The following is a 144,179-nucleotide window of genomic DNA, read 5'->3' as shown; positions in this document are numbered from 1 at the left end:
AATCTGAACTCAGTTCTTTCTTCCTCCAACTTCAATGCCTTTACCCTTTATACTAGTGTTTAATAACTTATTATAATTAATAACTTAATAACTTGATTATTTGATTAATGTGATCATTCTTTCATATTTCCTTTTCTTTTCCTGTTCTAAATATATTCTATGGGTAAGTTTATCAAGAAAAAAAATTTTTAAACTAATTTTTTCTAATGAATATAAATCAGTTTTATTTTCCTGCTCCTGTCACAGAGAAAAGAAAACCTGTGCCAAATATGCAGAATCAAACAAAACAATTCCCAGATTGGCCGGGTCCAAAAATATATCTCATTTTACAGCCCAAGTCCATTACCTCTGTCTAGAAAAGCTACCAAGAAAGTGTTAAAACACTGTGAAGAAAGTCACTTCTCCCCAGGGTCAAACATTTGAAACAACCAGGTCTAAGAGCAAAGGGGTTTCCCAAAAGGTTCCAAGAAAGTTTTGGGAAATGAGGCTTAGACTAATGGGTTGGCTGGTCAGGAGAACGATTAGGTCTGAAACTAAAGGGAGGAGAGACAAAGTATGGGCTGGAATCCAATGGAAATTCATCTTTAAAAAATGTCCCTTGGAGAAATAGGTAGTTGGCAGAATGGAGAATTCAGAGAAGAGATAAAGCATTTATCTAAATAATCTGTCCAAGAGGATAACAAAGAGATTTTCTTTCTCCTTTTTCTTTTTAACCTTGAGGGATTTTTTTGTTGTTGTTTTAATCTTGTCTTTGTTTTAACTTAAAAATCAGCTAAATATTTAGGGAGGGCCTCAACCAGAAGGTTGAGAGGGCTGGTGCTCAGTAGTGATTAATGGAATAGGGGAAGGGTGAGATAGGACAAAAAATGAAATATATTCAATTTGTGGAGTTCTTTTAGAGGTTCTTAACTTTTTTTTTATGTCATGGACTACTTTATGTCATGAAGCCTGTGAATCCCTTCTCAGAATCATGTTTTTAGTTTTATTTTTGCAAGGCAATGGGATGAAGTGACTTGCCCAAGGTCACATTAAGTAATTACTAAGTGTCTGAGGCCAGGTCTGAACTCAGGTCCTCTTGATCCCAGGGCTGGTGCTCTATCCACTGAGCCATCTAGTTGCCCCTAGAATCATGTTTTTAAATGTATAAAGTAAATACACAGGATTACAAAAGAAATTGGTTAAATTGAACTATAATAATCAGAATAAGTTCAAGAACTCTTGATGGAGAATTTATATCCTAGGACTTGAGGGAACCAGTGTTTGGCCCTAGGAGGAGGCTTGACAAATGCTTACTGAGTGATTGATAGCATCAGCTTAGTCAATGCCCTACTGGCATGACCTAGAATTTCAATCCCAGTTCTGCCATTAACTGCCCATCATTCTTTAGAATAATTCAGTTCATGTTTCTAGGTCTCAATTACCTCCTGTGTAAAATGAGAGAACCATAGATTCATAGATTCAGACCTGAAATGGACCTCTAACTCCAGCTACTTGTTCGTTATATCAGTTAAACATACCCCTTGTTTACCCTGTTTCTTGAGCAAATCCTTTTTGGCCAAAAACTTGAAAGGTAAAATTGACCCAGACCATGCTCAGATCAATCACACATTCAGTAAGGTCCAAAAGCATGAGATTCTACTATGTGATTTATTTAGGTTTGAAATTGAACAATTTTGTAAATTATTCTATTAATCTAACTAGAAATAGGTTCACATTTTTTTAGATCAGAATACCTGAGTTTGCCCAAAGAATTAAAAATAAATTGTAGGTTTAAGTCTCATTCAGGATGTCTTCATTTGTTTCCCCTAAGAATTTTTACTGCTGAATGACATATCCTGACAGCCTTTATCTTGGGGGATCAACTTCCAGAAAATGAAATAAGAAATCAAATACATACCAAAAGGAAATGGAAAAAATTTCAGAAAAAAGTCCCAGGATTATGACAAGTCCAGGGAAAGACAAATGAGGATAGTTATCACAACAAATCTCATTATCTTAAATGATATTTTCTTTAAAATTTGGAAAAAGAAATTTTGTCCAAGTTCTAAGATTGTTGCGTGGGAGATATTTCAAAATCACGCCGATGTCTCAAGATATCTGGCAGGAAATTGCAACACAAAACTTGATCTGAGAAATGTATATTTGTACATTTATGAGGAAAATTACCCAGAAGCCAAGACTGTACATTCTGCCAGTAACTCCTTCTTACAGTGATTCTGGCCTTACCATATAGATATGGGTATGGGTTTGGGCTTGTGATATTCCTGAAGCAAAGGCCTGACTTTGTCATTCCTCTGTGACTACTATTATAGGATTAACTAAAATCTCCATTGTTTGCCATTTCAAGCTTTTCATAACCTGACTCTAGGGCTCTTAGTCTCCTGCACGCAATTATCTTTAAGGTCAAATTGGCTGCTTTGGTGATATTCTTATAGTACATCTCAGCTCCCAGCTCTTTGCCTTTGCCCAGCTAAAAAGGAAATACATTTCCACAGCAAGAATTCCCTAAGTCAATAAAATCATGAATCCTCATCTTCACCGCTCAAAAATGTATACACACACACACACTGATATTTGTTAGAAAGAAATTTCCATTCAATCTCTTTATAGTTTTTTTTTATTTTAGGTTTTTGCAAGGCAATGGGGTTAAGTGGCTTGCTTAAGGCCACACAGCTAGGTAATTATTAACTGTCTGAGGCTGGATTTGAACTCAGGTCCTCCTGACTGCGGGGCTGGTGCTCTATCCACTGTGCCACCTAGCCACCCCCAGTCTCTTTATAATTTTATCCACACCAGTGTTTAGTTTTTCACAGTGTAGTGGTCATCACATCATCACCTCCCCCTATTTTGAGAAAGGTCCCTAAATTGAAACCAAGTGAAAACAAGATTTTAAGAGACAGCATTAAAAAAAAAGTCAGCATGGTATTAAGTAAAGAACAATAATACTTAGTGACAAAAGGTATAAAGATCTGGGTTTGAATTCAAACTCTTTCCTCAATGCCTATGTGGTCTTAAGCAAATCATTAAACAATGGCGGGGGGGCGGTCAGGCTGAACCAAATGATACCTGAAGTCTCTTATACTTCTAGTTCCTATGATGTTATATTTTGTTTTAGTAAGGACCTTTAGGGAAAAAACAACCTAGAAACTCTGGATCTGAGACAGTTTATGAATGCAAATTACTTCTATTAGTCTCAAGGGACCAGACAATGAAGTCACACCTAGCAAAGCAAATAACAAGGATGGCATCTTTGCAATGGTATCTCTTGGGACTCCCTGAAGGTACCAATATCCATCAATATCGATGAAAGGTTACAATATCTACCAATATGCTCTAGTTTCTTCTAAACCCATCAGTATCTACTAATATGCCCAGTGTCCAGTCGTATGCACCAACATCCCCCAGAACTGACCAGTGTATAACAGTACTAAGACCAATCAACGTAGACCATTCTCTACAACTATTCATTAGTAGCCATGATTTTCCACTAGCATGCACAGTTGAGTTGTTTCAGTAGTGTCGGACTCTTCATGACCTCATTTAGGGTTTTCTTGGCAAAGATTTTTCAGCTCATTTTACAAATGAGGAAACTGAGGCAAATAAGGTCTCCCAGTTAATAAGTGTCTGCAGTCAAATTTGAACTCAGATCTCCCTGACTCTAGGTCTGGTATCCTATCCACTGCACTATCTAGCTGCTCCAGTATGCATATGCGCCAGTATACACTAGAACACATAATGAGCAACTGGATGCATCAAGATATAATACAGCCCACTGGTGGGCACTAGTATATACCAGTGAGTGCCAGTTCTCATTGTTACATGACAGAGTCCACTTGGACCAAACCGATGTAAACCAGGAACCATGAGCATCCACCAATATTCGATAGAATCCTCTAGTACCCACCAGTTTTCACTCATTGACCCAGGATCTCCCATTATGTACCATCAATCGTTAGGACCCACCCTTATGCATCAGTGTCTTACCAGTATGCACCAGCAACCACACCAACAACAAACTGATGTATAAGGAGACAGTAGATAATAATAGAAAAAAGCATGAGATTTGAAATTGAGGGACTCAAGTTTGAATCATGGCTCTACCACTGACTACCTATAAGATCTTGAATAATTTGCAACCTATATGATCGTGTCTCAAGGCATTTATAAAATGAAAAGACTAGACCAGACTTCTAAACTCATCTCTAAATCTATAGATTACATTCTTTACTGCAAAATTGTCCAAAGTTTATTTGTGCTCAGGTTGAAGCCAATGTATATAATGGTTGGGTGTATATTCTCTTTCTCATTTTGAAATGTCTTTCTTCAGACTTTCCTATCACCAGCCCCCAGCCCCACCCCAGTTTCAGTTTAGTGAAGGAATCAGATCATAGAATTATCTATTTAGCAGTCCAAAAACCTGGGAGGCTATTTAGGCCAATTCCCTTCATTTTTAGGGAGTGATAATTGAAGCCGGGGGGGGGGGGGGGGGGAGGTGACTTGGACAAGGTTATGTGGGTAATAAAAGCAAAGATTTCTTCTGTGTCCAGTGTTCTGTGTTATTTATCTGAGGTTTAATTCATTTTCCTAGTAATACAGAGTTTATCTAATCTTTTTTGAGTGGCTAGGATTTCCCTGATGAGGATACTCCCCACGTCTAGGTTAGACCAAGGCTTATACACCTTGGAATGGACACTGTCTTTGTGAATTGCTGTAGTCTTTTTTTTTTTTTGAGGCAATTGGTATTAAACACCTTTCCTAAGATCACACAACTATTAAAGTATCTGAGGCCAGATTTGAATTAAGGTCTTCCAGGCTTCAGAGCTGGTGCTTTATTCGCTGTGTCACCTAGCAACCCTGCTATTGGCTTTTTTCTCTTACTTACTACCTCTGTGTCTCTTAATAATTAATTAATTTTACCACTCTGTGCTTCTTTTTTTTAGTTTTTTCAAGGCAGTTGGGTTAAGTGACTTGCCTAAGGTCACACAGCTAGGTAATTATTAAGTATATGAGGCTGTATTTGAATTCAGGTCCTCCTGACTCCAGGCCCGGTGCTCTATCCACTGAGTAACCCAGATGCCCTCCATCCCGTTGTCTTTTTGTGTAAGAAAAAATATCACTTGGTGGTCAAACCTCTGGTTATCTACTTTTCTGAACGTAGCTTAGCTGGTTTATGAGTGTACATTGCCATGTATGTTGTTGATCCCTTCCCAGTTTGCCTGAAATTTCCAGAATCTGAGCTGCCTCCACAGTCGGGCCTGAAAGAGCCACAGTGGAGTGTATAGTAAAGAGAAGACCCTACTTTGAATCTCAATTTTTCTACTTGTACCTTGAGTAACTTTGGACAAACCAATTTATCTGTTTGGGCCTCAGAGGTTTCATAGAAAAGTTAAGGGAGAAGGATGAGATGATATCTGGGGTTCCTTAGGATCCTACACCCAAAGTTGGAAATGAACTCAGAGATCATCTAGTCCAACCCTTCCAGTTTACATCCTGGAAACAGGCCCAATGAGGTTAAATAACTTGGCCAACCTCAGATAGTGAGCACCAGAGGTGGATCTGAAGTAAGATTCTCTGGCAATCTCGAGAATTTGGGTTCTTTCTAAATCTTATGATTCACACCTGTGTATGGAGGAGGAAATGGTGGAGGAGTTAACCATGATGAATAAAAACATGTACAGATTTTCTTGGTTCCAAAAGTAATTTTAAAAGTGACTAATTGTAACAAAAAATGTGTAGGCCCTTTGATCCAGCAATACCACTTCTGAGTCTATACCCTGAAGAGATGATGAAAAAGGGTAAAAGCATCACTTGTACAAAAATATTCATAGCAGCCATGTTTATGGAGGCAAAGAATTGGAAATTGAGTGAATGTCCTTCAATTGGGGAATGGCTTAGCAAACTGTGCTATATGGATGTCATGGAACAGCATTGTTCTATTAGAAACCAGGAGGGATGGGAATTCAGGGAAGCCTGGAGGGATTTGCATGAACTGATGCTGAGAGAGATGAGTAGAACCAGAAAAACACTGTACACCCTAACAGCAACATGGGGGTGATGATCAACCTTAATGGACTTGCTCATTCCATCAGTGCAACAACCAGGGACAATTTTGAGTTATCTGCAATGGAGAATACCATCTGTATCCAGAGAAATAATTGTGGAGTTTGAACAAAGACCAAAGACTATTACCTTTAATTTTTTAAAAAAATGTTATCTTACTATGTTATTCTGTTATATCTCATACTTTATGTTTCTTCCTTAAGGATAGGATTTCTCTCTCTCTCTCTCTCTCTCTCTCTCTCTCTCTCTCTCTCTCTCTCTTCACATTCAACTTAAATCAATGCATACCACGGAGTCAATGTAAAGACTAACAGATTGCCTTCTGTGGGGAGTGGGGGGGTGGGAAGCAAGATTGGGGGAAAAAAAATTCAAAATAAAATATTTCAAAAAATAAAAATAATTGATGATTTTCTCTATCTTCCCTCCTCCCTCTCTTCCTTCTTTCCCTTTTCTCCCTTTCTCTTTCTAACTTTCTCCCTCCCTCCCTGCCTTCCTTCATTTCTTCCTCTCATTTTCTTTCTCCAGGTAGATGCAGGCCAGTACCCTGGATAGCTCCTCAGAAGAAAGGTTCCTCTGCTATATATCAACTCCTTTACCCTCAGAACCTAAACCTATCCAATTTGTCTTTGGATGTGAAAAATGCTTCACCTTTGTTTGGCAAACAATTCCTAGGGACCAAGGGATCAGTTTCATCCACCAAAGAGCTTTCTGTCTCCATATCAGATAGGAGAGACACATTTTTCTGCCATAATATGGGATTTCTCATACCTGTGCTTATCTCTAGGGTCCTAAGTGCTGATCATAGGGATGCTTAGAGAACTATAGAATCATTAATTTAGAGATAAAGAATAACCTCAGAGAGCTAGCTCATGTAAACTTCTCATTTTACAGAAAATGAAACCAAGCCCCAGAAAAGTCAATTAGCCTTTTAGTCTGTTCAGGTAATACAGTAATGTAATACACTAAGAATTGGAATGCTGGTCTTTCTCTTGAGATCCAGAGGTCATTCCAACTGCCTCTCATAAGAGATGTTTAGATCTATGATGATAGTGGCCCTTTGTTCTCAAAAAAGACTATGGCATCAGGGAGGCGATGCCATGATATGCAAATTGGATTTGAGTGAGAGGGGGCTGTGCCAGCCTCACTTTCTCCTTCAGAGCCATCTGCCAGATATGGATTAGGGCTTCTGGAGATGGTCCTTTACATGAGACAAACAGGGTTAGTGACTTGCCCAAGTCACAAAGCTAGTAAATGTCTGAGGTCATATTTGAACTCAGGCCTTCTCGACTTCAGGGTTGGCACTTTACCCACTGTTCCATCTAGCTGTCTTCAGCCAGTATGGAAGGGAACAAAGAACTCTGAGAATAAGTAACTGAAACACATGAGGATAGTTAAAAGGCATGATTCCCAACCCCTGAACTCCCAATTCCAGGCTACTGAGTGGAGTGTTGTAGTAAAGAGAAGACCCTGGATGTTGTCTATAAACAGATATTAAAATTGAGTTGATAAAGAAAATGTTGAAGATTAGTGAAAAAATGTTCAAAATGCAATGAATCATAGTTATTTATTTTTATTGCTTTCTAACTTTCTTATTTTATTTTTCTCAATTACATGTAAACAAAAATTTTCATCATTCATTTTATAAAACTGAGTTCCAAATTCTCTCCCTCTCTTCCTTTCCTCCCTTCTCCATGAAAAGGCAAGTAATTTGAAATAGATTATAAGTGTGCAGTCAGGCAAAATATTTCCACATTAGCCACTTTGCAAAGAAGCACAAAGAAGCACAAAAAACCCCTAAAGAAAGTAAAATTTTTAAAAAGCTTCATTCTGCACTCAGACTCTATCAGTTCTTTCTCTGGAAGTGAATAGAACTTTTCAGAATTGTCTTGGAGCTCAATCACTTATTTTTTTTAAAAAACATTTCTATTGAATGAATCACTGAATTATTTTAAACAGTGACAGAAATTTTATGCTTGGTTGATTAAAGTTATGGTTTTTAAAAATAAATAAAGTACAGTTTGTAAAAATGAAAAATTAAAGAACTCTGGCCACAGCCAGCCGTGACTATAGATCTTTCTGGCAAGAGAAGTCATGAGCACAGAGATGCAGAATGCTACATGCCCAATATGGTCATTTGTTTTGCTTGACTATGTATATTTATTCAAGGATTTCTTCCCAGTGGAGTGGAGAGGCAGGAGGGAGAGTGAATAAATATTTATTAAGAGAGACAGAAAGACAGAAAGAAACAGAGACTGATTAGAAAGAAGAGAGACAGAGGCAGAAAAAAGATGATAGATTGTTGTTGTTCATCATTCTTTTTTGAAGAGGATAAATGACATCGTGAGTGATGCCTTGCCTTGTACATGAATTGGATTTTAGTGAGGCAGAATTGCAAACAGTTGTCAGCCTCACTCTCTTTCCTAGAGGCAGCAAAGCCCAGTGGTAAGGCAAAAGTCAAGATGAGTGGCAGTGGTCTAGGCTGCAGTGGATGACCTTAGTGTCTTCAATGACAGCTGGACAGATAGACAGAATGACAGACAGACAGATAGACAAGCAGATTAGATGAATGGATGGATAGATATATTGATTGATAGATTAGCCAGATGGACAGATAGATTAGATAGATGGATATATTGATTAATAGATTAGATAGAAGGATGGATGGATAGATAGATAAACAGGCAGATGGATGGAGAAAGCATTTCTGAAGTGTTTCCTATGTGCCAGACACTGCTAAATGTGGGGAATATAAATATAAACAAACAAGACAGTTCTTATTTTTAGGTAATCCACTGAAATACTAAAACTACTCATACTTTGATAGGCATAAAAACTTTGACTTGCTCCATTTCCAATCTGGGCTTGCCCCTCCATAAGCCACCCGTTGTCCCTCTCTTCTTAACTTCACATGGATACTTGATCAATTTAGTCCAGAAAAGCTAAGAAGCCCAAACTCAAAGAGATCTGCCAGCCTCAGCATCCTTGGGAACAAGGATAATGGGCAGGGGCCGCCACAATTGGTCCACTCTGGTTTTTACAGGAGGATATCCAACAGTTAAAGGACTCACTTTGGTCCAGTCCACCTGACATTCTTGCTGCTGCAGTATCTCACGCGCAATATTCCAGAATCCTTGGAAGCTGCACTGAATGACTGTCTATTTGGAGGTCTGAAAGACCCAAGTTCAAATCTTGCCTTGGACATACTAGTTTATTGACCGTGGACAAGTTAACAGTATCTTTCTATGATCTCATTTGAACTGGAGAACAACCTTGAGGGGGTCATGGAAAGAGTACTGGACTTGGAGTCAGGAAGACTTGGGTTCAGATCTTGCCCTGGATGCCTACTGTGTGACTCTGGGCAAGTCCCTTAAGCTCATTGTGCCTCAGTTTCTAATAAAATGAGAAGGGGTGTGGTCTTGGTGGCCTTTAAGTTTCCTTTTAGCTCTAAGATTCTATAATTTCTGTCTTTGCATTCCCCCCATCCCTCCTCATTTCCATCTCTTGAAATTCCTGGTTTCTATGAAAATGCAGCTTATTTCCTCTGTGAGGCCCTTCCTAAGTTTTCCTAGCTGCTAGTCTCTCCCCTCCTCTCCCCACATCCCCTTGTACTTACTGATTGCATGTTATCTGTGGTCCAGGAGGCTCTTTCACACAAAAAGCTAAAGTCTAGCTGTGGACTGAAGCCGCTGGAATTCATTCCTGGGAAAGCCTAACTCTAAAGGCAGAGGGGCAGGCTATCTCCTGTGTGCTCTGGCTCTCTGTTATTATTTTGTGCATCCTTTGTTTTCAAAGAGGACTAATGGCATCACTTACAAATTAGATTTAAGTGAGGCAGAGTAAGACAGAGTCATCCTATATACCTGAGTACCCAGAGAAATCTCTTAAACAAAGCCTATATATTTACCATATCCATAAGGAGAATTCTCAGGGTCTTTTCTAAAAAGATACTCATTAGACAAAATGGTAGATATCAAATATAAGATAGCAATTTATTATTTCTGCCGCCTCATTTTACTCATAATTCTAATGTCCAGACTTCTCTTCATCATCACCCCCTTCCCACTCTGAAAACCCATAAATGCCCTTTCTCCTAACCAGTGACTGCTTGTTTAGACCACTTTCAGGAAGGGCCCCTGTTCCACTCATGACTGCCCCCCCCATTAGAGAATAAGCTCTTTGAGACTAGGAACTAATATTGGTATTCTTAGCTTTTAGCACCATCTGAACATTGTGACCTAAATCAGTTTATCTTGGTCACCAAAGAAATGCGGAAAACATAAAAGACTTACAAACACACGTCAGCAAATAATGGGTGAATGTTGAGTCAAGATTCCAAAAGATCTTGCCAGATTAGTACTTGATCTCAATGATTAATGGGTGGGAAGATAGTGACATAGCCAGAACAGTGGGGCAGCCAGGGACCAGAGGGACTAATACTATGGAGTTCTCACTGACCTTCAACTCATACCATAGAGAGTTTCTTTTTCTGCCTTCTGTATAGAATCAGTTCTGAAGAGAAGTAAGGGAGAAGAAAGTTGGGGAAGAGATAAAGACCTGGGGGAGGGAAGGTAGAAGGAAGAAGGAGGGAAGCAGGAGGGATCCAAGTAAAAAAATGATGGCTTAGGAGGAATTCTTGAGAAGTCTTAAAGATCAAATCCAGCCTCAGGCACTTAACAGTTACCTAGCTGTGTGACCTTAACCCCACTGACATGCAAAATTTTTTTTAAAAATAAGTGTTTTAAAAAGTGCTATACTTCTCATTGGCAGTAAGCAAAGAGTTTGGAACCAGAAGCAACAGGGGCAATGAATAGGTTACAAATAATGGGGGCTGAGGAGTGTGGTAGGGAGGATCTGGAAGGAAGAAGAGGCCTCTAATTGTTGAATTCATTGGCGTTTAAGTTGACCAGGCCTGTTGCAGGTCTTTCTTCCACACTGTAGGCTTCTCATTTTTGTAGTTTCAGGAATATCTTTAGTTTCCAAAGCAGCCACGGAATGCTGCCTCATTTGGGGTTGAAAACTGGCTGACTAGAGGGAAGGGAAAAAAATCTGGAGGAAGTCAACTATTTGACAGGAGCCATTATCTGGTTGGGACATAAAGGGAAATGATCCTTTGGTTTAGAAGAGAAAGGGTAAAGGGATGGAAGAGAGAGATGGACAGGGAAAGGAAGAAGAGACCTGGATTTGGAGAAAAAGAAATAAGAGAAAAAAGAAATAGTGAAAGAGAGAGTCACAGACAAGAGAGACTGGGGTGGGAGGAGGAAAGGGAAAGGGGAAAGAGATGAAAGAGAGGAAAGATTAGGAAGAAGGGACAGAGGAAAAATGGGAACAGAAGAAAGAGGAAAGGAAGAGAGAAGAAAAAGAAATGAGAAGAAAGAAGGGAAAGGAATACTCTTTTCCTTGGTTCTTGCTGGGGAAGCTAGGAAGCATAGTGGATAGAGCACTGGATCTGGATTCAGGGAGACTCATCTTCCTGAGTTCAAATCTGATCTCAGACACTAACTAGCTGTGTAACCTTGGGCAAGTCATTTAACACTGTCTCAGTCTCCTCATCTGTAAAAATGAGATAAGAAAAAGACAAACCATTGTAGTATCTTTGCCAAAATAAATAAATAAAAACCCACATAGAGACAAGAAATGAAATAGTAATAACAGCAACATCCATTTGTTGCTCCTTCTCACCTCCCGTAAGGTCCTCTCCTCAGGACTGTACCAGTGGTGTTCTCTTCTCTCCTTCCACAATCTCTCTTCATTATCTTCTCTACTCTCAAGGTTCACCAATCATTTTCTCTAAGCAGATTATTCCCAATTATATTATCTCCAGTCCTGCATCTTCAGTTGCCTGTTGGACATCTCCCTATGGACATTCCATTGGCATCTCAAATTCACACGTCATCTTCCCCAAAAACCAACTCCTTCAAGTATCCCTATTTCTCCTGGGACACCACCCTCTTCCAGATACCCAGCTTCCTCAGCCAGGAGTCCATCTGGTGCACTCACCCTGCGTTCAGTCAAACTCTTAGGCCTTTGGCTACCACAGTATTTCTTGAATGCACACATCCCCTTCTCGGCACCCTGGTTCAGGTCCTCATCACCCCTAGCCTGACCAACAGTAGCAGCTTCCCAACTGGTATCCAGACATCCTATCTGGGCTCTCCCCCAACTCCTCTTCTACATGAGCTTCTGCAGCAGAATCCCCATAGCACAGGGGCTGATCATGTCATTACCCTACTCGATAGACTCCAGGGACTTCCTTTTACCTCTCCCACCAAATACACCTTCCTCTATTTAGTGTTAAAAACCCTTCACAATCTGGCATTGGCTTCTCTTTGCTAGTCGATCCTCATTTCTTCCTCCTCACGAACTCTTTATTCTAACCAAGATGGCATTCTAAACCATTTTCTGTATTTGACATCACATGTCCCTCTGTTTGCCTTTGAGCAACTAAATGGTGCAGTGGATGGAATATTCCACTTGGAGTCTGGAAGATCTGAGTTCAAATGTGACCTCAGACCCAACACTTTCTAGCTGGGTGACCCTGGGCAAGTCACTTACCCCTGCTTGTCTCAGTTTCCTCATCTGTCAAATGAACTGAAAGAGATGGTAAACTGCTCCAGTATCTTTACCAAAAGAACCTCAAATGGGGTCATAAAAAGTCAGACACAATGGAAATGATTGAACAACGAGAAAAAGTCCTGCCCTATAGCAGAAGTCAGGGATGTTACCGAGAGTATCTCGCACTCAGTCTGAGGGACAATCATTCCTAAACATCTCCTGGAGGCTCTTTGCCTTGCCTTAAGAACCCCAGTCTTAGCATCTAGGATCTGTCATAGGACTTAGACTTGGAAGAAACCTTTGAGATCAGTCTAGTCTAGTCTAGTCCAACCTCTTCAAATTACTGATGAGAAAACTAAGGCCCAAGGAGATTCAGTGATTTGCTCAATGTTAAACAATTGGGAAGTAGGAGAGTTAGGTTCTAGGATCCTTTATCTAGACCTTGAAGAAACCAAAGCCCAAGGGGGTTAAATGATTTATCCCAAGGTCACAAGGTAAATCACAACACTGAAGGGCTTAAGTCCATTGTTCTTCCAATAACAGTACACTGATCAGTTGAGCGGAGAGGGAAGGAAAGAAAACAAGTCATAGGTACTTGCACAGTCTCCCCTTACTTAAATCCAATTTATGGCAAATCATAGCATCACCTTCCCAATATCAGGGTCCAATTTGAGAATGAAAGACAAACAACAAACAAGAGGTCATTTAAACTCCTAGGGCTTCAATTTCTTTCTCTGGAAAATGGGAATGATAATCCTGTTCTACCAGCCTCATAGGAAGGGTGTGAGGATTGGATGCGGCAAGGCCCGCAGATCGTTTGGTTTATCCATATTGTACCCGATACAGAGTTCTATATATTTACTTGACACATGGGTTTCGTATTTTTTTGGTCTCCCTTTATTCCTTTTTTATATTTTTGTCTTATGAATCTGACAAACACAAACACAAACATTTCCACACACAAAGAAAAGAACCACAAATGAAACAGGCAATCTCTAAAACATTTGGATTATTTCTTTTTTTAAAAATATATACTAAATTTCACAGAGGCCTCATGGAAGCCAGGGAGATCTGAGTTCAAATCCTGTTTTTGATACTCAGTGCCTGGGTGATCCTGAGCAAATCATTTAGCCTTTCACTGTTATATACAACATTTTAATACTCAAGTCAGACAAGGAGTCAACTCTAAGTTGACAATGGAAAAGGGACTTTAAAATCCCAGGTTCTGTCCAATCCCAATCACTGGCCTCATGACTTTCCAGCTCCATCCCTAATTCATATTTCCTTGACATTTTCTTTGCCTGCTTCCTTCCCCTCCTCCTTTCCTTCAGTTGTCCAGGTCAACTGAAAATCTTATTTCTTTCCCTGGAAAGCTAGGGAAAAATCCACAACACCCATTTGTTTAATAGGTCTCCTTGCACGCAAACAATTCCATCCTTCAGAACTCCACCCATTTTAGAGCTGAGGTTGCCAAGAAAAACACTGAGTCTCAGGGACTATTTTCCAAGACTTTGTCTCATCCATGTAGTCCCAACTGAAGTGATGCCAAGCCTGGGGGATTTCATGATGTAGTGGGACTATGGGCACACCTGTGCTACCTTCCTCTGTGGGCTCCCTCCTCTCCCCTGCACCTGGATTCTCAAGGTATTCAAAGTGGCCCAGACATTAATCAATCTTCTCTCTCTTTTTTTTTATCCATGTACACTAACATGAAGGATGGGGTCAGTGGGAAAAATTAGTCTGGCATTATGTTTATCTACTAAAGTGTTTGTATAATCCTGATAAATAACGATGAGAAACTTCTTGCCCCCACATAATACACTAGCTCCATGGCATACATTTTTCCACTCTTGAGAACTTGGCAGAGACTGAGCAATTCCCACAAAGGAAATAGGCATCAAATAAAATGTATTTTATACTTGAATTGGTTTCTAGAGATGATAGTTCTTCAAAATAAAAACTATTCAACTGGCTATATAGGCCTCCACTGTTTTAGGGCTGCCTTATTCTGATACATTAATGAGATGGAGATAAAAGGATGGCCTGATAGGTAAATGGATGGATATATTTAATAATAGACCACATAGTTGATAGATAGATAATTGATGAAGAGTTTAACACTTTGCCAAGAGATGGACATGCAAATAAAGGCAAAAAGAACAGCCCCCACACTCAAGGAGCTTATATTCTAATCAGGAAAATACATCAAAGGAAGCTGTAAAGTGAGAGGGCAACTAGGTTGTACAATTGAGTCAAGAAGACCCAAGTTTAAATCTGGCCTTAGATGCTTACTGGCTGTGTGACTCTGAGCAAGTCATTTAACCCTGATTACCTCAGTTTCCTCATCTTGGAATAAGGAAATGGAAAACCATTTCAGGATTTTTACCAAGAAAACTCCAAAATGGGATCACAAAGAGTCAGGCATGACTAAAATGACTCAGCAATCACAAAGTGGGAGGGGGTGGTCTGGGAAATAAAGTTGGGGGAAAATGTGTAAAAGTCTGGAGAGTCAGGAGCAAAGTTGGAGAGAAATGAATATGGGTTGGCTTGAGAATTTTTTCAAATGCAAATTCAAGGCAGGAACTCACCAAAATCTCTGAATCAGTTCAGGTAGGAGCATGCTCTTCTGGATTTTTCACATTTGCCCTTTTAGCTCTACCTTTCTAATCCTCCTCTTTTAAATACCTGAGGATGACTATTATACTTCCCCAAGTCTTTTCCAAACTAACCCCCCCACCCCAGTACCACTTCCTTCATCCTTCCTTCATCCTTCCTTCATCCCCACTGTCATCCCTGTGAGGTCTTTCAGCTGCCCTTCTCTGGGCCAAGCTTACCAATGTCCTTCCTCCTTCCTCATCTCCACCTCCCAGCTCTCCCCCAAAGACTGGAAGCTCACTGAGGGCAGCGACTGACTAGCTCTTTCTCTGTATCTCCAGTTTTAAGCCCAAGATCTGGCCCTACAGCTTCGTAACTGCTGTCTGATTGAATAACTGTGTGTGGAGGGGGGCGCAAATAGAGCCGCCAGGCTCCTAGGTGCTGGGTTGGTGCGTTCAGTTGTTTTTCCAGCAGCATCTAAATCTAAAGTTATTTGTCAATCTTAAATTATCATATAAATGTGAATCATATTTTTATATATCCCATATTTTTGTACATAAAGACCAGATGATTTCTCTTTTCTTTTATTACTTTAACCTTCATGGTTGAGGGAGCTGTTGAACCCCCTGCCCACATGTAAATTCACTTTAGATATTGAAATGATTCTTGTCCCTAGAAAAGGGAGCCTTGGATCAGTCATTTAGGGGCTCAGTACTGGGTTCACTGGGCTGCCGGCTCTTTGTTGAATTTCCACCCCTCATTTTTCTAGTATCTGGGTCCCTAGTACTGTGACAGCTGCTTGGTAGCCCCACTCTTTGTTTCACAAATGACTGTTTTCTGATTGGACTTATTATTGATTCATTGGCAGAGTAGGTGGCTGTTGTTTGTCCTCTGATTTCAAAGAGAACCAATGCCCCATCACAATAAGGGAGTTTTGTAATATTAAAGTTTTTTGGTTTTTGTCTGCTTTTTGCAAGGCAGTGAGGTTGAGTGACTTGCCCAAGGCCCCACAGCTAGGTAGTGATTAAGTGTCCAAGGTCGGATTTGAACTCAGATCCTCCTGACTCCAGGGCCAGTGCTCTATTCGCTGCACCACCTAGATGCCCCTGTATGTAATATTAAAGTTTAATAATGACTACTCTGGTCAGGCAGGTTACCCCATAAAGAGACTTTACTCTAACTATGAAATTACAAGTCTGGTTCAAAAATATAAATGGAGGGACAGCAGCATTCCTGTGCCACAAATATTTATAATTTGTCCGCCATGTGCAAGACACTGGAGGTGTTCATATGAGAAAAAAATGGATCTGATCCTCAAGGATCTTTCATTCTTTTGGAGAGTAGAGAAGCCTAAAACACTATATGATTCAAGACAGGGAATGACCTACCTTGGTTGGTAGATACTTGAGAGATGAGGAGGGTGAGAACATTTGTCCTTTATTTTTTAAGAAGACCATGGCATCAGGAGTGTCATGATGCCATGAAACCATGACAAGGACATGAATTGGATTTGAGTAAGGGGTGCTGTGCTAAGTCACCAGCCTCACTTTCTCCTCCAGAGTCATCTGGGTCCAGTGGCCAGATACGAATCAGGACGACTGGAGATGGTCCTGGATAAAAGGCAATCAGGATTAACTGACTTGTCCAAGGTCACATAGCTAGAAAGTGGAAAGTGTCTGAGGCCCAATTCAAACTCCTGTCTTTCTGAATCCAAGACCAGCGCTCCACCCACTGTGCTACCTAGCTGCCCTGGAGGGTAAGAAGGAGAGATGCAGAGAAAATACCTAGGAAATCCATGAAGAAAAAAAGATTGTTTTTTGAAGAGGATCCATAGGAAGGGTAATACTTTGTGTTACAAGTGAATACCATTTGAGTGAGGCAGAACTGTACAAAGTCCTCAGACTCACTTTCTCTTCTAGTGTCACCGGGGTCCAGTGGCAATATATAGGTCCAAGACAACTGGCAATGGCCCCAGGAAGAAAGAATCCCTTGGGTGGAATGCAGGGAAAGCTTCATGGAGGAGGTTGGTACCTGAGTTGAGCCTGGAAGAAAACAAAATTCCATGTTTCTGAAGAAATCCAGGATGGTGAAGATCTCAGGTTTTAGACAAGTTTAGAATCAGTGGAAACATAAAATGCTTTCATCCTTAGTCCTTCTCTAACATGTGCTTGCTGTTTTCTCCTCCTATGCCAGGTGAATGTAAATAAGTTCCTGGCAGACAGAGACCATTTATTTTTGACTTATTATACTTGGTACTTAGTATTTGTCCATCACAGAATATATGCCTTGGTATAGTACGGGGCACAGAGAATTGAAATTTGAATGCTGGGGTAGGAGACTTCACTCCATTTTTTTCTGAGTCATTTCTATTCCTTTTAATCATTTATTTTGTTAAATCACAATTTTATTTATAAGCAATAAATATAAACTCTCACATTTGTACCAGGTCTGTGCTTTAAACATCTGGGCCATTTTGAAAATGGCCCCTGGCTGACAGAGGCTCAGTCAAATAGTTACTTAAGTCAACATGTCAGTGTTTGTTTGGAAAAAAGTAGATTCTGTTTCAGATGAAATATCCTGTTTGAGATCAAAAATAGCCCCCAAAGGAAGTTGCTGGATACTCATCAGGAAGATGTTAATACCTCATCTGTAACTTCCTACATTTCCAAACCTTAATGACATTTCCTAATACATTTCTGTTACTAAATCCTTAGGGGCCAACAGCAGTCTAGGTTCTTTACTGAATGGTGGGATCACAAATTTAGAGCTAGAAGGAATCTAGAAAAATTATCTAGTTCAATTCCATCAATTTACACACTGGTGGAAACCAGGGCCCAGTGAGGTAGGGACCTACCTAAGATCATATAATTAGATTAATGAAAGGGATTCAAATCCAGCCCAGTCTCCTTTCCATAGTCATCTTTCACCTGATTCAGTCATTGTCCATGTTTCGTATATAAATCAGTTAGAAAAACAAGAAATAATAGTCCTTTTTAGTTCATGCTCTTAATGCTCTTTAGCTTGACTGTTATAATGCCTTCCTAATTGGTTCTCAGTTTCAAGTCTTTTCCCTCTCCCATCTTCCATTGTCCCCACAGTTGTCAAAATCATTTTCTAACTATTTTCTCTAGGATCAAGTATAAACTCCTCAGTTTGGGGTCTATCCCCAAACCTACCTGGCTTTAAACCATCTTTCTAACTCCATTGTACATTGGTCTCTTTCCCAAACTTTATTTTACATCAAGCTGGCTTCTCTCACCTCACCAATAAAACTCATTTTCCATCTCCAAACCTTTGCATTAAAAATCCTTCATGCCTGGAAAGTATTTCTCTCCTCATTTTCCCTCAAAGAATCCCTCACTTCCTTCTAGATATAGCTCAAACACCACCTTCTACTTGAAGTCTTTCCTGATTTTCCCCATCCTCCTTTATTCTTCCTCTCAAGTTAATTTGTATTTAGCTCCCTCATTTAATCAATTTGCATAATGATAAGCATACAATTATATCTACATAAATATATAAATGTGAACATGTAAATATATACTTAGGTCCCCAATTAGAGTGCAAGAATACCCTTCTCTTCCTTGTCAGAATGTAAGCTCTTTGAGGACAGGGATTGTTGAATAATTAGATTTGTACAATGTCCTGGTACTAGCCCAGGGACTGGCACACATTAGACATGTATTGACTGAGATATGTAGAAGATATATTTCTTTTTCTTTTTTTAGGTTTTTGCAAGACATTGGGGTTAAGTGACTTGCCCAAGGCCACACAGCTAGGTAATTATTAAGTGTCTGAGGTCACATTTGAACCCAGGTCCTCCTGACTCCAGGGCTGGTACTCTATCTGCTGTGCTACCTAGCTACCCAGAAGATATATTTCAAGGATTTGTGATATTTTTTCAGCATGGAAATTCCCTCAAAAGACACATTCCATGGATCAGAGCCTTTCTAAGGTTTAGGAAATGGTCCAAGAGAATTCATATTCCTCATTATTCTCAGAATTCATATTCCTACAGCCAATCTAGTTGCACACCAACTTTAGCTAGCATTTCTCTAATGCTTTAAAGTTTACAAGTATTATCTCATTCATCCTCACAACAGTACTGAGATGGGAACTACTATTATTTCATTTTGTAGATAAGGAAATTGAGGCAGAATTAGGTTAAATGATAGTGTCTGAGACCAGACATAGGATTCCCTATCTTAATATTCTTGTTTTAGACTGATTGTATTTCATGGCTGACTAGTAAAGGTAAATGTACTGATGGGGGCTCATGAGCTATGTTTTAGGAGCTCAGTCTTTCAGATTACTTTGAACTTGGAATAGTTGCCTGATCCAACCTGTGAGTATAAATTTGATGGAGGGTAGCTTAGAGAGAGTATTATGCTTGAATCCCTTGGAAGGAAAAAGCACCTCATCTGAGGACCGGTTGTCATGTACCACCATTGGAGGACTCCGATAACAATACCTAATGACATCAGGAAAGGCCTTGTATAGGATATGGTACTTGAGTCACACCCTGAAGAGAGCTTTGGGTCCCAAGAGATGTAGGTATGGGGCAAAGTTCAGTAACTACCCCTCTCTCTGACTCAGGGCCAGGAAGAGAGATTGATAGCGTGCTATTAGTTGCTCATTGCTATCTTCTTTTTCTCTATTGCTCAGTAATGTTTTCTCAGTTCATACCACCCCTCCTTCCACTCAGCTATCATACTGCAGCTATCATACTGCAGCTATCATACTGCAGCTATCATACTGCTCTTCCTAAAGGACAGAACTGAGCAGTTCACGCTCCTGCTCCCATTCAATAATCTCCAATGGCTCCCCATTACTTTTTTTTTTTTTTTAGTTTTTGCAAGGCAAGGGGGTTAAGTGGCTTGCCCAAGGCCACACGGCTAGGTAATTATTAAGTGTCTGAGACCAGATTTGAACCCAGGTACTCCTGACTCCAGGGCCGGTGCTTTATCCACTAGCCACCTAGCCACCCCCATTACTTTCAAGATCAAACATGACATCCTCCATCTGACATTTAAATCCCTTCATAAACTGGCCCCTCCCTCCCTTTCCTTCCTCCCTCATTTATTTTTGATCCCATGACACTAACTTCCAGGGTATTCCTCCAACACAACACTCCATTTCCCAATTCTGCCTTTTCAAGACCATCACCCATGCTTGAAATTCCTTCCTTTTTCATTTCTTCTTCCTCCTAGCTTCTCTGGCTTTCTTCTAATTCCAACTTTCAATAATAGCATCTTCTTTCTGTGATTATCCCCAAATTATTCTGTCCACATATTGCGTGTATATTGTTTTTTGCATATAGCCTCCACCATTAGACTTCTTGAGCAGAGGGACTGGTTTAGGTTTCTTTGTGTCCTCAAAGTTTAGCACATAGTAGGCATTTAATAATAATTTGCTGACTTAACAAATATCTACCTGACTGATTGAGAAATCAGGGTAGATTTTTTTCTTAATGTGTACAAGAGAAGAAGAGAATCCAATTTCAAGTAGAATATTCATAACTTAAATCCAGAACTTATTGGAAAACACCTTTTCCGGAAGGACTTAAGTGGAATTTCATATGGTCTTCTCTACATCATAGGGCTTATTTCTTGGCTATCTAAAAGGGGTTCCATGAAACCATCAACAACCAGGAAGAAACTTCTGAGAGGATGCAGTGTCCATGGTTCCTACAACTGAGACAGGCATAGGATTTCCTAGTCAAGAATATTCTCACACCTCAAATATCTCAATTACCAGATCCCATCTCTGGACGACTGGCATCTGACTGTGGTTGGGGAGGGTGGCCTTAAGTCTGCCCAAGGAAGAAGCTATCTGTTCAACTGGTCCTAATTTGTTTCTAGACTGTAGAATTACATGGGTGAGAAAGTATAGGGATTGGAGAGAGGAACAAAGCTGAATGTGATTCATGGCTCTTTTCTCTCTGATTTTTCTTTTGGTGCTCTCTTTCATTCCTTCACCACTTCAAGTAGCACCTGTAAACAGTAATTCCTAAATATATTTCTCTACATCTAATATCTCTCCCAAACTTCAGATGGCATCTACAAACAATTGCATGTTTCAGGGACACTTCAAATGTAGCTTACTCTTCATCATTTGTTCTTTCTGCTTTCATGACTTTTGTCAATAAGACTACCAAGTCTACCACATTTGAAAGTTGAATGTTATTGCTTATTGCTAATTCCAATGAATTTCACCATTCTCTTTTTGAATTTATTACTACTTTAACATTTTTTTTTTCAAATTGAGTTCAAAATTCTCTCCCTTCCTCCTATCCCTCCCCACCCATTGAGAAGATAAGTAATGTGTTATCAGCAAGTGTTTTCATAGCAGAATTACCTTGTCTGGATTAAAGCATTGATCTCCTAAGAGATCAATTCTTTGCTCTTCTCATCCATCCTTCAGATTTACCCGTGTACATCTGGTCATGCTAATCATCTGCTTTAAAAAACAAACAAAAAAATCAAGAGCAGGTCCCTATTGCTTAATGAGTGGAGTTCAGGTTCATTAAATTGCCATTCAAATCTCTCAATAATTTGTCTCTCCTCTGGCCTCTTGATTAAATTGAATTACCCTCCAGTCCTAGACATCAGTCTGATTTCTGAGGGCCTTTGCTCAGGAGACTTGGTATGTCTGAAAGTTCTTGGCTTCCTTGAAAGACACAGGTGAAAAAAGAATAAAAAATAAAATAAAATAAAATAAAAAAACCACAGGTGATCTGCACACCCATTGGGTATTCTTTTCTATTGTCTGCATCCTTATTGCATGAGATCCTTGTCTCCCTAGGGTCTTGCATATTTCACTGCGCACAGTAAGGTCCTCATTAAGTAGAATTTTTTCAATCCACAAAGATTTCTTGAATGCCTATTACTTAGAAGGTATTCAAAGGTGCAGAATCTGAGTCCTTGATCACTGATCACTAATTTCTCCAATTAGAGTGAGGCTCTTTTATGCCCCCACTTCCTTGCTGGCTGAGTAAAACAACAATGAAAAGGATTAGGTTAGAGTTCTAGAGCCTATTTTCAAATGTTTTTTTTAATAGGTTTTTCATTTGCACTGAATTTATTAAAAATTAAATAAAAAGAAAAAACAATTTTTAATTGGGTGTTTAATTTGCACTGAATTTATTAATAATTAAATTTAAAAAGATTTTTTAAAAATTTGGTGTTTTATTTGTACTGAATTTATTAATAATTAAATAAAAATTTTTAAAAAATTCGGTATTTTATTGGCACTGGATTTATTAATAATTAAATCAAAAGAAAAAACAGAATTATTTTTTAAAAATTCGGTGTTTTACTGGCACTGAATTTATTAATAATTAAATAAAAAGAAAAACAATTTTTAAAAAAATCGGCGTTTTATTGGCACTGAATTTATTAATAATTAAATAAAAAGAAAAACAATTTTTTAAAAAAAAATTCGGTGTTTTATTGGCACTGAATTTATTAATAATTAAATAAAAAGAAAAAACAGAATTATTTTTTAAAAATTCGGTGTTTTATTGGCACTGAATTTATTAATAATTAAATAAAAAGAAAAAACAGAATTATTTTTTAAAAATTCGGTGTTTTATTGGCACTGAATTTATTATTAATTAAATAAAATAAAAAAACAGAATTTTAAAAAATTTAGAATTTTAAAAAAGAATTTTAAAATTTAAAAAAGAATTTAAAAAAATTCTGTGGTTTGGCACTGAATTTATTTTGTTTTATTTGCACTGAATTTATTAATAATTAAATAAAAATAAATTAACCTTTTCATTTGCACTGAATTTATTGATAGTTAAATGAAAAGAAAAAAAACTAAAACAAGTTACGTCTCCCCGTCGGGGAATCGAACCCCGGTCTCCCGCGTGACAGGCGGGGATACTCACCACTATACTAACGAGGAGTACGGATAGAGAAGGCGCCAAGTGCTTTTACATCTTGGACCTTCTCGCCCCGCCCATGTTGACTGACAGGAGCCAATGAGCGAGAGAGGGCTCGGCTCCCGGCTGCCAATTCGGTTCGGCGGAGGCCCACGGTGCCACGTGGTGGGGAGGGGGAGGGGCTCGCCGCGAGGCTCCCCGCCTAGGCGGAGACCCCTTCCCCGGGGGGACGGGGTCCCGCAGGAGCCGGGGAAGCGCGGCTCCCCCCGGCCGCGAGGCCTCACGGGACTCGTAGTGCGGCGGCCCTTCCGGACTCGGCTTCCCGGCATGCCCCGGGCCGGCCGGCGGCCCCGCCCTCCCCGCGGCGGCCCCGCCCTCCCCGCGGCGGCCCCGCCCCCCCGCGGCGGCCCCGCCCTCCCCGCGGCGGCCCCGCCCTCCCCGCGGCGGCCCCGCCCCCACCGCGGCGGCCCCGCCCCCACACGGCGGCCCCGCCCTCCCCGCGGCGGCCCGGGTCAGTGCAGCCATGGCGGAGGCTCCCGACTGGTGCTCCCTGGCCTCGCCGGCCTCCGCGTGCCGCATCACGCACCTGCACCTCCGCGGCGCCGTGGACTTCGCGCGGCGGGCGCTGCGGGCCGCGGCCCGGCTCACCGTGAGCTCCCTGGAGGACGGCCTGCGCAGCCTGGTACGGTGGGCCCCGCCACCCCCGACCCCAGCTCCCCTCCCCCAGGGCCAGCCTTCCCCGGCCGCGGCCTCAGTTTCCCCGGCTGTAGAACGGGAGAGGAGCGCCCTGCCAGCCCCGGGCCCCCTCGGGCCTCAGCCTCCCGGAGGGGAAGAAAGAAAAAAGATTTTCAAAATTCGGTGTTTTATTGGCACTGGATTTATTAATAACTAAATAAAAAGAAAAAACAGAATTTTTAAAAAATTCGGTGTTTTATTGGAATTAAATTTATTAATAATTAATAAAAAGTAAAAACAGAATTTTTTTGAAATTCGGCGTTTTATAAGCACTGAATTTATTAATAACTAAATAAAAAACAATTTTTTAAAAATTCGGTGTTTTATTGGCACTGAATTTATTAATAACTAAATAAAAAGAAAAAACAGAATTTTTAAAAAATTCGGTGTTTTATTGGCACTGAATTTATTAATAATTAATAAAAAGTAAAAACAGAATTTTTTAAAAATTCAGCGTTTTATTGGCACTGAATTTATTAATAACTAAATAAAAGAAAAAACAGAATTTTTAAAAAATTCGGTGTTTTATTGGCACTGAATTTATTAATAATTAAATAAAAAGAAAAACAGAATTTTTTAAAATTTGGTGTTTTATTGGAACTGAATTTATTAATTAAATAAAAAGTAAAAACAGAATTTTTAAAAAATTTGGTGTTTTATTGGCACTGGATTTATTAATAACTAAATAAAAAGAAAAAAACAGAATTTTAAAAAAATTCAGTGTTTTATTGGAACTGAATTTATTAATAATTAAAAAGGAAAAACAGAAGTTTTTGAAAATTTGGTGTTTTATTGGCACTGAATTTATTAATAATTAAATAAAAAGAATAACCAGAATTTTTTAAAAGTTTTGTGTTTTATTGGCACTGAATTTATTAATAATTAAATAAAAAGTAAAAAAACGTGCCTCTGGCCCCAGACTAGGACCCCGGGACCCCCACGAGTCATGGCCCACCTTGGGCTTGTTTCTATAAACATATTTTTTTTTTTTAATTGAAGGCCATGGGGTTAAGTGATTCGTCCAAGGTCACACACTTAAGTGTCTGAGGTCGGACTTGACCTCAGATCCTCCTGCTTCCAGGACCGGTGCCCTATCCACTGTGCCACCCTGAAAAAGTAGCAGTTTTTTAAACATTCTCCAAGTTTCTGGTCATTCATAATTACAAGGTGCCCTTCATCTGAAGATCCCAAAGAGGGAGAATTTTAGAAACTGGAGACGGAGGAAAGGGATCGCCCCATTTCCCACAACTGCCCCTGACAGGGTTTGGGGGCACAGTGTAGGAAGGTGAGCCTCCTAAACCATATTATTAAGCCCAAGATTTCTGTGGCGGGGACAAGGGCAAGATCAGTGCATGAGGTTGTGACATTGGGCAGATGAGATAAGAGTAGGCCCGAGTCAGCCTCCTTTTCCACAAGTTCATTGTGGGCACGAGGCACTTTGTTAGGATCCAAGGAAGCCAGCTGGAAGCATCAGGTCCATGAGGCCTTCCTCCTCATTTTACAGGTGAAGACCTTGAGGCCCAGGTAAGAGACTGGCCCGGGGGTGGGGGGAGGAGGAGGAGAGGTCAGGTTTGAACCCAGGCCCCATTACATTGGAAAGACCATTCAGGGTGGCCTCTGGGCTCCCTGCCAGCTCTCAGCCTATTAACCTAAGTTTGCCCTTTTACATGTCTTTATCATGAATAAAGATCTGAGGCCACATGGCCTGGTTCTTCTCCCCCCGCCCCATGCACCCCAGCTCCCATGCTGTCCTCAGTAATTCTATCAAAAGGACACTTTGTTCCTGAGTTATGTACTTTGATCCACCTAAAGAATCTTTTGTTAAGATGGCAATATTGCCTGGGCAAGGCCAAAGCAAATTTATTTCACTGGAGTATTTTGCTCATTAAAAAAATGGAAACAACTACCCGTTGATTTAGAGAACTTTTATAGTTTGAACTTGTGTCCTGTGAAGTTAAGAATAAACAAATTAGCCTCGTTTTTCATGACTTTCTCCTGTTAGTTGGCAATGTGGTGAGCAGTGCCTAAGATCTAAATCAAGTGAAGAATAATTTTTGATTTGTTTCTCTCAGAAGAGGGCACTGCCATTAGCCAGAGCCGGAAGCTTTCACAGATGCTTAATTTCAGATGATCGAGGATGTTGGCAATAAAGTTCAATCTTCTTTTTAGGTTCTTTTTATAGTTTTAAAATTTCAATTAATGCTCATTCCTGTTACTCAGGGCAGAGTTCAAGGATTGTCCTAAAAAGTTTAGGTCTTTGAGATTCTGATGTTAAAAAAACTTTATAAGTTATGTTTAATGATTAATCTTAATTATCTCTATCACTTTTCAAGTAAGTTCAACCTTGGCATTCACGTTCTCTTCAGCCGGCACTACCCTACCCTACTCTCTCCTCCAACCTTATCTCTATGACCTCTTCATGCACACTGGGAATGTCTGTCATCTTGATTCCTTAGTATCTCCCTTACCAATCCTTGGGTGCCTTAGCTGTGGTGTCTCTCTACCTTGGGTCTAGCAGACCCTTTCTCCTCCTCGAAACTCATTGAATATCCTATTTATCCTAACTTCTCCTCGAAACCTTCCCAAACCAGCAGTTGGTTACAGACATCTGGGAATTGGACAAATCTCCAGGTCACTTATGCCATATAGAGCAATCCAGTTCTGCAGGTAACTTCTGATTCCCTGATCCTACTATAAACTCCATGGAGCCAGGGAGGATACCTTACTCATACTTCATATTTCCCCTTAGCACATGACTGTGTTCTCTGCACCTAAATCATTTACCAAAACATTGTTGAATGAACAAATGGAGAGATCTGTGGAAGACCCCAAATAAGGTGGGCCCCAAACCAAGAATTTAGAAGGGCATAGCTCAAAAGATTTTTTTTCCTAAAAAAGTTCAAATTTTTGAGAACATATTGTTTAAAAAATCTTTATAAATTATTGTGTTTAATAGTTCACCTTGATTGTCTCATTTTCACCTTTCAGGTAAGTTCAAACTTGGCATTCAAGGCCCTCCTCAATCTGACACTACCCTCCCTCCTTCTCCAGCTAAGTAATCTTTATCTTGGTTCTGAAGAACTCTTAATGAAGACTGATTCTAGTTTACTAAATTTTTTAAAAATTAATATTTAAAACTTAATTTGGCATCTAAAAGTTTTGCGCAGATGTTCTGAAGATAACATTAAGCCTTTTGTTAGCACTTTTTAAGGGATTCTTTCAGTTTATTGGAAAATATATTTATTAAACATCTCCTCTGTACAGAGAACCTTGTGCTAGATAGACCCTGGGGTAGAAAGCTAAAGCAAAAGCATGTAAGTCCCAGAGTGTTTCTCATGTAGGACAGATGTAACCCACTTTACTTTGGTGTATCAGTAGTCTGTCATTTTGTTGGGGTAGGATGCAGGTCCTCTTTACAGTTGATTATGTGGTCTTTTGTGGACAAAGAATTGTTGCCCCCTGCATCCATCCTGGTCCTGAGATTCTTTGGAGTTGGGCTGGTCATGTAAATTTTTCATCTAAATCCCTCTAGTTCATACTTTCCCAATCCAGTAGGATCTGCCAGTGCCTGGGTTCACCCTCACTCTTGAGATTCCAATGCCATGATAAGGCATTGGATTAGAAATATAATAGAGGAACACTTGCATACAGTTAGAGGTAAAACAGACATGGACAGCTTGATGATGCAGGGGCTAGAATGTGGGACTTGGAATTTGGAAGACTCCTTTTCCTGAATTTAATTCCAGCCTCAGACACTTCCTAACCATGTCACCCTCTTGTATGCTTCAGTTCCTCATGTGGCAAATGAACTGGAGAACTAAATTATAAACTCCTCTGGTATTTTTGCCAAAAGAACCCCCAGATAAGAGTCATGAAAAGTCAGACACAGCTGAAACAACAACAAAAAATTGGATGTGGAACTCGGGAAGTACTAGAAACCCGAATACTTGGGAAGTTCCGAGAACGATGACTTAATTCCTGGGGTACCAGTACTTTTTTTTAGGAGTCATTGCATTGGTCCCATCATCAGAGTTCTGGAAAGTCATCTGGCCAAATTGAATTCTACCATCTGCCTCTTGTGAAATCCAATACTCAATTTTCCTAAGAAGTGAGTCTCCTAACCATAACCAGAGGTTCCTGGAGGCTTAGATTTTGCATGCATCTTTTTAGTCATTCCATAAAGACCAGATAGGTTCCCATCCTTGCAAAATTTACAAGACAACTGGGTAAATGAAAAATAGCCTATATATATGGAAGACTGGAATTTTAGTTGTGTATAATCCAGAACAGAAGTGTCTGATCAAAGGACCATGAGCTGGAAAGGAACTTAGAGACTGTCTCAAGCACAACCCCCTCATTTTACAGTGGAGAAACTAAGGCACGGAGGCCGATGTTGTGTTGTCAACTTGTTCAGGATCACTCAGCTCCTAAGTGTTGGAGGTAGGATTAGCATTCAGATCTTTCTCTTTTTATCTCAAGACAATGTAATAGAAGATGAATGGAGTTCCCTTTTTTATTATACAAGTTCTAGATCATCAGATTCTCTGGTTCTGATCTTATTACCATTTTTTGGACTGTGTGCTGCTTACTGTAATATCAACTGAGCAGTGTGCCAACAACAGTTTATTTGGAAACTTCCTGTGAAGTTTGGAGCTTCAGTCTAAGAATCGATGCCAAGAGACAGGATGATAATGTTGGGAAAATTTGCTTTCATATGCTACCTCAGCCATACCTGGTTGTCCTAATGGGCAAGTTAACCTTTTGTTGCCACAGACAACTCCCTAAGACAAGAGTTTTCAAAGTGTGGTCCTGGGACCCTTGGATTTTTCTGTGGCCCTTTTAGGGGGGCTGCAACATCAGAATTATTTTCATAATCCTAAGATGGCTTTAATTTCTGTTGTAGTAAGTGAATCTTTTGCTATAACCTACTAAAAATCCCTCTCCCCTAAGGGAGAGCAGGTGCTGATCTGTTCTAGTGAAGGGTGTTTCCTCATGGAGAGAGCCGTACATGAATATAATCACACTAATGATCAAAAAAATCCATTGGTAAGGAAAGGAACACAAGTTCAACTAGGTTCAAAATATTTAGGGGGTGTTTAACAGAGGGCCTGGCACAGAATAGGCTTTCAATAAATATTAATTGATAGTACTTAAAAGATATCAGAACTAGGGAGGGAGATAATAACTGACATTCCGTACTGTTGGAAGTTTTGCAGAATGCCAACATTTATTCTCTCATTTGGTCTTACCAAGATTCTTTTATATTAGGAGATTGTGGGAAGGATTGAGAAATGGCTAAGGAGCACTTGTATGAGGGGTGAGAGGAGGAACCAGATTGGGAGAAGCAGGATAATAGAGTCTCAGAAGTCACAGGGAGGGCTGTCAAATTTGGGGAATTTATAGTAAGGACTTTAAGAGACCTTGAATGTGGTGATTCCATTAGTAACCTTCTAGGGTGCCTTTCCAGTAGAGTGGATGACAAGTCAGATGGCAGCCAAGGTTGCATTGGAGTTAAGCAGAGAGTAGATGATAAAGATATTGAGGCAGTCAATGTAGACAGAAAAGTTTTATGTGAAAGCAAAAAGAGAATAGAACGGTGACTAAAGAGTAGCAACAGCAAATGAGGAAGATTTTTAAAGACAGGGAGTAACCAGTAAAAAAGAGAAATTGAAAATGGCAGAAAGCAGTTCTTAGGATGTGTGGTAGGAGGCAGAAGTGGCCAGGGGAAAGAGGATCTGCACTCAGGTCTCAGTTCTGATGCTGTTATCTAGCTGACTCTGGGGGGGTCAGTCACTGTCCCTGGACCTTAGATTCCCTTTGTATAAAATGAAAGGATTAGACTAGATGGCCAGTTCTAGATCTGTGATTTTGTGGGTAATTTATTAAGTGTTCATTTTGTATGATACCCTGTGGACATAACCGATTTCCATAGCCAAGGTAACATTTATTTATGCATTATTTTTCTACTCAGCTCTGTTATCTTTCAACATATGGGGGTCATGGGTTCCAGAAAGTGGAACCTGGAACGTGTGAGTCCTGAGTTGATCAATCAAATGGGTATACTGGAGAGCCAGAGCGGCAAACAGCTCTACGATTATTTGGATGGCTTGGTGAAGCCAAGGCTCTCCTAACAGCCGTCGAAGGTTAGGAGTTGAAATCTTTACCTATAAGGTCTGCCTCTGCACTGCCCTGGTTGTGTAACCCTAAGCTAGGCAGCTCCCTCACCAAGCTGTAGGCCCGGCACTTGCCGAGATGTTGCAGAACTGACAGTGGTTATCAAGACAGGGTGTCCTAAAAAGCTCAGTTCTTTTTAAATCCGTTTAGGCTTTAAGAGCTTAAAACTAAGCCCATAGATGTGTCCCTCTTTCTGAAACATGCTGACAACATGTCCCTGGACAAGTCACTTCACCTCTAAGTGCTCAAGGTAACAGAGTCAGAGAAGGTGGTAATTGCATTGTTAAAGGGCATTTCCTCCCTTGGGAGTTCTCTGTTGCAGGGAAATCACGGGTCAGCTCTGTAAAGCCATGTCTGTCTGTATCCAGGCTGTAGCCAAACCTTTTCCAGAAACTTACAGTGAAATTTCTGTTTGACTTTGGGCTCATATTTACAACAACTTTGGACTCACCGGCCCCCATTCATTTACCCAGCATTTGACTTTTCATAATCAATAACCTGTATTTATCATAGCACAAATTCAAGCTACAGTTCTTTGGGTGCCTAAAATAACATTTCTTTCTTTGCTTCTGTTTCTTACAAAACTCAGTTTTAAAATATTGATTTTATTCCAGACTTTGGATACGAAGGATCTTAAAATAGAAAAAGTCGTGATTAATGGACAAGAAGTTCCATTCACTCTGGGCGAGAGGCAGAGCTTCAGAGGATCTCCACTGGAAATCACTCTTCCTGTGGCACTGAGCAAGTATGGTTATCACTTTCCCTTGTAGTTCATAGACAGTAGAGTCTTAAATTAATTTTAGAAGAAAGTAATGGTAATGCTTTTTCCCCTCTAATGGTAATTTTTTTTCCCTCTCGACCTTCACTTTTCAGTTCCTAGTTTGAATGGAAGTTAGAATACTAAGTGTGTGATTTTATGAGGAGTGGTATCAAGAGACTCTTGATTTAAGGATTTGTGATGGCTAACTCACACCAAATAGATAATAGATAAAGAAAGTGCTGACTATAGCCTAGCAATAGGGGAAAGAATTTTAAGAATGCTTAAACCTATGGTTCAGTTTTAAAGTAAAGTCAGAAGAAAGTTTGCTTAAAATTAATTTGCATGAAGGAACCCCAGAGATCATTTAGTTCAACATCCCATTTTACAGATGAGGAAATTGAGTGTCCATATCCAGTTGGATTATTAGAGCCAGGATTAGAATTTCGGTCTCCAAATTTCCAGGCCCAACCACTGCCACTTTTGGCTGCTGTTGAGTTTGTCCCTCCACAATTCTAGATATTGAATTACCATTTATGTTGAATACCGATTTATAATCAGACTCCTGGCTGTACTCATTTTCCTATGTTATAGTTAATTCTGCCTCTTACTTCATCAAGAAGATTGAAACCACCTGAGTAATCACTCCACCTCCTCCTTTTCTCAAAACTTTTCCATACTCACTTTCTGCAGAAAAGGGATTCGTCGCCCTCAGAGCGTCTGATCTCCCTCTCTGTGCCCTCAGTCCCATCTACTCCACTAGGACCTGGATTACAGTTAGCACCAGAGTTGGGCATGGTGGTATGTGCCCACTGACTTGGCTCCTGATGATGAGACTAAGGCTGGCAGAGCTCTGGAGCTCAGGAAAGCTGAGGGTGCAGTGGGCTAAGTCAAGCAGATTTATGTACTTTGTTTGGAATTAACTATGGTGATTCTCAGTGAACTATGCCACCAGTTTGCTTAAGAAGAGGGAACCACACCCATGAATAGCCCCTTCATGTCCAGCCTGGGCAAGAGAGGTGGAGCCCAGCCTGTGAGGACAATCACCCCCTCACTAGCTTTATTCATTTTTGCAAATTTAATTTTTTTGATGAAAAAGTTTATCTATAATAAATATACGGATTCAAGCAAAACCAGCTCCTCCATTAACTGTGTCCAGAAAAAGGGATTCCAAAAGTTGTGGTGTAGTTGTAAGTTATTAAAAACTATCTATTAACACCTAAAACTGCCTGATGACCCCATTAAGACCCCATTAAGTCTCATTCCCCTATTTTTTGGAGCCGGGTAGCCTGCTACATCATGGATTTTCTGGACTTGTGGTTAGCCATTGCATTGATCAGAGATCATAAGCCTTTTTTAAGTTTCCTACACTTAAGATGTTATTGTGTAGATTTTTTCTCCTGGTTTTGCTCACTTCCCTCTGCATCAATTCATACAAGTTTTCCTAAATTTCTCTGAAACCATACCCTTCATCATTTCTTATAGTATAGCGATGTGCCACCACATTCATATCCATCCCAATTGATGGATAGTCTCTTAGTTTCCCTTGTCCCCAAAGGGAAAAAAAAGCAACAATCAATAATCCTATTCCTCATTGTTATGCCCCTGGAATCTCTTCCTTCTCTGACTCCTGTCTGCTCACAGACACTCTCAGACTTATCCTCTCCCAAGGAAGTTCTGCTTCTGATCCTTCTTCCCTATTCCTCTACTGGGTTCTGTAATCTTTGTTCTCTTCCTCTGCCAGACTTCTTGAGAAAATAGTTTAGACCTAGCGCCTCAACTTCTTCTCCACCAATTCTCTCATCAGCATCTTGCAGCCTGACTTGGGTCCCCACTGCTCAACTCAGACTTCCCTCTTAGTTATCACTAATAATATCCCTCTGATGGCCAAGCCGAGGTTGGCCTTCAAACTCTCTGTGACATTCAGGACTGTTGACCACATCCTCTTACTGACCAGCTTCTCCTTCCTTGGCTTCTGCATCACAAACATCACCATGTTGGCTCCTTTGTCTCTGATCCCTGACCAGCCCTGCTCTGGGCTGTCAAGGACAGTGCTCCGGCCAGAAGCCAGATCTAAAGCCCCTTGTCTAGATAATGCTTTCTGCAAATGGCTAACAGAGCTTTTTGCTCATTTGTTGGTAAGCACCAAGTCCTGAGTCTGCATTGCACAGGAAAAATGACATAGGCAGGATCTCTGTTTTTCTTTCACCTTGCACATAGCCTAGGAGACCCTTTGTGTTTGATTTGGGTCATAAGGAACTTTGCTTTTATTTCTTACTGGTGACTGGAAAAGCAGGACCAAGTTGATTATTATTCCTGCTTAGTAGTTCTTCTGAAGTAGGGATTCCCCACCTTTCTTGGATCTTAGAGCCCTTTGGCCATGCAGTGAGGGCTGGAAAACTCAGTCATGCTTGTAGGTGCCAAAACAAAGTAGATAGAATTGCACAGGACATCAGTTATAGCAGAAGACAGTTAGCCAGATAGTTAAAAACCAGGGTCACAGACCCACCCAAGGCTCAGAATCCCTGGTTTGTCATTCATTGATTTTTGCACTGAAATGTAAAGGAATGCCCCATGTGGAGCCTCTCCTGGAAGGACTTGGGGGCAGTTTGGGTGGGTCTTTAGGGGATGGGTGTTATTTTAATGAAGCTGTGACGTAGTTCAGTAGTGATGCCATCAGTCCCAGAGCTCTTTCCCAGCACATCCTATCCACCGGCTGCTCATATGTATGTGTTTGTTTCCCACAGAAAGCAAGAAGTGGTGGTGGAGATTTCCTATGAGACATCTCCGCAGTCTTCCGCTCTACAATGGCTCACCCCTGAGCAGACATCAGGGAAGAAACATCCTTATCTTTTCAGTCAGTGCCAGGTGAGAGGGCACTTGGGCTAAAGGGTCAGACAGTTAGATGTTCCACCTGGGGCTCAGTGCCAAAGATACCAAGAAAGGGAATAGTCAGACCCCGCTCTCCCAGAGCTCACAGTCGGATGAACGAGGCAGCCTGCCAACAACTGGGCTTCCACAAGCTATAGGCAGGATCAGCCAGAGGTTATCTTAGAGGGAAGGCCCTGGAACTGAAGCTTCCTGTAGAAAAAAGGTGGGCTTTGAGCTGGTTCTTGAAGGAAACCAAGAGAGGACACAGTGAGAGAAAAGGTATCTGTGGGAGGAACATCCAAAAGGCCAATGCTACTGGATCACAGCATACATGTTGGGGAAAGGTATGAGGTGTGCGAAGACAGGACAATGAGGGGCAGGTCACAAAGGTTTCTGAACACCCAAGAGAGTACTTTATATTTGATCTTTGAAGTACTGGGGAGCCACTGAAATGTGTAAAGTGAAAGGATGTCAAAAACTTGCGCTTTAGCATGGAAACAATGTAAAGACTAACAGATTGCCTTCTGAGGGAGGTGGGGGAGGGAAGTGAGATTTGGGGATAAATTGTAAAATTCAAAAATAAATAAAGTTATTAAAAAACCCCCAAACCTTGGACTTCAGGAAGGCTGCTTGGTCATTTGAATTGAGTGGCAGGTGGACTGGAGGGAGACTAGAGAGGTTAATGGAGAGCCTGAGCTTTGTTCTCTTTGGAGGCAGATGGCCATTTGTATGCCCCCTTTTTAATCAGGGAGTCTCTGCTTCATCTCTGAGGGCTCTCCTGGGTCTCTGACCAAGGACGAGCTAGCGTTGGGCTTTCCTGGCGGGAGCTGGGATGGTTGTCTGGCTCTCCTGAGAGGTAGGAGGGAGTCAGGATTCCTCTCATCCTCTCCCCCAAAACGGTGGTTTACAAACATGAGCTTGTGGGTCTACTAACAGTTTCCATTGACTCTCTGATATACCAAACCTTTAGGCCAAGTGGATGTGAGAAGGAAGGTTAAGATGCATGAAGAAGTTAAAATTGGGGAAGGCCAGGACGGCTCAGTCCTCCCATCTGTGCCTTCCTAGAGTTGACTCTGGGACTGCAACCTCTGGAAACTCTAGTCAGATGAACTCCAACTATGGTCCTAGCTGGTACAGAGAAAGATGGAACAGAATCCCCTCCTTAGGGAGAGACAACACGCAGACAGCTGCATACCAGCCAGAAAGATTCAGGGAAAGTGGGGGCTGTCACCAGAAGGAAGGCAGCTGTTGCTGTGGCAGAACTGCAAAAGCCTACCATGTACACAGATGGGAAACAAAGCTTTTATGCCCGTTCATGGACTATCCTTTCTCTTCCTCTGCCCAGGCCATCCACTGCAGAGCCATTCTTCCCTGCCAGGACACTCCCTCTGTGAAGATGACCTACAGCGCTGAGGTAGGGGGCCAGGCCTTCCAGGGAATGCCATGAACTGTCCCTCTGCCCAGGACTGACGTTATGCTTGTGGGACCAGGTCATTACACGACCACTTGATGGCTGGAGAAGAGTTTCCCAAATTAAATCTTGGCCCAAGGGCTGTGAGCTGAGACATGAACTATCGCTTGGAAGCGTCCCAGTGAAATCAGTGTCCAGCAATCTGAATATGAAAATGAGAGAACTGTTCTGAGTTGGGATAGGTAGCGTTTAAAAACGAGCCTGTTAAAAACATCCAAGTGGGGAGAGGTTTGTAAAAGAGTCAGAACTTAAAGCAACTCTCTTTTCAAGGTTAAGAGGGTTCTCGGTTGAGTTGACAGAGAGAGGTATATGGATATCTTTAAAGGTGATGCTTACAGAGTGACTCATGCAGACAAGTGCATCACAAAAGTCCAAGCATTCCAGAACCAGGAACCATATAAGTGTTGCCAAATAAATGGGGTCTTGGGAGGACCCTTCTGAGGATCTGATAGCCCCGGATCTTAACATAAACACTATGGTGGAGAGTGCCCAGCCTCAGAGGTCAAGAAACCAGGATTCCTCACTACCTCATCTGAACCCCCAAACTAATGTTTTACGTAACTAAAGCCCAGTGCTGGTCCTCCAGCTCTATATTTAGCAGAGGTTCCCTTCTCTCTCTGTGTTAAATAATGCAGGTTGAGTTTTGTTTCTAATGGGAAGTCGGCATTTCTTTCTGATTAGGTATCAGTTCCCAAAGAACTGGTGGCTCTTATGAGTGCTGTCCGTGATGGAGAAGCCCCTGATCCTGCAGATGCCAATAGGAAAATCTACAAATTCATACAAAAAGTAAGATGATAGTCCAAACTATTTGTTTTCAAGGAGTTGCCCTTTTTTTCTTTCTGTTTTTCCACTTTACATCCTAATTGTTTATGGTGCAACATTCAAATCTAAAATGAGGATGTTTTCCTTTCCTAGTTTCTTTTGAAAATGTTTTCTGTTTTTTAAATCTTTAGAGACAAAAGTTTAGATTATCAAGATTTAGGTGGTAGCTGTGGGTAGCTGTGGGTTAGCAATTATCTAATAATGTTAGCCAGTGAGTGTTCAGATGGGGGTAAATGAGGAAACATTGAACCAATGAAACCGAGTTTTCTTTTAAGAAATTTTACCAAAAGCCATAGGGACTTCCTTTTGTCATTTTTACAATAAGGGTATTAGAGTGTAAATTTTTATAACACTAAATTTATTATAGAGTATACTTCTTTAATATAAAATATATTTTACCATTGGTAAAATATTCAGATTTTTGTGCTTCAACAACAAATCTTTTTTTTTTTCGATTTTTTTTCCAAGGCAATGGGTGTAAGTGGCTTGCCCAAGGCCACATGGCTAGGTAATTATTAAGTGTCTGGGGTCGGATTTGAACCCAGGTACTCCTGACTCCAAGGCCGGTGCTCTATCCACTGCACCACCTAGCCGCCCCAACATATCTTTTTTCATGTGAGAGAAAAGAAATGTTGGAAAGTTATCAGTGATTTTGAATTAATTTGTAGATCTCTCCCAAAGTTTCCTTCTGCCCCCTGCTCTCTTAACCTTACTTGCCAGCCATAACTTGGCTAACCTTAGATGGTGTGAATGCCAGCCCCAATTTTTCGACTAGCTTGCCATGAGAACTTGACCTGCTCTGAGGATGCTCCTGTGACCTCAGCTGTTCTTCTGGCTCTGCTTCTTCATCTCCAAAATGAAGGGACTAGACTAAGTGATCTTGGGGAGTGGGTGGGGAAAAATTTCATTTTTGATGGAAAATTGACTCTTCAATTTAATAAAAACAGAAGGAAGGTGTGAACTCTGCTTGAAGGAAAAATGGTCCTTAAGTGAGAAATTAGAGTAGATGTTCTCTAATATAGAAATATCCATCCCTAGTCTAATATCAATAGGTTGTCTCAAAAGTGTTAGAGCGGTTTTAAGTTTTCAGTTTCATACTGCACCAAGACTTTTGGGACATGTGCGTGTGCAGACAAATGTAAACTTGTAAACAAAACTCAAGCAAAGTATAGAGGTATACACTGTAATGATGGTTAAGTGAAATGGCACAGAAGAATGAATGAAGGGTGATTAAGCATTTACCATGAGCTGACTCTGGGTTAAGCCTTGAAGGCTACAAAGCATCCCTGGCTTTTCAAAAGCTCACATTCTAAAGGGACAGATGACGCAGGAATGAATGCATGCATGAATCTGCATGTATTAAACACTTACTGAATGCATGAGATACAATGCTATCTGCTGGGATTACTAGCCGGAAAGGCAGGGCTTGCCCTCCAGGAGTCACGTGGATAAAGTTAGAGCTGGAAAGTTGGTGGCCAGGTGGAGGGAGAAGGGAAAAGAGGCCTAGTGGGCAGGCCTGTGGTTTGGAAGGGGTCAGAGTGGGTCTGGTGACATAGTTCTCTCAAGGTTTCTCAAAGACCCCAGGGCTCCAGGGTACACAGGGCTGCCTCCCAGACCAAGCCCCCAGGTACTTTGGTCATCAATTTGTTCAGAGCAAGCAAGGTTTTAGACCCTGACCCAACATATGTGGCTGGAGATTTGATGCTATTTTACGTTGTTTTGATTTACTTAGAGGCAGTGTAGTGTAGGAGAGAGCTAGCCGGCTTCTCTGTCCACTCCAGGGAAACCTGTCTTTAAGTCTCGCTACTAATACAGCCTGACCACGTGATCTCAGTGTGCCAGAGTGCTGTCTGAAACTAGCTTGTCCTTCTTTCTCGAAGAAGATCAGGACATCAGGGAGGTGACGCCCTGATAAGTACATGAATTGGATTTGAATGCTAGGTCACCAGCCTCCCTTTCTCCTCCAGAGCCATCTGGATCCAGTGGCCAGATATGGGTCAGGACGACTGGAGATGACCCTGGATGACCTAAAATGATAAAAGTAATGAGATATCTGAGGTTCAGGAAAACCTAAATTCAAGTCCTGTTTCAGATACTAGCTGTGACCTTGAGCAAGTGACTTAATAGCTGTGTTGCCTTAGTTTTCTCAACTGTAAAATGATAATAGCATCTGCACTCCAGAGTAGTTGTGAGGATCAGATGAGATTTAACTAGATCCCAGCTAGTGTAGATGTTGAATTCCCTCAAGGTGTCAAATTATTTGAATTGTCACTCCATATTTCCATTAGAAACCAATGACTATATTTTTATAATTATGTCTTCAAACCATGCAAATTAGAAGCCATGTACCTACTTCAGTATATTCAGTATTTGCATTCATCAGAACAGCTGTAAAATATATAAAGTACTATTAGCTTCAGGTGTTATTAGCTATTCTTTTTCTTAATTTTAAAAAAGGTGATGGTCTGTATTGAAGTCACCTGCACCTGGAGCCATCCTAAGTCCAGCCCTGGTCCCTTTCCCTTTGCTTTCCCAGTTGTTATGTTGTTCTCTTAGCATTGTATCATTTACTAACTTTGGACTCTTTTCTTTGAGGTCTGTGTATTTGTGACCTTATACTCCTTTGGACCTGTGATTTCCTCAGTGTATGAATTTCCTGCACATATGGTGATTGCACCTCACCCTTTTTTGTCATGCTATGTGGTGTTTGCCCATCTTGTCCTACAGATCAAATGCAGGAGACCACCCAGCATGCCAGCAAGTCTGTTTATGAGCAGATCCAAAGTTAATACTTGTATTTAGAATACCTTAAGCCATGGTTTTCCTAGGGCTATAAATTTTCTTAAATCCTTCCTCCTGCTTCTTCTCCTTTGACCAAGAAAGAGATCCCAGAATCTCAGTCCCAGATGGTGCCTCAGAAGACATCTAGCCCAGGCTCTTCCTGAAGCTGCATCTCCTCTAGAACATACATCTCTGGAAGATGGTCACCCAACTTCTCCCTAGGGCAGCTAGGCGGTGCCATGGTCAGCAGTCAGGAAGACTCATCTCCTGAGTTCAAATGTGCCCTCAGACACTTACTGGTTGGGTGTCACTGGGCAAGACACTTCAACCTGTCTGCCTTTGTTTCCTTATCTATAAAATGAGTTGGAGAAGGAAATGATAAATCACTCCAGTGTCTTTGCCAAGCAAACCCTAGCTGGAGTCATGAAGAGTTGGGAGAGACTGAAAACAACCTTGCAGTCACCTCTCCTTGCACCCTTCAGGGTGGCCGTTGTTTTCCAGTTATTCCCCTATATTGAGTTACTGCTGGAGCCCCAATGATTCCTTTGTCTGGATTCAGCTCTGGACACTGTATTAGGAAGGACACCGTCAAACTGGAGCACTTCCAGTGAAGGGGATGGAGCAACTGAGTTGCCCTAGCACTGGAGACTCAGGACCTCGATCAGAAGACAGGAGGCTCAAGGGGCATGAGAGCCTTGGAAGGAGCAATCAGATGCATTGAAAGGGGTAGCCCAGTTTTGCCACAGTGGTTGGAAGCTTCAGGTTAATCATGAGAGCTGTCCCAAGTGGGTGGGATCTGTCCAGAGACAAAGGTTTCCCATCCCTGGAGGCTCCCTGGGGGAGCCCCTTACCCTTCCTTCAGATAGGAGTTGGGTTCAGTGACCTCTTTAGTTTTTCCCAGTTCTGTGGTTCTTATCCAGGAGTCTTGTGTTCCTACATCATGCGGGTTTTTAAATGGATCTTGCCACATGTCCTGTCTTATAAAAACCCTTTAAGTAAGGAATTGATTTATCCAGAAGATTTCCCTCTTATAGTACCTCAAACTAACAAAAAAAGGAAGATTTATAAAACCAGGAATTCTGGAAAATGGGTCTGACACTTTAGAATTATGGAAATAGTGTTCCTATGTTAAATTAGTAAAAAAGCAATAAAGACAAAGTACCTACAACCCTTATGGGTGATGTTCTAATAAGACAAAGGAAAAAATATCTAATAGCCTTTTGTCTTTAAGAGATGTTTAAAGTATGTTAACCCATTATCCATTAATAACATAAATTGGGGAAAAAAAAAAAGCCCAACCAAGTTCATGAGCCAAAGCAGAAGTCTTTCTTCCTCGTGGAAATAAAGGGAAATGAGAGAAACTGTCTTGAAATGGGATTGCACCAAGACCTTGAGCTATCCTGTCCCTCCAAAGGTGAACTTCTTGTGACAGGAGTAAAAGACCAGTGCTTTGTGTTCTCCTAGAAAGGGGAACTTATTTTATTTTTCTACTTCCATTGTCTCTCACACGGGCAGTTTTTGGATTGTAATGCAAATATATGTTTGTTTGTTTTTTTTGCCTCCCCCAGGTCCCAATACCTTGCTATCTGATCGCTCTTGTTGTTGGGGCCTTAGAAAGCAGGTAAGCAGTTGTATGCTTGGCTTGAAGTCAAAGGGAAGATCAAACTTGGAGCAGCAAGAGGAATTAGTCCCCTGAACTTTTCATGGATGTTACAATGAGCAGCTTATTCATTTATTGCTTAAGATGCATGTGACCTTTTAGGAAAGATCTTAAAAATCATCTTGGATGTGAAATAGAGATTTAGATTAATCATTTATTGCTGTTTTATTATTGCCCTGAGTATTTGCCTGAAGAGCTAACTAGCACCCTCTTTCACAGTTTACCCAGAGTCTCATTTTTAAGAATAAATTCTTATTTGTATCTTCTGTTTTACACATCACCAGAATATCTCCCAGTATCTCACTCTACCTCCCAGAGAGCCATCTCATATAACAAATAATTTTTTTTTGGCAAGGCAATGGGGTCAAGTGACTTGCCCAAGGCCACACAGCTAGGTAATTATTAAGTGTCTGAGGTTAGATTTGAACTCAAGTCCTCCTGACTCCAGGGCCGGTGCTCTATCCACTGCGCCACCTAGCCTCGCCAACAAATAATTTTTTAAAAGGTAAAGTGGTAGAAGAGAAAAAAAATATAGAAAACTGATTAGTCCATTGAAAAAGTAAAAACATATGCAATGTACCACACCAAGGAATTTGCCACTTTTGCCAAAGAATAGGATGGCAACATCTTCTCTGATCTCTTCTTTGGTATATAATCTTATTTGTTAATCTCTCCAAGGAATAGTGTCAGTAACAAACTCTTCTACTTAGAAATGCTAGGGTAGAAATTATAGGGGATGGGTGGAAACAGACTTTTAATGAAGCAAAAAAAACCAAACAAATGATTTTTGGTTTTGTTCTTACCAAGGGTAGTCTAACCCATTTTAATGAGAGCTTACTTGAAGAGGATATTTAATAATTTATTTGCTGCTCAGAGACATAGTTGCCATAATATCTCTTTGAAGTTTAGTCCTTCTTGTCTCAATGATGCAACTTCCTGGAGATGTGAAGAATTCTTATTCCTGTCTGCTCAGCTATAATTCTGTTCTTCAAGAACAGAGGTCCTTAACCTCTTGTATTTCTTGTATCCTGAATCCCTAGATTGGCAGAATCTAGGGAAACTTATGGGTAAATCCTTTCTCAGAATCATGTTTAAAATGCATAAAATTAAATAATAGGATTACAAAGAAACCAGTCATCAGGTTAAGCAGTTTACTTTTAGAGATAGTTGGGAGCCACAGTGCACTGGCCCTGGAGTCAGGAGGGCACAAGTTCAAACTAGCTTTTTGACCCTGGGCAAGTCACTTAGCCCCTATTGCCTCAAAAAATGAAGAAGTAGCAGCTTATTTCTAGCTATCTGCCTGCTTGTATTGGGAGGGGAAAAGAGTATGCTCCCCACTCCCACCCTGAACCCACTTGATGTCATTTCTCTAATGTGCCAGGTCATGCCTCCCTGTAGAAGTGTGCTGATAGCCAGGTGAAGAACATTAATTTTGTGTAGAGGACCCATCTCCTCTTCATTACTTTCCCAGGCAATTGTCCTTCCCCATTGCAGTATAGGGAATTTGATACAATATCAAAAGATGGACTTGAATTTAAAAATTGATTGAAGTATGATTTTACAGAAAGATTGGCCCAAGAACATTGGTGTGGTCTGAGAAAGAACAGGTGGAAAAATCTGCTGTGGAATTCTCTGAGGTTGGTGACTGACTTCTTACTTTTAACCATTGTAATTTATTGTAAGTTATTTTTGTGATCAACAGGATTATATAAGCATATCATCCATCCCATTTTCTGAAACAGAGTGTTTTTGTTTTATGTCATTTATATAATCCTAATGTATTCCTCCTCCTTTCCCTTCTCAAAAGACATCCTTTAACAAAGAATAAAAGGGAGGGGAAAAATTTCAGCAAAATGAACCAATGTGTTGAAAAAAAATCTGACATTATATAGTGTTCCAGGCATAGTTCCTCACTTCTGCAAAGAAGCTGGGGAAGCGAATAAGGCATCTTAGTAAGTTATATATAACTGTTAAGTGTAATATTAAACAGGAACCTTTACAGAAAGCAATCTGAATTACTTTCTCCAGACTGAACGGATGTTGAAAATTGCAGAAGATCTGGGAGGACCTTACGTTTGGGGACAGTATGACTTGCTGGTCTTGCCACCTTCTTTCCCTTACGGTGGCATGGAAAATCCTTGCCTTACTTTTGTGACCCCTACTTTGTTGGTAAGTACTAACATTTGTACAATTTGAGGCCATTCAGTCATCCTCAAAAATGTCCCGAAAAGGGAAGAATCTTGGAATCTTTGTATCATGGGAACAGATATTTTCACTTATTTACCTAATTTTTATTGACAGTTTTTTCCATTGTAAATTATTACAGCTAGTTGTTACAATTCCATTTTTCAAAACAGTTTTTAAAACCTGCTATACTTAAAGAAACTATTAAGTTCAAAAGATTTTAGATTTTGCTGGAAGAGTGACTTGTAAGCAGTCATGCTAGTTACGGGTCAGATGCACTCAGAAGTAGAAGCAGAGATAAGGCCACTTAAACTGACTTTGTTGATCATAAGCATTTGTTAATTTTAAATATTATTCGTTGGGGAGGAGGGAGAATAACTAATACGTGAAAAGACCTGAAAGGAAGGACTTTATACCTGTTTAATAATACTGTTAGAGCCTTCCACTTGTAACGAGGGAGATGAGATGAGTCAGGGGCTCAGCAGTCTACCCAGCACCCACTCTTTTATCTTGTCCAGTCCTTAGTCATAGAATTTCAATGACCCTTCATTCCACAGTAGGAGATATAAATACAATTTCTCTTTAGATCCCTTTGGGAATTTAATTTCTAGTCTAAAGGTCACTTTCTCTTTTTTGTTTTTCAGGCAGGTGACAAGTCACTCTCTAATGTAAGTCAAGGTTTCTTTTACTGTGTTCTCAGTGTAAAAACTTCTTCAATCAGCCAAACTTTGTGCTCCTTCATTGAATTATTATCATAGAGATCAATTAAACAAATATTATTAATAGTATTTAGTTTATCTCTAAAATTGGTTAAAATAAAATGAAGAAAAATATGAATGAGGCTGGAGTCCCCCTCCATGTACCGTTACTGCCTCACAGTAGAACCAAGGGTCAGGGTTAGTATCTTAGTATATTTGTGGGATCTTTTTTTCTCCTTTATCTCTCTTCTATAAGCATATTTTGACTAAGAGCATTGCTATAATTTAAAAATATAATAATTTCTTACTCCTCTGAATGCCTTCTATTGTGTCTATTTGTATCAGCTACTCTTCTTTTTACTTACTTTTTGGCCAAATGATATTCTAAGGGATATGTTTTTTAATTGACTACAATAGTTAATGAGGTTTTGAGTGTATGAGGTGGAGGCTGAGCTCTAGAAAATCTGGATTACATGCATTAGAAAATTACATGCTTGAAGAAAGAGAAGATGGGTCCCCTTGCAAGGCTTGACAGTGTCTCTTGCTCTCCTCAGGTGATTGCCCACGAAATCTCTCATAGCTGGACAGGGAACCTGGTGACAAACAAAACCTGGGATCACTTTTGGTAGGAATTTCTCACTGGTCTTGATCATCCTTGATTTGTGCACATTTGATCACGAGCTCTTTTTGTTGGACTGCATGTTTGACCGATGATGGTTCATTCCTTGCTGTAACCTGAGCGTAAGCTGGCTTGGGGTGCAAGGTGTGGCCTTGACCCTTACTGGGGTGAAGTGCCCCCTGGAACTCTCAGAAAGTGCTTGCTGGGCCCCTGGGGGGGAGGCAGGGGGAGACAGGGTGCATCAGCTCTGCTTTTGTTTGTTGTCCCTCTCCCCATGCCAGTCCATCACCCCTCAACTGTTAAATTGTTCTTCCTCTACCCTTTTTTTTAAAGATTTTATTTATTTTGATTTTTACAATTTTTCCTCTAATCTTACTTCCCTCCCCCCCACCCCCCCACAGAAGACAATTTGCCAGTCTTTACATTGTTTCATGGTATACATTGATCCAGATTGAGTGTGGTGAGAGAGAAATCATATCCTTAAGGAAGAGACATAAAGTATAAGAGATAGCAAGATCAGACAATAAGATGTCAGGTTTTTTCCTAAATTAAAGGTAATAGTTCTTGGTCTTTGTTCAAACTACACAGTTGTTTCTCTGGATACAGACAGTATTCTCCATTGCAGACAGCCCCAAATTGTCCCTGATTGTTGCACTGATGGAATGAGCGAGTCCATCAAGGTTGATCATCACCCGCATGTTGCTGTTAGGGTGTACAGTATTTTTCTGGTTCTGCTCATCTCACTCAGCATCAGTCCATGCAAATCCTTCCAGGCTTCCCTGAATTCCCATCCCTCCTGGTTTCTAATAGAACAATAGTGTTCCATGACATACATATACCACAGTTTACTAAGCCATTCCCCAACTGAAGGACATTTACTTGATTTCCAATTCTTTGCTGCTACGAATATTTTTGTACAAGTGATGTTTTTACCCTTTTTCATCATCTCTTCAGGGTATAAACCCAGTAGTGGTATTGCTGGATCAAAGGGTTTGCACATTTTTGTTGCCCTTTGGGCATAGTTCCAGATTGCTCTCCAGAAAGGTTGATGAGTTCACAGCTCTACCAACAATGTATTAGTGTCCCAGATTTCCCACATCTCTTCCAACAATGATCATTGTCCTTTCTGGTCATATTGGCCAGTCTGAGAGGTGTGAGGTGGTACCTTAGAGATGCTTTAATTTGCATTTCTCTAATAAGTGATGATTTAGAGCAATTTTTGATATGACTATGGATTGCTTTGATCTCCTCATCTGTAAATTGCCTTTGCATATCCTTTGACCATTTCTCAATTGGGGAATGGCATTTAAAAAAAATTGACTCAGTTCTCAGTATATTTTAGAAATGAGTCCTTTATCAGAAACGTTAGTTGTTAGCAATTTACTACATTTCTTTTGATCTTAGTTACAGTGGTTTTGTCAGTGCAAAAGCTTTTTAATTTAATGTAATCAGAATCATCTAGTTTGTTTTTAGTGATGTTCTCCATCTCTTTCTTAGTCCTTAGTTTCTTCCATACTAACTTCCAATTTTCCCAGCAGTTTTTATTGAAGAGAGAGTTTTTATCCCAATAGCTGGACTCTTTGAGTATCTTCCTCTACCCTTTAAATATCTGAGATCCCCTTTCCTACCTGTCTAGTTTTCTTACCCCTTGCAGCCTTGGTGGACTCTTGAATCCAGCCGCTTGGGTATCCTCACCAAAACACCCCTCTCCAGTCACCACACCTGGTGGGCCCTCCCTCAGCTTCCCCAGTTCCTTCAAGGGAACCTTCCCCACCTTCTTCAGGAAGCCTTTCCAAGTCCTTCTTAATTCTTACTCCTTCCTTCTGAAAAATTTTCTTCTCTGTATCTTGTTTTTGTAGAACAGGGGTGAGGAATCTTTTCTGCCAAGGGTAATCTGGATATTTATACCATCATTTGAGGGCTATATTTGGTCAAACATTGAATTAATTCAGCCCTAAGAAAAGCTGCAAGATTTGTTGAATTTTGAGTCCCCATCCCAATCTGCAGTTATGTGCTTGTCTTCCCCATTAGACTATAAGCTCCTTGAGGGCAGGGACTGTCTTCTGCCTTTTGTCTTGCTTCAGTGCTTAGCAGTGCCCACACACATAGGCACTGTTCAAACATCTGTTGATTAAGACTCAAAAAATATAAATTTGAACAAATGGAAGGTTTTCTCGACTCTGCTGTTGACAATTGGTTTTTCCTTGTCTAGGTTAAATGAAGGACACACTGTGTATCTGGAACGTCATATTTGTGGTCGGTTATTTGGTGAAAAGTTCAGGCATTTCCATGCTTTGGGAGGATGGGGAGAATTAAAGAACGCGGTGAGATGATCATTCTTCAGAGTTTCTCTCCAGAGACCATATCTCATTCTTAAAACTTCTTTTTTATGTAGGAATAGGAGGGTCAGTATAGTAAGAGAGGGAGCTAAAGGTCATCATGTTGATCCTGGACAGGGTCAATCAGTGATGGTGATATGATCAAAAAAAGAAAACCCTCACGATGCCCACTTCATCTCGGGGTCTTCAGGCTCTGTCTTGAGCAGCATTCTGGCATCGGGAGTGGGCCCTCACAGGGCCAAGGTTCAGATCCTACCTCAGTGCCACCCTAGACAAGTCACTCAGCCCTCAGCCTCAGTTTTCCTCATCTGTAAAATAGGGTAACAGGAGCTCCTCCTTTACCTGGTGGATCAGTTGAGATAGTGGATGGGAAAGCATTTGATAAACTTTTAAAACTCTAAATGTCATCTGTTTTAATTTTTACTTTAAAATAAGCAAAATTAGGGGCAGCTAGGTGGCGCAGTGGATAAAGTACCGGCCCTGGAGTCAGGAGTACCTGGGTTCAAATCCGGGCTTAGACACTTAATAATTATGTAGCTGTGTGGCCTTGGGAAAGCCACTTAACCCCATTTGCCTTGCAAAAACCTAAAAAAAAATAAGCAAAATTGGAGTCTCACAGACCCCCTCCCCTCCAAAAATAACAATGGTGATGTGCTGGCTAGGCCAGGTCTCCTGGTCTGTTAACCTAACAGCACACCCTCAGGATTGATCCTGTCTAGCCTGTGGCAGAGGTTCAGAGTCCTCACTCTCTTCTCACCTATAACCCTGGGAGGCAGATTCTCTTTCTGTTCCTATTTACGGATAATAATGAAGGCCGTAGCTCACATTTACAGAACTCTTACTATGTATCAGGCACCATGCAAAGTGTTTTACAATTATTATCTCATTTGATCCTCCCAATGATCCTGGGAGGTAGCATATGGATATGGAGATGATCATCCTTCAGTTTCTCTCCAGAGACCTGGAGACTCTGCGAGGCTCCATATCTCATTCTTAAAGCTTCTTTTTTATGTAGGAACGGGAGGGTCCATATAGTAAGAGAGGGAGCTAAAGGTCATCATGTTGGTCCTGGGACAGGGTCAATCAGTGATGGTAATATGATCAAAAAAAGAAAATCCTCATGATGCCCACTTCATCTCAGGGTCTTCAGGCCATCAGGTTATGCATATGGATAACAGGCAAACAGGGTGAGTGACGTGCCCAGGGTCACACAGCTTAAGTGTCCAAGGCTGGACTTGAACTCGGGTCTTCCTGGTTCTGGGCCTAACGTTCTGGGCATTGTGGCACCCCTGCCCCTTCTCCAGCTGCCTAGCTGGATTCCTGTTCACTGGGTTTTGTTTCTTGTAGATCAAGACTTTTGGAGACACACATGCCTTCACCAAACTGGTGGTGAACCTGAAGGATGTGGACCCTGACGAGGTGTATTCTTCTGTCCCCTATGAGAAGGGCTTTGCTCTGCTCTTTTATCTGGAACAGCTTCTGGGAGGACCAGGTAATGCATGACGACGTCTTCCTTTTCGTTTCTAATAAAGCATCTCTGCCCCCACCACCATTTTCCAAATGGCATTGTGACTCAAAGCTTAAGTTGTTGGCATGTAACCGTAGTCCTTGAATGTTAACAGAGCAGTCGCCAGCCTTCCAGGACGAGCTTGGGTTAGTCTCATATTCACAAGAAGATGGGAAGCCCCTTGAAGGCAGAGAGCAAATCAGTTCTTTTTTGAACTCTCCATGGTGCTGACCTGGCCATTCAGTGAACTCATTTTCCCTTTTTCCTCCCAGAGGTTTTCCTGGCATTTTTAAAAGCCTACATTAAGGAATTTTCCTACAAGAGCATCACGACTGATGACTGGAAAACCTTCCTGTATTCCCACTTCAAAGACAAGGTGAGTGGAGACAGCCCCCTCTGGGTCCTGCCACGCTCTGTGAAGGCATCTCATGAATTTCCCTCATTGTAGTAGAATTTTGAAATATATGATCAAACAGCATAAATGATTTTGTAAATTTTGTAAATTTTCCTCTTGAGAGTCAACCTGATGTTCCCTTTTAAAGAACATCATTCTGCATTTGGCCTGATTCCCCAAATAACCATTGAGCAGAGCGCTGGATGATCCATGGGCATACCTGCCCAGAGGTGATCTGACCCATAAGGCACATTATTATAATTCTGTATTCAATATTCTGGACGATGAAGGCAGCCACCTCCCAGGGTTATCAGGAGAATCAGATGAGGCAATATTTGTAAGCATTTCTCTATAAATACAGTTATTGTCCTTATTATAATGCTCATAGATGACTAGGTCGGGTGGGTGGCTCCCATGTCAGAATTCCCTCTTCCAGTATAGATAGCAACCCATGTATGTCTTAGTAAACAAATACTAGGGCTCATGGGGTCCAGTGACTTGTCCAGGGTCACACAGTAGGTAAGTCGCGGGAGATAGCTCTTTCTGACTTGACCTAGCACTTGACTTGCTATCCCATACTGTCTCTTCATATTAATATAGTTATGATAAATGCTACAACCTCAGATCTTAAAAACAGCATTCCTAGTGGAGGGGCCAGGGCCAGTTTTTGGCAGAGACAAGCTCCCATGAGGCAGACTGAATGGTTTTCTCCATTACTTGCAGACTGATCTTCTTAACCAAGTGGACTGGAATGCCTGGTTCTTCTCTCCTGGCCTGCCACCTGTACAGCCAAAGTAAGTGTTCCTTTCAGAAGCCGCTGTTCTTCAGCCCAGGTCTGGCCTCTTGCGGAGATCAGCGGCAGGGGGTGCTCAGGATGCTCACTGTCAATGGCTCCTGTCCACAGTGCAAGCTGTGCTGGTCACTGCCGCAGAGCCCCGGTCGACCCAGGGCTCTCTAGACCCTCCTGTCGCTTCATGGTCAAAACAGGCATCTGCATGGTCAGTGTTCTGCCTAGCCCCTGGAGGGTTGGTGATGCTGATCCTCAGCCCTTCCACTCTCCCTGTCAGAATCAGGGGGTGCTTGCTCTTTCCCCACATAGCTGGGAACAGGCCCTTGTTACCCTGGTGAAACCCACAAGGAGGTTGTTAGAGACACAGTGAGAACATGCGTGCCTTTGGCCATTGTGAGGGGCTGGTTCTTAACACGGAAATTCCAGAGAGTCCCCGGTGTGGAAGCAAGGGCAGAGGCTCTGAAGGCCACCTACTCCAAGCCTCGTCCCCCTCGACAGCATGTCTGATGAGTGGCCAGCCAGGTTTCACTCACAAGCCTGTGAGAGGGAGCCCATTGTGTTAGGAGCCCCCCAGCCCTTCTGGGCTCAGCCAAGGTCTCCTGACCCCTCTTACCCCTTCTATAGTTTGTGCTTTGCTCCAGCCAGGCAGAACAAGCCCGATCCTCTTTCACTAGATTTTGAGGACCGCTCTCCTTGGCGTCGTCTCAGCCTGTTTCTTCATCCAGTCCTCCCAGGTTCCGATTCCGGGAGCCTTCCCTTTCCTGGTTGCCCTCCCTAGAATGTCTTCTACTTTGCTACTGCCCTTAGATGTGATGCCAGAACTTTAGAGAGGACTCCAGGTGTGACTTAAACAGGTCAGGGGAAGGCTCTTTCCTCAGCTGACTGTAAGAGCTTCTTGGGCTGCCATGACCCACTCTTGCCTCAAGGGGAACTTGTGGTGCATTGGAATCCCCAGCTCTCCTTCAAGCAGACTGTTCCTCTTGTACTTGTGAAATTGGTCTTGTATTGCATCGAAGACTTATTTATCCCTAGTCTGTTGAATTCTTTTTAATTTGTCCCAACAGTCTAGCCTGCCAAAATATTTTTGGATCTCTTGGAATCAGAGTTGAAAGGGCCCTAAGAGACTAACTGTTCTACCCTGCCTCTGAAACTGGCCCACCGGGTTAGACATTCTGCTTTGGCTTGAGGGCCTCTGGTGAAGGAGAATCCACCACCTCTCTGACACTCATCAGTTTTCAACCCCTCCTATTTTTGTGTTATCTGGGTTCCTCAAGAGAGCCTTTATTAGATAGCTGAGTCTCCAAGAAGCTCAGAGGAATCCTAGGACTCCCTGGGAGTTTTGAACCAGGGCTTCTCAAGGGAGATTGGAAACTACCCCATGTGCTCCACACCTCCAGACACATCCTAGGTACTTGCCATCCCAAACGAAGTCCCTTGAGCACATTCTGATGTAAACCTGTAGCCCCGGGATGCTACACCTGTCCTAGGATTGAAGGGTCGCCTCCTGCTCATGTTACGGCGGCCAAGGCTTAGGTAGTCACCAGCTAATGTTGCATTTGATCGCCATTTATTGAGAATTTAGAAACACCAATTTGTAGTAATACTAGGCTTGTTGAATTTGACACTTCACTCACCATGATTTCTCAGTTTTTAAATTGTGTCAGTCAGTTTTTTCCTTGTGATATTTCAGGTAGGAGTCCATGTTTCCAGTGCTTTCTAGTTCTTACCCTGGGTTTGAATTCCCAGGTTATTTTGATGTGAGAAAAAAAAAAAAGATGAACATTGTATCTTCATAGACTCGTTTTTCATCTTTTTAGGTATGACATGACTCTAACAGAGGCTTGTATTAACTTGAGCCAACGGTGGATCAAAGTGAGTAGGCATATGGGACTCTGGGCTCGTTTTCTAATTGAGAGATTTAAGATACAGGTATACTTAAGTGTAACTCTTGCAGAAGACCAAGGCTCTATGGGTAAATCACAACTTTCTTCAATTAATAAAACCATTTACCTACTTTGTGCAAAGTACTATTTGGATCATTGTAGAAAACGTATTTAATATTTGTGCTAGCTAGTGAGTAGCCTTGTAGTGCAATGGAGGAAGAGAGCTGACCTTCTTCCAGGAAGAACACCTGGGTTCAAGGGCGACATCTGGCACCGCTTGGCTATATGACCCTGGACAAGTCTCTGACTGAAAGGGCTAGAGAAGCTTCCAGCCCACATGAGCAGAAGGGGTGTCCTTTCCAGGAGGTTTCTTGTGCTAATGAAATCATGATCTAGCCTCTGTCCTTCTACCTGTTAACTATCATATTCAGTGGATTATTAACCATGATTTGTATTTTCTTGTTTCTTCTATTCCATAAATTAAATATTTAAATGATAATTCATAAAGCAATCATAGGTATTTCCATGGAAAATATAATAGTGCTCATAATAAAAAGCTTACATTTTGGCATCTTTTAAGCCTTACAAAGAAATTATTACTACATAGGAGCCTTAGGAGGAAAACATATAGAAATGTCATTCCATTTTGGTTCATTTAGGTGACTTGGCTTTCTAATTTGTAATATTATATGTAATTCAAACATAATTTTGAAATCCAAGCACAGTTTTATTTGTTTTGGTCTACATACAAAACTTTAACCAGTTAAATTACTATATTACATTGTTTAGCATATAAAACAGATAAAGATTTTGCCTATTGTTTCTGTTCTATGCAATCAGCATAACTTTATCTCAACCTTTAGAATAATCATAATAAATTCATGTTGTTAATTACTCGAATTGTTACCATGCTTCTGCCACAACCACTACCATCACCACCACCACTTTGACTACCACACCATTACCACCACCACCATTATTACCATTGTCAGCACACACTGCCATCACACTACCATCACCACCACCACCACCACCACCACCATCTCCACTACCACCACCATCATCACCACCACCACCTCCACCACCACCACCACCATTACCACCAGTACACCACTACCTCCACCACCATCATTACCACTACTACCATCACCACCACCACCACCACCACCACCAATCACCTCTATCTACCATTTTCCCATTTTACAATTAAGGAAACCAAGGCCGGTAGCAAGTAAGTGACTTATCCCGGACTCCCTCACTGATGTCACCTGGCTGCCCGACGTTGGCTGCTGCCATCTTGAATCTCCCTTGTCACTGCCTTGTAGGGAAGCAGACTTGTGCCAGGGACATGAATATCCACCACAGCCACCCTGCCCACAGTATGAGTCTTGGGCTCTGAGGGCACACTTTCAGAGTGGCACAGTGGGCACAGTTGTGACTTCAGTGGTCAGAGGTTTGGTTTGGTTCCTGGTTTGACTTTAAAAAAACAGTCAACCATCTGCTCTAAAGCTATTAGTATGAAAGTATTAGTCAGCAGAGAGCCAGCAAAGTGTGGTGAAGAAAAGATTGGTCAAATCTGGCCCTTCCTAGCAGAGTGACCCTGGGCAAAGGCTATGACCCTTCCTCGCTCAGCCACAGTTCCCTCATCTGAAAAATAGGGTTAATTACTAGCCCTTCCTTCCGGGTTTGTTGGGAGAATAAAATGAGATAAAGTGTAGAGTGCTTTGTAACCCTTCAATTGATCTCTAAATGGGAATTTTTATTGCAGTCATTACTTGCTGATTTATAAAATAGGCTTGTGTCTTCTCCTTTCTTCCCAAGGCTCCAAGCTCCTGCTCTGTATGTGCCCCCTGGTTGTCCTAAGTGCTGGCTTTTTTCCTCCTTTCCCGAGCTGCCAAACTAGCAAGTCAGCAGGCATTTATTAGGCCCTTACTGTGTGGCAACACTGTGCTAAGCTTCAGAAGAGGTAGTTTACGTAACCTTAGTTTTCCTAGCTTCTCCCCAAGAGACTATGGATACCACTATTGTATCATTATGAAGTAATGGAGAAAATAGTCTACTCAAAATTCTGTTCCTCTTACAGGTATGGTCATAGCATTCCTAGTCCCTTGCAGAGAAGTTATGAAAAGTAGTATTATATTTATATTGGAAGTTGGATTCAATTCAGGTTTGATACCTGTGCCAATATATCACTTTTAAACTTGAGTAATAAATCAACCTTTGGGTATTTTTTTTTTTCTAGGCCAAAGAAAATGATTTGGCCAAATTCTGTTCATCAGACTTAAAGGATATGTCATCTCATCAATTGATTGAGTTCCTGGCTTTGATGCTGGTGGCGGTAAGTGCTTGACATCAAAAGTATTGAAAATTAAAATGAAAGGAAGAGCAGACAACAATATTAGAAGTTATCATGGGGAAGAAATTATTTGTAAAAGAAATTTATTCAAAAAGGGGATGTGGAAATCCTACTGACCTCTTTCCTGAACAGTAAGCTCTGCATTTGGAGGCTGGATAATTATTTGTCGAAGATGCTACAGGATGAGGCCTTTTAATCTCTATTGTGTTGTACTGGCAGTGTCTGATGAAATCTAAGGGCCTTTGTTCCAAATGGTATTCTTAAATACATAAAATAAAATGCAGAGGATTACAGAGGAAAGAAACCAACTATATCATAGTTGGAGTTGTATCAAAATGGAAAGGACTGGAGGCCAGACATGTTGAGGTTTGTTGGGAGAGGGAATTCCTGTTCTGATCCACATTGACCTTTGGTGGTCACTGAGGCCGGACCAGTGATCTGACCAGTGAGCATTATGTGGACCTCCACCAAGAAAACAGACTTTCCATATGTGTCTGTAAGGAAGGCACTTGGTACTCCGTAGAATTAGGGATAAGCCTCAGTCTTAAAAGCAAGGTTGGTAGAGCAAGAAGAAGCAAATAGCAATCCCATGAGAAACAGTGATTTGGAATATTATTTGTAAGACAGTGAGGTAATCCCATTCCACTCATTGCATATGGGATAGTGCAGATCTGAGTTCAGTTCTGCGCTTTGCTTCCTAAGAGAAATATGGAAGATTTGGAATCATCTCTGAAAAAAAAAGCTACATAAATGGTTTGTTTCAAATTGAATGAAAAAGCATTTATGCAGAGCTGAAGCAGCTAAGACAACCCCTGCCTTCCAGGAGCTTCCCTTCCATCATGATTTAGAGATGACTAGGAAGGGGCTGGAAGCCTGGCCCCAGGCAAAAGAAGAAAGCTCCCTGCTGGAGCCCAGGGTACCAGGGGTGGCAGGGAAGGTCTCACAGTAGAAAATGAATCAAAACTGTGTGGACAATCTGGAAAGCTCTAGAATGCGTGCCAGCCATGACCTTCTGGAGCTCTTCAGAACCAGCAGGAATCTTCGGTCTCTGGGATGTATCAGGCACACACTGAGGTTCTCCTTCTTTGAAGACCTACACCAGATACCTTTTGATTTAGTCATCAATTTTTCTGGCCTTGATTAAACAGAACTAGAAGAAAACAGTGTTAAAACTCCTCAAATTTTTCCTCAAAATACTCTCCACATAGTTATTTCAGAGAAGTTTTGGGGTTTTTTTTTTTCCCTAGGTTTTTGCAAGGCAAATGGGGTTGAGTGGCTTGCCCAAGGCTGCATAGCTAGGTAATTATTAAGTGTCTGAGACGGGATTTGAACCCAGGTACTCCTGACTCCAGGGCTGGTGCTTTATCCACTGTGCCACCTATTTCAGAGAAGTAATGGACCCTTCCCCTCTACTCAATTTACCTGTCCTAGGCTCCCAGTTGAAACCTGTGAATTCATCTGTAGATCGAGCTCCCAGTGAAGAGAGCCCTTCTCCCAAGTCAGACTGGCTCCTGATCTGACGAGATGCTGAGGGCTGAGAAGTGGCCCCCACTCTAGGCTGAGATGGAGAATTGATTTGAACCCACCCCCTGTGGCCTCAGAGCCAGTTTGCTACTCTGCCAAAGAACGTTCTTAGAGTAAACTCACACATAGCTTACTTTCTCCTGAATAAATTGTTTCATTTGGTCATATCCAATAATCTTTCAGTTTGTAAAATTATTGGTATTTCGATTAGAATCATCCCTCTCCTTGGAGCAGCTAGGTGGCACAGTGGATGGAATGAAGTTAGGAGGACCTGAGTTCAGATCCAACCTCAAACTCTTAATAATTACCTGGCTATGAGACCTTGGGCAAGTCACTTAACCCCATTGCCTTGCAACAACAACAAAAAAAATCATCCCTTTCCAACTTCTCCCCAAAACATAGTTGAAGTAGCTCATGACACTTTTTCCTTTTCTTTTAGGCACCAATTCCTGTGTCACACATTCAGCGAATGCAGGAAGTGTATAACTTCAATGCTGTGAAAAACTCTGAGATACGCTTCAGGTATAAAAATCTATCTTTATTCTCTCCAGCCAGCTTCTGGAAGGAAGGGACATTCCATAGAGAGATTGCTTTGTTCCTGGGGAAGGGGGAGGCAGAGAAAGAAACAGTCAGAAATCCAGAGAAACTGGCCTGTCCAGCCCTTCCCATCCATCCTGGGAACTCCCTTAGGAGGATCTCACCGCTCCTGTTTGTGATGGACGTGCTTGCATTAGGAAAGAAGAGCCCTGTGGTGGTAAACAGGCTTTCTTCCCAACTAACAGGATCCATTCCCTTTGTCATTATCTGACTCAAAGAACACCTCACCTCTTCCTCATTCAGATTCTCAGTGGTGCTGTGACTCCAGTGTCAGACCACAGTGGATTCAGAAATTAGAATGATATATTTCTTTAGCACCTATGCTGTCACCCTCTTAGAATCCCAAGGAACCTTCAAGGGGGAGAAAGTGTCATAGGTGAAATTTGGTTCTGGTCTTGGGTGGAACATTGAGGATTTTTTATAACAAGTTTAGAATTTGTTTTCTGTCTAAGCTATTGCTATAAATAAATCCATTCTGAGAATGAACTATTAGTACTTGATGGTGATTTTTACATAAGCAAATGAGGCTAGGATTAAAGCCAGGTGTGTCAAGTTTTGTGGTTTTTTGGGGGGTTCAAATGCTTTTTCTTTGATTTTTCAATTACATGTAAAGATAATTTTCAATATTCATTTTTTTGTAAGATTTTTGAATTCCACATTTTTCTCCCTCCCTTCCCCCTCCCTAGGGTAGCAAGTAATCTGATATAGGTCAGACTTACAATCACTTTAAATATATTTCCATATTAGGCAGGCACATCAAGTTTTGAGACATTTCAGTGGCCTTGTTCACTTCTTTGGTATTTGGTTTCCCTAATAATAAAACTGAGAAAGTCATTATGTCAGACCCTTTGAGATTATAAGAGGTTCTTCAGTCAAGAGGGACCTGGTTTCTGATCCTGACTGTCACTGAAGGTTGTCTTGTGATCTTGAGGGAGTTGCTTCATTTCCCAGGCCTCGCTTTCCTCCTCTATAAAAAAAAAAGCCATTGGTGTCAGTGACTAGCTAAGACCCCTTCCAGTTCTCAGCCCGTGGCCCTTTATCTTCCCCCTCCCCTGACCCTGCTTCTCTCATCAGATGGCTACGCCTCTGCATCCAGTCCAAGTACGAAGACGCCATCCCGCTGGCTCTAGAAATGGCCACAGGACAAGGAAGACTAAAGTTTACTCGCCCCCTGTTCAAGTAAGACCCTTGGGTGTCTGAAGTCTCTTCTGAGCACTAACATAAGGGAGGATGTGTTCATTTACTCAATTCAGTCCTGGCCTTTACTATTGAACCACTTCCTTGGTGGGCTCAGGGCTGAATGCTGAGCTTAAAGACAGGTTGAGGAGCTCAAGGGGGCTCCCAGGCCGAGGGGATGATGGTGGCTGGAGGAGGAGGCTTCATGGGGAGGTTGAGGCAAGGTGGCTGTGTTCTGTCCCAAAGTTTTGTAGATCAGTTTTCCCAGTGCTATTATCAAGGGCATTTCCCAACAATCCCTGTAACATTATTTATAAAGATTACAGAAATTACGGTCTGCTATGTCGTTTCAGTGTTCATTCTCCCCAGGAGGCCCCAAAACCTCACCAAGATGCTATAGTTTCCATCTCAACCTTTGGCGAGAACAAAGAATAGAGATGGGACCCCTGGGCCACTCTCGTCCACTGGCCGTCCTCCTTCCCTGTGGGGGATGTGATTAGAGGGTTGTGTAGTTTGTGTTGGAGGAACTGAATTCAGAACTTCCTGCCTGTGAGATCAGCTCTCTGCCCATCAAAACTGTCTCCTTTTACAAAGAAGACACACTTTGTATTAGGAGATTCAAGATAACAGATCTCACCAACCCTCTCATTCCCTTCTGAGTTTGTATGGATGCCAGGACATGCCCAGCAGATTACAGGGAGTGAGGAAGAGTAGTCTGGTATTATATGCCAGGGGGAAGGGAAGGAAAAGTCAGTGACGTTTTAAAAAATCTGAATCTTCCCAAAGGTGAACCCTGCCTCTGCCACTCCTGGGTAGGGAGCTGCACCCAGGGCCCCAGATAAGGACTTAGTTCACACCTAATGGATTCATTGGTGAGCAGTAGTAAGGAAACCCATCACTAGTAGTAAGCTGGGAAAGAAACTGTTAGGGACAGTTTCTCTGATACCCTTTGCTCCAGCCATTGTATTTTTGACAAGACTGAACAGCCAAAGAGTATAGATATCTGTGGCTAGTTTGTGGGTGACTCCCAGCTGGCTTTAATACATTTAGTAAATTAAAACAAATCATTCAGTTTCAGGTCTGGTAAATTAATTGAGCCATATCTGATTTATAAAGTCAGTTTTTCTAACAACTGAAGTCTTGCTTTTAAGTTCTGCCCTGATGCCCCTAAATACGGTGGCCCTGACTCAGAGGATCTTTGACCACTTGTACTCTGAGCTGAGGAGGTTTTAGGGATGGGCTGGGCCAACTGCATCTGTGTAGGTTCCTTGCCAGCTTGGCAGGCCAGAAGAGCAGTGGCTTTTTCTGTTCTCTGTCATGAGATCATCTGAGAAGTTGTAGGAGGGTTGCATTTCTCTATGAGGAATGAGAGGACCCAGCCCAGCTTGTCCCAGGGCTCTGAAGTCATTCTTTGGAAATGGAAGCCCTCTGTAGCACAGGCTGGCCTCTTCTGGAGGGCTAAGGAATGTGACCACAGGAATGTGGTTGTTAAAGGGGAAAAAATCATGATCCTGAAGTTTCCTATCAGTGATTTAAATTGGCTACAGAATAGTAAAGACTATTTTAATATTCACCTTAAGGAATTATGCATGCTTGCAGATAAGCAATCTTAGCCATGCCCTTGTTTCCAGGCCCTCATTTGTTAACTTGTCATGATTTCCCCTTTTGTACTTTCATCATTTAAGTTTTTTATATATTGTTTTTCACATTAAATAACATATTTACTAGACACCAACTATTTTTTCAAAGTAAATATTTTTCAAATTGAAATTAAGCATTTATTAAACTCCAACTATGTCCTGGATGTTATCCAAGTCATTGGAGCTACAAAGAAGTAAAACCAATCCTCCTTTCGTGGCTTTGACAGTCCACTTTCATAGCTGAAAAGCAGTTGAGAATTGCATGAAGAAGATATTTTTTTTAAGTTGAGACAAGCAGGTACATAATATCCCTTGGCCAATCCTGGAACATTTAACCTCATATTAAATGCTGTAAAATACTATCTTGTATCAAATTATCCTAAACTCTTTTGCAGGGATCTTGCTGCCTTTGATAAATCCCGGGATCTGACTCTCAATACCTACCAGCAACACAAAACTAGCATGCATCCCGTGACCGCCATGCTGGTGGGGAAGGACCTGAAAGTGGACTGAGGATCCTGCTTGCCTGCCCACCTCCCTGCCATTCGGTTTCATAGTGAATAACTGAAACATATTCTGTGAAGCGCTCAGTAATCACACATTCCCATTTACTCTCAGATTTGTATTCTATTGTATCAGTGATTTTTGCCAAAATAAATTGGAGCTGAGATTTTTAAAGCTATCTCTCATTTGTTAACATAATTTCTGCAGCACTGGGAAACTTGCCATGTTTAAAGGGTCTTAAGCAGTTGGACATGTGACAGGAAGAAGACCACCCAGTCCCAATCCACTATGCACAGAAATACCCCCTCTATTATTATATCTAATGCATAAGGACTTTGTCTATTTAGTTGGAGGTGGCTACCATCCAGAAGTTCAGCACAATCTAATGTCTAGTTTTTATATAAACTTGAAGGGTCAGGCACCTTTTGCTCTTAAGTGGTTATCACTCAGGAATAAATTTAATTAATTAATTAATTTCAAACCCCATGAACAAAAAACAACAGATTGCTTTCAGGATTGGAGTCTCCAGGACAGAGTCCCTCATTTTCCCTAGAGCCAGCTCTGAAATGGAGATGGAGATGTTCATCTCTATCTGTGTCAAGGCTCCTTGGTTGGTTTCTGTAATTGCCTCTTCAACTGACAAGGTTTGGACTACCTTCAGTTTCTTTAGTAATTTTTGATGGTTATTTCCAAACTAGTAGGTTTTTGGAGAGGGCAGATTGTTTTGTTTTGGGTGTGGGGGGGTGATAAACTGGTAAACCCTACTTCATACACTGTGGGGACCACCAGCAAATAACTAAATCTTTGCCTACCTGATTTCCTCATCTGTAAAATGGGGATAACAGCACCTGCCTCCCAAAGTGGTTGTGATGATCACAAAAGGTAATATTCATAAAGTACTTTGCAGATCTTTTGTTGTTTGTATGATTCTGTCTTTTGCAATGGTTAAAACCATTGGACTGGGGAGTGGCTAGGTGGCGTAGTGGATAAAGCACCGGCCTTGGAGCCAGGAGTACCTGGGTTCAAATCCGGTCTCAGACACTTAATAATTACCTAGCCGTATGGCCTTGGGCAAGCCACTTAACCCCATTTGCCTTGCAAAAACATAAAAAAAACCCAAAAAAGACCCATTGGACTAATATCACCAAGGTGGTTAAAGATGGTCAGTCATTGCAAAAATTAAGGGAACTACATTCTGAGATGTAAATGATTCTGCTATTATTATCGAGGCTGGTGCTGAGGACAAGTGACTTTCCTTGACCTTAAGGTTAAATATAGACCTTAGGCAGTTGGCTTGGTTATCCACAGAGGAGCACCCTGCAATGCTAAGTATTAAAGTCTAGATAACCAGAGGAATAAACCTTATTTATTACTGTTCTGTCTTGGTTACATACTATGTCCACAGAGACAGGTTAGTCAATAAATCGGGGAGTGGGTGGGGGTAGACCACCAATTATTTATTTTTTTAGATTTTTCAAGGCAATGGGGTTAAGTGGCTTGCCCAAGGCCACATGGCTAGGTAATTATTAAGTGTCTGAGGTCGGATTTGAACCCAGGAACTCCTGACTCCAAAGCCGGTGCTCTATCTGCTGAGCTGCCCCTAAACAATTTTTTTTTCTTAGGATTTTGCAAAGCAAAATGGGGTTAAGTGGCTTGCCCAAGGCCAAATGGCTAGGTAATTATTAAGTGTCTGAGACCGGATTTGAACCCAGGTACTCCTGATTCCAGGGCAGGTGCTTTATCCACTGTGTCACCTAGCCGCCCTACTACCAGTTACTTTGATTAAAACCATGCTGACTGTGAGGTCCTGGGAAAATCCAGTCTGAAGCACCAGTGTACTAAGCTGTGGGGATGGGAAAAAAAATGCAAAAAATAATTAGGAACTTGCCATCTGATGGGGAAGAAAATGTGCAAACATATATATATATATATATGGCAAGCTCTGTATAGGATAATGAGAGGTAATTATCAGGGAGAAGGCACTGGGATTCAATGTCAGCATCCCAGACAGTTCTAAAATCAAATTACAATTAGCACCAAAGAAATTTTAGGAGTCTATACCCCAACAAAATTCCATTTTAAACATTTTTTAGGGGGCTTTTGAAAGTCTTTCCTTTCATCCAACTCAATTATCATTCTTTTATGTTAGCTCCCATAGCTTCCATTAAGTCATTTTTGGAGCTATTAAAATGACACTTAACTATCATTAGCTTATTTGATAAATCCTTTTCTAAGGAAAATGTTATAGGATCATCTACTTAGAGCTACATGATTTCTTAGAGGTCACTGAGTCTTGTTCATTTTGTAAATGAGATTGAGGCCCAGAGAGGTTGACTCTCCCATGGTCACTCAGCAGGAATAGACCAGAGAACTGAGTCCCTTTTTTTCCTCAGTCATTTTATCTTTTTCTCAATTATGTATATGTTTCTAACATTCTTTTTTCTTTAATTTTGAGTAACAAATTCTCTCCCTCCTTCCCTCTTATTCTCCCCCCCTCCTTGAGAAGGCAAACAATTTGGTATAGATTATAATTTGGCAGTCATGCAAAACATCTCCATATTAGCACATTGCAAAGTGACTGCAATATGCAAAAATAAAGTAATACATAGTATACTTCATTATGCATTTAGGTTCTATCAGTTTTTTCTCTGAAGATGGATAGCATTTTTCATCCTAAGTCCTTCAGAAATACCTTGGAACCTTGGATCCGAGTATTGATCAGAATAAGTCATTCACAGTTGTTCTCACAGTAATTTATCATACAATATTGCCATTATTGGTTTTCCTGGTTCTGCTCACTTCATTCAGCATCAGTTTCTAAGTTTTTCTGAAACCATCCTGCTCATCTTTCCTTATAGCACATAGCATTCCATCCCAATTATAGACAATAACTTGTTCAACCAAGTTTATTGGTCACATTCCGCAGCCCTCCAGAAGCCGTGCCTACAGAGGGCTTCCCAAAGAATGACCAGAGCCCTGGGATGAGCTGGTTAAGCATCTTGGCCATTTCTAATTCTTTACCACTACCAAAAGAGCTGCTTTGATATTTTTTGTACAAAAGGTCATTTTTTTCTTTCTTTTATCTCAAAGAGTTCAATCTTGTGCCAAGATGGTAATGATGGTAAGTCTACTTGAATCTTTTATACTCAACACCAGCCCTCACTCCTTTAGGCAAGTTGGTGTCCTTGCTGTTGTCCCATTGTCATAGACTTGATTGACCTCAGTTTACTCATCTATATAATGAAGGGGTGGGAATACATGACTTTTTAGGTCCCTTCCAGCTCTGAAGTCACCATCCAGTTATCCCAACTATGCTCCTTCCTACTTCCATGCCTTAATTCATAACCCCTTTCTTCAGGGCAGAATGGAAATTCTTCAAATTCAAGAAGACCTGGTTTCAGATTCTGTCTCTGGCATACCCTTGCTTTGTTACCCTGACTGTATCTCTTAACCTCTGAGTGTGCCAGGTAGACTCAACAGTTGCAGAGAATTTCCTCACCTGGAAGGCCCTAGACTTATCCTACACATATCCTCAGAATTCAAGACTCAGATTATACCTCACTTCTTCCTTCCCTGACTCCAACAGTTTAAATTACTTTTTTCCTTTCTTTGATCTTTTACAATAATCCTCCTTAATCTATACAATTGAGCATTTGATTCTATTTTTCTTCTTGATTTTAGATTTCATTTAGGTTGGCCTTTTCCCATTAGGTTGTGAACATACCCTCTTCCTTTCCTGAGTTCCCACACATTGTCAGCCTTCACTGAAGAATTACAGAATCATAAGCATGTGTCAACATATGGAGATCATCTGGGGCTATACTCAATGAGCCATTTGAAGAAGCTTTATAGAGACTAAGAGAAGTTTCAAAGGTAATTCAGACCCAAAACATCAAAACTGTGATTTTGTATTTAGGAGATTGGGTGGGAAGTTTCCATCATTTAATTTACCAGTTGCATGCCTTCTCCATCAAAAATACATTTATCATGTACTGACCCCTTCTAAACAGAAATCATTTTGTGAGCCTTCAGTGACTGCTGCTCTATATTAGAGTCTTAGATTTGGTACAATTAGGCCACCTTCTTTGTATTTTGCATTTTATTTTCATTAATTCCCTTGGTATTTTTGACTTTTTGTTCCTTCAGATGAATTTTGTTACTAATTTTTTTCTAGCTCTGTAAAAATAATTTTTTGGTAATTTGATTGGTATGGCACTGAATACTAAGTCATTTAATTTAGGCAGAATTGTCATTTTTATTATATTAGTTCTGTCTAACCATGAGCAACTGCCATTTTTCCAGTTGTTTAGGTGTGACTTTATTTGTCTGAAAACAGTTTTGTAATTGTGTTCATATAGTTTCTGGTTTTGTCTTGGGAGCTAGATTACCAAGTATTTTATGTTGTCTGCAGTTATTTCAAATGGAATTTCTCTTTCTATCTTTTGCCGTTGGGCTTTGTTGGTCATACATAGAAATGCTGATGATTTTTGTGAGGTTATTTTATATCCTGAAACTTTGCTAAAGTTGTTTATTGTTTTCAAGGAGTTTTTCAGTTGATTTTCTAGGGTTCTCTAAGTATACCATTATATCATCTGCAAAGAATGTAAGCTTTATTTCCTCCTTGCCTATTCTAATTCCTTCAATTTCTTTTTCTCCTTACTAAAGTCAGCATTTCTAATACAATGTTGAATAATAGTGGCAATAATGAGCATCTAGTTTATCCCCATTACATATAATATTAGTTGATGGTTTCAGATAGATCCTGCTTATCAATTTAAGGAAAACATTTATTCTTATACTTTATGGTGGTTTTTTAATAAGAATGAGTACTGTATTTTTGTCTTAGGCTTTTTCATCATCTATTGAGATAATTATGTAATTTTTGTTAATTTAGTTATTGTAATATTGCATACCTGGCATAAAATTCCTTCCTGATCATAGTGTATTATCCTAGTGATAACATATTAAAATCTCTTTGCTCAAACTTTATTTAAAATTTTTGCATCAATATTCATTAGGAAGATTGGTATATAATTTTCTTTGTCAGTTTTGGCCCTTCCTAGTTTAGGTATCAACACCAAGTCCAAGCACAGCATCCCATCAATTCAAATCCAATTCATGTGCTTGTCATAGCATCAGCTCCCTGACATCATGGTCTTCTTCATGAATGAAGGACAAACATTATAATTGTTATTATTATTATTATTATTATCAACATCATGTGAGTGTTATAAAAGGAATTTTCAAATAGTTTATATAGAATTGGAGTTAATTGTTTTTTAAATATTTCATTGAATTCTCTTGTAAATCCATCTAATCATGGATTTTTTTTCTTAGGGAATTCATTGATGGTTTGTTCAATTTCCTTTTCTAAAATGGGATTATTTAAGTATTTTATTTCCTTTTCTGTTAATCTGGGCAATTTATAATTTTTTTATAAATGTCTATCTATTTCACTTTGTCAAATTTATTGGCATACAATTGGGTAAAATAACTAAATTTTTACTTTAATTTCCTCTTTGGTGGTGGGTTCACCCCCTTTCATTTTTTATATACTGGTTATTTGGTTTATTTTTTCCCCTCTCTTTTTTAAAAATCAGATTAACCAAAGGTTTATCTATTTTATTGTTTTTTAATAAAACCAACTTAGTTTTATTCATTAGTTCAATAATTTTCTTACTTTCAATTTTCTTAATTTCTCCTTTGATTTTTCAGAATTTCTAACTTAATATTTAATTGGGGATTTTTAACTTGTTCTTTTTCAATTTTTTTTAGTTGCATGTCCAATTCATCTCTTCTCTCTCTAAATTACTCATGGAAACATTTAGAGATATAAAATTTTCCCTAATACCTGCTTTGGCTGCATCCCACAAGTTTTGGTATGACATTTCATCATTATCATTGTCTTGAATGAAATTGTTGATTATTTCTACGATTTGTTGTTTGATTTTTGTAAGCTTTTGAATTTCACATTTTTCTGTCTCCCTCCCTTCCCCATTCCTCACAACAGTGAGTAATGTTTATTATATTTCCATATATTATATTCTTAATAATTGTTTATTGGATTTGTTTATTTTCAGTGATACTGAATTGCAGCAGGGTTACTGAATTGCATCTAAAATCTCAGGTCCCCTATCTCTCTTAAATCAGGCAGGTATTCGATTGCAATGCATAGACCAAAGGGCAAAGTAAAAGAGGGCTGATTTTTTTTTTTAAAAAATCAATTGCTTCCCTTCAAATATTACCCTACACCCATCATTATAGTTAGTCCTGAGTTAAAACATTTCTAGGGGGAAGATAACACCTTAACCACTAGTTCTTTCACTCGTAAGATAAAGAGGTGTGTCTCTTGACCTAGTTTGGGAGTGGATGAAGCTCTTTCCAAATAATGGCCTAATCAACCTGAACAGGCAAGAGGAAGAGATCTCTCTGATTGGCCTCCTTTCTTCTCCGTGGGCTGACTTTTAGGTCAGAGTCTTTGGAGTGACCTACAGTTATTTCCTATTTCAGTCCTCTTTGACAGAGATATCATCTTGGGCAGAGACACTCAAAGAAAGCACATCTGGAGGAGAGTAAAGATGCCTAGATATACGGTCCACGTCCGGGGGGAATGGCTGGCTGTGCCATGTCAGGATAGTGGCCTCACGATCATGTGGCTGGGCCGTGAAGCCGTCAGGAGGTATATGAAGAATAAGCCTGACAATGGGGGTTTTGCCTCCGTGGATGAAGTGAAGTTCTATGTGCGGAGATGTAAGGGGTTGGGTCTCCTGGATCACGACGACCTGTTAGAAGTTGCTTTAGAGGACAATGAATTTGTGGAAGTTGGTAAGTAGAGTCAATGGGGTTATAGATCTGAGTAGAAATAGAACATAAGTGGAGAAAGGAGGTGGCATCTCTCAACCCACCCTTCAGAGACAACTTCATGACTGGGAGATGAGAACGGGCTCATTGACTGAGAGGTCATCATGTTACAGATGTGGAAACAGGTCTAGAGAAGGGAAGGGACCTTGGAGGTTGCATATCTATTCCTACCTCTTCATTTTACAAAGAAACTGAGTCTTAGAGAGAAGAGGGATCTTAAAAGGTACCCAGTTCAACCCCTCATTTTACAGATGAGGAAAGTGAATAAGGAAAATGAGTCCTGGAAAGGAGTTTGATTTCCCTAACCTCCACAGTGCTCTTTAGAGAAGAGGCTTTTAAAGATCCCTTGCTGTCATTTAAGTGGTGCTTCTTGGGAAAAGAGTTGATCAAAGGAAAGGAATTTATTTTATTTTTTAAGGAATTATTTTAAGTCCTACTAACTATACCTTACTACCTATTTAACCCCCTACTTTCTTTTAAAAAATGTATTATTGAGGTCTATTGTTTGTATATCCCAGTCATTTCTAGGCAAAGTTCCTTTGTCCTTCCCTCTTCAGAGTCCACCTTCCTTTATAGTAAAGAAAAATGGCCATAGGGGTGATCACATTTAACAATGTATACAATCAATCCATCAGTCAATTTTGATTAAACACCCCCTATATGACAGGCCCAGTATAAGGTACATAGGAGCAATATGTGTGTTTAACACCATAAGTGACACGTTATTGGAGCTTGATAAATGTTTCCTAATTGATTAATTATATATTAGATGGATAGCTAGATAAATGACAGAGCTATATAGACAGACAGAGAAAGAGATACAACTAGACAGATTTAGATACAGAGGGAAGAAAGATACAGAGAGACAGAGAAAGGAAGAAATATAGATAGATAGATTTAGATACAAATAAAGATACAGAGAGACAGACAGGCACACACAGAGGGGGGGAGAGAGAGAATGAATTTAGTTGGGACTTGAAGATGTCAAGGAAGCTAGATGAGCATGGAGAGCATTCGAGGCTGGAGGATGGATAGGAAAAATGCCCATAATCTTGTTCGAGGGACAGTAAGAAGGTCAATTTTGTTACTGGTTCAAAGTATAAGAAGACTGGAAAACTGGGGAGGGGGAAGGAAGACCCATGGGGCAAGCTGAGAAACCTTGCCCAGTTGGGCTCAGGGAATACAGCATGAAGATACTATAAGAAAAGAAAATAATAATGATGATAATGATAATCATAGCAATAAAATCACCAAGCATCATTTAACACTGATTTTCAAATGATATATTGTGTCAGCTACATGTGCCTGATTATCTCATCTTTACTATCAGAGTCACCACCTCTCATCTACATGTCCCTGATTACCTTGTCTATTTGATTAGGCATGGGGGTTCTGTAGCCTGAGTGTATGCAGTTCTATGAGCACCTGTGTTCCCTAAATATATACCATTCTACTAAGCTTTCCACTGTTGCTATACATATTTGTGAGAAAATGAGCCCCAGCCTTATTGTTTGCTACTGTCCATACTATATTATTTCAGTAAACACCTTATTCTAATAAGGAGGGGAAAATGATGCAGCAACAGTTTCTAGCGTATGATTCAATTATTGATGAGAAATAGGCCATGTCTTGACTTTGCCATATTTTAACTTCTCGTTTCAGTGATAGAAGGGGATGTGATGTCTCCAGACTTCATTCCATCTCAACCAGAAGGATTTTACCTGTATCCTTTCCTGAGCATCATCTTATCTCTCTTTGCAACTATCATCACTCTGTTATTTACATGTTTCCTTTAACACGCTTTTTTCAGATACAGCAAATACCGTGAACCAGATAAGGTAGGATTTAAGCAGTGGACCTTCTGGTAGAGTCCACCAGGTGGTGCCATAGGGGCACTGGGTGTGGAATCAGATTGACTCATCTTATTGATTTCAAATCTAGCCTCAGACACTTCCTAGATGTATGACCCTGGACAAGTCATCTCACCCTATTTGCCTCAGTTCCCTCAGCTGTAAAGTGAGCTGGAGAAGGAAAGGACAAATCACTCCACTATCTTTGCCAAGAAAATCCCAAATGGATTCAGGTGTCCTGGAACCTTTCTTACTATTGATAGATAGTAAGGAAATTAGCCTTGACTTTAGGACATGAGCATGACCCAAAGAATTTAATATGCACCTTCCCGCCAGGGGCTGTACCATGCATGAGGGATACAAAGACCAAACCACAGTAATTCCTGTCCTCAAGGAACTCATATTCTACAATATGACATCTTGTAAATAAAAGACCATGAAATAGTTGTGGAACTGAATGTACACCCAGAAGGTTCCTGTAGCCACAAGAGAGATTTTGAGAAACTGCTAACTTTTGTTCTGCTTATCACAGTTTCGTTGCCCCTTCCATTCTCTATTTTGGAATCTCCAATTTTTTAAAATTAATTTTTATTAAAGATATTATTTGAGTTTTACAATTTTCCCCCCATCTTGCTTCCCTCCCCCACCCCTCCCCCCCCCACCCCCCACCCCCACCCCCCACAGAAAGCACTCTGGCAGTCTTTGTTTCCATGTTGTACCTTGATCCAAATTGGGTGTGATGAGAGAGAAATCATATCCTTAAAGAAGAGAAGTCTAAGGTGACAAGATCAGACAATAAGATATCTGTTTTTTTCCTAAATTAAAGGGAATAGTCCTTGAACTTTGTTCAAACTCCACAGCTCCTTTTCTGGATACAGATGGCACTCTCCTTTGCAGACAGCCCAAAATTGTTCCTGATTATTGCACTGATGGAATGAGCAAGTCCTTCAAGGTTGAACATCACTCCCATGTTGCTGTTAGGGTGTACAGTGTTTTTCTGGTTCAGCTCATCTCACTCAGCATCAGTTTATGCTAATCCCTCCAGGCTTCCCTGAAATCCCGTCCCTCCTGGTTTCCTAATAGAACAATAGTGGGAATCTCCAATTTTTAAAAGTGTGTGGTGACTTCACATTTCACATCAGTGGCAATTTCACCCCATGAAGTACCCACATTCAATTTTATATATTGGAATATCAGAATTTAGCATTGAAAGGGACCTCAGGGATCATATAGCCCAATCCAAATTGGAAATCTAACATATCGGACAAATAGTATCCCAGCCTCTACTTGCAGATTTTCAATGAAAAGGAAACCAGCACCTCTCAGGGTGACCTATTCCACCTGAAGAAGATTTTAATTACAGGGAACTTTATTAATCCTCAATTGATCTATTGGCCAACATCTACCTACAACTCCTAGTTCTGTCCCTTGGGGTCAAATGAAATAAATCTAATCCCTCTTCCCCATTGATAATCCTTGGAATACTTAAAAAGCAGTTATCACGTCCTCCCCTCCTTTCTTCTTCAGGCTAAATGTCCTTGATTCTGACACACTTAAATGCAGGGGTGAGCTGGTAAATTTAATTTTCAGGTCTCTGGAAACAGAACATATGCAAGACACACTTATATTTAATCTGCATTAGCAACATTTTCTCTATCACCTTAAAAAGTCCAGACTTGAATTTTGATTTGTAAGTTGATTATTTATATGGTATAAATGTTCATAATAAAATGTATTTATTTATGATCTTTAATTTATTTTTATTTTTCTCTAGTGACATGTGAAGATCATTTTTAACATTTATATTTAAATAATTTTAAGTTCCAATTTTCTCTCTCCTTCCCTCAACCACCGTCTTCCCTGGACCAGTAAGAAATTTGATATGGGTTACATGTTCAATCATGCAAAGCATATTACCATATTAGTCACCACATTGAAATTTAGCCAACTCCAGCACCCCTACCCTCTATTTATTTGGCTAAGGGCCTTCTCTATTTGTTTGCCCTTCTCTGTATACTCTCCAGCTTTTAATGGTGTCCACCTTAAACTATTGTCCTCAGAAGCTAAGACAACCCTTGAGGTGTGATCTGACCAGGGCAGAACACAGTGAAATTTATTCTAAAAGTATTCCTTATTCCAAAAAATAATTGCCTTTCAATGAAGCCCATTGGTTTTTTGGGGGGGACCCGCCATATCTTGCTCACTTATAGTGTCTCATTATACCCACTGAGTTCTTTCCTCACAAAAATCTACTTCTTTTGAACAGTATATCGCCTTAGATGGAGATAGTTTGACAACCGAAGATTTGGTCAGTTTAGGAAAAGGACTCTTCAAAATCAAGGTAAATAAATTGGGAAGGAGGAGATACCCTGCAATCATCATTGCTCCACCTTGGAAAAACATCCCAACCAAACTCCTTATCTACTGTTTCCTAGCTTACTCCAGAGGCTGAGAAGCGAGTACAGGACTCCAGGGAAGTCATCGAAAGTATCATAAGAGAAAAAACCGGTATCCATTCTCCTTTGGGACTTGAGATCTTATATAGTATTTATTTTTATTGAAATAATTATCTGTGAATAATATACTCTATGCTTTTTGTTTGTTTTTTCTTTGTAGTTGTTTATGGAATCACTACTGGATTTGGAAAATTTGCCAATACTGTCATCCCTCCCAATAAGCTAAAGTAGGTGGGAGACATTTTTTCTGAGTAATTTACTCAGATACTTTGTGAATTCATTTCATAATACTCCTAGACAACTTGGTGGCAGATTAAATTGAATAGGATTTGGGATTAGGAGATCATAAATTCAAATCTTGCCACAGATACTAACTATGTGACCCTGCCTCAATTTCTCCATCTTTAAAATAAGAGTAATAATAATAATAATAATAATGATAATAAAAGCTACCTTCCAGGATTGGTGTGAGGATAAAATGAGATAATATTTGAAAAACACAGTACAATGTCCGGCAAATAAGGGTTTAACAAATGACCTTTATCATTTTGATGAAATTTGTTAAATGATGAGACCCAGATTGATGTTTAAAAAGTCTTCCTTCCGCCCCCCTCCTCTCTTAGGGAACTTCAGCTCAATTTGGTGCGTTCCCATTCCTCAGGTAATGAGAAATTAAGTGAAATTGGGGGTTTTTTTTTGAGTGGCAGAAGGGTTGGGGTTGATTGGGAAAGCAAAATGTTTTCTCTATTGATATCTTCATAGGTGTTGGGAAGCCATTGATCCCAGAAAGATGCCGGATGCTCATGGCTCTGAGAATCAATGTCTTGGCCAAAGGATACAGTGGAATTTCCCTGGAAACTCTCAAACAAGTTATTGAAATGTTTAATGGTAATAACCTAGACCCAATGTGGGCTGGGAGTTTAATACAAAATAGAATGTTATCAAACTTGTCAATGGGATGATAATGGGAAGGATAGGAAGAAGGGGATCAAAAATGATTGAGAAAGGAGAAAGGAAATGGAAATCAGGGAGACGGTAACCAGAGATGGGCTCTATTTTTAGGTCAAAATACAGTCTATAAAGAAACTTTATTTTATGTTGAATATGAAGGCAGGAAGGTCTGATTTTGAATTCCACCTACTTGCTCTGTGATCCTGAACAAAGTCTCAGTTTCATCATCTGTAAAATGGAAGTGATAATAGAAACTCCCTTCAACAACAAGAATTATTGGGAGAATCAAAAGATATGAAGTATGTAAAATGCCTTGCAAATCTTAAGGGACTAAATAAATATGAGCTATTGTCATTATCAGTTTTACAAAGATAAGAATAAGTTACATAAGCTTTTAATGTTAGAACTTTAATCCCCATAGTCATAACATCTCTGAGCTAAAGTTAAACTTCGAGGCTATCTAGACCAATCTCTTGATTTTACAGATGAGGAAACCAAGGGCCTGGAAGGAATTACTGGATTTAAAAAAGTGACTGAGCCAGTTGGGGACATGTTTGTGATGCTGTTAACTTCCTTTGGGTGGAAAATGCTTAATATTTGTGTTAGGGAAATTCCACTGTGAAGCAACATTGAACACTCCCACAAAATGGACCAGGATTGTCCCATTTTCTAGGATTTCAACTGTATCATCTCTTTTTTACTGACCTGATTCAGCAATTGACAGTTATGTTCCTCTGACAACTTAGATTATATAGTCATCCCCAAATTGGGAGGGAACTCCAAGAACAGAAGTGGTGAAATGGGAAAAATAGGAGTTTCAGAATCAATGGACTAGGGTTCAATTCTGAATTTGTCACTTATGATCTATACACTCTCAAGGAAGTCGTTTTTCTGGGGCCTCAGTTACTTTATCTGTAAAATTATGCATGCCTCTAAGGTCCTTTCCAACCATGTTCAATAATTATCTCATTCAATCTCTACCTAAAACATGATTTCCTCTTACAAGTAACATTAGCCTGAACTTTAGTCTACTTAGTCTTGGTGTCCCAATTATAGGGTTGGAAATGAACTGACAAGCTGAATGACTATTCAACCTCTACATAGAAATCACTCATGCTGAAGTTTTCAGTACTTTCTGGGATAGCCTCCAATAATCTGAAAATGTAACCTCTATTAATTAACAAGACTAAGCCTTCACTAAGCTTTCTTCTACACAAGAGCCTTCAAATACTTTAAATATTATCATGATCACCATTCATTCTTCTGCTCTCCAGGCCAACCATTCCCAACACTTCCAACCAATCCCCTTAAAACATAATTTCAAGTCCCTCAACCATTCTGATTGATCTCCTTTGGTTTATTCTTACTTGTCAATGCATATTCTAAAATGTGATATTGAGGACCACAGGTTACCAGATCAAGGAGAGACCCCCCCCACCAGAGGTCATTTATCCCCAAGTTTCTCATTTTATAGAAAAGGAAACTGAGGCCTGGAGAGATGGAAAGATCAAAGATTCAAAGTTGAAAAGGACCTCTGAGGTCATCTAGTCCAATTCCCTCATTTTTATAGATGAGACAATTAAATCTCAAAGATATAAAATGATTTCCCCAAAGTCACAGAGATAATAAGTGGTAGAACAGTCCTAGTTTTATGACTTCTAATGCATAGATCTTTATAATATTTCACAGGGGATATAACCTATATCATCATCATCATTATTGTTATTATTATTAATCATACTGGCTCACCCAGACTCAGGATGTTTAGGTCTTACTCTCCATTGGGATTTTTCTGTTTGGATAGGAAGACTGCATGGTTACTGATTCCAGAGTCAGGGGAGCTGGGTTAAAATCCTACTGTTGATGGAGTAAGTGAAAAGAGTGCTAGATTTGGAGTCAGACAACCTCAACTCAAATCCTATCTCTGATAGTCACTATCAGTATGACCTTTGTCTAATTACTAAATTTCCCAGTCCTCAGTTTCCTCAGCTGTAAAACATAGGAACTGGACTAGATGACCTCAAAGGTCCTTCCCATTTTCCAATTTAGGAAGCTTACTAGCATGATCTTAGATAGAGCACCAAGTCCTAAGTCAGATCTTCCTGAGTTCAAATCTCACCCTAGATACTTACTAAGCTGTGTGACCCTGGGCAAGTCACTTCACCCTGTTAGCATCAGGTTTTCTCATCTGTAAAATAAACTGGAGAATGAAATGATAAATCTTCACCAAGAAATTCCCAAATGGAATCATAAAGAGTCAGATACTAAACAACAAAAAGATAGCCTTCAGCAAACTCCTTAATCTCCAAGTCCCTTGGTTTCTTCTTCTATAAAATAAGGGAGTTAGACTAAGTGTCCTCTGTGGTCTCTCTAAGCTTAAAATCTGTTATCTCATACTCTGGATTTTGCTGGAACCCAGTAGCTGCTCTTTGAAGTGGTAAATAATGCCAGATTTGGAGTGAAGTGAGACAGGTGGGGTTGAGGGACATGGAAGGAAAAGGGAGGGTCTCTCTATATCAGGAATAGTGTGATTAGAAGTCCATGCCATGTGCCCTTACAGTAGTTTGATTTTTTTTCTCTCTCCCTTAGCATCCTGCCTGCCTTACGTTCCAGAGAAAGGAACAGTTGGAGCCAGTGGAGACCTGGCCCCACTTTCTCACCTTGCCCTGGGTCTTATAGGAGAAGGGAAGATGTGGTCTCCAAAGAGTGGCTGGGCCGATGCCAAATATGTAAGGAATCTCTGGGTGTGTCCAGATTTTGCCTAATGCATATCTGTGAAGTCAGATCTGACCTAATTCAGATTGTCCCTCTAAGGCAAAGGATTGGATCCTGTTGGGAAATTTAAATTGCGTTAGCAGGATTCCTGATACTACCTCCTATAGAGCTACCATGCCTGGGAGACAGTCTCTGCTCAGGCATAGCCAGATTAAGGTGGACCTGGTTTCTAATCCCACCTCAGATCACTCGACCTCAGTTTCCATATCTGCAAAAATGATGAGGTTGGACTAGATGGTTTCTAAGTTTCCTTCCAGTTTTAAAATCTATGATCTTATGACTTTCTTGTTTGATGCTGTTACTGTTCCATTGAGTCTAACTCTCTATAGCCCCATTTGAGTTTTTCTTGGCAAAGATACAGGAGTAGTTTGCTATTTCCTTTTCCAGCTCATTGTAACAGATGAGGACACTGAGACAAACAGGGCACAGTGACTTGCCTCTAGTGTCTGAAGCCAGATTTGAACTCAGGAAGTTGATTCTTCCTGATGTCAGACAGACCCAGAACTTAGCTACCCCATGGTGGATGTTACAAAAATGCAATGTGGCATTAATCATTTTGTCCTTATCTCAGGTGTGTGTGTGTGTGTGTGCTGGACAGAAGGAGGGACATTTCAAAATCTCAAAATCCAAATCACTAATCAGAGTAGATGCTTAATATTAACTGAAAATTAACTTAGAAAGAAGAGAAATCAAGGGTATGACCAGTCTATAGGGTAGATAATTGGTCCCTGGGCAATTATGAAAGTCTAGAATTTTAGAGGAAGGATCTTCATAGAGGACATGTCATCAATGAACAGAACAGATGATTAATAATGGTTGGCTAAATTAGTTTAGAAAAAAGTACTCAAGGTAAGGGTAGTTTCCACGGTGGATAGTTGCTCTCTTAGCAGTTCTGAAAGCTGAGAGTTTTAAAAGTGGAAGAGGCTTCAAAGACCAAGTTCAATCCAACCTCAGACACTAGCTGTGTGACCTTGGGCAAGTCACTTCACCCTGATTGCCTTCATATCCAGGGTCATCTGAGTCATCCTGATTGATATCTTTCCACTGGACCTAGATGATTTTGGAGGAGAAAGTGAGGCTGGTGACTTAGCACAGCCCCCCCTCACTCAAATCCAATTCACGTACTTGTCATGGCATCACCTCCCTAATGCCATGGTCTTCTTCGAAAATGAAGAACAATTCACCCATGATGGTAATTCCCTCTTAAAGATCACCCATGTGTGATTATCTTTCTTTTGTTTAAAGATCTCTAGTAACAAGGAATCCAGTAATTCCAAGGTCTCCCTCTAGACAGAATAAGGAGCAGCCATCTCTGAACAGCCCTAATTGTTAGGAAGTATTTTTCTTACTTTGGATTGAAATCAGGTTTTCTGCCCCCCTTTCCATTGCTTCTAGTTCTGACTTCTGGGACTAAGAAAAAAAAAGAAAACAAAAGAATTCCTGTCTCTTTCCCATATAACAGTTTTCAGATTCTTGAAGATAGCTGGATGAACCTTTTCATTTTTTTCACTGAATAAACTCCTTTTATTCCTTCCCACGACATCTTATTTTGTAGCCTTGTGCCACTCCTACTCATGTTCCTCACTTAAGGGGAAGGGTTTGAAGCCTCTTCTTTGATTCTTCTTCTAATGCGACACCCACAATCCTAGGTTCAGCAACTGGTCACCTAGGCTCTCTACTTAGGTGATCAAACCTTTGGTCCAAAGTGCTGAAAATTAGATGCTGATAGTACCCTCAGCAACACAAAAACAAACTTAAAAGTGAAGCAATAATTAGTTAAAAGAGGAAGCTACTAAATAACAGCTCCACACTCCAGTTCAGCCTCTTTGTATTCCAGTCTTTGTCTCTATTTTCTTCAGTTTGATTTAGATTTAAAAGTTGGCATGTGAGTGTATTTTGTGATGCTTATTATCTCAGGCAGAAAAGAATAGTAGTTATGGCTTTAGTATTTTATGCTATGAGATGCAGAATTAGCTAGGCAACAAGCAATTTATAGGTGGGGCCACGTATAGAGCACTGGGTTCGGAATCAGGAAAACTCCTCTTCATGAGTTCAGATCCAACCTGAGACACTTACTAGATGTGTGACCCTGAACAAGTCATTTGATACTGTTTGTCTCAGTTTACTCATCTATAAAATGAACCAGAGAAGGAAATGGTAAACCAAGTCAGGATCTTTGCCAAAAAAACCCCAAATTGGGTCACAAAGAGTCAGACACAACTGAAACTACTGAACAACAACAAAAACCAAAGGCAGGATGGGTTGGAAAAGGGATAAGCCTGGAGCTGGAAATGCCAATCCACACAGCTGTCCTGACATCTGAAGATGCCTTTACTAACACAAACACGGGTATGGAATAAGATTATTTCTGAAATCTCTTCATGTCTTATCAATCACTGTGCAGGTCCTGGAAGCCCATGGATTGAAACCAGTCATTTTGAAGCCAAAAGAGGTAATGTATTTTAAAGGTACCATTTGGAAAAAATCAATAGTTTATAATCCCACCTCCTATCCCTGTCATACTCATTTCTAATATGGGAATACCATCAGCTCCCAGGGTGGTTGTGAAGATAAAATGAAACAATACTAGTTGGATAGTTCTCCAACTATTAAGTATCAGAGCCAGGACCCAAACCAGAGTATTATGGTCATTGATCTACAGCTGGGAAGAACCTCAGAGAAAATCTAATCTAGTCCCCTAACTTTACAGATAAGTAAATTGACACTAAAGACATTAAATGATGTGACCAGGGTCACCCAACTAGGAAGGGTTGGAACAGGAATTTCAGTGCAGGTATTCTTAAAATATCTTGCCTCTCTTGTACTAGTGGGGCAGGTAAGTAGGTGGTACAGTGGTGTGACCTTAGACAAGTCACTTCATCCTGTTTGCCTCAGTTTCCTTGTCTGTTAAGTGAGTTGGAGAAGGAAATGGCAAACCATTCCAGTGTCTTTGTCAATAAATTCCTAAATAGGGGTCCCAAAGCGTTGAACATGGCTAATTGACCAAAAAAAAATTTCTAACAATAGTTAATTGTTCTATGCTAGTAGAAAAATCGACGAACTAAAATGATCATTGACTCAGAATTGGAAAGGACCTTGGGAGTCATCTAGTCCAACCACTTTATTTTTTTGGATGAGAAAGTTAAGACTTAGGGAGATTATTTAACTTGCCCAAATTGCACAGGCAGAAAATGGAAGAATCGGGATTTGAACCCAGGATCCCTCCAACTCCAAATTTGGATACTTTCCACTATATATCCCACTATATGGGTTCATGTGTCTCTCTCCCAAGGGTCTGGCTCTCATCAATGGGACCCAAATGATCACATCCCTGGGCTGTGAAGCAGTTGAAAGAGCAAGTGCCATTGCAAGACAAGCTGACATTGTGGCCGCATTGACCTTGGAAGTGTTGAAGGGTACCACCAAAGCTTTTGATACAGGTTGGTATTAGTGCTGCCTTCTCTAGTAACTGGACCAGTCAATAGGAAGTGGATGATTCCGGAATCACTGGTGAAGACAGCATTAGGTGGAGAAAGACCCAAGTTCCCCAGACTGTGAAGGGGATATTCTGGGTAAATATGGATTTTTTTTTGTCACCAAATCCCCAAACCGAAACCAGGAAATCTGGCATTGCCACCCTACCACCTGTGTGACCTTGGCCAAATCACTTAACCTCCTTAGGTCTTTGTTTCTTTATCTGTAAAATGAAGGGACTGCACTAGAAAGTCTCCAAAGTCCCTTTTAAAAATCTTACATTTATGTTAAACACCTAACCTCCTTAGACCTCTGTTTCCTCATCTGTAAAGTTAGATTTGGGTCCCTTGAGCCCTAGAGCTCTAAGTCCATGATTCTTTTGTTCGATGAATTTAAGAAAGATGAAAGGAAGTATAAACAGGGAGATTTGTTAGTCTCATGAGGAGGTAAACATTTGTGCTTGGTTAGATCAGGTCCCATCTTCCTTATGGAAAAGAAAAGAGAACAGACAGAACAACCCATGAGCTCTCTCCTTGAGAAATTGCACCTCCCCCACTATTTCTCCTTCTCTGCCCGTGACCAGAGGGTCTTGGATTTTGCTTACTCTGGAATATTGATGCATTAGCAAAAGGTTTCATCTCCTTTTGTCTTTCCTAACATTTATTCCAACAAGTTTTTATTAAGTGTAAAAGTGTTGTGTTAAGGGGAAAAAGGATAAAATAAAAAGTCAAAATTGTGCCTACCTTCAGGTACTTATATATTCCTAGGGGAGTATACCATCAACGAATTGATTAATCATCAAAACTGTTTGCCAATCACTGTCCTGGATGCTGGGGGAAACAAAGATAAAATGTGGAAAAATATAAGTAGATGTAATATAAATATAGATATAAATATAAAATGTGGAAATAATAAGGAGTTTATATTCTGAAGAGAAACTAGATACACATTATTATGGATATATAAAATGTTTTCAAGGTAATTTTTGTGTGTATATATGAAAGAGGGAAGATCAGGCAATCTTCATTTAAGAGAAGGAAGTATGACTAAAGCTAGAAATTCTAAGAAAATCCTTTCATGAGAAAGATATGTATTCAAAACCAGGAGCTAGCCTGCCCCCAAACTACTTCTTAGAGATGGCCGCTGAGCTGAGCCTTTCGGTTTCCAAGAGGCTAGGGTGATGAGAGTCTGGAGATGTGAGCCTGGAACAATGGATTGGAGCCCGATAGAGACTTTTGTATTTTATCCATAGGCTATAGGGGGCTGATGACATTTCTTGAGTAATAAATGGCATGGGCAGAGCTGTGCCCGGGGAATATCAATATGGCCCCTGTGTGAAGGATGGCTTATAGAAGGGGGAGGCTAAGGACACGAAGGTCAGGTAGAGATTACTGCAATAGGCAAGACAAGAAGAAATGAGCCCTGCACTTGCTTGGTGGTCCTTTGAGAGAGAGCAGGGGGTAGATCTGAGAGATGGAGCTGTGAGTAGAGGTGGTCCTGTGTTAGTTGAATGTAAGAAATGAAGTAGAATTGAAAAAAAAATAAGCAACTAATTAGATATGTGAGGTGAGGAATGAGCTGAAGATCACCCTCAGGTGTGATTGTGGGTGACTGTAAAAATGATGTCACCTTCCAGTAGAAAACAATGCTGTCCTTGCTGACCTTGGGCAATCTATATCTCATTTGTTGCTCTCTTGGAAACAGAATTAAGATGGAGACTAAGTGAGGGGGGACTGGTGGTGGGTATCCTTACATCCTCTTGTCTTTTTGCCAAAGACATGTTTGTTTAGGGATGGGATAATCAATTAGGCAATCAACAAAAAACTTAATAAGTGCAAGACATTGTACCAAGTGATAAAGATACAAAAAAAACACAAAAGACAGTTCTGACCTCAAGGAACTTAAAATCTAATGGGGGTGACAACCAATATGTACAAAAATAGGATAAATAGGAAATAATGAACAGAGAGAAGGGAGTAGAATGAAGGTAAGATGGGTAGAAGATGGGATTTTAATTGGACCCTGATGGAAATCAGGAAAGCCAGGAGACAGAGATGAGGAGGAAAAATATTCCCAGCATGGTGAACAGCTACAGATCTGTGATTTCATTTGTATACGGAATCCTTGGGTAAGGAAGCCTCTGGGACCTTAGGGGAAAACCATCACACCTTCCCGTAAAGCATGCCTTGGCAAATGTCAGAGAACATTATTTTAACTAATATTAATATTATTAATTATATTAATTATTATTATTAATGAATCTCCATATAACAAGCTGTAATTATGATGGCACTTTTTTCAATTAGTATAATTTAAATAGTAAAATTCAATTGATCAGACTCTTTTTTTCCACACTATCTGGGCTTTCGAGCATCAGGTCTTGGACTCACCCCAGGATTTCTGTCTATGTATCCTAAATTCTTTATATTATGGCAGGGCAATGAGTCTGACCCAGTAGAGCCATTCTCCCACTCTGAAGGAAGAAGGTCTTAGGGCATTTTATCTTCTTAATTACAGATATCCATGCTGTGCGTCCTCACCGTGGGCAAATTGAAGTTGCCTTCCGGTTTCGATCCCTGTTGGATTCTGACCACCACCCGTCAGAAATAGCAGGTGGGATATTCTCTTGGAGTAAATGTTTGTCTAGCTAGATGTTGGAATCCAGGAAGAACATTGGTATATCAGGATACGTCTTGTACTGTCTTATACTTTCTTTCCCTCTTGCAGAAAGCCACAGATTTTGTGAGCGAGTACAAGATGCCTACACAATGCGCTGCTGCCCACAGGTGAACCTAACATATTTTCTGGAAACTTGAAAAAAAAGAGAGTGATTGGGAAAAGAACAAAAAAAATGTGTTACAGTTCCTTCCTTTTGTCATAGCTTATTCTGAATGGCTAACTCGAATTATTAGGGAGATTTTACTTAGGTACAGTGAAATCTAATACTGTATAATGTCAAGGGGTCATAGATCTATAGCTAACAATATCTTAGAGGACATTTCTTGTTTGTCCTTTGATCTCAAAGGGGACCAATGACATTAAGATGGTGATGCCATGACATGCAGGTAAATTGTACTTGAATGGGGAGAGGAGACCTGTGCAAAGTCACCAGCCCTACTTTCTCCTCTGGAACCATCTGGGTTCAGGGGCTAGATAAGGACCAGGATGATGGAGATGGCTCTGGGCACAGTGGGAGAACTTGGCCTTTTTAATCTGAGGTCTTTCCCAGGTCTCAGTTTGTCTGAGGATGGGAAATACTCATCCAGGGATTAAGTCTAGGTAAGAACCGAGGCAAAAGATGGCCTAGTTTGTCTTCCCAAAAGAATCAATCATGGAGGCAAGGAGACCTTCAGAGTTTCTCACCAGAACAGAAAACAATTGCTTTTTGTACCCATTTAGACTCTCTTAGAAGTCAAAGAATCATGAAATCACATGGTTAATTCTGGAGGGATTTTTGATGCCTAGGAATTGTAACATGGATTTAGACTTGAAAGGGACATCAGAGACTTCTAATCCAACTCTCCCATTTTACAAATGGGGAAACTGAGTCCCATAGGAGAGTGACTTGCCAAAACCACACAGGTATGCTGTCAGAGGAAGAATTTGAACCTAAATCCAATAATCAATACCCTCTGCAAATGACAACGCCTCTGACAAAAATAATTCCCAGTTCTTTCAATTGGTCCTTACATGGGCATGATTTTGAGAAATTATTCCTTCCTCTGACCTTAGTAACATTGTTGTTGAGTATTTTGGGATTTTTTTTTGTGGGGGGGGAGTGTTTACCTAAATACTTTTCCTACTCATATTTCTCATTTTATCAGTGAAGGCATGTTTTCATTTCCTTGTTCAAAATATCTTCAAGCTAAAGCGTTGATTGATTTGTTCTAATAGCTTTGTGTCCTCATTCTTTACACCTCCACTAAGGCTCATTAAAAGACTGCTTGCCTTGCCCATCTAATTGAGAAAGTGACTGATCCTTCCAGGAAGAGAATGGAATCTTTTAATTTCTGGGAAATAATAACTTATCTTTTCCATTTGTCAATTCAAATGTATTGTTTCCATATGAATGCTATCTGATTAGTATTGTGATTCTTCAAAAAGAAAACCCCTCAAAATAGATTAAAAGACAAATAATCAAGAATAGCTTCTTTTAGGAAAGCAATCCATGCCATACAACAAAATTCAGTTTAACTATGAAACTCCTTGGCAGATTGAGAAGATGAGACCAAGTCACTTCTAGTCTATCATTAATTAAGAGGTATTGGATTTTTATAGAAATAAGTTGTCTTACAAATGCATGTTGGTTAGGAATGTTTGTTGGCATAATGCAGGGAGAGAGGCAATGGGATCCAGGGACCATAGGGATGGCCTCAGAGTCCAGAGGACTCAGGTTTGACATATGGAGAGACAGAGACAGAGAGACACTGACATACCCACAACATAGAGATAGAAAGGGACAGACAGAGAGAAGAAGGAAGGGAATAGTGAAAGGAAGGAAAGAAAGGTGGAAAAGAATGAGAAAGAAAAAGGGAGAAGCAAAGGAAGGAATGAAGGAAAGGAACAAAGGAAGGAGGGGAAAGAAAGGAAGGAAGCAAGGAAGGAAATTGGGGGGGGGAGAAAGAGAGACAGAGAGAGAGAGAGAGAGAGAGAGAGAGAGAGAGAGAGAGAGAGAGAGGAATTCCTGCTCTTAAGGAGCTTACATTCCACTGGGAGAGTCAGTCAATGAACCTATTAAGCAGTTTGACAAGAGATTCAACTAGAGAAGCTAGGGCATGAAACTGGAGAACTATCTGTGATTATTTGAAGAGGGAAGGAGTGAAGGGGAAGGATTGAAGAAATCAACACTCCCCCTGGAGTGGGCACATCAATTGAATCTGGTAGAAAATGAAGATTTTCAAAAATGGAAATGAAGAGTCTATTTAGGTTGGAACCAGATTGTGAAGGTTTTCCAGTGCCATCCTGAGTAGTTTATTTAAATACAAAAGGGAACCATTCTCTGTTGTTGAGTACAGGAATGACATGGTCATAAGAGGAGAGGCACAAGGACTTCCTTGAAGGCAAGATTACATTTATAAGAGATACTTTTTTTTTAGATGTGGGATCAAAGATGACTCCACCTTAAACAATCACTTTTTTGCTAGTATTCTGGCAAGGTACTTGTGGATTTATTAAATAAATTGAATCATTTTCAAATTGCAATTATGTCATGATTCCCACTGGCTAACCTTCATTACAAAGACTCAGATTTTCTGTCTTCTCCCTTCAGATTTTCCTAGAGTACTCTGCCTTGGTCTACCCTCTCCCTCATTTCAGTCTTATTGGTATACATGCCATAGCTCTCTTCTTACACTGTTAGACTCTTTGAGTCTAAGGACTGTATCATTCCCCCCACTTTGGTTTTTTCAGTGTCTAGCTCAGGACTCATAATAGGTGCTTCATTTTTTAATTTAATTTTTAATTTAGTATTTTATCTTCCCAATAACATGTAAAAATAATTTTCAACATATATTTTCAAATTTTAGTTCCAAATTCTCTCCTTCCTTCCTCCCCTTCACAGAGAAGGCAAGCAGTGGGATATAGGCAAAATGAGGGCTTAATGACTGAATTATTTTTGGGGGGGAGTTTTGAAATATCTTCAGGAATTCTGGGTTGCGGGGGGGGGGTGTGGGAATTCTATTTGAGCCAGTTGGTCCTAATTCCAAGGTTTGTTTCTTCTAGGTCCATGGTGTGGTGAATGACACAATAGCCTTTGTGAAGGACATCATCATGATAGAAATTAATAGTGCAACAGATAACCCTGTATCCTTTGTTGGCTCGTTGGCTCTAGGGAGTCTTGGCTTTGGGGAAAGTATTTGATGTATATCTTGAAATAAAAGAGGCACCTTAGTCCAGTGGATAGAGAGGCACCCTGAGTCAAGAGAACTTGGCTTCAAGTCTTGCCTGTTATGTGTGCTAACTTTGTCACCTTGGGCAAGCCCCTTAATCTGTGTCTGCCTCAGTTTCCTCAACTGTAAAATGGGGACAATAACAGAACCTACTTCATAGAGCTGCTGTGAGGATGAGATGAGATCATATTTGTAAAGTGCTTAGCACAGTGTCTGCAGATAGTAGGCTCTATAAATGTTAACTATTGTAGTAGTAGTGGTAATAGTACAGGAGCCAGTAAAAGTAGCAATAGGAATAGGAGAAGAGGTGGTAGAAGTAGTGGTGGTGGTGGTGGTAGTAGTAGAAGTGGTGATGGTGGTGGTAGTAGTCATAGTAGTTGGAAGAGAAGGAGGGACAGTGGTGGTGGTAGTAGAGATAGGAGTAGGAGTAGGAATAGTTATCATTGTCATTGTCAGAAGTGGGATTTGAACCAAGATCTTCCTGGTTCTGAGTCCATTATGACATAATGCCTCCTGTATCATGGTGCCTCTCTATAGAAAAGACAGGAATTTCATCATTAAAAGAGACTCCCACATGAGAAAGCACCTTCTACTCATGCAGGGAGGACACTTTCTGAAACTTTATCTTAGAGAACAGTGTGGGGCACTGCCACACAGTCAGCATGTATCAGGGACAGGATTTGAACTCAGGTCTTGGGCCTCTGAGGTCAGGTCTCTATCCATACCTCAGAGACCATCTAGTGTAGCACCCTGCGCCTCTCTAACAATATCCCCTGACAAGAAAACCTCCTTTATTTTTTGGAGGCAGTCAGGGTTAAGTGACTTACCTAGGGTCACACAGCTAGTAAGTATCTGAGGTCACATTTGAACTCAGGTCCTCCAATGCTGCTCTATCCACTGGGCCTCCCAGATACCCCTGAAATCTATTACTTGGGAAGGCTCTAATACTTATTATTCTTTTCAACAAGCCAGAAATCTACCTCCTTCCAATTTCCATCCATTTTTCATAGTGAGAATCAGGGGAATGCATAGGAGGGCCAGCTGGGTCCCCATGTCTTTAACATGTCCTAACTTATAACCCTAATGTCTTGATTGATGGTCCCAGCACTCACCATTATGGGATCTGCAGGTCATGAGATGAAGACTGGAACGAGTCTGGCTGCAGCTGCTGCTCATGGAACAAATGAATTTAAGGCTTTTTTTTTTCCAGAGATGCTCTGATGTGTTTAACAAAAGGCCATTAGTACCAGTTTTGAGCATGATTTCTCTGGCTATTTTTTTTAAATCACTTAATATTTTCTCCTGAGGCTTGATTTCTAAAACAGACTTTAGCTGATTCAGAGTGTAGGTGGTTTTCAGCTTGTATGGAAAATGGCAAGGGAAGTCTCTAATTCTTGTACAAAAGGGGCATTCTGCTTGCCTCGGTGGTGTAGAATTTCTGCTCTGGGGCCCATTTTTCATCTTGGACACACAAGGGACTGTGAGAGAAATTCTGTAAAATGTTCTGTGGTGGCCTAGGTTCCTAGGAGTCAGCCAGCCATCCCACTGGCAGAAATCTTTTTGGGAAACAGTGCAGGCTTTGGGAAAAGGGCAATCCCCTGAGTAGCCCAAGCTCTCTCTTTTCTCTCTCTTCTCTCTTTCTGTCTCTCTGTCTCTCTGTCTCTCTGTCTCTCTGTCTCTCTCTGTTTCTCTCTGTCTCTCTCTCTGTCTCTCTCTGTCTTTCTGTCTCTCTCTCTGTCTCTCTGTCTCTCTCTCTCTGTCTCTCTCTCTCTCTCACCTTCCATCTCTTTCTCTTTTTCTCTCTTTTCTTCCCTCCCTCCCCCTCTCCCACTCCTTTTCCCTCTATCTCTTTGTCTCTTAATTTAGTGTTCATGAAAAAGTGCATGAAAAAGGCCACTCCAGAGCTAAAATCCTCTGTTTATCCCAAGCTCAGGCTAGTGAAGGTCCAGCCAGCACCTGTCTGAGTTCTTCTGAAAGGCTCTGCCATATTCTACCTTCCCTGGGGCTTCCAGTGCCTCCCCTGGAAGGAAGAAGAAGAAGGTTTAATGTCCTATTTAATTGTATAGCTGGAATTGCCAACTTATACCCAGGCTGATGGCTCAGATCATTCCCAGGGGAGATATGCATTAAGCTAGACTGGAGCCCTTAACTTGCTTCCAATGTCCTAATAACTCACTTCTAGCTCTACCTTATCAGCCAGTCAACAATCATTTATTAAGTACCTATTTACTGTTTGCCAAGCTTTGGGTGAGACCCTGGAGAGAGAAAGAAAAATGGAGCAGACCCTGCCCTTAAGGCATTTACACTCTAGTCCCAGCTTCCCAAACTTATTACTAGTGACTCCCCTCCAACAGTTCTCCCTTGCTACCAAAATGACCTTCTCAGAGGTCCTCCTACATTAACCCTCCATCTCCACCCTGCCCAGAATGCTCTCCCACCTCAACCCCTCATCTTTTGGAATCCCTGATTCTCTTCAAGACTCAACTCAACATTCCTTCTAAAGGAAACCTCTTCTGATACCCTTGCACCTGTAGGGGGGCAAATTGTCTCCCACCTTTAGATTGTAGTCTTCTTAGGAGTGAGAATGCTCATAACCATTCTGGGGGTGGGTAGGTGCTATTATTACTTCCATTTTATAGTTGAGGAAATTGAGTCTGACAAAGATGAAGTAACTTGCCCAGGTCACAAAGCTAGCAAGATTTGAACTTGGGTCTTCCCAACTTCATGCCCATAGCCACTCTGCCTTGGTAGGAACTTAATCAATGTTGACTGACTAATTAAAGGATCAAATGAAGTAAACTGTGAACTTCCTTCCAGTTTTCGGCCTGTGATCTTCCTAAGATTGACCATGGACCAAAAACCATTCTGGTTGTTTTAGCTACCAAAAGCCCTGCCCTTAAGGAACGTACCTTCTCCTAGAGGGAAACAGTATGTAAATATGAACAAAATATGGGCAAAGCTACATCTTTGCCTCTGAATCCTTGTCTTCCTTCAAGGCTTAGCTCTCCAAGAAGCCATCCCTGATTCTTACCAGTTGTTAGTACTCTCCCCTTCCTCAGTTTATGACTGGACAGGCTCAAGGTCCACACAATCTTTCACACTGACCCAAAAGATCTCTATTATTTTTTTTGGCTTAATACTCCCTCCCATAAGGAGCATACTATGGGGAATATGAATTCTCTATAGCTTGTATCTATAGATAAGACATACACAAGACAAGTAAAGGTAGAATAATTTGAGCTCTTGAGATTGGAAGGCAGAGTGAGATAAGGGAGACGATGACCCCTGAACTAAGCCTAGAAGAAGATTGCCAATTCCCAAAAGCCAAGATTAAAAAATAAAAGTGAATTCCAGGCAGGGGCAGAGGGGCGGGGGATAGAGATGGCAACCTGTACAGATATATGCATGTTTGTATGAATGAATGAATGATTGAGTGAAACAACCATCTATTAAGTCTTTACTGTGTACAAAGCAATATGTTTAGTACTGGGATCAAATTTAGAAAAATTAGGACAATCCCTCCCAGGCAGCTTTCATTCTGATGGAGCAGACCACACATAGAGGAGAGGTTTCAGCTGTAAGTCAGATGGTAAGGAAGTATGGTCCTTAGGATAAATGCAGAGCCAATGGTGATGCCTCATGTTTCATGTCTTTTCCATTGATTAAATTGTACCCTCTCTAATGCTGAACCATTTGACAAAGCCAAAGACTTGATGCTAAGTCCCAGGAACAGTTAGTTATTCAATCTGACTTTTTAGTGGTTGCCAAATATTTATTAAACATTCTTTTGCTCAATAGATGCTTTGCATGAGAGACCAGGGATTAAAAAAATATTCAAATGCACTCTTTGACTTGGTATTTTTAGGCTTAAATGTAAAGTGGGTGGTCTGGCAATTATGTCATGAAAGCAGCCATCCTTGGATTGCTAGAGGAAAATTTTTTTCTCTGAACTGAAGGAAAGTAGATGTGTGAGATCTTAGTTCCTACATCTACCTAGGAAATGGATATGGGGAAGCCAACAGGAGCAGCCTTGAGAATGGGTTAACATGGTCAGTTATTCTAATACTCTTGCTTGGGGTTTATCTGGATGTTTCTCTTGACCCAATGGAGAAATAATATGAAATGGAACTGCCATTCTACAGTCATGAAATTAGGCATGGAGAATTTTGTGAATAGTATCAACTTATGAATGGTGGTAAAAATGATCATTTTACTTCCTTTTGTCACATGAGATAATATTTGTAAAGGTCTTAGCACATAGAATATGTCATCTAAATGCTTATTTTTTTCCCTTCCTCCTAAAATAAGAAAAATAAAAAATTCCAAGAATCATTCAGGTATGTCTACTGGCAAAAATAAGCATTTAATAATTCTTATAGATTGATTATCTGAACCTGTGATTTCATCAGTGGAGGAGACTCTCAGTGTGGCATCTCCCTTCACCAGTGCAGGTTAATGACTAGCCTGTCATTCAGTTGGTCAAGTGCTTACTAGCTGCCCTGAGGGTGCAAAGACAGGTAACATGACAGCCCTTGCTATCAAAGTAGTCCCATTCTATTGCAACGTAAAGTCTTCCAAAGGCCCTAATAGTAATGGTAGCTTATGGATAGGTGGCACTTTGAGTTAGAAAGAGCTTTGATGGACATGATCTCATTTCCCATGAGATCCTGGGAAAGTCACTGATCTTTGGGGGCTTCAGTTTCTTTGATTATAAAATGAAGTTGAACCGTATAGCTTCTGGGGTCACTGTCAGTTCTAGATCCTCTGGACCTACATGCTACAATTACAGATAAGAAAACAGTGACTTTTCCAGGGTCCTACAGGGACCATCTTGGGGTGGGGTGCAGGGCTGGAAGTATCAAATATCAGGTTTGAGAAATATTTCTAATGGGAAGGGTGGAATTGGCATTGTGGCCCACTCATCCATGAATCAATTCTTGGTTCTGGCTCACACATAGTTTGTGGCATCTGGGTTTTTGAGAAGCAGTGCGGCCAAGTGAGTAGAGGGATAGTCTTGGAGTCAGGAGAACCTGGGTTCAAATCTCAACTCTGAAACTGTGAACTATGTGGTCCCAGGCAATTCAATTCTCTTTATCTCTCTGACCCTCTGATTCCTTATGTTTAACATGGATATAATAATGCTTCATAAGAGAATGCACATAAAATTTTCTAGAAACAAAGAACCTTGAATTGAAAGAACCATTGAATCCAACTGTATCATTTTATGGCAGAAGAAACTGAGACCTGAGGAGATATGACTTGTCCAAGATCACACAGTCAGTAAATAAGAAAGGCAGGTTTTGAACCTAGATCCTCAGAGAACAATCTCAGTGTTCTTTACGTTATACCTTACTTAGCAAGCTATGAAGGACTAGGTAAGAGGCAGCTCTTATTATTGATTGCAGAGAGGCCACTGTGATATAATGAAGAGAAAGATGACCTCAGAATCTAAAAGATCAGGGTTCACTCTTTCCTCCAGTGTTCACTGGCCGTGACTTTCTGTACATCATTTCTTTTCTAGGTGCCCTATAAGACTATGATTTGTAGAATGGTAGTTGGCTTGGCTTGGTCAAAGGCCTTCATGGGAAGCTCTCTACACTTATTAAATTTTAGGATCAGTCCAAAATTAAGACTGATGTCATTCTTTGCTCCAATTGTAATAATAATTGTAAATATAGTAAATGTATATACTATAAATAAGTGTAAACAGTACATATAGAAATATTTTTATAATTTTATAATATTAAATAGAATTTAATTTATATTTTATAAATATTAAATTTAACATTTATAATGTTAAATATATTCATTAATTTTAATAATATTAATGTATACACATAAATAAATATGTCTGTATATTTTCTCACTAGAAATCTGCAAGAACCCTAGGAGGTAAGGTCTATTATCCCCATTTAGCAGATAGGCAATGAGGCAAAAAAGAAGTGAAGTGACTTGTTCAAGGTCACACAAGTACTAGGACTCAAAGGCCAGATTTAACCTCAAGTTTTCTTGATTCAATGAATGGCCTGACTGCCTCCTTGGCTGCTCAACTGGGCCTAGCCAAGGGCTTTCTTCCCTCTCCCCTGCCTCCTCCCACCCAAATGAGCCCTCTTTTCGAAGTCTTATATATCACTATCCTGTCTAAGCCTTAACCTGCCTGAAAAAGATGGTTTTTGCCAGTAGAGGAGAGACCATTTCTGGGGGGAATTTCCATGGGGAATACCCAGCAAAAGTAAGTCTTGGGCATTCTTTTCCTCCCTAAGAAATGTCTTTGAAAGTAGACAAAATAATATAACCAGAGATGTTTTCTTAGGCTCTGGATTATTTGGCCATCGCCGTCCATGAACTTGCTGCCATCAGCGAGAGGAGAACTGAAAGACTGTGCAACCCATCCCTCAGCGAGCTACCTGCCTTCCTGGTGGCTGAAGGGGGCCTGAATTCTGGCTTCATGATTGCCCACTGTACAGCTGCGGCTCTGGGTAAGAAGACGACTTCTCTGGGACCAGCACAGGGGAAAGGAGCTCTTCCTCCAGATCCTGGCCAGGTCACATTCAGGAAAGAGGGGCCTTGACAAGCCCATGGGTGTCTGGAGGAGGAGAGAGGGTCAGGATGGTGCAGTGAGGGCTCATGAGGATCACTTAGCAGAAGCGAAGGGAAGGGGAAAGGAAAGGGAGGGGGCAAGAAAAGAAAAAGGCAAGGAAAAAAGGAAAGAAAGGGAAGAAGGGAACGGAAAAGGGAAGGCAAGAGAAGGGAAGGGGAAAAGAAAGTGGAAAACAAAGGACAAAGGAAAGGACAAAGGAAAGAAAGGGAAGAAGGGGTGGAAAAGGGAAAGAAAAGGGGAAAATAAAGGAACAAAGAAAGGGAAGGGAAGTGGAAAACAAAGGGAAGGGTAAGGAAGGGAAGGGAAGAGAAAGGAAGAAGGGAAGGGTAAAGGAAAGGCAAGGGAAGGGGAAAGGAAGGGGGAAGAAAGGAAAGAAAGGGAAGGAAAGGGAAAAGGAAAGTGGAAAACAAAGGAGAAAGGGAAGGGAAAGGAAGGAGAGGGAAGAGATGGGAAGAGAAAAGGCAAGGGAAGGGAAGGGGAAAGGAAAGGGGGAAAGAAAGGGAAAAGGCAGGAAAAAGGAAAGGGAAGGGAAGAAAGGAATGGAAAAGTGAAGGCAAGGAAAGTGAAGGGGAAAGGAAAGTGGAAAAAAGGAGGAAGTAAAGGAAAAACAAAAGGGAAGGAAAGAAAGGGGAAAAGGGAAAGAAAAGGGGAAAAGAAAGAAAACAAAGAAAGAAAAGGGAAGAGAAGGGAAGGGAAGAAAAATTAAGACCTTACACTGTTGCCAGACAGTAGCATTTTACAAATATAATCCTCACAATAACCCTATAAGATAAGTGCAATTATGATTTCCTATTTTACAGCTGGGGAAATCGAGGCAAAAGTCATCAGGGTCAAGCAGCTAGGAAGTTTCAGGATTTGAACTCAGGTCTTCCTGAGTTAATTTCCAGTATTTCATCCATTGTGGCAACTAGCTGCATGTTAATAGCTAATATTTATATAAGATTTTCAGGTTTTTCAATATCCCTGGCTAGTGGCCATCTAGCTTCTGCTTGAATACCTCCAGTGACAGGGAACTCCCCACCCCATGAGGTAGTCCATTCCACTGCTGGTTAACTCCAGTTATTATAAAGTTCTTCAGCTATTCCACAGGTGTTTATTAAGTACCTATGGTGATTCAAGGTGCTGCACTAGAGATACAAAGATAAATACAATATGGACCCTTCTCAAGTAGCTTAGAAACTTAGAGTGATACTGTGATGTAATGGATGGATTTAGTCAGGAAGACCAGAGTTCAAATCTAGCCTCAGACATTCATCACCTGTGTAGGCCTGGACAAAACCTCCCACCACTCTGGGCCTCAGTTTCCCTTTCTGTCAATGGAGGGAGTTGAACCCCATTGCACCTTAAGTTCCTCTTCAACTCTAAATCTATGACCTAATTGGGGTGAAGGTGGCAGTCAGATATGTAACACAAACAGCTCTGTGAGGAGGTGTAAAGTGATAAATAAGGTGATAAGGTCAAGGCAGTGTGCAAATATTTATAATTCTTCCTGAGGCGGTTGTAAGGAAAATTCTTGATAAGGCTCATAGAGTTAAAATGTGTTGTAAGCTTTAAAGTTTTCTCTCTTTCTCTTTCTAAATTTTATATATCAATTTTAATTTATATTTTATATAAAATTTATATATATATAAATAGAGCATGAGAGAGGGAGTTATACATATACACATATACATACAGTTCACACATAAATATATGTATGTTTGTGTGTGATCTATTATAAGATGCATAATTTAATCAATTAATGTGTTAGCTATAACCATAATATATAATATATTAATATATTAATAATCAATTAATGGAACTACCAATTGCAATTACTATAATAATAAAATATTAATAATTGATCGAATTTTATTACTATATTGATATCATTTATCTAGTAATACTATTATTCATGTAATACCAGACAGGTTATGATTATCACAGAAATGTGAACCATGTTAACTTTTTTATGCTCTTCCCTGTCTTCAGTCTCTCATTTTCCTTCTCTCAGGCTCTCAACCTTGCTCTGGTTTTCTCTCTCTCCTTAACTAGCCACATCCCTCTGGTCCCTCGCTGATTTGAACCCACTTCCGTAATGGCTTCTCTTTCACTTTTCAATGCCCTGTCCTTCCGATTGCCATACTTCTCACCGGACTAATCCTCAACATGTACAAACTCAACCATCCACCACTTCTTCCAAAGATCATATCTTGACCTGCTTTTTTTCCTCTCTTCCTTCATTGACCTTCACATCCACTTCTCTAATGTTCACTTACATAAGTAACTCTACTTTATATCTCACCCAATTTCTTTCTAGAACCTAATGTCACTTTTTCCCCTTACTGTCTACTGGACCTCTCCATCTGATGTTGTAAAGTCGTTTCAGTTGTGTCTGACTCTTCATGGCCCTATTGGAGTTTTCTTGGCAAAGATACTAGTGTTTCCCTATTTCCTTCTCCAGCTCATCATATAGATGAGGAAACTAAGGCAAATGGGGTTAAGTGACTTAGCCAAGGTCACACAACTAGTAAATGTTTGAGACCAGATTTGAATTTCTTCTAGATAGAATGTAAAGTCCTCAAGGACAGAAACTATTTTCTCTCTATCTTCATACCCAGCACCAAGCATAGACAGATACTCAACAATTGGTTGATTGGATGTCCCCTTGGCATGTTAAAAATAAGCACCTCCCACTATCTTCATAGGATCACAGAACTGTAAATTTAGAGTTTGACAGAACCTCAGAAGGCCTCAGGTGGCTACTGAGGACGGGAGACATGAGATTTGCCCAAGGTCACATAAGTAGTGAAGGAGGATTTAAACCCATGTCCTCCTACGCAAAGTTGTTTTTCTTTCCTTGTCTTTTATCTACCTATCTGACCCCAGTGTATTGCACATTCCATTAAACAAAAGGAATGACTAATCTCTTATTATTGTCTAAGAATTTGCTGAAGATTAGTCATCCACCAGTGGAATGAACTGCCTCATTAGATAGTGAACCCCTGTTCCTAGAGGTGTTCCAGTAGAGTCTAAGCCATCAGTTTTCAAGGATCTCATAAATTGGATATGAATAGCCCTGGTCCACTAAAACTTCTACTCCATGGATACGATTCTATAGGGCTTTGGCTGAGGATGTAATGCCAAACTCTCTCAAAGCTTGTCTCTACCTCTCTTTGCAGCCCAACTCTATAAACATTCAACTTCTTTTTTCCTGGTGTCCAAAAAGAGGAGACATTTCCAATCGATTCAGTTCCATAGGCATTGATCAGATCCTACTACATCCCAGATATTATGCTAGAAGTAGAGATACAAATAAGAAAAAACAAGACAGACCCTGCCCTCAGGGAGTATAGAATCCAAAGATGGAAAACCAAAAAAATAAAAGAAAGTAGAACAGGAGTCTGGGACACTAGCAGGGACCAGAGTAGTGGCATGATCTAAACCAAACAGAGTAGGGCAACTAGGTGGCTCAGTGGATAGAGCATCAGCCCTGGAATCAGGAGGACCCAAGGTCAAATTTGGCCTTAGACACTTAATAATTACCTAGCTGTGTGGCTTTGGACAAGCCACTTAACCCCATTGTTTACACACACAAAAAAAAAACAAAAAAAAATTAATTACCTAGCTGTGTGACCTTGTTGCCTTGCAAAAAACAAACCAAAAGAAATGCAAAATAAACTAAGAGAGTAACATGGAAAATGAAGAAACAGATGAGCCTTTAAACAGCTCAATAGAAAGTAGCTATCTGGATGAATTGTGTTCAAGAGAATTGTAGATGACTGAAAACCACTGTTAAGTCAAAAGACTCATTTCAGCCTCAGTCTTCTTTCTGCAGATGTCTTATACTTATGCCAAAAACTTCCCAATGCTGCTTTTCATACAATCTCTGTGACCTTAAACAGTCACTCTCTCTCTCTGTTCAGGTCTCAATTGTTTGATAGGGAAATTATTTAAATAGGAGGTTGACTTCTTAGCATTTAAGTGATGCAGAATATAGAACAAAATGTTGAGTCAGGAAGACTCCGCTTCTTGAGTTCAAATCCTGCCTCAGACATTTACTAGCTGTGTGACTGGGTAAGTCATTTAGCCCTGTTTGCCTCAGTTTCCTCTTCTGGAAAATGAGATGGAGAAGAAAACAGCAAACCACTCCAGTTTCTTTGCCAAGAAAACCCTAAAGGGGGTCACCAAGAGTCAGACCCAACTAAAACAACTGAACAACAAGAATGGACTTAACCAGAGTCACAGAGTTAGTGTCTGAGGCAATATTCAAACCCAGATCTTCATAACTCCCAAGACCAGTATCCTATCCCTTATTCAAGGATGTTTCATGAACGATTTGATTTCAAGAAGGATTTGAGTAAGATAGACAGACTGAATCCCACATGGTTAGCCAGAGATGCTTTCCTTAAATCCATATGCTGACCAAAGAGTCTAAAATAGGTGTGGAGGCAGAACCAACATGGATAAGTAAACCCCAAAACAAAAGAGGAGTAGGCATACTAGAACTCTGGGTATGATATCCTGGGAAGGAGTCCTGGGAAGACTCATTTTCCTGAGTTCATATCGGGTTTCAGATATTTACTAGCTGTATAACCATAGACATAAACTTAACTCTGTTTATCTCAGTTTCCACATATGTAAAATGGCAAACCACTCCAGGATCTTTCCCCCAAAAATCCCCAAATAAGGTCATGAAGAGTCAGACAACACTAAAAACAACTGAACAAAAAACAACCATGCTAAAAGTTCCCCCCAAAATAAATTTTCCCATGGTGGGTTGTTAATGAGAATTCCTCCTGAAAAATGTCAGAGGTGACAGAGCCACAAATCAATTCCAGCTTAATTCCAACTGCTCTCCCATCCCTGGGAGCAATCCTGGAAATTCCCTTCCCTTCCATCCCTCAGTGTCCATCCTATGCTTCATTCATACTTTACTACAGACATCCTCCTATGCTTTGGTGACAAGGTTTTGAGTTTTAAAGGGTCAGGAAGAATCGACAATCCCATCCCAACACCGACCATATACTTTGTCCCCCATGAAAAGCCCTGGTTTCATTTTTACAATTGTGGATAAAGAGCATAGCCTTTGCAGTCCTTGAGCCTGGGTTCAAATTCCATTTATCATATTGCCTCTCTGCTTCTCCCTCTAAGGAACCTGCTCCTCTGTTCCTTCCTCTAAAAATGAGGCAGTTGGATGAGATGGTTTATGAAGTCCTTTTCAGCCCTGGATTGATTATGATATTAAATCTGCATTTGTATGAACCTCTTGCAAAATGAAAAACCTTGAAGATTCAAAAGAGTAAATCCCTAATGGTTAAATTATAGGTGATCCAACGAGAGGAGGAGACATTTTTGAGCATAGTGGTCTGCTTGGTATTTTTCACATCAACTTCCTCATCACCACCTCATCACCATTTAAAAAGAAGCTAAATGATCAATTATCAGAATTACTATAGAAGGGTTAACAGGTCTTCCAGGATACAGGGCACAAGGACTCAGTCTTTGCCTTGATGGAGCTTAGAAACTCTGGGGAATAAGACACCATCACTACAATAATACACAATATAACAACATAAATTCATCAGTGCTGTTCAGTCTCATGGGCTATAGCAAAGCTATCCATGGAGTTTTCTTAGCAAAGATACTGTAGTGGCTTGCCATCTCTTGGTTTCCCATTTCCTTCTCCATTGGAGAAGAGGTTAAGTGACTTGCCAAGGACCATATAGCTAATGTCTCAGGACAGAGTTCACTATCCACTGAGCTACTTTCCTACTTTCCTGCCCTAATTAGAGAAGTGAAAAAATAAGCACACACACACACACACACACACACACACACACACACACACACACGGATGAATCGTGTTCAAGAGAATTGTAGATGACTAAAAACCACTAAAAAAACACTTTCCCCTTCAGGGAAGGTTTCCTGGAGAAGGTAGCCATTTATTCATTGTTGTTGTTCAGTTATTTTCAGTCATGCCTGACTTTTCATGACCCCATGGGTGTTTTTGGCAAAGATACTGGAGCAGTTTGCCATTTCCTTCTCACTTTATAGATGAGAAAATTGAGGAAAACAGGGTGAAATGATTTACCCAGGATCATACAGTTAGCAAGTATGTGAGGTTAGATTTGAACTCAGGTTTTCCTAATTCCAGGCCTGTCACTCAGGATGAGTGGTGTCTAATTTATTCACTTGGATTTTCTCAGTTTCAGAGAGTAAAGCCTTGTGCCATCCCTCGTCTGTGGATTCTCTCTCAACCAGTGCTGCTACAGAAGATCATGTGTCCATGGGAGGGTGGGCTGCGAGAAAATGCCTCAGAGTTATTGAACACGTGGAACAAGGTATGAAATGAAAGTAATGCTGTTACATAGGGAGAGAGAGAGAGAGAGAGAGAGAGAGAGAGAGAGAGAGAGAGAGAGAGAGAGAGAGAAGAGGAGAGGAGAGGAGAGGAGAGGAGAGGAGAGGAGAGGAGAGGAGAGGAGAGGAGAGGAGAGGAGAGGAGAGGAGAAGAGAAGAGAAGAGAAGAGAAGAGAAGAGAAGAGAAGAGAAGAGAAGAGAAGAGAAGAGAAGAGAAGAGAAGAGAAGATGGAGATGAGATGGATGGATGGATGAATAGATTGAATGGATAGATAAATAGTTTGGATGGATGGATGGATAAAGGAATAGTTATGTAGACAGATAGATAGATAGATAGGTAGATAGACAATTCCTTCCCTCTATGATTAATTCCACTTTATTTAGCATATATATTCTTTCTATAGAGTTGTTGGTATGTTGTCTCCCTCAATCACATGTAAGTTTTCTTAGAGCAGACCTAGTTTTGTTTTTCTTGGAACCCCCAGAATTGAGCATGGTGCCTAGAACATGTTGTTGTGCCTAACTTTCTGTGACCCCTTTTGGATTTACTGGAGTGGTTTGTTATTTACTTTTCTAGTTTATTTTATAGAAGAGGAAACTGAGGTAAACAGGAGTTAAGCACATAGTGGGCATCAAATCATTGCGTCCTGACTTGACTTGATTAATGATGAATTTCCACTTCAGGTTTTGTGATAATGTAGCTTATAATGTCTTTGGGTTAAGCTTTGTTAACAATCACCATGCCACTTTCCACAATCTTGTCTCCTAGTGTTGGCCATTGAGCTCCTCGCAGCCTGTCAGGGCATCGAGTTCCTACGCCCCCTGAGAACAACCACTCCATTGGAGAAGGTCTACGACCTTGTGCGCTCTGTTGTAAGGTAAAGTCAAACAAACACTTTCCCAGGGGTTGAAAACCACCAACCATGGCAGCAGTTAATGTTTGGCTAATGTTTGACCTTACTCCCAAAGCTGTTGTGAAGAGCAAATGAGATAACATGTGCTCAGTGCTTTGCAAACCTTAGAGTGTTATCAAGATTCTATTATTATTGTGATTAACATACCATGATGTTTCTTCTCTCTAGGCCTTGGCTAAAAGATCGTTTCATGGCTCCAGACATTGAAGCAGCTCATCGGCTGCTTGTGGATCAAAAGGCAAGGTCTTCAGTTTGGCCTTATCAATTGGTCATTGAGTAAGAGATTTAGAGCTGGAAGGGACCTTCAAATTCCTCCAACTTGTTTCTTTAAAGGAGGAAACTGAGATCCAGATTAGTCAAGAAATGATTTACAATCATAGTTTTAGAACGAAGGAAGATGTTACTCTAGGCTCTCTTTCATTTCACAGATGAGGAGACTGAGATCTAGGGATGGGCAGCTAGGCATTGGATAGAGCAGCGACCCTGGAGTCAGGAGGACCTGAGTTCAAATCTGGCCTCAGAGACTTAATAATTACCTAGCTGTGTGACCTTGGGCAAGTCACTTAACCCCATTGCCTTAAATAAATAAAAAAAATTTTCAAAGGAGATCTAGAGAAGTAAATTGACTGCCCAAGGTCACACATGTACTAAGTGTGACTTGATCCCAATATCTCTGACTTCAAATCCGACACCACATTGGTCCCAGTCATTATGAGAAGGTAAAATGGCACCATTGTTGGTGGCGTCACCACATCCTTCCTGAGCACATTCTCCTCACTGGAAGTAATTAAAATGTATTTGGAGAGTGCATTCCTTAACCCCAGAGGAACCACGTGGCAAGTTAGTCCTTTGGTACATTAAACAAGGATTACTCATGAGAAGAACCATCGTGTAGTAGGAATAACCCTGGATGTAAAGTCAGGAGACCTGAGCATGAGCTCCAGTTCAATTACTTAACTGTGTGACCTTGGGTAAATCCCTTAAGCATAATTGTCTCATCAATTAAATAGAAGAAGTTAGGGGATGGTAGCAGTAGTTAGACTAACAATTTCTATGGACTGCTGTGAGGAAAGTGCCTCATCAGCTCTATATGTTTTCAGTTAAAGTAAAGAGCAAGTCTCCACTGGGAGAAGATAAGATTGAGAGAGGATTCAGTGTTTCCTCACTCAACCTGTTTCCTTTAAAGTAGAGCATTAGGGGCGGCTAGGTGACGCAGTGGATAGAGCACTGGCGCAGGAGTCGGGAGGACCTGAGTTCAAATCTAGTCTCAGACACTTAATAATTACCTAGCTGTGTGGCCTTGGGCAAGCCACTTAACTCCATTGCCTTGCAAAAACTTTAAAAAAAAAAGTAGAGCATTAAACCCGTCTGTGAGAGTTGCTTAGAATCATTCAAAATACTTTTAGGGTTTATTGATCTGGACCAATGATTTCAGTGGTATAGAGCAGTGGTGTCACATTCTGCCTGAACCAGACTATGATGTAATTGAGAAATGTTTCATAAAATAAACAATAAAACAATATGTCAGTATGTGAACCACAGAGACCCATTTCTGTTTGAGCTCAGTATCAACAACACCTCTGTAACTGATAGTCTTAGGGAATTCACTTAGACACTCAAGAGGTTAAATAATTTCCTTTGATAGGATTATTTTAAGGCCTATGAACTCAATGCTTCCTGACTCCAAGGACAGCCCTTTCTTCAAAGGACATTGGAAACAGGGTTGAACAAGTATGAGTGTTCTGTATCAGTATGAACCACACATTGTAGTTCAGAAAAGCTAAGGAAGAACAATATTAATAAGGCACTGGACTTGGAATCAGGAAGACCTTGAGACTCTGAGTATGACTTAACTTCACTCATCTTTACTTTCCTCATCTGTAAAATGTAGATAAAAATAGTATGTGCCTCACAGAATTGTGGTGAGGCACAACTGAGATAAATATACATGTTTGTTGCTGAGTTGTCTTAGGTGTCCCCATTTGGGGTTTTCTTGGCAAAGATACTAGAGTGATTTGTCATTCTTTATCCAGTTTCATTTGACAGAGGGTAAACTGAGGCAAGCAAGATGAAGTGACTTGGCCAGGGTCACACAACTAGTAAGTGTCTGAGGTCAGATAAACCCAGGTCTTCCTAACTCCAGGCCCAGAGCAGTGGGCATTAGGGCACCACTAATTGCCTATCAGTTGGACATTTCACAGCCTGACCAGTCCATTTTTCCTATATTTTTATATGTCACTTCCCTACATTCTAGTCAAACTAGCTTACTGGCTATTCTCCATATCTGACATTCCTCTTCACCTACACCTCCTAGTATCTTTATCTTCCTTCAAGACTCAAATTAGGTACCATCCCCCCAGAAATCTTTTCTGAAACCTTTTTATTACCTGTACTTTCTCCCTGGGTTATTTTTGACTCTTCACAATAGAATAAAAGTTTTTTGAAAGGCGGGAACTATTTTTTGTCTTTTCCTCCCCAGCATCTTATATCTGGGAGATATTTAAGAACCGCTCAAAGAATGAATGAATGACATCTTAAATGCATTTAAATCTTTAAAAGTTTTTTAATTAAAATTCTTCTGGACTTATATTTTGAGAGATATTAATATAATGAATATTAATGAATTTTAATATAGAGAATATTATGATTGAAATGGGGGACACAAAATTTGAGATAACCATAAACCGCTAATTGCTAAATTTCCAATCACTTTGTAGTTTCTAACTCTGAAGGTAGTTGGCTCTCAGGTTTTACAAAATGAAGTGCCTTTCAACATTGTGATCTTGTCTTTGTCTGTCTTGTCCCTCCCAGGTTTGGGAAGTTGCTGTGCCCTATATTGAAAAGTACAGAATGGAGCAGAAGCAAGAACTCTTCCAAGAATCCAGGCCCATCTCTCCCACTGCATTTTCATTGGGCTCACTGCATAAGAAAAGAGATAGTAAGCAGGTTCACCTCGAATCTGAAGATCTATAAGGGGTTACTGGGTCTCATCATGGATCAAGCAGATTACAGACCTATACTATTCTCTCTCATAATTATCTGATCTGTCCACTGTCAGACTGACTCTGTGGTTCAGAGACACATGAAAGTCAGGGAAATCTCTAATTAGATTGAACACTGTAGATAGACACTGTGCTTCAAGGATGCATAATTTTGTCCCTTATAGATATTCCCTGTACTGGTGTAGATCTTAGAATGATAGATTTAAAGCTAAAAGAGTCCTTGAATCCAACTCTCTCATTTTTCAGATGAGGAAATTGAGGCATGGAGAAGTTAAGAGACTTGTCCAGGATCACATAACTAGTGTCTGAGGTAGGATTTGAATTCAATTGAATTCTTCTTAACTCTAAACCCATCATTTTAGTCACTGTGCCACCTAACTGCCTAAAAATCAGAACCCCTCTACAAGGGAACATGTGATCTTGAACACCAGATGAAATTAGCTAAGCTCCAAAAAGAAGCAGCCTTGAGATGGGGAAGAAATTGAGAAAATTTAGTTGGTCCATCCACATTGCTCAAGCTACTAGGATATTTGGTCAATTTTTCCTTAGCTTTGGGTCTTATAGATTGGATGCCAATTTCATAAATATATTCTAACCTTTTGAAAAATATCAACTCAAACCTTAAGTAATAACAAAGGTTAGAGGGCTGATCCCTGTTCTATTCTTAGCAAATATAGAGTGAGCTCAAGTCTGAAATAACTAAGATTTAGCAGTCTTAGTTAATGGTGAGCTATATTCCGCACTGCGTTAGGCACTAGGAATACCAAAACAGTCTCTGCCATCAGAAACATATTCTACTAAGGGGATATAATATATGTATCAATAAATAAAAACAAAAAATGTACAAAATAAATAAGATTATCTTTTCCTCAAAAGGATAGGAATGCATTTTTTGAACAATAGCAAAATCAATATATCCACCTGGTTGGACTCGTGTATGTGTGTGTGTGTGTGTGTGTGTGTGTGTGTGTGTGTGTGTGTGTGTATGTGTGTGTGTGTATGTGCATGTGTATGTGTGCATGCATACACATATCAGAGTGCCCTTTTCTGTTTACTGTGCAACCACTTGAATTCAAGGCACTATGTCAGGGAAAATGAAAAATAACATAGATCAGAGATTTAGAGGTGGAAGGGACATGGGAAGAGGCCATCCAGTCCAGTCCCCTCCCTTTTGTGCCCCTTCTTAGTTCCCTTTTCTATATTATCTTTCCCCATTAGAATGTGAGCTCCTAAAGGACAGGAACTGCGTTTCTTTGCTTCTTTATTTGTATCCCCAGTGCCTAGAACAGAGTTGGACACATAGCAATGTTTGATGACTTACTTGTTGACTAAAGTTACAGATGAGCATACTGAGACTAGTTGGGTTGCCCAAGGTCACACAAATAGCATCAGAGGTGACATATGAACCTTCTGACTCTTGAGCCACTGAGTCACTCTCCCCTGGACAATGTTATTTCTGCCTTCAGAAACCCTATAATATGGGGATGAAATGAAGGATGGGGATAAGACATACACATAAATTGCTTTCATGTAAGTCAAGAACACATTACTTGGGGTGGCTAGATGGCGCAGTGGATAAAGCACCAGCCCTGGAGTCAGGAGTACCTGGGTTCAAATCCAGCCTCAGATACTTAATAATTACCTAGCTGTGTGGCCTTGGGCAAGCCACTTAACCCCGTTTGCCTTGCAAAAAAAACCTTAAAAAAAAAAGAACACATTACTTGTCTAGGAGAACTCAAACATTGCCCAGAGACAGTAAAGGAATAAAGAATCTCTAACTGGTTAAAACAGGAAAGACCATGGAGAAAGGAGATAGACCTAGAAGGAGGAGAAGCATGGAAGGAGATGAAACATGTCAAAGGTCAGAGATAACAGTGATAAGGAGTCCATTTCTGGAATGAAAGACTGATAAAATGTTACTTTATGAGAACAAAAAAATTAGATTTATGGAATCTTGTCTTGGTCTCATACTATTGTAATGAACTATTTTGTAGTAATACTCCACAATTAAAGAATATGAAGTTCAAATCAACCTATGAGATAAGCACTCTTTTTTTTTAGGTTTTTGCAAGGCAATGGGGTTAAGTGGCTTGCCCAAGGCCACACAGCTAGGTAATTATTAAGTGTCTGAGGCCGGATGTGAACCCAGGTACTCCTGACTCCAGGGCTGGTTCTCTATCCATTACACCACCTAGCCGCCCCTGAGATAAGCACTATCAATGTCACAGATAGAAAAAATGGGTTTAAGGACTTCAAATGATCTATGCAAGGCCATCCAAATAGTGTCACAGGTCAGATTCAAATCTAGGTCTTCCGACTCTAAGATCATCCATCTTTTTATGTGAACATAGAGCCTTGAAAAATTGTTTTATTGATTGCTTTTATCATTAAATCACATCATCTCATTCCACTTTCTTGACCAAAGAGAAATAATTAAACAAAAACATCTAAAATAGAGATCATTATGAAAAATTCCTCCCTGGTAGTCAGTCACCCACATCTCTATAATGAGGAAAAGAAGCATATTTCATTATCTCTAGGATCTTCATTGATTTTTTCTATTACCCAGAGTTCATAATGCCTTCAGATATTATTAGATGACAGTGATGATGGTAGTCATAAACTTGAATTTATTAAGCAACTACTATGTGCCAGATATCTGGGGATGCAAAGAAAGGGCGAAGATTATAGTCTAATAGGAGAGACAATATACAAGTAACTTTGTACAAACAAAATATAAAAGAATAAATTAGAACCAATTAACAGAAGAAGAGCACTAATATTATGGGAGATTGAGAATCTTTTTGCTGAAGATGAGGTTTTAGGTAAGACACAGGGAATCTGGGAGGGAGGTAGAGGTGAAGAAGAAGAGGGGGCAACAAATGAAAAAAATCACAGAACTGGGTGGAGAGCAGTGTCACTGGATCAAAGAATATGTCAGAGGGAGAGTCAGTGTAAGGCATAAACTGGAAAGGAAGGAAGGGAGCAGGTTAGGGAGGACTTTAAAACCCAAACCAAGGGTTTTATATTTGATCCTGGAAGCATTAGGGAGTCAAGAGAGTTGATTGAAAAGACAGGAATATGGGCAGACTTGCATTTTAGGAATATCACTTTGACAACCAACAGAATGGAGAGGTCTGAGGCAAGAAGACCAAGCAGCTGGCCACTGAAATAGTCCATGTGAGGGTCCAAATCAGGGTGGTATCAGAGAAGATAAGGGCATCTGTATGAGAGACATTACCGAGTTAGAGACCAAAGGACTTGACAACTAATTTTATATCAGACATGAGAGGGAGAAAAGAGTCAACGATGACATCTGGGTTTTGAGCCAATATTGACTATAGAGTCAGGAGAAATTGAGTTCAAATCCAGCCTCAGATATTTAGTAGCTGGGTGACCCTGGGCAAGTCAGTTGACCCTGTCTGCCTCAGTTTTCTCAACCATAAAATGAGCTAAAAAAAGAAAATGACAAACCACTCCAGTATTTCTGCCAAGAAAATCTAAAACCGGATCACGGAAATTTAGACACAACTCTACAACAGCTAGGAGGATAGTAGTACTTTCTATAATACCAGAGAAGTTAGGAAAAGAGGATAATAGTGACTTTAGTTTCAGACATGAAGTTTAGGCTGTCTATGGGGAATCCAGCCTGAACTATCCAATTAGTGACGTGAGATTGGGGAGGGGGGCTCAGGAGAGATGTTAGGACTGAGCAGAAAAATCTGAGAATACTAGAGAAGGAGTAGAGCAGAGGGTCCAAGGTCAGAACAAAGCAAAGGAGACTGAGAAGGTAGGAAGTAGGAAGAAAACTGGAAAAAAGGATCGCTTTAAAATATGATTTGCAAATATTATCTCATTTGATCCTCAAAATAACCCTGGGAAATAGGGTCTAATATTGACACTATGTTATAGCTGAGGAAACAGAGGTAAGCAGAGGTTAAAGGATTTGATCATTGTTAAAGAACTAGTGAGTGTCTGAGGCTGGATTTGAACTCATGATTCCACTGGGCTACTCAAGAGTACAGAGGCTAGCTTTGTGCTCTGGAGCAAATCTTAACCTCCAAGTACCTCTGGCAACTCCCTAAGACTAAAATTGCAGGGACAGTTACCAGTCTACCTTAGTAAAGGAAGTTTTCTCCTCCAAAGTTCCCTTCTACCTATATAGATGAGGAGATACCAACCTATCTTCTTGCACATCTACCAAAAAAAGTCTGGAAAAAATAATAATATACAATCAAATGATAATTGTAAAGTGTTTTGCATTTCTATGGTTTGCATTATACTTTACAAATATCTCAATTGATTCTCACACAGAGAGATGCTGTTATTATCCCTATTTAACCAATGTGGAAACTGAGGCAAACAGGTTAAGTGACTTGCTCAAAGTCACTCAGCTAGTCAGCATCTGAGTCTGGATTTGAATTTAGATCATCCTTCAAGTCCATCATTCTACCCACAAAACCACCTAGTTGCCCTATCTATATATGTCTATATATGCATATATTTGGACATGGATGTGCATGCATATAGACATTTATAAATACATCATGTGTGTCAATAAATTTTTCTTTTTTAATTTTAGAAATATTTTATTTATTTTGAGTTGTATAATTTTCCCCCTAATATTGCTCCCCCCCCAGAAGGCAGTATGTTAGTCTTTTTTTTTTAGATTTTTCAAGGCAATGGGGTTAAGTGGCTTGCCCAAGGCCACATGGCTAGGTAATTATTAAGTGTCTGAGGTGGTATTTGAACCCAGGTACTCCTGACTCCAAGGCCGGTGCTCTATGCACTGTGCTACCTAGCCGCCCCTAGTCTGTTAGTCTTTATATCGTTCCCATAGTAAGCATTGATCTAAGTTGAATGTGATGAGAGAGAAATCATATCCTTAAGGAATAAACATACAGTATGAGATATAGCAGAATTACATAATAAGATAATTTTTTTTCTAAATTAAAGTTAATAGTCCTTGGTCTTTGTCCAAACTCCACAGTAGATGGTATTCTCCATCACAAAGAGTCCCAAATTGTCCCTGATTGTTGCACTGATGGAATGAGCAAGTCCATCAAGGTTGATCATCATCCCCATGATGCTGTTAGGGTTCAATAAACATTTAAATGCTTACTGTGTACAGGCCTTGTGTTAACCATTAGGGATATAAATATAAGGAGGAAAAAAGATAGTTTCTACTAGTTTATATTCTAATGAGGAAGAAAATGCATAAAAATGTGTCTGTCTACACACAAGCATATATATATATATATATATATAATATATATGTAAATAAAAATATAGGCATGTGAGTAAAATACACAAGTATATATCTAAACAAATACATACCTAAGCATGGGTTCATATATGTGTATGTATATGAGGATACAGAGATTTGATGAGACTAGCAATTTCATTGGTCCAGAGAGCTCTCAGTGAAGAAGTGAACCTGTAGAGAAATATCAAGAGAATTCAACCAACTTTCATCCCCTTCCCCTATTTCTGACACCTGTTTCTCTAAGCAAACTTCAGGGTATAGCCAAGGTAAAGCATCATATTTATTTTGTCTTATAATATAGTTGCACCTGGGAAGAGAGGAGGAAGGGGAGGGGATGAGTAGGAAGAGGAGAAGGAGGAGGAAGGGAGAAGAGCAGAAATAGACCTGGGATGCCCTCTTCCCTCAAGGAGTCCTCTTTTGCCATGGCCTTGGACCCAAGGTCTGGCATGGGGCCAACCCCAACACAGGGTGAGCACTGCAGAGCCACTATTTAAATGTGATATTTATGTATTTCTTTACCATTTTAACATGTGTAAAATGTACTATTGTTTTCATTAGGTTCCTATTTCTGTGAGTGTATGAATGTGACTGATGAAGCTTTTATGTCTTCCGCCCTAATCATATTTTCTCCATAAGTCCTGTGGTTTTTATTACTTAATTTTGCATAGTTCCTTGATTTCTAGGAATGCTTATGTCAAAGTGGGATATAGCAGAATGGACTATAATGCTTACATAAGTGTGTATATATAAACATACTTTTTAATCGTTTAATCATTTCAGTCATGTCTGTCTGGAGTTTTCTTGGCATGGATACTGGATTGTTTGCCCTTTCCTTCTCCAGGTCATTTTACAGATGAAGACATTGAAGCAAACAGAGTGAAGTGACTTGACCAGGGTCACACAGCTAGTAAGTGTCTGCACAGAGATGTTAACCAAGTGTATGGGCTCAACCCTTCACAATCAGAGGTAAGGTGAGGTTTTCTGCCTCACCCGCTGTCCCCTCACCTCATATCCTTGACCAAATTTGAACTCATGAACATGAGTTTTCCTGATCTTTAATGATGGAGAACAGAGTCCCAAATGAGTTGGTTGGGTTCTACCAGTCTATCATGAAAACATAACAGCTTGGTTTCCAAGCTATCTGCCACTATCATGAATTCTTCCTATGACTCCCTGTGATTCTTACTAGGAAAGGGAGTAGAGCTGAGCCACTCACTAAAGATGACCTTCACTCTTCATATGGCACTTTCATATTATAAATTTCCAATCTGACCACTCCTACTCTTCACCAACCTTTCTCTCTCCACTCCATCCCTATCTCCAGAGTAATCTTTAGGATTCCTTAAAATCAAAGGTAAGTTTTTCCTTTATAAAAAGTTTGGAAATCCCTACAGACAATGGAACATGTTATTCAAGAAGGTTGTTTTAATTATGGGTGGGGGGACATGGGTCAAGAAAAAGACCAAAGACTTTGTGAAAAATGATAAGGGTAACTCTGCCTGAACAGAAGGACAAGGGTGAGGGTCATGGAATCAAATTCTTAGTCACAAAATATCTAGCTTGGAAGGAATCTTTGAAGTTATCTAAATTTATCTTCTCCATTCTTGGATTAATGAATGATTTTCAACCATAGAAAAAAATCCTGCTTTAAATGGTTAAGCCAGGAGCCTTAGTACTGACGTTAGATGCCTACCACTATCTTTGATATCACCCAAGTCACATTGGGCAATCACTCAACCTCTGAGGTGATACTTTCTTTATCTGTAAAATGAAGGGGTTTCAGCAGATAACCTATAGAATCCTTTCCAAATGTAAACTTATTGTTCCTGTGATTCTAAGACAAAAACAACCACCAGATTGCTCAATGGTTGTTAGCAGCCAAACGTAGCTCTGTTGAGATATTGCATAATTTAAGGAAATTTTCCACCCTTTAGGTCAGAAAATGTTTATGGGGAAGGTAAAGATGGACTTGGGGAAACACTGTCCAAAGTGATTAAAGAAATTCAGTCAACAAAAAAATGTGCTGGGAGAAGGATTGTTTGCACAGAGGAGACACAGTTCTCTCTAAGTATGACTTTTTTTTCCATCTGTTTGCCAAAATAAACAAACACAGAATAGATCTGAACTTTATCCAGTTACAAATGGTGTCTCTCCCAACAAAACCTAGCAAAGGAAGGAGTTCAAAATGTTCTTATTGTTCAAAATGTTCCCATCTTCTGGTAATATTCTAATTTGTAGGAATCAAGTCATCAGAAGCAAATCCATAGCCAATGATATTTCCATTGTCACCTCTCAATCCACATCTCCCTAATCTGACAATGTAACTCTACCATATGTCCCCTTCCTGCCATGTTCATTATAAACTACATTATTTCTAAATTAGACTTTCCCCATAATTTTCTAGTGGTCTTTCTAGCCATAGCCTCCTCCCTTTACTCAACCCTACATTTTGCCACCACTATTAATCTTTCCAAAGAGCTCAGTAGCACAGTGGATAGAGCAACTGATTGAGGTCCGTATGGAAGGGTTGTCCAATGGTGTGCTTGCCAATGGCATCTGGCTGGCAGGATCTAGATGGTAGAATATGGCTTTATTCTCAGGGTATATGTCTTACATACATGTCAGATAATTCCAGTCATTCCTTCAGTTTAACAGTTTGGGAAATTCTCTGACTTTTTTCAAGATCATTGTTGATAATTTAATAAAATGGGGCAGTTAGATGGAGTAGTAGGTGACCCTGAAGTCAAGAGGACCTGTGTTCAAATATGACCTCAGACATTTACTATCTGTGTGACCTTTGGCAAATCATTTAACCGAGTGTATCACCTCCTGGGTCATTTATTGTTCTGATTCATATCTGGCCACTGGACCCAGATGACTCTGGAGGAGAAAATGAGGCTAGTGATTTAGCACTCAAATCCAGTTCACCTTCCTTCATAGAATCACCTCCCTCAGAAATAAAAAGTCAAGAATTGCCAGTAGCTTAATGAAAAAAAGTGCAAAAGAAGGTGGCTTAGCCCTACCCGATCTAAAATTATATTATAAAAGCATCAGTCACGAAAACTGTTTGGTATTGGCTAAGAAATAGAGTGGTGGACCAGTGGAATAGACTAGGTGTAAAAGCAGATGATTATAGTGATCTGCTGTTTGATAAACCCAAAGAGTCTGGCCATTGGGATAAAAACTCCCTCTTTGATAAAAATTGCTGGGAAAATTGGAAGTTAGTATAGAAGAAACTTAGATTAGACCAACACCTCACACCCTTTACCAAGATAAGATCCAAATGGTTACAGGATATAGACATAAAAAACAGTACTATAAGCATATTAGATCAAGGACTAGTCTACCTGTCAGAGCTATGGAAAGGGGAGCAGTTTATGACTAAGGAAGAGTTGGAGAATATCACCAAAAACCAATTAGATGATTTCGATTATATTAAATTAAAAGGCTTTTGCACAGATAAAACCAATGTAACCAAGATCAAAAGAAATGTAGTAAATTGGGAAACAATCTTTTCAACTAATGATTCTGACAAAGGACTCATTTCTAAAATATACATAGAACTGAGTCATATTTTTAAAACAAAAAGCCATTCCCCAATTGACAAATGGTCAAAGGATATGCAAAGGAAATTTACAGATAAGGAGATCAAAGTAATCCATAGCCATATGGAAAAATGCTCTAAATCATTAATTATTAGAGAAATGCAAATTAAAGCTTCTCTGAGGTACCACCTCACACCTCTCAGATTGGCCAATATGACCAGGAAGGATAATGATGATTGTTGGAAGGGATGTGGGAAATCTGGGACACTATTACACTGTTGGTGGAGCTGTGAACTCATCCAACCCTTCTGGAGAGCTATTTGGAACTAATGTGCATACCCTTTGACCCAGCAGTACCACTACTGGGTCTATACCCGGAAGAGATGAGGAAAAAAGGGTAAAAACATTACTTGTTCAAAAATATTTATAGCAATCCTGTTTGTGGTGGCAAAGAATTGGAAATCCAGTAAATGTCCTTCAATTGGGGAATGGCTTAGCAAACTGTGGTCTATGTATGTCATGGAACACTATTGTTCTATTAGAAACCAGGAGGGACAGGATTTCAGGGAAGCCTGGAGGGATTTGCATGAACTGATGCTGAGTGAGATGAGCAGAACCAGAAAAACACTGTACACCCTAAAAGCAACATGGGAGTGATGTTCAACCTTGAAGGACTTACTTATTCCAGCAGTGCAACAATCAGGAACAATTTTGGGCTGTCTGAAAAAGAGAGTACCATCTGTATCCAGAGAAATAATTGTGGAGTTTGAACAAAGTGCAAGGACTATTCCCGTTTATTTATTTATTTATTTATTTATTTGCTTATTCATTCATTCATTTATTTATTTATTCATTCATCTATCTATTCATTCATTCATTCATTCATTTATTTATTTATTTATTTATTCATCTATTTATTTATTTAGTTAGTTAGTTAGTTTTTGCAAGGTAAATGGGGTTAAGTGGCTTGCCCAAGGCCACACAGCTAGGTAATTATTAAGTGTCTGAGACCGGATTTGAACCCAGGTACACCTGACTCCAAGGCTGGTGCTTTATCCACTACGCCACCTAGCCGCCCCTATTCCCTTTAATTTAGAAAAAAAACCAGATAGCTTATTGTCTGATCTTTTTACCTCTTAGACTTCTCTTCTCTTTAAGGATATGATTTCTCTTTCATCACACCCAATTTGGATCAAGGTACAATATAGAAACAAAGTAAAGACTGACAGAGTGCATTCTGGCGGGGGAGCAAGATTGGGGGAAAAATGTAAAACTCAAATAATATCTTTAATAAAAATAAATTTAAAAAAATAATCACCTCCCTCATATCATGGTCTTCTTCCAAAAAATGAAAGACAAATGCATCATCATCATCATCATCATTGTAGAGTGCTGGGCTTGAAGTCAAAAAGATTCAACTTCCTGAGTTCAAACTAGCTTGTGACCCTGGACAAGTCCTTTAACTCTTTTTGCCTCAGTTTCCTCATCTGTCAAATGAGCCAGAGAAGGAAATGGAAAATCAATCCAGTATCTCTGTCAAGAAAATCCCAAATGGGGTCATGAAGAATTGGACGTGATTGAAAATAACTGAAGAAAAAACAAAAGCTAATGGTCAACACCTAAGTTAGTTCCTGATTATATACCCTCTTCCATTGTTTTTTTACTTATTATGGGTTGTCTCGTGCTAACATGGAGATGAACCTGGGTTCTCAAAGGCTATGCCAATTGAATATCAGCTCTGACAAACCAGGAAGGTTTTGAATATGGATATAGTTCAAGAGACTTTGTATTTGTTGTCTGGGAATTGCTCATCATGAGACTGGTTACAAGGCCATAAATCTTTTTGATCCCTTGATGATTACTAAGTCATAGAGAAGTTGTGATCAAGGTTGATAGGGAGAGAATATCACACTGAGCAAATCATACATTTGAGAAATATTAAAATATTTTAGTTAATTATGTCTTCCTTGCTAGATTATTACCATCTTGAGGGAAGAAAAAGAGAAACTGTTTGTATATGGGGTCACCTAAAATAATTATAGGTTATATAAAATTCAAATACCTGAGAAGAAATATAGGAATAAGTGGAGATTTCTCTGAAGGGAGAACAATAAGATTATGTCCACTTTAAAATAGATTTTGTTTTTTGGTCTATTGTACATACTGAAAATAAAAGATAATGACTGAGTTTCTTTGGAATTATTGCCAGTCATTGTTACTATTTTTATTAATTTCTGTTAGCAACAGCAATCCATGTACTATTTAATGAGCCCCAACATGGCCTAGGATCCAAATGTAACTTTGACCATTGTTACTGATGTAGAAACTTAATTCTAAACCAAGTAGATGCCTGTTCTGTCTCTGATAAAGGAGTATATAGAGGGGGTTACCCAGTTTTGAAATTTTTTTTGCAAGGCAATGGGGTTAAGTGACTTGCCCAAGATCATACAGCTAAGTAATTATTAAATGTTTGAGACAGGATTTGAACTCAGGTCCTCCTGACTCCAGGGCCGGTGCTCAATCCACTGTACTGTCTAGCTGCTCCCAATTTGTTTTTTTTAATCTCTTCTTTTATAAATAAATCAACAAATTTTATTGATTCTTTGGTTTTTATATCACACTCTTTTCTGGAAATAACCACTCTCCCTTAAAATGAAAACGAGCAACACTGACTGTATCTGACAATGTATGCTGAATTCTGCCCTGATAGCCCCTCTCCTCTCTTCTATGATAAAGGAGGTACGTTCAATGAGTTGTTTCTCCAGAATCAGTAGCAGAAATTTTGTTACTCAAGATTCAGGTTCCATTTTGCAATCTTTTCACTCACATTGTTACAGTAAATGCCTATATACTGTTCTTTTGCTCCCACTTATTTCCATCCACATCCTTTCGTAGACATTTTGTCAAATTTCTCCAAATCCTTCACATTGCTCACTGTGTTGTTGTTCAGTTGTCTCAGTCGTGTCTGATTCTTTGCAACCCCATTTGGAGTTTTCTTAGCAAAGACCCTGAATTGGTTAATCATTTGCTTCATCAGCTCATTTTACAGATGAAGAAATTGAGGTAAATAGATTTGCCCAAGGTCACACAACCAGTACATGGTCAGATTTGAATTCAGATCATTTTGATTCAAGATCCAGGGCTCTACTCTCTTTGCTATTTCTCTTTTTGCTAAGACATGGTTCCTGGTATCACAGAATTTACCATTGAGAAGGATAAGATGCAAACCCAGAAAATTTATAATATACATCTTTAGGATGAACGCATTAGAGAGATGCAACACAAGTTTTTGAAACATCCATTTAGATGCAAATTAATACACTACTTCCAAAAAAAATCTTATCTTATTAAATCAAAGCCCCTAAAGATCTCAACATTAGTCCAATTTCTATTAACTGCATGTAATTGAAAATTAAACTGCATTTCTTTGAAAATATTCATAAGATCATAAATCTAGGACTAAAAGGGACTTCAGGGGCCATCTAGCTGAACACTCTCAGTTTACAGATCAAGAAATTGAGGTTCAGTGAAGCTAAGCTATGTAACTGAAGTTACATAGATAATTAGCATCAAAAGTGGGTTTGAAACATGTCTTGCAATCCCAGTCAGTGGGGTCTCTATCTTATCTGTTCTGTGATATAGTGGTATTGCTTCCATTACTCTCATTTAGTCATTCAGTGTAACTCAACAAATGAGTGTGACTTCCATTGTAGACTTTGTAGATTTTTTCTTTTTTTTTAGGTTTTTATAAGGCAATGGAGTTAAGTGGCTTGCCCAAGGCTGCACAGCTAGGTAATTATTAAGTGTCTGAGGTCAAATTTGAACTCAGGTACTCCTGACTCCAGGGCCGGTGCTCTATCCACTGCGCCACCTAGCCACCCCATGACTTTGTAGATTTTTTTAAAAAATTAGTATTATTATAAAAAATCTATATATATATAATGATTTCATCAAGGTAGGGAATTCTTGGTATATAAATTCTTGCTATAGCTGCACATCAGGAACCTGTTTGTATTAGATGGTTTTTGGAAATTGTATATGGTACAAAAGGGTTCACATAAAATGTTGTTCATTTATAATATCATGGACTGAAACGTAAAAATCATTTCACACAAATCTGTTTAATGAGATTGTTTTAAAAAATACATTCACATCATGAAGGTCTTGATACCATCATACATTACATATTTTCCCCATTTTATCTTATTTTTCAATTAACAATTTCTCCCTTACCCTATCCCACCTCCAATTAAGAAAAAAAATTCTTATGACAAATACACATAGTCAAGTAAAGCAAATTTTAAACTTTTTTTATTTTTCTGTATCTTGAATTTATCACCTCAGGGTCAGGAGCTGAGAAGCTACTTTATCACTATCCTTCTAGTATTGAGGTTGGGCATTTCATTGATTATAGATCTTATCTTTTAAAGCTGTTGGTCATTCAAGATACAATATTACATTAAACAAGCAGAGAAGTAAAGTTTCCCAAAGAGGTTTTATGTATGTATAAATATATGTAATATATATTTATATTAATGAACATATATATATGTGTGTGTGTGTGTGTGTTTGTGTCTTTTATGAATATGGAATCATGGATGGGAATCACAATTAAATGGGAATCACTAAATGGGATCAATAAGAATCATCAAATCATTAAGAGCCAGAAGATACCTTAGAGACTTTTATTAAGGAAAACTGAGGTCATGAAGGATTTGAATCTTGGTTCCCTGACTTAAAAACCAGTACTCATTTCTGAGTTCCATGCTAATGATTTCAAATTTATTCAATATCTAGGAAATCAAAACACATGTATTTAAAATGTTATTTATCTGCTTTGAGAAAACTACAATTCTGAACTTTGGCTGGAGTTGAACTCTATTAGTATATGCAGTTTAGTTTTATCTTTTTTCTTCACATCCTTTTAGGTTGGCATTGTCCTTTTTACAGATGACTTTTCCTTTAGTTACAACATATTCAATTAACTCTTGATGGCCTCCCAACTGGTAAATCAAGTGCTCCCATCTAGGAAGAAAGGAAAGCATTTCAATATTGACAAGATACACATCTCTCTGATAAGCCTTAGTCCATTATAAAGGAAATTGGATTTTATCAGTGCAGGTGATACCTCCACTATGTCAGTCCCCAGTAAGGTAAGGCAATAGACAGAGGCAGAAAGATCTGGGTTCAAATCCCATAAAGGATACTGTGTGACTCTGAGTAAGTCACTTTACTTCTCTATTCCTCAGTTTCTTTATCTGTAAAATGAAAAAGTTGGACTCAGGATCTTTTGCAACTCTATATCTATGACCCCTTCTGTTTATGAAACTTACTATCAGAAACAACAACATCACCTAGGAAGACAAGGATTTCTAGACTTAAGTAGATTGGTTTTCCAATAACAAACTCATGGTCCATGGCTTGGACCATCCTCAAAACTTTTCCAGCTTGGTAGGATCTACCCAGATTTATCTTCCATTAGTATAGTCTCTAAGAATGTTGGGCAACCTCCACTCCATAATGAAGCAAGATGCCAAAGACTTCAACAATGCTAGTCAATGAAAAGTACCCCCTTGAATAGCATCTTTTATCATTTGCCATTTTTATACTAAGTCTTTACTGATCTTATTATGACTCAAGAAGTGGGTTGTATAAGAAACATCGTAGAGAAGACACATGACTAGATTTAGAGAGGTGGGCTGGGCAGATGGCAAAGTTAAGTGACTTGCCAAGGGACACATAGCTGCTAAGTGTCTGAGGCCAGAGTTTTAACTCAGGAGTATTATGACTCCAGACCCATAACCCACTATAGTGCCACCTAAGTGCCCACAGTCAAAGAGACTTAGATTTAAATCTTACTTTAGAGGCTTATAAGCTGTGAAATTCTGGATTGATCACTTAAATTCTAAGAACTTCAGTTTCCTTATCTGTAAGATAAGGGGATTGGACTAGATGACCTCTCAGGTCCTTTCTAGCTTTAAATATATGATTCTATGAATTAGGATAACAATAGAAACACAGAGTTTTATGAAGTTTAAATGATGATAATGATAACTAACATTTTTATCACACTTTGAAGTTTACAAATTACACATAGTAACTTATTTCTTGCTAACCCTGTGAACTAATTGTTATCTATTATTCTTCTCATTTCAAAGGCGAAGAAACTGAGTTTGATAGAGGTTAAGTGACTTGCCCAAGTATCATCTGAATTTGAACCCAGGACTTTGTGATTCCAAATCTAGCCTGTTTCATTATTCCCTGCATCTCATTCTTCCCATGGACATATAGAGTTATATTCAATAATTTGCAATTATTAAGTGCAAAGGCAATAGTGATATAGTGACTAGAAAACCAGGTTTAGATCCAGGAAGACCCCAGGTATGAATCTGGGCAAGACATGTAGCTTCAGACTCTGAGTTTCAGAGATAGTGACAACTCACATTAGCAGAAGGAGTTTCTTTATGCAGGTTAGGTTACCTTAGAAGGATAACCACAAGAACCTGATCTGGTAGGACCTCTCTCCTCCCCCCTCCCCCTCCCTTCCCCTCCCCTCCTCTCCTCTCCTCTCTCCTCTCCTCTCTCCTTTACTCCTTTTTTCCCCTCCTCTCTTCTTTCCTTTACTCTGTCTTTTGCTTTTTCTCTCCCTCCCAAACTGATTCTCTGTCTCTGTATCTCTCTGACTCTATCTCTCTTCCCTTCCCTTGCTTTCCCTTGCTATCCTTATTTCTTTTTCTCATTACCAACCCCCAGAAGAGGAAGTTGGTACTAGACCAGAAGATTTTTTCAGTGGAAAAGTTTTCCCATGGGATTAATCCATGGGTTAATCCAAGAGGAACATAACAATATCCAGCATATAATAGATATTTAATAAATATTGATTTATCAATAAATAATCCACTAAAATAATGACTAACATTTATATGGAACTGTGAGACTTTTTTTTTTAGATTTTTCAAGGCAATGGGGTTAAGTGGCTTGCCCAAGGCCACACAGCTAGGTAATTATTAAGTGTCTGAGGTCAGATTTGAACCCAGGTACTCCTGACTCCAAGGCCGGTGCTCTATTCACTGTGCCACCTAGCTGCCCCTACTGTGAAACTTTCAAAATAATTTTCTATATGTTATCTCATTTAATTAAAAATAACCAGGAAATGCCCTTTGGATCATAGGCAACTTTGATTTGAGGGTTACATCACTAACAAAGGGATACCTTGAGACAGACAGACAGATAGATATAGATAGATAGATAGATAGATAGATAGATAGATAGAGGGTTACATCACTAACAAAGGGATACCTTGAGACAGACAGATAGATAGATATAGATAGATAGATAGATAGATAGATAGATAGATAGATAGACAGACAGACAGATAGATGGATAGAAAGAGGAAAGGAAGGAAGGAGGGAGAAACAGACAGAAGGATGGATAGTTGGATGGACAGACAGACAAACAAACAGATAAAGGTGGAGATAGGTATATAGAAAGATGAAAGATAAGAGTTATTGATAACTTATAGAAGAGGTATATATTGGTAGATGATAGAAATATACTAAATAGATCAATTAATAATAGCTGATTGACAGTAAATAGAAACAGATGAGAGAGGAAGAAAGGTAGATAAAAGGTGGAGGTATAGACATATGGATTGATAGATGATAGAGGGTTGATAGATAACAGATAGATGATCTAGATAGGAGATAGAGAGATATAGATAGAAATAAATTGATAGATCATAGATATAGATAGGAATGAAGGAGGGAGGAGAAGAGAAAGAGGAGGAGAAGGGGAGAGACAGAGAGACAGACAGAGAGAGAGAGAGAGAGAGAGAGGGAAATTATTAAGAACTTAAGTGCTTGTGTCTGAGTCAAATGTTGGTGATACAATTACAAACAAGAAGTGAAATTTTTCTAATTCTGGCTCAAACTACTCCCAAAGTATCAGTTGCTTAGGGACTAAAGGTGAAAGAAGTGAAAGGGAACAAAAAAGGCAAAAGAAGAAAGAAAGGCCTCTACTAACAGATTCTAAGTCAGGTAGGTGCTGATGTAACTAATATCTAGGCACCAGATTTAGAACACGACTTAGTATGAAGATGGACATAGAATAGAGAGATGCAAAGAATCCCCACCTGGGTGAGTTGATGATAATGAGATCTCCCTGCTTGCCAACCTCCAGGGATCCATGAGTGTCAGACCGTCCCAGAGCATAAGCTGCATTAATGGTGGCAGCAGCCAAAGCCTCAGGCATCGACATATTCATGTTTACACAGGCCAGATGCATGACTGTTGGCTAAGACAGAAATATCAGTTCAGAGAAGAGATGCTATAACAGAAAAGGGTTATGGATTGCACAAATTTTTTGTTTGATCGCTTTGGTTCTGTCCCCACAATGACATGCTCACTCTTTCTTAAGGCTTTAAATGAGATTTTAATGGTATTATAATTTTAACCCAAGAAATAATATACTCTTTAACCAAGATAATATAACCCAAGAGATACACAATTAAATATAGGTATGTGAATATATATATACTAAAAAGATCAGGAAAAGAATACAGTACCAATATGAAGGGGCCACTCCTGTATATCCAACTGGGGAAGTCAAGTCACAACCCTCAGGGTCTTGGTTAGGCAAGTCCCTTCAGCAGGGCATCCTCTCCAAACAGGAGAGACTTCAAAAGCCCCGTTCTCAAGAAAGACTTTTATAGTGCTTACACAAAAGTGGCACAGGTCCAAGGGTTTACAAGACTGAACTCAGTGATCAATGGGGTCTCTTGACTGAACTCAGTGATCCGTGAGTTTTGGTCAACCTTCAAATCCTGAGTATAATCCCTGCATTCTCCAGACATTTTTAGGTAAACACCCAGAAACAGGTCACGTCCCCTGGCTTGGACATCAAAGCATGTTTACGAGGAATATTCCCCAGCACTCCCTGCCCTGGAACATGTTGTGATCAACATGCTTAGGTTCAGGAAGTTCCTTCTCCTTAGTCTGTGATGGTTGATAGAGAAGATCTCATTTTCAGATGTCAAGGAATTAGTGACAATGATTACCTAGAATCTCTCCTTAAACCACTATTATTTTTGTTAAATAAAATGATTATGATGTGTTAAATATAAAAAGGGTGCTTTTGGCAGTGAGTTTCATTTGATGTCATAAAGTCCTGGGTTCAAATCTCACTTCTGCTACTTACCAGCTATTTTGCATAGAGCAGGACACTTAAATTCTCTGAGCTTTCATTTACCCAGCTATAAAATGAGATTCATAAGAACTATGGCACCATCCTCATAGGACTGATGTGAAGCTTAAATGAATTGATGTATAGAGATCTACCTAGTACCATTTTGATTATGATTCAATTTACTTTCAACTCTTCTGGACTATACCCAATGAGCACATTTTAAATCAAATGATTAAACCATTTTTTAAAAAGTCTATTTATTTTATGATGTCTGATTCTTATTATTTTAGGAGGGAACCAGGAACTCTTACAGACCCATGGGGCATTTTTTTATAAACTTAGAAATAAGACCAATCATAAAATTTGACCACTTTGGATCTAATTTATCTCATCTATAAAATGGGAGAGTGGGACCACTTGACCTCAGGTCCCCAGGCTTACTTTCTTCTTAATTCTAGCTGGATAAGTCAATAAACAATGAGACATGACAGCTGAAGATGCAATTGCCATGATAGACTGCTTAGAAAAGTGTCTAAAAGACAAGAGATGATAGAAACGGAGAAAGGTGATTGATGTGGGAGAAAGGAAATAACATTTACATAGTATTTCTTAGCTGTCAGATACAGTCATGACCACTAATCAATTATTATCACATTTGAATGACAGCTCTGTCAGGTGTTATTGTTTGTAGATGCTAAACTGGAAAGTGTCCAAAGAAGAGCTTACAAGAATGGGGATCATATCATAAGATGTTTGGTTGAAGGAACTAAGGATATTTGGCCTGAATTTGGCAGGGGCGGGGTTCAGATATTTATATGTGAAAGGAAATGAAATTCTGCTTGGCTTTATGGGACAGAATCAGTTTCATGGGGAAATGGCTGTAAGGTCATGGGGAAATAGCAGAAGCCAGGTCCTCTGACTCCAAGCCCAGTGATTGTTCCCATTGGCAGCACAACTGCAGAAAAGAGGGTTCTAAGAACCAGTTTCCTCACAGAAGTATCCCTAAGTATAATCACTTGGGAAGGCTGGATTCTACATTCTTGGGGGGTCTTCAAGTGGAGACTGTGTGATCCCTTCCCAGCAATATCAGAAGGAATTTGTATTTAGTGATGAATTAGACTCTAGATGACCCATGAGCTATAGAATTCTTTTACTTCATATCCTTTTTCTTTCTTTCTTTCTTTCTTTCTTTCTTTCTTTCTTTCTTTCTTTCTTTCTCTCTCTCTCTCTCTCTCTTTCTCTTCTTTCCTTCTTTCTTTTTCTTTCTTTCTCTTTTTCTATTCTTTCTTTCTTTCTTTCTCTTTCTCAGCTCTGTCAGAAAGTTGCTACACTTTCTTTGCCTGAGAGGGTCCAAACAGCATCAAAATGACCATGTTCTTATCTGTGACCTTTTCTTGCCCAGTCTCTATACATTTTCCATTACCTTTCATAAAATATTTTTTTAATATTTAGATAAATAATTTAACCATACCTATGATTTACTGGTGTAAAGAATTTCCAAGTCATCTACTAATAACATCAGTACATGCTGTGTGTCTTAGAGAGTTGTTTGGGATCAATGAGAAGTTAAATGACTTTCCCAGGATTACACTCTCAGTATGTATCAGAAGTGGCACTAAAACCCAGGTATTTATGGCCAATTCTCTATCTATTAGGCTGAACTGTCTCTATAGGAAAAAATTATATAAAAGAACATGCAAGAGGTTTTGAATCTTTATACACTTAGCAAAACATACACATATAAATATAATTTACCATGGAAAAACAATATGCATTAGGATTGAAATCACTGCCAAGAGCAACTATTACCCCTTCATCTAACATCTTCCTTGCTCGTGGTTGCTTCAATCTAGGAAGAAAAAGAAAATCAGTCTTCATTTCTTAAAATTTTTATCCTTTAAATTCTGGCTTAAATTCTGCTTGCTCCATGATAACTTCCTGGTCACTCCAAGTAGGAAGTAGGGTTCTTATTCCTTTCTCACTACTCAACAACATTTATTGTCCAGACATAGTACTTGCTGTTTGCTGGTTACAGAGATTTTTCTCCACATGTTTCATATTTACAAATCCTTCTGTGCGTTTTTGTTGACTGACCCTTATTCCTTTTCATTTCTACATCGTGGCCTTCCTGGCTTTCTTCAAGTCTCAACTAAAATCCCATTTTCTACAGCAAGCCTTTTCCCAGTCTTAATTCATCCTTGTGCCTTCCCGCTGCTGATTATGCCCAGTTTATCCTGTCTATATTTTGCTTGTAGGTAGCAGTTTAGATGTTGTCTCTTCCATTAAATCAACCAGATCAAATGAGATAATTGTAAAGTAGTGTCTGATTGTTTTTCAATCATGACCCCATTTGAGGTTTTCTTGGCAGAGATATTGGAATGGTTTGCTGTTTCCCTTCTCCAGCTCATTTAACAGATGAGGAAATTGGGACAAACAAACTTAAGTGATCTGCTTAGGGTCATGCATCTAGGAGGTGTCTGAGGTCAAATTTGAACTCAGGTCTTCCTGACTCCACACCTGACTTACTGTGCACTATGGAATCTCTAGCTACCCCATGTAGTGGTTACTTAAATGCTTGTTTTCTCCATGCCAGTCTCATTAGACTGAGTTCCTCTAGAGTAGGAACTGTGCTTTGCCTTTCTTTGTTTTCCCAATGCTTAGAACATCTAGAATGAGTTTTGGTTTTTGATGCCCTCTGAGGTCCCTTTCATCTCTGATGATCCCTATCATTCGATAGACCTATCAAAGTCCTGTGTTCCTTGGACCTTTAACTGAATTCATTGCCTCATTCTTGATTTGCACCTGTCTAAGTGGTCCTCATCCTTCCCTCCACTGTTGTACCTGAAGATCTGGAGCTCCCTCAGGAACTTTTAATGTAGTAAAGAAATACAACATGTTCCCCTACAGAAAAATTTATGGATTGGATTTGGAGAAAATTTCTGATTTCTTCCTTAGGATTTCCTGAGTTTCCTTTGTAGATCATCATGAACTGAATCCCTGCTCAAGACTTAAACCCAAAGCCTTTTGCATTCCACTTCATGGGTCAGCCTGTTGTAAAGGCTAGCCCCAGTGGGGCCATGATAGGGACCTCCAGGAAGTGATGGAGTTCTTAAAGGGTCTTCAAATATGGTTAGAACCATAGAGACCCAAGGAAGGTAGAGTCATCCTTGGCTTATAAATGAGTCTTTATTTTAGAAATGTATTAAATAGCATTACCTCAGCATGTAGGCGGTGGTGGGTAGAAGGACAGCCGAACATTTTCCAGTTGCCATGGCAGTAATACCTGCATCACTAATTTCTTCCAGGTGGCTAATTGCCCGGGCGCCAAGTTCGGCTCCAAGCTACACAAAATTTGCAGAAAAGGAAAGATTAGCAGACAGTGATGGCAGATCAGCAATGAGTTATTTTTTAAAAATATGTTTCATTCCCTCTCCCCTCCAAATAACAACTGTTAATTTCTTTTTTGCAATCATCCTTTTTTAAATTAAAAGAGTCATTTATAAGAGTAAATTCATTTGACAATGATCATTAGCTAATTTATTGTTTCAAAGACAGAATACTTTTTTTATAAAATTATATTTTGTATATGATGATTACTTTTGTAAAGAATTATAACTAGGTATTGTTGGTCTGTAATAAGTACCATAGATTAGATCTGAGAAAAAAAGAAAATAAAATGTGAGTCAAACCACCATCACATGGAGGGAATGTACTGAGACTCTGTCTAGGAAGTTATTAAACAGAATATGGTAGAGTAAGAAATGGGCAAAGTTCACCCTAGTTCATCATTTGGTAGAATCTTTTAACTAACTACTCTGGCATTTAGACCTGATTTCAGAAAAGTTTTGCTAAGAATTAAAACTATCAAAAATACAATGGTTTACCTCAGGAGGTAATGGTTCTTTCTGAGTCTAAGTCAAGTTTTTATGACTTCTCTGGTATAATCTTGAGGGTAGGTAGAGAATGTTCCTATTTTTGTCTTTGTATTCCCTATGTCCACTAAAGTTTGAGGCACATATAATAGGTGCTTAAATAAGTTTGTTTTCTGAGTAATTATTGATTGATATTTTTCAAGTCTGGGTTGATATCCCTTGCAATTCTGAAATTCAATGATTATATACATTCTAAGATCTCTTCTATACAGCTGAAAGAAATGTTCTGTAGATGTTTTCTAACATTGGTTTTCCTGAGACAAATTTTATTTTTCCCACTTTACTAAACAGTTCTACTTTTGGAAATAGAATAAGCCCATTGACTGACTCAGAATAGTTTGATTGATAATGAGAAGTCAATATCATGTTATTAAGACAAATAAAGCAACAAAGAGTTTATAGGAAGTGCCCTGAAAGAATTTCATGATAATAAATAAATTAAGAATACTAAGTTGTAATCTCAAAAACTTAGATGCCTATATACATTTTGAGAATGTCTGATTCAATTTGGAGTAAAAAGGCAAGAATATATCTACATACACACACTAACACAAGCAGATGTATAAACAAAAATGAATAGAAGCACAATCAACATATACATACACTCATGTCTAAACAAATATACACATAAATATAAATCAAGATGAACACGTATATGAAACATGTATTTCAAACATAAACATAGATATACACATAGGTATGTGAATATATTTTTTAGAACCAAAGTCACACAGCTAGTAAGAGTCTGATGTAGGATTAGAACTCAGATCTTTCCAAGTTCACTATTTCTGCTGTACTACTTAGTCACCTCAGTCTACCTATGGCAGGTTTTCCATATCTTCTCACTATTAAGGTTGCTTTACTCTGACCATGCTCTAGTTTTTTAATGTCCTTTTTTAAACATTGTGCCTGGAAATGAACAGAACATTCCACATAAGGTCTGAGGACAGTGGTATGATCACATCCTACATTCCTGAGCTTATGCCTCTCTTAAGGCCTTACCTAAGATCCTACTGGGCAGCCAAATGGTACCATGGTGCATCTTCCTGAGTTCAAATCTGTCCTCAGACACTTACTATCTGTGTGACCCTTGGCAGTCACTAAACCCTAGTTGCCTCATCTGTAAAATAAGCTGGAAATGGAAATGGTAACCATTCTAATATCTTCACAAAGAAAACTCCAAATGGAGCCATAAAAAGTCAGACATGACTGAAAACAACTGAACCACAACAAAAAAAAGATCCTATTAACTGTTATGTCTGCCATGTCACACTGCTGATCCCTATTGAGCTTGTAGACCTCTAAAATTCTAGACCTTTCCAGGTCTATGTTTATATAAAACTCTAGTTTATAAATTATAATTTAATCATACCTCTATCACCTCATACTAATATGATTGATTTTTTTTGTTCTTTTTGGTTTTTGCAAGGCAATGGGGTTAAGTGATTTGCCCAAGGTCACATAGCTAGGCAATTATTAAGTGTCTGAGGCCGAATTTGAACTCAGGTACTCCTGACTTCAGGGCTGGTGCTCTATCCACTGAGCTGCCTAGCTAACCCTTATGACTGATTCTTTGAACCCAGTGATAGGACTTTACATTTATACTTATTAAAATTTATTTCATTATTATCTTTTTGGATCCTTACTCTTTTTATTCACCTTGTTAAATACCTTCACCTGCATTGTGCCATCAGAAAATTTGAAAAACAAGGCATTTATAGCTACTTCCATGTGATGATGGTTTGATTCACATATTTTATTTTATTTTTCTCAGATCTAATGTGTGGTACTTATTGCAGGACCAACAATCCCCAGTTATAATTCTTTACAAAAGTATTCATTATATACAAAGTATAATTCCATTAAAAAGTATTCAGTCTGGTCTTTGAAACAATAAATTGGCTGATGATCATTTTCACCATAGCCATCCTTCCATATTGACTTTTCTCCAGTCATAACTAATCTTTAGGTTCAGTCATCCAATGGATTCCAAATTCAATTAATTGTATTGTCATCTATCTAGTCATCCTCTCTCCATTTTGTCTACAAGGAGAGCAAAGGTTTTGCTGAAATTTTTTTTTCAAGATTCTTTTCAGGATTCCCCTAATCTACTAATATGATGTCCAAAAAGGAAAAGTCTCAAAGCCATTTTTGATACTCCTTGCAAAATTTTATAGTGACTGAACAGTCCAGTTGCTCTGATGCTAATGAATTACATCACAGAGATGTCTCTCTTTCCATTGACATCACCAGCGCAAGATAAGAAAAGTTAATATTTGATAAACCAAAACTACCACCACCAATAAAAATCAAGTGATGAATAAAGGTCACTAATTCCCAGATTTAAGAGATAAAACCCTCACCTTGGTGTGTCAATTTTGCATGTAATCTGCTGACCTGGAAGAAGCTCGTAGAAGAGTTTTGTATAACCTGAACAAGCATAAAAGTTCATCATCTCTTACCAATAACTGGTAATCTTTCCCATTTTCCCTGTGTCCTTTTGGGCTAGGACAAGAGAGTAGCAAATGTCCAAAGGATTGGGAAGCCTATCAGATGAAGTAGTAAGACTCAGTGGGGAAAAGGCAGTGATTTTGGACTCAGATCCTGTCTCTTTCTAGCTATGTGACTTTGAAAAATGTTACTTGCTTTCTTTGAGCCTCAGTTTTCCCCTCTAAAAAATGGTGTTGGACTAAATGATCTTTAAGATCTCTTCTAGCTCTAAATCTGTGGCCCCCTTATTCACCTTGTTGCATTTACTCCCCTTTCCAAAAGCAATTCTTGGCCTTTCATAGAGTGTAAGGTTAGACTTGACCTGATCCTAGGAAAGTCAATTCATCCTGTTTGCCTCAGTTCCCTCATCTGACAAATGAACTGTTCAAAGAAAATCATTCCAATATCTCTGTCAGTCCAATGAGCTACCTTAAAAGACAAGGAATAGCACTGTGCCTGGGAAGCTAAAGATGGGGCTATTTAGCTTCAGACAATGTCACAACAACCCAGCAAGGTGTCTGCCATCAGACACTCAAAGCCCGATTGTCTCCAACCTACCTTTCTAGCTTTATTTCATATTTCATTTCTCTTCACTAGCTTAGATTCCCTCTAAATGTCAGGTAGGTGGTGTAGGAGGACCCAAGTTCAAATCTGATCTCAGACATTGCTATCTACATGACCTTGGGAAAGCCACTTAACCCTCTTTGTCTCAGTTTTCTTAACTGCAAAATGAGGCTAATGTAAGGATGTGCTGCTACATGATTTATCTTATCTAGAAAGTGCTCTGTCAACTGTAAAGTGCTTTAAAATTCTAGCAGTAGTAGTAATAGTAATAGTAGTAGTAGTAGTAGTAGTAGTAGTAGTAGTAATAGTAGTAGTAGAAGAAGAAGAAGAAGAAGAAGAAATAATAGTATTTCCTTTATATACAATAGGTCCTCAATAAACATTTTTTTTAAATTGAACACATGAATGATATCAGAAAATCATCACAACCCACAATTGAAAAAGTTATACCTCAGCAGCTTTCATTGGATGGAGCTCATCCCCATGGAAGTTAATTTGTAACCCTATGTCTTTTCCCCCCTGAAGAATCCTTCTGGTTGAATGGAGGTCAAAGACCCCCTTCTCACAGAACACATCAATATTGTCGACATGGATTTCACCACGTTGGCCAAGTTCCTTCAACTTAGGGAGGTGGTTATGGACAATGTCATCAGCAGCTTCAGTTGGGGTTTTCCCTCTAATGGAAGAAAATTTAGAAAGAGATGTCAGATGATTTTGGAAAGTTGTTAGCATTTGATAGGTGGAACCCCTTAGGGAGAATAATGTTTGGAATATTTAGGGAACATCCAGGTGGATCAAATGGATGAGCAGAGCATAGATCTGGAGCTAGAAGGCACCATAAGAGATTCCCCCCATCCAACTCTCTTGCTTTTTATAAATGAGGAAACTGAGGTCATAAGAAGTTAGTGACTTATTCTAGATCACATAGGCATTAATCCCCACAATGCTAGGATTAGAACTCGGGGCCTCTGTTCCCAATGACAGCATCATCTTCTAGATATTATATATGCTCTTGTTTAATAGAATGAATGATCCCAACAAATCCACCTGACTGAGATTCATCTTCTTGAAACTTCTACTGTTAGTATCTTATCTGTTGACCCTAAAAGATAGTTGTCAATCACTAACTCAATTGCCCTGTTGTCTATCCTGTCCTTTATGCTCTGTCTCCTTATTTGAACCTAAAACACCTCCTCCCCCAGGTTTCCTGCTCCTTTTGTGTGTTGTCTCCCATGCTCCTTAGATTATAAGATTCATGAGGGCAGGTATTGTCTTTCTTTTGATTAACTGGATTTCCAGTGCTTAGTCCAGGTACACAGTAGACACATAATAAATAATTATTGGATTGGACTGAACTTAGTCTGGTTGATTGGGTTTCAGAAGTCATTTAGTAGTACCTTTTCTCAGGGAAGGGAAAGGAACCCTTTCATTTGAGAATCAGCATGGTGCAATGGTGAATTTGTTGGACTGGATGTCAAAGAACTCTAAATTTTATCTCTGCTGAATACCATTTCTGTGATCTAGAAAAAGTGACTTTCAGCTCTGTCTCTCAGCCTCAATTTCCTCATCTGTAAAATTAAGGAATTAGACTTGGTGAGCATCTAGGTGGTATGATGAATAGAGTACCAGGTTTGGAGTCAGGAAGACCTGGGTTCAAATCTAAACACAGACACTTAATAGCTGTGTGACCCTAGGGAAGTGAATTCACCCTATTTGTCTCAGTTTTCTCATCTGACAAATGATCTGAAGAAGGGAAAGGTAGATCATTCTAATATCTCTGTCAAGAAAACCCCAAATTGAGTCATGAAGAGTCTGACTCAACTAAAAAAAAAATTACTGAATCACCAGCAAGATTTGGTGGTCTTTGAGAGACCTTCCAGTTCTAAATCTATGATTCTGCCCTTCCTGGAGGAACCATCAGGTTCCTCATCTGTAAAATGAAGAAGTTGAATTAGATGGACTCTAAAGTCCCTCTCATGATCCTTTGATGGGATCAGGGTGGAAGGATGGAGTATCTTTCAAAAAGTTATCCACCCAATCTCCTCCTTGGAAGGATGTGAATGATCTAATAGATGACTTGCTCAATCAAAACAGTGATTCTCTACCACCCCATCCCTCTACCTCCACCTCCCCCATTATTCCTTTTATTTAAAGCCAGGGGAGAATATCAGAGATTTACAGATTCTCAGAGGAGACACCATTAACTCTAAGAAAGACATTTCAATTACTTGGGTACTGAGTGGGCTCCACAGTAGGTTGAGGAGATGCCAATGTCCAGTTCCCTCCGAGCCCGTTCAATGACTCTCAGCATCTTCAGCTCTGTCTCTAAGTTCAAGCCATATCCACTCTTGCATTCGACCAAGGTGCTTCCTGCCCTCATCATACAAAGCAGCCGATATCTGAAAGAGTTGAAGAGTTCTTCTTCTGAAGCCTTTCGGGTATGCTCCACAGTGAAGTTTATCCCTCCTCCAGCCTGGTGGATATCCATATATGTAGCACCTGCCAACTGAACACAGATTTCTCTTAGGAATAATGATAATGGTGATGATATTGACAGCCAAGACCCATAGTGCTTCGGAGTTTACAGAATGGGGCATATCAATATATAGATATATTTAATCTCATTTGATCTTTACAATAACCCTTAGACACAATTATTATACCCATTTTATAGAGAAGAAAACTGAGGATAAGAAATCAAGTGATTTGCCTTGAGCATTTAGAGGCAATATTTAGAATAAGGTCTTTTAAGGCTAAACTACTATGGTAGTTGATAAATCAACCAATTAGCCAGTAAGCATTTTGTTGTTGTTTAGACATTTTTTTTTCAGTCATGTCTAACTCCCCATGATCTCATTTGGGATTTTCTTAGCTGAGATATTGGAATAGTTTTCCATTTCTTTCTCCAACTCATTTTACAGTTGGGGAAATGGAGACAGAGTGAAGCGACTTACCCAGGGTCACACAGATAAAAAGTGTCTGAGGCTAGATTTGAACTAAGGAAGATGTACTGATTTCAGATCCAGCACTCTATAGCACTACAAGCTACCCAAGCATCTACTAATTGTCAAGGACTATATTTAGTACCAGGGTTCAAAGACAAAAGTACCAGTCCTACAATATACACAATACATCTGTAAGTAAAGAAAAGCTCCTTGAACTATAGAAAAGGTAATTAAGGAGGCACTACACCTGGGGCGGGGGTGAGGCTAGAAAAGCTCCCATGTTGATGGTAGCATTTGAGATGGGTCTTGAAGGAAAGAGACCTAGAGGTGGACATGAGAAGGGATTATGGTTGAGCAAGAAGAACCAAAGTCTGTGGACAAAATGCATCAATACTTCAGGTGTCTGTGATTTTTGGCAGACTGGGGTTCTCATCCATGACATAAGCCATCACATCTCTGTGTCTCAGCCAACAATTTCATGAAGTCCAAAAAATTCAGCCTCCACTGGCCCAACCAGAAGAAGGCCCTCTGTGAATGTGGCCAGTCTACTCCTCAGATCATATTCACAATTTGGGAGACAGAAGGGACCCCAGTAGCCAGTAGAACAACCTATACCTGAAGCAAATCCCTTCTATGACTTAAATGAGTGGTTGTCCATAGCCTCATCTATAGCCTCCCAGCGATAGGGAATCCCCACAGCTCCAGGAAGCATTCCACTTCAGGACAGTTGTCGTTAGGATCCCCTTTTTCAATTGTCAAGCTTAATTTGGCCTCTTGGCAACTTCAACCAGATGTATAGAACACTTGAAGGGTCAGACACACTTTCTGCAAACTTCCAATAAGGTTCGTACGGCCTGAACCAGATTAGAATGTAATTGGGAAATGTTTAACAAAATAAAGAAAACTACGATAAGACACAGGCTATGTTGATTTGAGGTTTTCTAGGTCAATAGTGGATCTGCAATGATCCCCTTACATTTGAGTTTGACATTAGGGCAATTCACCATTAGGTCTATGCCCAATGCCTTCTCCATTTTGTAGGGTCAAAATTTAGAGATAAGGGAGATCAGAAAATCACAGATCTACAGCCAGAAGGGATCTTAGAAGTCATTTTGTCCAATTCCTTCATTTTACAGATAAGACAATGGATGGAGACAGAGTTAAATGACTTGCTCAGATCACATAACTAATAAGTGTCTGAGGCCAGATTTGGATTTAGAAAGATGAGTCTTCCTGCCTTATCTTTATCCATATCCAAATCTGTCTAGATCCATATCAACCTACATTCATATCCATATCCATATATTATGAATATTCATATCTATGTCTTTATATTCCCATAATTATATCTCTATCCACATATCTATTGATATCCATATCTATATACATATTCATAACTTTTGCTATTTATATATTATATATATATATATATATATATACATGTCCAAATCCATATTCACATCTATATCCATATCTATGTTTATGGGTATAGATAGATATAGATAGATGCATATGTGTACATACATTTATTCATGTATAGGTAGAAACATACATATATACATGTCTGAAATGACCTTGTGGACAGGTACAACCCTCTCTAAAGAAGGCATGGGACTACCATGACTAAATATGATGTTGTTGCAGGTGATTTCCCAATAGTTCACACAGACAGAACAATATATCATTTAGGAGAGAAATCAGAAGGGACACGATAGGGGGCCTGAAGGGCTGTCACCTAAGGGAAGAGGGTTTAAGCTGGGATCTGTTGGACCCTAGAGAACAGAACTATGAGCAGTGGATATAATGGAGGAAACAGATATAATTTGGACTGTAGAATTCTGAGTAGGTAGTAGTTCCAATTCTGCCTCTTTCTAATTCTGTGGTTTTGAAAAAGGAATTTATTTTCTCTGAGTCTCAATTTTTCCCTCTATAAAACTGGATTGGACTAAATGATCTTTAAGGTTCCTCTAAGTCCCTTTCCATCTAAATCTTTGTCTACTCCCTTCCAAAAATATTTTTCTGGACTTTTATATGTTGCTGCCTTATTTAGTGATAATTTCACAACTAAAGTCATCTACAAAAGGAATCAGGGAGTTTCTCCTTCACTAGAAGTCTTCAAGAAGAGGCTAGATAGCCATGTTATGGGCTTGATTCCAAGGGTCTTCTTATTTAGATGCACTTTAAACTCCTTGGTCACCTCTAGTCCCTTCAAGTCCTGAGGTTCTGCCATTCTGTGATTTTTTTCTAATGGTCCAAGCAACCAAAGCAATCCAGAAGTAAGAATATTGTTCATATTAAAAAATGAGGCAAACATAAAAGATTAACATTCTAGAGAAAGAACCATCTGCCATCCTTTATTTTAATGTTGCTACCTACAGACATTACCTTCATTGCAAATTCATGGACTCGATCCCCAGCCCACACTGGATGAGTATGGGCATCCACCAAACCTAAATGAAACCAACAACACAGGTTAACCCCTAATTAAACATATATATTTTGAATTCTTAATTTTTTTCATGCAAGATTTTTAGATGCATGGATTTTTTAAAAATTCATTTACTTGAGTGACTCAAAATACTTGGATATAAGTCAGATTCCACAGTGATTTACTCTTGATAAAATATACATTTCCTGAATTCAACTGGAAGACTATATTATGCTATTTCTTTTGAACATCTATGGCAAAATGTAATGACTATTTATGAGGGGGGCATGGAACTGTGGCTCAAGGATCAAATCTCTTTTTGACCCTTCCTGAATGTGAGAACTTAGCTAAGTCACTATTCTCTTTATAGAAAAAGCCTCAATTCCCTCAATCAATCCATCAATATTAAGTATCTGCTATTTGTCAAGTTTTTGTGGAGGGCATTAAGGATATAAAAAGAAAACAGTCCTATCCTCATGAGCAGAATAGTTAGACTCAAATAGAAACAAGGACCATTAAAGATCCCTTCCTGCCACATATTGACTTAGAAAACCACATACCAGTATTATCTATGTTCTATTGTATTTTTATTTATTTTGTCAAATATTTCCCAGTTACATTTTAACTGGTTCTGGATAGCTTGTTGCCTCATGTTTGCTCTATCAGATCAAGAAGCTTATATTCTATTGAGGTAATAGATAAGTACAAACAGTAATTTAAGGAGGAAGAGAACACTACAACTAGGGACATCAACAAAGGTTTCCCATGGAAGACAGCCTTCGAGGAAGATAGGGATCTCAAGAGATATTATTCCAGAGGAGACAGTCCCAGACATGGGGGACAGCTGGTTCAAATGCCAAGAGATTGAAAGCCAAATTTTAGAGCAGCAAGAAAAGATTGTATGATACAGATTGTATGAAGGCAAGTATAACAAGCCTACAGAGGTATGCTGGCACCATATGGTGAAAACCCAAATGGTGGCATCTGTAGTTCATCTGAGAAGCAATAGGGAACAATTAAAAGATACCAAGCAGGAGAATGACATGTTCATTCTAAAGCTTTGCTATTAGAAAGATGGTTTTGGAAACTATGTGGAGAATGGATCAATGTGGAGAGAGACTGGAAATTGAGTTGGGGACCAATTAGTGTTTCAACAGTCCAGACAAACAATTATGAGAGTCTGAACTAGGTTGATGGAGAGAAGGGATAGATTTGAGCGAATAAATCAGACTTGACAACTGATTGGATATAAGGAATGGGGCAGAAGGAAGAATTGAAGATGACTCTGAAGTCATAATACCTGGCTGAATGGAATGATAGTAGATTAGATTGTTGATCAATTAATTCAATTGTGCTTGGCCCTTCATGACTGCAGTCGGAGTTTTTTTGACACAGATTCTGGAGTGATTTGCCTTTTCTTCTCCAGTTCATTTGAAAGATGAGGAAACTGAGGCAAACGGAGGTAAATGATTTGCCCATTGTCACATAGCTAACAAGTCTGAGACCAGATTTGACTGTGCCACAGATTAGATTATATATATCTTGAGGACAAGTACTGTCTTTTTTTAAAATTTATATTCCCAGTTCTTAGCTCACTGGCTGGATCATAATGGAAATTTATTTATTTGTTTGTTTATTTATTTATTTATTTATTTTAGGTTTTTGCATGGCAAATGGGGTTAAGTGGCTTGCCCAAGGCCACACAGCTAGGTAATTATTAAGTGTCTGAGGCCAGATTTGAACTCAGGGACTCCTGACTCCAGGGCTGATGCTCTATCCACTGTGCCACCTAGCCACCGCCATAATGGATATTTAAAAAGTGTTTATTGACTTGACTTGATCTGGTACCTTTGAATTTTCCTGAAATGAATAAAAAAATCATGAAAGTAGAATCAGAAGAATTTGAAAGTTAATTAGAAGGGGAGGAGAAGAAAGAATCAGAATCACAGAATTTTTAGAGTTTGAAGAGACCTTAAAATGACCCTAGTCTGGGGTTCTCAACCTTTTATGATTTTACCAGACTCCATTGGAAGCATGGTGAAAACTTTGAGCCATTTCCCAGAATCATATTTTTTAAATGCAAAAATTAAAATCATAGGATTCCAAAGGAAACAATTATTTTGAAATATGATCAAACATATATGTATTTATAAACATATATCATATACAGACATTATTGCTGTTGTTTGTCCTTCATTCTGGAAGAGGACCATAACATTAAGGAGGCAATTCACATCTACACAGACACACACACACACACACACACAACCATTCATTGACCCCATATTAAGAATCTTTAATTCAGTCATCATTTTGTACATGGGGAAAGTTAGGGGACTTGCCCAAAGTCACACAACACCTCCATAAAGAACCCACACCAGGACCTTGGTTTCCCATCTCTAGTTCCCCGTATTATTCATTCCCTTATTATATATAATGCATATTGTAAATTAGAACAGTTTTACCTTGTTTGAAAATACTCTGGAATAATAATATAATGATCAATGCAAATTGAAAAGTTCTAGACTGCCTAGAAGGTGTTGGTTTGTCTCCAGGGCCCAGGGCTGTCCAACATAAAGGGTTCCTGATCAGTGAATGCAAGTCATCCAGTCACTTTGTGATTGGTATAATGATAACTGGCATTTGCACAGCACATTAAGGATAGCAAAGGACTTTACAAATACTATCTAATTTGATCCTCACAACAACCCTATTATTATACACATTTTATAGAAGCGAAAACTGAATCAGAGGTGAAGTGACTTGCCCAAGGTCACATTTAGTAAGTGTCTGATGCTAGATTTGAACTCTTGTCTTTCTGACTCCAGGTCCAGCAAGGAGACTCAACTATGTTGCTGTCTCTTGACAAAAAAAAAATATTCTTTAAATCTACCTTTTGGTCATTGAGAACCATTCTGCCCCAGCATTTGCAAAGCTGAAGGCCAAAGCCTGGCTTAAAGTCACCTTTGAGGCTCCTAGCTCTCAAACTGGAAGGGTCTCAGAGGTCAGAAACTCATTTTATAGATGAGGACACTGAGGCCCAGAATGTTGAAGTGATTTGCTCAAAAGTAATTTGCAAAAGTAATAGTTGGGATTTGAACCCAGGATTGCTGATCCCAAATCTATTGTTCTTCACTACCCTACACAGGTGAAATAGTTTGTAAGAGTCATCTTGGGAAAAAAGAACTGGCAAGCATCTGAGTTCAATTTGCTGCACTGCTCCCTTCTGCCTGGGGTGAATTCTGGGCCTCAGTATTTCCATCATAAAATGGGAGGGGGCAGGAGAGGACCTAGAGAGGACTTAACCTAATTCCTTTGATTTGTTTTTCTTCTCATATTGCTAAGGCTATAGTTACTAATACAATATTGAATAGTAGTGGTAATAATGCACATCATTGTTTGTGAGGTGACACCTAACTCTAGATACAGGAGAAGTAGCCTGTCAGCCTCTACCCTTCTTTACACTATTCCATCAGGATCCTAAAAAGCCATTTTTTTTTAGGTTTTTGCAAGGCAATGGGGTTAAGTGCCTTGCAAGGCCACACAGCTAGGTCATTATTAAGTGTCTGAGGTCAAATTTGAACTCAGGTCCTCCTGACTCCAGGGCTGGTGCTCTATCCATTGCGCCACCTAGGCACCCCAAAAGCCATTTTTAGTGACTAAACCAAAGGAAAAGTAAGTACCTGGCAGAATGCATTTTCCAGAGCAGTCAATCCTTTTCTCAAAAGATACTTTTGCAAATTCTCTTCTGATGGCATCAGTTGGACCTACAGCCAGTATGCAACCATCTCTGAGGGGGGAAATGGGATAGGATAATGTAATTCCTTCCATATTGACATATGGAAGATCCAGGCTCCATCAAAGGGGATATTCCTGTCACAGTGTGACAGGCAAGTCATTTGGATCTTGATAGATAATTTGTGAAATGCTATGACCAAAAGCATCCAACACCTGATGAATCACCTTTTGCTGATGAGAGTTTTCTCACTTCCCAAGACTACTTTGAAGATGACAGATGGCCATCCGTCAAATGGGCCCAGGCCTTTCAACTTGCTAGGACTGTCAAAATTTGCTCTCCACAAGCATACACATTGAAAGTGAAGTAAAGGGGTGGCTAGGTGGCGCAGTGGATAGAGCACCAGCCCTGGAGTCAGGAGTACCTGAGTTCAAATCTGGCCTCAGACACTTAATAATTATCTAGCTGTGTGGCCTTGGGCAAGCCACTTAACCCCATTGCCTTGCAAAAAAAAAACATAAAAAAAGGAAAGTGAAGTAAAGGGGGCAACTAGGTGGTGCAGTGGCTACAGCACCGGCCTTGGAGTCAGGAGGACCTGAGTTCAAATTCAGTCTCATACACTTAATAATGCTTAGCCGTGTGACCTTGGGCAAGTCATTTAACCCCAATGCCTTGCAACACCCCCCCCCCCCACAAAAAGAAAGTGAAGTAAAGAATAGGAGAACATTGTACATAGTAACAGCAACATGATTGTGTGGTGATCATCAATATGAAAGACTTAGCTATTGTCAGCAATATGGTGATCCAAAAGAGATCCAAAAGATTTGTGATGAAAAATATCATCCACATCCAGGGAGAGAGAGAGAGAGAGAGAGAGAGAGAGAGAGAGAGAGAGAGAGAGAGAGAGAGAGAGAGAGAGAGAGAGAAATGTGGAACTCAAAATCTTACCAAAAATGATTGTTGAAAATTATCTTTATATGTAATTGAAAAAATACTATTAAGTAAGAGTTGTAAAATATCACTTCATTTTTATCTTCAAATAACCCTTGGATGTAGGTGAATCATTTTACAGATGCAGAAATGGAGACAGGCAGTAAAATTAAATGATTTCCCTGGGATCTGCAATACCCAAGGCTACAACTGACTTCAGATTTCTTCACTACAGGTTGGAACTCTAATCACTGCACTACTCAGTTTTTAACAGCCAAATCTGGAACTAAATTTCAGAGACAAACACGCTTTCGGAGAAACAGAAATCCCTAAAACTCTCCACTCTTGAAGACTGTTGAAGGAAAGAAGCAGATATGTGAGTTGATCTCTGACCCATCTTAGTGGGATTGTGCTACTCTTACTGATAGCTTTCCTTTCCCCTGCCTGTGACTTCTCAGAGGCTGATTCAGGATATTCCAAATCACTTTGGGGCAAATCACTTCAACACTCTGGGCCTCAGTGTCCTCATCTATAAAATGAGTTTCTGACCTCTGAGACCCTTCCAGCTTTAATACTTCAATCTGGGGAGGTAAATGATGTTTTACTAGGTATTACTAGGTCTATTTTACAGATGCAGAAACTGAGGATCACAGAGGTGAGGCTTTAACTTTCTCATGATCATCTAACCATACAACTAATGTAAGTATCATTTGCAGGAGGGAGAGAAGGAGGGATGGGTCAGATCTGTGATTTCATATGAAGAAAATTCCTCTATTGAAAAGAAATCTGAGGGGCAGCTAGGTGGCACAGTGGATAGAGCACTGGACCTGGAGTCAGGAGTACCTGAGTTCAAATGTGGCCTCAGACACTTAATAATTACCTAGATGTGTGGCCTTGAGCAAAGCCACTTCACTTCATTTGCCTTCCAAAAAAACCCTAAAAAAAACCCACCAGAAAAGAAATCTGAGACCTCCTTAATAACTTAACCTCTTAGAGAACTGGCTCTTAACACATTCATTTCAATTCATTTCAATAGCTTTTAAGCTATTAAAGCTATAAGAATTGATAGCTATTAAGTACAAGTAACACTTATTATTGAGTATAATAGCTTTAACTTTCAAAACCATTATTTAATTTAATAAGCTATTAAAGCTTAAAACTGTTCTATGACTTTTGGGACAGCCCATATTGAGAAGAATCAAAAGGAAACTTAGATTTCAGATCAGATGCCTTCCTGTCTCTGTGAGTCCTGAGACTCCCTGAGACTCAAGTTTTCTTCTCTGTAAAAGGGAGACAAAGCTTACTCTGAGTGACTGGGCATTGTAATGGGCAGGGGGTCAATCTCTTAGTCAGGAAGACCTGGGTTCAAGTCCTACGCCTGACACAAGTCAACTGGGTGATGATGGTCTGATAATGGAATATTTCTGAGCTCCCACCCAGTTCCCTTAGAGTTGAAGTTAAGCCGTCAGATTTATATCAATGGAAGGAGTGTCTGAGTGTGAAATCAGAGCTTAGATCCATTATCAAACCCAAATAATACTACTATTAATAATACTTAACTTGTATGGTCTCTTATCCTCAGTTTCTTCCTCTGTAAACATAGAGCGAGTAATATTGGAATACTGGGTTGAAAGTAAGGAAAACACTTTATAAACTTTAGAGTGCAGCAGAATTAATTGCTACCATCAATAATATTATACTTGTTAACTGTATGACCTTAAGGAAATCACTTAACTCGTAAGTCTGTTAAGTCTATTTACTTGAAACTGCAAAATGCAGATGATACCATCTAGACTCATGGGGAAGAAAATTTTGAAACCATTAAAACACCATATGAAGGGTGGCTAGGTGACGCAGTGGATAGAGCACCGGCCCTGGAGTAAGGAGGACCTGAGTTCAAATCTGACCTCAGACACTTAATAATGACCTAGCTGTGTGGCCTTGGGCAAGCCACTTAACCATATTTGCCTTGCAAAAACCTAAAAAAAATAAAAATAAAAAAAAACACCATATGAATGGGAGCTGTCGTTTTACAGTCAAGGAGAGTGAGGCTGAGAATGATTTGCCCAAGGTCACACAGATAATAAGTAAGACTGGTTTTGAACTTGGGTCCATCCTAATTGGTCCATCGTTGCACAGTACATCTATTGTATCCACTGTACAAAACCTCTCAGAAGAGCTTTGCCCCAGATGAATACTAACTAGGTCATTCCATGGAAGTTTCTACTCCTCTTCATCTGTTAAATGAGGACAATGATACTTACAGTACCTATTTCATGAGCTTCCATTCTGCCAGGGTTTGTTTTTTTAGATTTTTGCAAGGCAAATGGAATTAAGTGGCTTGCCCAAGGCCACACAGCTAGAATTATTAAGTGTCTGAGTACTCCTGACCCCAGGGTGGGTGCTCTATCCACTGTGCCACCTAGCCACCCCCATTCTGTCATTTTTAATTAGAAATGGTGATGATCATACTACTGGGGAAATCCCCAGTAACCATTCTCCATCCGTATGTTGATAAAGTGTTTGCTGTATTACTCATCTTAATAATACCATTGGGTCATCTAGGTTAGGAAACAATTTCTATAAGATCACAGGCATATCACAGCATCCCAGTCTTACCTTCTCATTTTCCAGGATGAGGATACTGAAGCCCAGGGAGGCTACATCAATTATAGAATATCAGGTGTCTGTAGCAGGCCCTTTTAGCTACACTGTTGGCAGATTTTGAACCCAGATTTTATCACTTCAAAGCCAGAACCCTTTTTGTTGCACCATCCTAACTCCCTTTGTGAACCATTGGTTCACAAAACTGAACATATTCATTTTAACTAGCCTATTTCTATTTGGAATAGTAGTCATGGAAATAATGCTGGTCCTGTAGTTAAATCTGAATTTCAGCTAGGCAGTTTATGGTGACCTTGGGTAAGTCACTGAATTTCTGTGCCTCAGTTTTCTCATCTGTAAAATGAGAGTTGATTTAAATGAGCCCTAAGATCTCTTCCAGTTCTTTTTGGGGGGGCAGGCAATGGAGTTAAGTGGCTTGCTCAAGGTTACACAACTAGGTAATTATTAAGTGGCTGAGGATGGATTTGAATTCAGGTCCTCCTAACTCCAGGGCTGATGCTCTATCCACTGGGCCACCTAGCTGCCCCTCCTTTCCAGGTCTAATTCTATGAAACTCTTCTAGTGCCTATTTCTTGTCCTTTGTTCCTAAGGAGAACTATGACATCAGGAAGGGGATGCCATGACTTCCAGATTAATTGGATTTAAGTGAGGGAGGGCTATGCAAAATCACCAACTTCTCTTTCTCCCCTAGAATTTTCTGCATCCAGTGACTAGAAAGGTGACTGGAAATAGCCCTTGATGCAGTGGGAGACCTTGTCCTTTTTAGTTAAGGTCTTTACTAGGTCTCAGCACCCATTAAATTAAATAATTAATTTTAAAAATTAAAAAAAATAATCTGGGAAGGGAAGAACCTCAGAACTATTTTAATGAGCATCTAGGTGGCATAGAGGCTAAAGGCTGGATCAACCCCTGAGTTCAAATGCTGATTCAGACACTAACTGGCTGACTCTGAGCAATTCACTTAAGCTGTCTGCCTCAGTTTCCTCATCTGTAAACATGAGGATAATAATAATAGTATCGACCTCATCCTGTAATAATAATAGTAAACATCTCATTTGTAAAATTATGATGATTATTATAATAATAATAATGTTAACATCATATAATTTCCAGGGTTGTGATAAAATGAGATAGTATTGGTGAAGTGTAAAGGGTTAATTAGTTTGGTATCCTCTAAGGGAAGATCAGGAGCACCCCTTCCCTCCTCAGACCCCTTGAACAGCTAGAGGAAGACAGAGTAAAAGGTGACCAAATAAGCCACCTCCCTGGTCCCTGCAGATGAAGGCAAACAAACAAGTCACCCCCATAAAGCATCAGTGGTTTAAGGGGAGAAGCCAGTTAATCGATCTATCATCAAACATTTAAGAAGCTTAAAGGTCACTTGGTCCAAGCACCTCATTTTTTAAGATCCGAGTCCTAGAGATTAAATAACTTGTTCTATATTACCTGGACTTGTATCAGAGGTAGAATTTGAACCCAGGTCCTCTGACTCCCAAGTCCAACCCCCCCTTTCTGGAGCTTTCCACTCCCCCATCTAAGGCCCTCTCACTCAGTCAGAAGGAACTTGGCTGTCCCGCAGGGCCGACTTACCGGCCCACCACCAGGCTGGCGTTCTCTAGGACCGCCAGGCTCTTCATCGCCTCCCCGCTCAGATAGGGCTCGCCCTGGGCGCAGACCAGCACCACTTGCTGTGCATTTTCCAACAGGAGTCTCTGTGCTCCACTCATTTTCCCGTGACTGGTGGCTGCAGAGGTTTGGACTGGGGGGAAGTGGGAGCTGGGGCTGGTGAGGAGGGTGGGCAGTGGCTCCAGGAGGTCAGGAGCAGAGGCTGTGGTTGGCCAGACCGGGGAAGGGCAGTGTTCGTTCCAGAGTCCAAGGGGTCACTTTTCACTGTGTGTGAAGGGATTTCAAATTGACCTTTTAAAAGCTAGTTAAAGACTCAAAGTCTGTTTCAGCCGGGATTTTGTCTTTCAGTTGTTTTCAGCGGCGTCTGCTTCTTCCATGGGTAAATGGACTGGAGTGGTTTGACTTTTTCTTTTCCAGTGGGGATTAAGGCAAACAGAGGTTAAGTGACCGGGATCACTCAACTAATAAGTGTCTGAAGTTGGATTTGAACTAGGGACTTCCTGACTCCAAGCCCAGCACTCTGTCTACTCAGTCATCTAGCTGCCCCTCACTTAGTAGATGCCTAATATTTGAATAAAACCACATTCTGACTTTTAGCATTAAAATTACCTGAGGATCGAAAAATAAAATGACTTGTCCAGGGTCTCACAGCTTCCAAGGGTCAAAGATATATTAGAATTCAGGTCCCACTGACTCCAGTTTTTCATACTAGTAAGTATGGCATACTTCCTGTCATCAAGTATTCTTATATTCTGTTGAGTAGAAAGGAAAGGTATTGGGGGGCATTTATTTCACTGAAAACCCAAGGGAAAAATTGGTGAGAAGTTTTAAAAAAAAGGTGACTCCATTATAGAAGGAAGAAGGGAGGAAAGAGAAGTAAAGGAAGTGTGAGAGGATCTGGGAGAGTTTTGGCATGTCTAGATAGAGGGGGACAGAAAATGGGTAATGGGGACCCAGAATGAAAGAACAAGGGGGGGAAATGGAGACTCTGGTGAGATGGGGAAGAAGAGACTAGAAAAAAAAAGATCCAGAAATAATAATAATGATGATGATGATGATGATGATGATGATGAAAGCTAACATTTCTATAGCACTTTTTAATTATTAATCTTTTTTTAAATTCACAATAATTCTGAGAGATAAGTGTTATTATTTATGTCCATTTGCAGATGAGGAAGTTGATATGAGCAGAAGTTAAGTGACTTAGCCAGGGTCACATAGCTACTAAGTGTCTGAGGTTGAATTGGAACTCAGGTGGGCTCGCTACACTTAAATGTGCAGAAAGTAGGTGTTTAATTCCTAGGGAAGCCTCAGCCTAAAAGAGGGGCCCTTTCATAGCATAATAATAATAGCATTTATAGAATTTATTATTCTATGTTAAATATGCACATATAGGAAAAATTATACTCTCTTTAGTTATTTATCATAAATTTCCACTTAGGGTAGCTAGATGGCTCAGTGGGTAGAGGTCTGGCCCTGCCTGAGTCAGGGGGATCTGAGTTCAAATCTAGCCTCAGTCACTTACTAGCTGTGTGACTTGGGGCAAGTCACTTCACCCGGATTGTCCCACATCCCGGGCTGTCTCCAGTTGTCCTGATTCGTACAGGGTCACTGGACCCAGATGGCTCTGGAGGAGAAAGTGAGGCTGATGGCTTAGCACACGGTCCCCTCACTCATATTCAATTCACATGCTTGTCATGACATCACCTCCCTGATTTCATGGTCTTCTTCTTCTTCTTTCAGCCAGCATCAGTTTTAGCTTAAGTTTTGGAAAACCCTTTACAAACATTTCCTCTTCACTATAACCTTGGGGAAGTCGATGCTTATCCCCATTTTACAGATGAGAAAACTGAGGCAGCCAGCTATTATGAAACTTCCTTAGGTTACATAGTTAAGTGTTTAAGGCTGGATTTGCACTCAGGTTTTCCAGATTTCAGACCCAGCACTCTAACTACCGGAGCTGGAAGGACCTCAGAAACCATGTAGTCCCGTCTTCTTTTATAGCTGAGGGGACTGAGGCATAGGGAGGGTTAAATGATTTGCCCAGTCACACAGACAGTGGGATTTGCACCCAGATCCTCTGGGGGCTTCCATTCCTGACTCATCTTCAATAGAATGGGATGGGATGGAGTGGGGTGAGAAGGAGAAGCGAGAAGATAGGCAATTAATTAGCCAGAAGACAGGGGCAGATTGCCAAAAATGCAACAAGTCCTGCCTTTGTACTTAAAGGACCTGGATGCTAATCCTGCCATTTTCCACTTAGATTTTGGGTGAGTCCCAACGCGTCTGACTCTGTGTTCATGCGGTTTTCTTGGCAAAGATCTAGAATGATTGGCATTGTCCTTCCGAGGTGTGTCCCCATTTTACTGAGGTCAATAGGAGTTAAGTGACTTGCCCAGGGTCACACAGCTAGTATGGATCTGGGATCGAATCTGAACTCAGAGCTCTCTGACTTCATCCCCAAGGCACTACCTAGCCCTACCTGATCCCAGGGCGTTAAATGCTACGATCTGGGGAAGTGCCTGGCGCGTGGGGGAGGGCCTCGCGAGTACGCGAGGAAGGGAGGGGTCGCCCAACGCATCCAGCTGTTGAGCGGCTCGGCGTCCACCCCTCATCCAGGACTCTCAGGGCAGGTGCAGGTACGAAAGGGGGGGAAAGGGAGTGAGCCTCCCGTCTGTTCGGGGATGAAACTGGGCCGGATCTCCAGAACTCGCCCAAGAATACTTCCACTTGGCTGCTCCCCATGCTTTCCTGGAGCTAGGAAACCGGTGACCCCACGCTTTCCTTCTCCTTTGGTTATTAGGGTTCGCAGACGCCCTGCTACCTACTAGAATCCCCTGAAGAGTGGACCCAGCTGGAGGTGGAGGCTGGAGAAAGTCTGTTCAGAAAATCCCCCAGCCTGATCCTGCTCAGGAGCTCCTTATCCCTTCTTCCGAGGCTAACCTTTCCCTCCCCGGGTGAAATCTAGGCTTGCCAGTGCCCAGAAAACTTGGGGACACCCCTCCCTTCCCACTCCCTTTTTCTAGACCTTGGGGTATCTTTTGTTTTGTTTTTGTCTTTCCTATTTGGAATAGCCAAAGTCCAAACAGACTAAGAAATGCCTTCAAAAAACCCAATTGAGAAATGTTTTATAACAGCTTATAGTAATAGAATGCGCTACAATTTAAAGGGTTATATTTCATGTAAGCTCCAGATAAGATGCCTCCATCCCCCATTTTACAGATAAATAAGTATTTAGAGAAGCAGCTCTTTGATTGGTCCATGGTTTATTGGAAGTCCGATCTTCTCCTGACTCCCCAAATGAACATTACTTGAAAACTCCCTTAAAAAGTAAATATTTCTCATCACTTCGATCCCTACCATTTTACAAAAAATTAAGTGGCGGTTGAGAGAAGAAGCTCTGATTGGTTCATGGTTTATTGGAGCTCAGGTCTTCTGACTCCCTAAATGAACATTATCTGAAAACTCTCTTAGCCTAGAAAATGAATATTTCTCATCACTTTGAGTTCTGCCATTGTACAGGTATATTCCCTAATATATTTTTCATCACTTTGATCCCTCTTTGATGAAGTGATCCAGATCACTGAAAAATCTCCCCAAACCTGTTATCAAAACTCAAAAAGTTAGAATTCTTAAACCAAAATTTTGAAGGGGAAGGAGGGGAGGAAATGTCTTGATTCTATGTTCAAGTCCCAGTTCTGCCACAAACTAGTTGTGTGACCTTGGACAAGTCACTGAACCCCTCCAGGAGTGGTTTGGACTTGATGGTTGGCTCCTTCCCATAAGCTCTGAAGAACCTAGGTCAACCAAATGGTATTGTAGCTTCAACTGGTAGAAATCCCCAACTGACAGTGATCTAGATCCCTTTTGAAAACTTATTATTTCAGAGGCAGTGTGTGAATGACATCTGATTTTTATTCCACTTAGCAACAACATCTTCTGGATTTCCCCTTTTCTCGTGTGGTACATCAAATTGGCCCTGCCCAGGTAAATTTTGTTCTTCCTCTCTTCACCTTCTTCCCCATCTTTGACTTCCCCATAATCTATACATGAAGTGTTATTAGTTCATGTTGTCATTAACCCTATTTTATAGACCAGAAAACTAAGCCAAACAGAGGTTCAGTGACTTGCCAGTAACTATGTTTTATAGAGAACAGGAGACATCAACATTTATCACTGAATTATAAAGAAGCCCAAGAGATAGATAGTCTGGTATGATAGGAACCAACTCCAGAGCAAAAAGACTGACATTCAGCGGTCATCTCCACCAGCTCCTAGTTTGGTGAGCTGGGCAATTTACTTCATTTCTCTAGGCTCTGGACACCCTCTGAGAGAATGCCAACTTGCATTGATAGAGATATAGAAAAATATTGAAGAATTAGTGGGAAAGCAAATCTGTCCTTTAGATTTCATTTCAGTTTTTAAAAGGTTGCAATTTTCTAGACTTTCAGAGGTGGCAGAAATTGTACAGATACTTAAGGTTAGAAGGTTCCTTTTAAAAAGAGAGAAGATATTTAAAGGGCATTTATGTATTTTCGTTTTTATCTCAGCAAAGATGACAGCTCTTGCCATCCAGTACAACATCATAATCTACAGAATACTAACAGTTTCCAGGAGGAAAATGTTAATTTTCATCAACCAAAATTGTTTCTCTTTTTTTTGACAAGGCAATGGATTTAAGTGATTTGCCCAAGGTCACACAGCTAAATGAGTGTCAAGTGTCTGAGTTCACATTTGAACTCAGGTCCTCCTGACTCCAGAACCGATGTGCTATTCACTGCACCACCTAGCCGCCCCCATGTTAGTCTTTAGAAAATCTTCATTAACTAGCATGAGATGTTGTTAAATATTTTGTGACTTTAATTTTTGTTGAGAAATAGTTGTTTGTGTAAAACTTGAAAATAAATATAGTTGTGAAGCATAATTGTTCTATTGTAAAATAAAGATGCACTTTAGTGAAAGACAGAGACAGAGACAGACAGAGAATGACAGGGATGGAGAGACAGAGAGAGAGAAAGAAACAGAGACAGAGTGAGACACAGAGAGACAGAGACAGAGAGAGAAAGGATGGAAGGAGGAAATGGTAAGATGAAGGAAGAAGGCAGAAAAAATAAGATTGTCAAAGGGGAAAAGAGTTATAAAATTTTGAGAAGACTCATCTTTAGACCTTAAGTCAAGGAAATGGAAATCCCAGAATTTCAAGGGTCTGACAAATGGT

General features: G+C 39.8%; 4 protein-coding genes and 1 non-coding gene across 6 annotated transcripts in view; 3 read left to right on the top strand and 2 right to left on the bottom strand.

Annotated features, from left to right (window-relative positions):
• Nucleotides 1-23,046: 23,046 nt before the first annotated feature.
• TRNAD-GUC (transfer RNA aspartic acid (anticodon GUC)) lies at nucleotides 23,047-23,118 on the bottom strand. Its single transcript has one exon. It is a non-coding gene; the product is annotated as a tRNA-Asp (tRNA).
• Nucleotides 23,119-23,603: 485 nt separating this feature from the next.
• On the top strand, nucleotides 23,604-58,755 carry LTA4H (leukotriene A4 hydrolase). Its single transcript, XM_074226623.1, has 19 exons — nucleotides 23,604-23,777; nucleotides 30,619-30,749; nucleotides 33,509-33,629; nucleotides 34,978-35,046; nucleotides 35,785-35,889; nucleotides 40,275-40,327; nucleotides 41,931-42,003; nucleotides 42,395-42,535; nucleotides 43,195-43,218; nucleotides 43,803-43,873; nucleotides 46,080-46,191; nucleotides 47,554-47,698; nucleotides 47,986-48,089; nucleotides 48,831-48,901; nucleotides 50,715-50,769; nucleotides 53,023-53,118; nucleotides 55,100-55,182; nucleotides 56,332-56,436; nucleotides 58,469-58,755. Exons 1-19 carry the CDS (start codon nucleotides 23,619-23,621, stop codon nucleotides 58,584-58,586), a joined length of 1,836 nt encoding a protein of 611 aa, XP_074082724.1. The 5' UTR covers nucleotides 23,604-23,618; the 3' UTR covers nucleotides 58,587-58,755.
• A 6,094-nt stretch (nucleotides 58,756-64,849) lies between these two features.
• On the top strand, nucleotides 64,850-101,505 carry HAL (histidine ammonia-lyase). The gene is made up of 20 exons (XM_074226622.1): nucleotides 64,850-65,402; nucleotides 67,101-67,161; nucleotides 67,249-67,276; nucleotides 69,555-69,629; nucleotides 69,724-69,796; nucleotides 69,905-69,971; nucleotides 70,368-70,405; nucleotides 70,507-70,632; nucleotides 73,285-73,424; nucleotides 75,875-75,922; nucleotides 76,763-76,910; nucleotides 79,462-79,557; nucleotides 79,672-79,730; nucleotides 82,666-82,746; nucleotides 88,999-89,064; nucleotides 89,146-89,311; nucleotides 95,625-95,759; nucleotides 96,545-96,653; nucleotides 96,858-96,927; nucleotides 99,501-101,505. The coding sequence occupies exons 1-20, from the start codon at nucleotides 65,156-65,158 to the stop codon at nucleotides 99,660-99,662; spliced, it is 1,995 nt and encodes a 664-aa protein (XP_074082723.1). The 5' UTR covers nucleotides 64,850-65,155; the 3' UTR covers nucleotides 99,663-101,505.
• Nucleotides 101,506-112,596: 11,091 nt separating this feature from the next.
• Nucleotides 112,597-139,160, bottom strand: AMDHD1 (amidohydrolase domain containing 1). Its single transcript, XM_074226621.1, has 9 exons — nucleotides 138,926-139,160; nucleotides 133,728-133,834; nucleotides 130,002-130,066; nucleotides 126,900-127,177; nucleotides 125,122-125,347; nucleotides 120,902-121,026; nucleotides 119,441-119,534; nucleotides 116,634-116,794; nucleotides 112,597-113,527 (listed from the first exon to the last, which is right to left on the bottom strand). The coding sequence occupies exons 1-9, from the start codon at nucleotides 139,060-139,062 to the stop codon at nucleotides 113,404-113,406; spliced, it is 1,317 nt and encodes a 438-aa protein (XP_074082722.1). The 5' UTR covers nucleotides 139,063-139,160; the 3' UTR covers nucleotides 112,597-113,403.
• Nucleotides 139,161-141,512: 2,352 nt separating this feature from the next.
• Nucleotides 141,513-144,179, top strand: part of CCDC38 (coiled-coil domain containing 38) — a 51,969-nt gene continuing 49,302 nt past the window's right edge. For both annotated transcript variants that reach the window (XM_074226618.1, XM_074226619.1), the window contains exons 1-2: nucleotides 141,513-141,600; nucleotides 142,889-142,948. The gene's annotated coding sequence lies outside the window, so the exon portion shown is untranslated. The remainder of the gene's footprint in view (nucleotides 141,601-142,888; nucleotides 142,949-144,179) is intronic.

This window comes from Macrotis lagotis, chromosome 2 (genome assembly GCF_037893015.1).
Source record: "Macrotis lagotis isolate mMagLag1 chromosome 2, bilby.v1.9.chrom.fasta, whole genome shotgun sequence".
Taxonomy (NCBI): domain Eukaryota; kingdom Metazoa; phylum Chordata; class Mammalia; order Peramelemorphia; family Peramelidae; genus Macrotis; species Macrotis lagotis.
This window is presented reverse-complemented; position numbering and strand designations above follow the sequence as displayed.

Excerpts from the sequence above, each read along its gene's own strand:
- LTA4H (XM_074226623.1), top strand. The coding sequence starts at position 23,619 with ATGGCGGAGGCTCCCGACTGGTGCTCCCTGGCCTCGCCGGCCTCCGCG. Across the intron at positions 23,778-30,618 it reads AGGACGGCCTGCGCAGCCTG|ACTTTGGATACGAAGGATCT; the intron begins GTACGGTGGGCC and ends ATTTTATTCCAG. Across the intron at positions 43,874-46,079 it reads AAAACCTGGGATCACTTTTG|GTTAAATGAAGGACACACTG; the intron begins GTAGGAATTTCT and ends TTCCTTGTCTAG.
- HAL (XM_074226622.1), top strand. The coding sequence starts at position 65,156 with ATGCCTAGATATACGGTCCACGTCCGGGGGGAATGGCTGGCTGTGCCA. Across the intron at positions 67,277-69,554 it reads AATACCGTGAACCAGATAAG|TATATCGCCTTAGATGGAGA; the intron begins GTAGGATTTAAG and ends TCTTTTGAACAG. Across the intron at positions 89,312-95,624 it reads CTGTACAGCTGCGGCTCTGG|TTTCAGAGAGTAAAGCCTTG; the intron begins GTAAGAAGACGA and ends GGATTTTCTCAG.
- AMDHD1 (XM_074226621.1), bottom strand. The coding sequence starts at position 139,062 with ATGAGTGGAGCACAGAGACTCCTGTTGGAAAATGCACAGCAAGTGGTG. Across the intron at positions 125,348-126,899 it reads GGAGCCCACTCAGTACCCAA|AGGGAAAACCCCAACTGAAG; the intron begins GTAATTGAAATG and ends TTCTTCCATTAG. Across the intron at positions 119,535-120,901 it reads ACCACCGCCTACATGCTGAG|ATTGAAGCAACCACGAGCAA; the intron begins GTAATGCTATTT and ends TTTTCTTCCTAG.